General features: G+C 41.5%; 1 protein-coding gene across 1 annotated transcript; it reads left to right on the forward strand.

Moving 5' to 3' along the window:
• The first annotated feature begins 5,279 nt into the window (after window positions 1–5,279).
• On the forward strand, window positions 5,280–112,368 carry LOC122794668 (probable N-acetyltransferase CML1). The gene is made up of 3 exons (XM_044063290.1): window positions 5,280–5,490; window positions 103,525–103,684; window positions 110,248–112,368. The coding sequence occupies exon 3, from the start codon at window positions 110,255–110,257 to the stop codon at window positions 110,918–110,920; it is 666 nt and encodes a 221-aa protein (XP_043919225.1). The 5' UTR covers window positions 5,280–5,490; window positions 103,525–103,684; window positions 110,248–110,254; the 3' UTR covers window positions 110,921–112,368.
• The last annotated feature ends 31,811 nt before the right edge of the window (window positions 112,369–144,179 follow it).

Raw genomic sequence — 144,179 nt, forward strand, 5'->3', positions numbered from 1 at the left:
TCGACCCCATGTAAGTAAGCAAAAGCTTACTAACTTGAACGCTTATAACAGCGATTTATTTTCCAAGGAAAAAAAATCGCTGTTCCAAAAAAACAAAACACTTATAAAGTGGGAGGCTGCGCTCCCCCACACCTCCCTACTTAAATATACCAACTCTGAGATCGCACTACAGTGACAAAAATGGCAAAGTAACAGACGTTGCCAAGCGATTTCTTTCCCAGGGAAAGAATTTGCTTATATGCCACTTCGTCATTTTGCCTTTTCGTCTTTTCAAGTTCGACCAAGATGCATTTGAAAAAATGCATCTTCGGTCATCTAATAGGAACCCCTTCTATAGTATCTCTGTAACTAAGCAGTGAAATCCATTTCCATTTCTCACATTAGAACTTGACTCCAAAAGGGCTTCAAGCTGGTTGTCAGATCTCACTTATTGCAACCATTGGGTTATTCATCTTGCCTCAATAGTCAGAAGTCTACATTTATTTTGTTAGTCTGTATGTCTGTCCTTTATTTGAACTTCCATCTCATTACCTACTAGCTCTTTCCACTCCATTTTCTCTTGCATTTTCTAATTACCTCTCATACTAAGTAGCTTACACACTCCTCACTCTCATACAGTACATCTTCTTCTTCTTCTTTCGGCTTTTCCCGGTTAGGGGTCGCAACAGCGGATCACCTGTCCACTCATGATTGGCAGTGGAGTTTTACGGTGTCAAATTGCCAGCCCGGTGCCCAACCTTCCACTGAAGGCACACACGCACTCACACCTAGGGCCAATTTAGAGTGTCTAATCCACCTACAGCATGTCTTTGGGATGTGGGAGAAAACCAGAGCACCTGGAGGAAACCCACGCAACCACAGGGAGGACATGCAGACTCCGCACAGAAGGCACCCCAGCTGAGGATCAAACCAGAGAACCTCTTGCCAATTTGTTAAAATGGACAGAAAAACTATTTTACATTACAATACACTACAAAACATGTAATTATCATGCATAAACTGTTAACTGTAAAATTCAGAGTACAAAAGAATACAGGAGTTATAAACATGCCAATGGATTATAAGGCACTTGTCCATCAGACTTGTGCCTTACAACAACAGTGGGTGTGTGGTACATCTGTACAGCCATAATCACAGAAACCATACACCCTTCCTTTCAGTAGTAAATGGATGTATTAATCAGAGTCCGTGTAACTCCTAAGTCCTGTATGTAACTCCCCACCACTGGCAACAGTAATCAAGGAACCTCAATCCTCATCACTAGCTCCAGTGGGAGATGTACACACTGTGACGATGACAAGTACACACACAGTAAAGTGCAATTTCCCTTAAGAGCACACAGAGACCACAGTCAGTCTGGGTCTGGTTTCTCTCTCTTTTTCCAGATAGCCAATAAGACTCCCCACTGGCACAGGTATAGCATTGAGATCTCAGCTGAGTGGCTAAACTAAGACCTCCAGCACCCTATCTGTCCAACCAGTGCTTTGTGTCCCTGCCCAAGTAGCTGACACACACTCTTTGAGATTTAATTTATATACAAACACATGCATGCACCTGGGAAAGGCTGGTACATGCCCGGTTCTGTCCAGACTATAAGGTAGTTTCCATCACCACCCAGCCCCTAATTATTAGCTACTTTAAGGCCCTTAGCAAAGGGTGGCCAATCTTGCTGTGTAGTTTGACCAATAGCAAGGCTATTAGGAGTGGACTGCACAGTGTCAACAAATAGATATGCAAGTACGCTAAGAGTTTAAATATGTCTCACAAATATCAGCCACAATGATAGGTTTAAATGCATTTAATAATAAATAATAAAATAACTAGAAAATACTCAGTAATTCATCACAGTGACTTCAGATTTCAAAATCACAGGAAATATTTAAAACAACATTGCAGGACAGTCTCAAATAAATACAGAAGACATCTAAACTAATTTTGACTTTATTCCTTACTATGTCTTAAAGAATTACTATGCCCTAGAAACTTACTATTATAGCAAGGCAAGTGTGATGAATGGATATTCTAACTGATGTTGTTACCAGTCAAAGAAAAAATACAGAATGCACTGTCTGTCTCTCTCAGAGAGTTCTTAAATTAATATCAAATATTACTGCTGGTTTAGCTTGCAGGATGGCATTGCTTTTTGTCACCTGACTTTAGTTCCCAAGCTAAATCCCCCATTGTCAGAAACTACCAGCATTTAGCATCTCCCAGTGAAACATACATAGCCTTAAGATCTCCACAGCTGCTGGAACACATAAAACAATAAAACACTTACAAGACAATGCAGAAGGCTCCCTAGTTTTAGACAACCTGTCTCCTTGCTGCATTGAAACCAGCTTTTATGGCACCATTATAAAACAATTTAATTTCAACCATTTTTTCTGAAGTTTTGCAAGTTAACCTTCTACGTTGCAGCGTCCACTGTTAAACTATATCCATTTACACAGCTACAATACTGTATATACATTTCTGTTCTTTTCCAGTGGTTGCATTTTTTAAGCTCAGTACTGTACAAAATATCTGTTCAGCACACGTCTATACAATATGGCATACAGTTCTAATACATTTGTAAAACAAGCATATGAACAATCTTGATATTCACAAATGACATATAATTATTTACAAAATTCCAGATAGTTGGACTGGCAGTATCTCCTTTCATGACACTGATCTAAAGTTTTTGTGCCATAGTCCCCACCTCCTTCCAGGTTGATTTCATTCCTCTGGCTGTTCTTTCCATAATGATTGCTGGATTGTCATCAGTTGGTGATTGTGGGATCATCATCAGTTGGTGATTGTGGGATCATCATCAGTTGGTGATTGTTGGATCATCATTAGTTGGTGATTGTGGGATCATCATCAGCTGGTGATTTTTGGATCATCATCAGCTGGTGATTGTTGGATCATCATTAGTTGGTGATTGTGGGATCATCATCAGCTGGTGATTGCGGTATTATCATCAGTTGATGATTGTTGGATCATCATTAGTTGGTGATTGTTGGATCGTTATCAGCTGGCCTGAAGTGATTCTGTCTTGTCTTTGGTACATCTAGTCTCTATAACAAAGAACTAGCTTATATTCATGACAGGTATCTCTTACTGTAATGCCTTCATTTGATTAATTTCCTAATATCTGCTTCACTAGTGGCAGAGGGAATCCACAACCTATCCTGGCACTCAGGGGTGGGGGGCTTTAGGCAAAAAAACTGTTCTGGACAGGGTACCAATCTATCAAGGAAAATAAACACAAAAGCTTACTTACACACCAGAGACCTATAAACACCCACATTCACACACATGCCCACATACACACATATGCACACAAACAGGCATGCGCAAGCAGAAATGCATGCAAACAAAGACACACACACGCGCGCGCACACATACACACACACACGCACAAACACACACACACACACATGCACACACATACATGCACACACGCACACGCACAAACACATACACACACATGCACACACACGCATGCACACACGCACAAACACACACACACACACACACACACACACACACACACACACACACACACACACACACACACACACACACACACACACACACACCTATGGACAACCTGCATGTCTCTGGAATGTGGAAATAAACAAGAGCAACCTGATAAAGCCCACATCAACACAGTGGGTACACACAGACTCTACAAAGGAGACAGCTCAGCTATCCTATTTCTCTTCTCTAGATTCTCATTGGGAAAAATTTGATTTATTTATATTTTGCTTGCATTTATGGGATAGTACACCAAATGTTTTCTTAATGCATTTTCTATTTATTGTGTATACCATTACCATTACCATAGACTTTTTATCTGCATTCACTGTAGCATTATTATGTATTGTCATTTGTTTGCCAGGAAAGTCCAACTGTGATCACAGGTTACCCATTTTCAGTGGAGGCATGGAGAAAAAAGTCCCAGGTTTCTTCACAAAAAGCACACACACACACACACACACACCATTCAATTCACCTACATTAGGATGTGGGAGGAAACCAGAGTAACCACGGAAAGCCCATGCAGGGACAGGCAGGATATGCAGATTGCACAACTCTGTAGAAAAAGCATGCTGTCTGAGAACCAAATGCTATGAGACAGCAGCATTAACTGCGGCACCACCGTGTCTTCCTACTCATTTATGTTTGTGAGAAATGCTTTTATATTGTGGGCTTTCTGCTAGTAAATACTGTATGCCTGGAGTATTTCTCACGGAACCAGCATTTTAAATGAGTAGACCAGTTTGACCAGTCAACACAGCAAACAAATAAACAAACCAAAAAATAAATAAATAATATGCATTCAATCGCGTTTTCACAGCAACAACAACAAAAAAAAATATATATATATATATATATGTGTGTGTGTGTGTGTGTGTGTGTGTGTGTGTGTGTGTGTGTGTGTGTGTGTGTGTCTGTGTGTGTGTGTGTGTGTGTGTGTGTCCTTGCTCTTATATTCATTTGCTGTGGACGTTTTTAAGTATGTATTATCAATCTATCTGTCTATCTATCTAGCTACTTATATTTTGGGCATTATTATTACTATTATTTTTATTATTTCGTAAGGAAAAGAGGCATATTGCAAGGAAAACTTTATAGAAATTTGTGAAATCATTTACTTTTCCATACTGTCAGAAACACCACCTGCAATTTACTGAATATTGGGACCCGTTGATCAATACACTTTATTTTCATAATAATATTCCTTTATTTCTGTGAAGACCTTGGGGTTGGGCTTTAAGGTTTTTTATTCTCTTGGTATACCATGTTGACAGCCCTTTACAATACCTGTTTTTATTTCTATTTGGGCGTACAAGTGTATCAGATTCTTCACCTATCAATTTCTTTTTATTTTATCATGCAAAGTTAAATATCATGTTTAACAACATGGGCATTTAGCATGCTTGTACATAGTTTATTTTTTTCTTAACTGTTGTTTAGTTACATTCTGTTTGCTATAATCGTATATTGTTTAATATTTCACCCCCATGAATGCTTGAGTGCTACGGTTATGTAATTTCCAATGTATTTGTTAAAACTATTGTCAATAAAGACTTTTGGGAAATCATTTATTCTTCCGTACATAGTGTACTTTCTTTTAAAAGCACACAAGCTGGGAGGGTGGACTGTACCATTCTGATCACACTTGTAGGGGTACACAAGTGTAATGTTAACATGCCAGGAAGAACATTTAGACGAAAGGCAGCTACTAGCATTCCAGGACGAATGTTAAGAATTTGTTAGAAGTACAGGGATAAGTTGTTTGACTTTTAAAATGTAACAAACACCTAGCACATTCTGAAATGCTGACATTATTAATGTGGGTTCTTCTATTTTTGCATTATGTGGCAGTCAGGCAGACCTCTTCCTATCACTGCAGACTTCCTTGCTGGGATGTAAAAGTTGTTCTAATACTGTGTTAGCTAATGCAACCGGCTTTCAATTTGTAATTCCTTGTCATAACGTGTAAGTCATTTTCCTTTTCTCTTTTTTTTTTATTTTTAAGTAGTTCCCCTACGCATATAATCTCTTGCATTTAGTTATATTGCATTAGAAAACAATAATTTTGGGATGTGTGGTGTTGTGTGCTAAACTGCTAATCTGTAGTTACAAATATCCTTTTTGCTTCCAGTTATACCTAGTCTACTGTGCTTTGTATTCATTTGATTCTCAGTACTTAAGGCCAGCTGTAATCTTAATTAGCAGAACATAAAATACATTAATGTCACATGCTCAGTGTGACAGCATTTGGAAACTGAGTGCAGGACTGAACTCTCATTCTGCATGTTATTCAAGCTTGTTGTGGAGAACAGAACGGTTGCTCTATATAAGTTGTGGGCTTTGCTGACATTCCTGTATATACATGTCTTCAGAAATATTCTTTTTATCGATAAAGTAGGTGTGATATACTAAAGAAACCTGCTAGGTTTTAAGTGATGTGGGATAGCCTTGTTTTGGTTCAGTTACTACATCTGTTTACATATTATAATAATGCTAGTGCAGTGTGTGTCAATATAACAGCTTAAAGAATACAGCTTTTCCTCAGCATATTTCCTTATAATTGCATTTTGCTGCAGGCCATGCATAATCTATTCCTGTTAAAACAATATGAGAGTATTCTGTATAAGAAAACTGACAGAAATAATGTACATAGGTTGGTACTATGCTATCGGCTCTAGGTCCTATACAAGCCTAGCCATAACAATTCCCTGGATATTTCTTCACACAATATTTACTTCCCTGGACCCCTGTCAAGCAGGGCGACTGACTTGATCCCCGGGGTGAATTTCCTATCTCCCATCCAATTGTCAAGGTTCCTTTTGAAGAGGGCCAAGGAGGCACCCTGCTTGACATGTATGGGCAGTCTATTCCAGAATATGGGGAGTCTCTGGGTCTGGAACCTATCCCTCCAGCATGTTTTGTTCATTGTGATGACAAAGTTTAGATCCCTGGAACTTTGTTAGAACAATGCCCATGTGTTGGGAACTACTTTTACCATTGTAACTTATATTCTGTAGATAAAAGATGCATTTACACCAACTGGTATTTTTTTCATAGCAGACTGGCAGAACCAATATTGGTGCATCTAGCAAAATTGTTTAGAGGAAGGGTATGGGAGTATGTTACCTTTATTATTTTAGATATGGTCTGAGAGAGAAAGAGTGAAAGATGCAATAATAAAACTACATAAATAATACTGTTAATGTATGTTTGGCCCCCAGTAACACCCTTACAGTCATTATTGCCTGCTTGAGTTCATTTGTCATAAGGGCTTGGATGTCTGGTCAGACTTGGGCCATTTCAGGGTGACCTGGGGGACTGGACTTATTTGACCCTAGTTCAGGGAACTACATGGTGACACCAGGGCAGTGTCATCTTCTGTGCTTTATGGCTGATTTATTGTAGAACCTGCAGTATGCCCATCAACATGCAAGCATTGAGCATGGCTACAGGACTAGTGTACTGCTTGGCAGGCTGACTGCATGGTACTTGACAGTGCTATACACCTTTACCTGGCATCATTGGGTGTAAGTGGAGCTGTAGACTCGGCCTCTTGAGTTTTCCTCCACCCAGAGATGGGCTGTACACTTACTCCCACTCCTCAACTGACTCCATCAGTGTCTTAGTGGATAGTCGATCTTTTATTACGTGGGTTATTGTTGGGTCTTTATTCCTGTGTGCTGTGGATACCTGTCTGTATGTAACATGTTCAAGTAATTTAGACAGAAATATGGCTACAGGTGTGTGAGGCAGGAGGATATGTGTGGCTGCTGATAGTGAAATGACAAAGGCTGAAGCTGTAAATAAAATAATATGCTGAAGGAAAATTGTGAGGGTGATGTAGCACTGGGACTTGAGATGGAGGGAAAGGTTTGCAGGAAGAGATGTAGATTGCTGTAGAAGCTGAGTAAGTAACAGCTTCATGGGTTTGAGGGGGGGACAGAAACTTTGCAGAGTGAACACAAAAGGGTAGAATTCAAAATAAACTGTAAGAAGAACAGGGGGTGATGCAGAGAAAGAAAGGCCAGTAGCTGAGATCATAGAAATTATGGGAAAAGAACAACATTGCTCTGAGTCCGTACAACAGTGGATGAAAATAAATTCTTCACTAACAATGAAAGTGCTTTTTGCAAAACATTTTTACTGAAATGGCAGTCAGCTGAACTGCCGTCAGTTTATTGACACACTTGCAGATCATAAAGGATGTTATCACATCTGCACATAAGAGGAAGGTAGTCCTGAAGGCAGAAAGTGTACAAAAGACAAACACAGGAATAAAAATAAGTTGACAGGAAGGAGATGAGGTTAAAGAGCTATGGCAGCAGTATGTTTAAAGCGGGTTAAGACAAGGTAATGGTTTGAGGCTAGAACAGAGTACCAGATTGCTGAGGGTAGGGCTAAGGCTAAGGGCAACATAGTTTGAGGAAGAGTGTCTGTCATATTTTGTATATACGTAACAGAATATGTGACTGACAGCCCCTGTTGGATTTGGTTCTCTTCATGATTTTACTAGACTGCATATGACCAAAGAGGAATCACATCAGAGTTTCTACTTTGATTTGGTTCATCCAGGCCTAGTTTCATTGTTTCACTGAAACATGATGGGAGGTCAGAAGCCATGCTGGACCACATCAGCCTATGCCCTGCCAGGTAAAGAAGATTCAATGGAAAGGAACCTGAAAACGTTTCCTTGCGAAAATGCATTGAATATGAGAAACTAGTAAACAGTGTTAACTAGAGTTTGGAAAGCTGGACTGAACGGAAATAAGCTCTATCAGGAGCCGTTTTAATAATACGTTTGTATTTGCTTTGCTATTCAGTTACTTTGTGTCCCGACTTGTATGTAAGCTTGAGCTACTATGACTTCAGAACAAGTATTCCTAGCGAAGTTTCTTTGTGAAAAGTCTTATTGTTTATTACTAATTTTTTGCTCTCCACTACTTGAATCATTACAACCCAAAGCACTCCCCCTCCTGCACTTGAATTAACACATTCCTTTTTACCCCCTTAAATGACACTTCTCATGTTACTCTTTTTCTAAGCGCCCCCATCCACTGCTCAACCCCTCTCATGCATTGCCTGTATACCTACATTATAAACCTTCTACATACAACAGTTTGGAACAGACAGCCTAAGTAAAACCAATCCTGTATCATGCTCTGTCAGTCATATACTATTACCACCAACCTCCTATACAATATTAATATTGTCCATCCCTGCCTATATAGTTTTATAACTTATTTCATTATATCTCTTGAACTTTTTACATATCAGTGCAATAATAAATCTCTCTTCCTACTTACTTTTATAACTTACTTCATTGCATATCTTATCTTGAACTCCTTGCAAACCTTTCTTTACTGAAATATAAGAAAACTAAACTTCTTTACAATAATGCTTTCCCATCTGCAGTATCAGTCCATTTACTCCTGCAAGATTTTACTGCTGGAACAACTGTAGACTTATAATTGTTGATGTAAATACCCTACTGTATGTACCTGTCTTGTAATTATATTTGTTGTTTCATGAAAAAATGTAACTGTTGCTTTTCTGAGAACTGCCTGAAATTCATGTGTTAATATAAATGTACGGTGGTGGAGCTTTATTTCCCAGGCCTGTACTGAATATGGGCTCTGCCCAGTCATACTTACCCGGTCAGCAAAGACAAACAAACAAATAACTAACTAAATAAATAAATAAATAAATTGTTACCTTTTTGAGGCATAGCAGATTGAAATGGATAAGATGTAATATGTAAGGGGGAATTTTAGGGCTGTACAAAGCCAGATGGTACTTGTACATACACCTGTACATGTGCTTTATCCTGCGTAAAATCTTACCATAGGTCCATAACAGTAGATGTCCTTCTCTCCACTGTTGCAGTATTCCTTAAAGAAGGGACATCCTGCCCCAGGCAGCTCATTGCTCAGCCAATATGGATAAGCTTGAAAAAGATCTTGTTTGCATCGTACATCACGTTTATGCTCCTCATATAAATGTAGGGTGTAAAAGGGGCATACAAACGCAACTGCCCAGAACTGAATTGCCACAGAAGAGAACAGTTGTCATAGGACAAAGGAGTCCATGCACATCCAGAAGGAAAAAAAGCAGAATAAACAAGAGGGGGCTGGAGGGAGGGAGCGAACACTGCAACAGTGAAGAGAATGACATTTCCTGTTCTGGTAAGACTTTACACAACTGTACTATGTCCTTCTATGTCACTGTTGTACTATTCCTTAAAAAGGAAAGTAAGAAACTCAAGCAACAGAACGGGAGGTGGAAGGCGGAAAGTAGCCCTCAACAAACCCATATCAAATTGTTTACGCAAAACCTGCTTTGGCCCTAGAAACCATATCCAAATTATAATCCTTAGTAAAGGTGTGCACTGAAGACCAAGTAGCAGCTTCAAGGATGGAATTGATGTCCAGCCCCTTGAAGAAGGCACTAGAAGAGGCACACCTGTAGCAGAATGAGCTCTTACATTAGCAGACAGAGATCTGCCATAAAAAGAATAACACAAAGAAATGGCATTGGATATCCAGGAAGAGATGATTTGCTTAGAAACCGCCAATCCCAAAGCCCTGGGATGAAAGGATACAAAAAGCTGATCAGACTTACGAATAGTCCTAGTTTTATCCAAATAGTACCTGAACTGTCTGTGCAGATCCAAACTATGCAGGACCCTGTCAGTAGCAGACTGAGGACAAGGGAAAAAAGAAGGGAGTTGTATTATATTGATTGATTGATTGATTGATTATTTGACATTTGGTTACTGGGAAAGTCTGACTGGGTCAGGAACCCATTTTCAGTGGAGGCCTGGGACGAAAAGCTTCAGCAATATTTTTTTTCTTTTTATATGCAAGTAAAAAAGTTGTTGCAGTAAAATTTATATATAGAATACAGTAGAAATTGTAAAAGGAATTGTGGCTGTTATTGACTAAAAGTACTAATACAGTAACAAAGAACAGAACAAAACATCTATATGGTAATTATTAACAATTTAAGAGTAAGATAAGATGATCACATCTGGTAGTACTAGCAGGGAAAAATGGCTGATATATACAAGGTGTGAGGTTAAGGTGTAAAGGTACATAGTGGTAAGGATATATTTTAACTTAGTGATTCTAGCTTCCTGATTGGTTAAGATAGATATTTCCAAGTAGTGGACAAGGAGAAAGAGAAGAGATTGAGGAGAATAAGATGATAAGAGGTTGAGTGATGTGGCTGGATAGATATTAGTAGGGATGAGGTGTGGGAAAGAGGATGAGAGAGGGAAAAGAGGGGGACATAAGAATGACGTAATAAGAGGTTGGGTGGTTTGAGTGGGATAAAGTGGAAAATAGGTGGATGAGAGAAGTTATAGTGGGGTATAGGTGGATGAGAGAAGTTAAAGTGGGGTATAGGTGGATGAGAGAAGTTAAAGTGGAAAAAGGAGAAGGTTATATGTTTGTTTTGAAGCAAGGGCAGATAAGAGAGTTAAGAAGGTAGATTTTTAGTGAAAGCTTGAATTATTTCTTAGGGCTGTCTATAGTACTGGTATTTTTAGGTAAGCTGTTGTAGTTTTTCACTAACATAAGAATATAGACACTCACCGGCTCTTTTATTAGGTCTGTGTATGGTTATTAGTTGTTTATCTTCAGAACAGAGAGTTCTGGTAGGAATGTATGTGTGGAGAATAGATTTTATACTATATTATGTGTGATAGTTGTACATAGTCAAGATGATGGGGGAGTTTGAGCTAGTTAAGCTCCGTAAGGGCATTGCAGCGGTGAGAGTGGCTGATTTAGGGACAACGCATTTACCACCTTTGGCATAAAAATAGTATTAGTATGAATCTACATCCTATCCCTGTGAAAAAAACAAAAAAAGAGGAATAGCTGTAAGGGCCTGGAGCTCAGAAACTCTCCAAGCAGTAAGAGTCCACAACAAAGCAGTCTTCCAGGTACAGTGTTGCAAAGAAACAGAATCAGCAGGCTCAAAAGGAGCCTGGGTTAATTTGTCCAAAACAAAATTAAGGTCCCAAGGACAACAAATATGTTTTCTTGGAGGCCTAATATGTAGGATACCTTTAAGAAATTGTTTGACCTCAAAATGAGAAGTCAAAGGAGGAGTCGAGGGCAGACAGGCAGAAATGGCTGACAAATGGGCCTTCACAGAAGAAAAAGCCAAGCCATACTGAATTAACTCACACAACTAAGAGAGGACCAGAGGGACACCCACAGAAAAAAGGTACTGGTTACAAACATGGCACCAGACCAAAAACCTTTTCCATTTGGACATATAAGATTTTTTGGTTGAGGGTTTTCTTGCCTCCTGTAAAACCCTGTGTACATCCTCAAAAAAGAGGTGCTTGAAAGGGATGAAAACCATATCACCCATAACATCAGTTGCAGAGTGAACAAGTGGGGATTGATGAGCGACCCCTTATCTTGTGTGAGGAGATCCAACTTGTGATGATTGCCCCTGGCCAGATGCATTAAGCGGGGGAACCAGTGCTGTCTCAGCCAAAAGGGAGTAACTAGCAAAATTTTTGGGGAGTCCAGTGGAATCTTCTGCAGGAATCTTGAAAATAGAGGAAGAGGAGGGAAAGCATCAAAGAAACCTCCCCTTCCATGGAAAGGATAGAACATCCTTCTTCCAAGCCAGATGGCATGGCACTGTGGAACAGAAGAGATGAAGCTGCCTGTTGAGAGGGAAGGCAAAAAGATCTACCTGAGGAGTACCCTGCTAATGGACAATGTCCAGGAACATGTCTCTGTGAAGCAGCCAGTCATGAGCCAGTGTTTTGGACCTGCTCAGAGAGTCTGCCACAACATTGTGCTCTGAGGGACTGTGTACTGCCTGAAGAGTTAACTGATAACTTACAACCATTTTCCAAGCCTGAAGCACCATCCTGCAGAGGAGGTAAGATTTTGTGCCCCTCTTCTTGTTGACATACCACATCACTCTAGTGTTGTCTGTGTACACCTTCAAGGGACCTGGAGAAAACATGAGATGAAAAGCCTGAAAGGCGAGAATTGGAGCCTTATCTGTTTGATGTTGATATGGTCTGACTTCTGATGGGGAGGCCAAAGACCCTTTCAGGTGACCGAGAGATGACACCCACCCCATATCCGAGGCATCAGTGAGCAGCTCTTGAGAAGGGACTGGAGGCTGAAAGGACTGGCCTCAGTTGAGAGCGAACTGTTGAATCCACCACTCAAATTTCTTCTTGAGACAGAGAAGAAGTACACTGAAAGTCAGAGGGTGATGATGTTGCAGCCAAACAGACTTGAGGTACCATTGAATCTTCCACATATGCAGTGTGGCAAAAGGAGGCATTGGAATAGAAGAGACAGTGAATCCCAGAGCCAGAAGAAACTCCCTGACTGGCATGGCAGTCGGGGGAAGAAGAGACTGAAAGAAGGCTGTCAATGACAATACCTTTGGAGGTGGAAATGAGGCCACCATTATCACTATCTAAATCCTGCAACCCAGATACACATGATCCTGAGAGGGAGTTAGGATGAACTTTTGGAAGATTATAGTAAATCCCAGACGTCCAAGAAGAGAGAGGGTGAACTGCAGATCCTGCAACAATTGACTGGGCGAAGGCAATTGAAGCAACAGGTCATCTTGATAAGGAAAAATCTGAATGCCGTGGAACCTTCAGAAAGCAATCACAGGAGCTAGGCACTTTGTGAATACCCTTGGGGCAGTAGGGAGGCCAAAGGGCAAAGAGAACTGAAAATAAGAGGAAAACACAAAGAAACATAAAAACTTCCTGAAGAGAGGATGAATAGAGATATGAAGGTAAGCATCTTTCCAATCCAAAGACACCAGAAAAGCCTGGGGTAATAAAAGAGAAAACAAACTTTGAAAAGTAACCATCCAAAAAGAAGGGATCTTGCGAAAGGTGTTGAGCCAAGAGAGATCCAAAATTGGTCTCTAAATGCCCTCCTTTCAAGGAACCAGGAACATCCTGGAATAAAAACCCTGTCCCTCTTGGGAATGGGGGACAGGTTGAATGGTCGCTTGGTTCAACAGGGACTGTAGAACCTCTGGGAAATGAGGAAGTTGCTGTAGAGGAGGTTGAGGAATCCCAGAAAAAGGAGGGAGAGATTTCCATACCATGAAGTAACCCTGACAGATGATAGAAAGAACCCAAGAGTCTGAAGTGATGAAACACCAATTTGGAAGACAAAGGGAGAGATGAAGGGAAAAAGGAACCTGATCTAAAGGCAGGGAGGGGCAAATTGTCAAAGAAAAACAGGTTTAACTCCTAAAGGAGGTTTCTGGGCCACAGAAAGCTGAGAAGTCTTAGCAGAGGGGGCCCACCTCCCACCCTTCCTGCCCTTAGAGGCCTGACAGGGTTGCCTGCAAGCAAAAGCAGATCTGGAAGCATAATTCCTCTGGAACATAGGGATAGGAGAGACAAAAACATGTTTAAGGTTTTGCAAGGCTTTGCCTTTCTCTTGAAGAGCCTTAAACAAGTCAGCAGCAGTAGTCCCAAAAAGATGAGTGTTCTCCAAAGGAACATCCAACAACTTGGTCGTAACATCCTCAGGAAGAGACTGGAGATGAAGCCAAGAATAACTCCTCATGAAGGACCCAAAAGCTGCAGCCCTAGAAGAGGTGTCAGCAGCATTATAGCTACACTTAATAAAGTGGCGAGCCACTTAAGAAGCAGAACCTGAAAAAGATAAGGCAGAGGATTGCCATCAGAATCAAGGAGGGCAGAGATAATCTGGCAAGCCTGAGCAATCAAGGCCAGGCCATACCTGATCGTGTAGATCTGGTAATTAATAGCTATAAAAGCCAGAGTAGAAAAAGTGTAAACTCTTTTTTCAGTCCTTTGCATTGCCCTGCTTAACTTATCAGAAGGCAAAAGATTGGAAGAGAACAAAATTTAGAAGGTTTGTCAGAAGAAACTGTCACCACAGCAGGATCAGCAGAAGGACATTTACATAAAAATAGACAATCCTCAGGAACCTTATAGAACCTATCAGGTTTCTTAGGAGCAGGAGACTTGGAAGCAGTGATGAAAGTATCTAACAAGGCAGTCATCATAGGAAGAACTGCCCATGATTTAGGAGTTTCCACCTGAAGCAACTCATGACATCTTCTCTGAATATTTGACACTTTGAGAATCCCACTTAAAGAATTCCATCATCCTAGCAATTATGCCCCCAAAGGACAGTCCGTTGAAAGGAATCTCACAGTGGGAACAGACTCCTCATGATCGGAACCAAGAGTCAAAGGTGAAGGCATCTGTGAAGAACAGGACAAGACCACTCACCACACAGAGAACCCTCATCTGAATAATCTGGTTTCCTAAACCATTTAAATGGGTAGAGGTCCAAGGAGGAACAGGTACTGAAACCCCTTGAGGAGGCTTTAGGGCTATTAAGGCAGAGAACAAGCCCTGAGTAAATTCCTACCATTCCCTTTGAGGATCCATAGGACAGGCTGAAACATGCTTCAGTTTTTGTCTTTTCTTAAAAGGGACATCAATCTTAACAAATGGTGCAGTGGTAGTGTTGTCGCCTCACAGCAAGAGGTTTTCCAGTTCAATTCTAGGCAGGGGTGCCTTCTGTGTGGAGTCTGCATGTCCTCCCTGCATTTATGTGGGTTTCCTCTGGGAGCTCTGGTTTCCTTCCACGTTACAAAGACATGCATCTGGGGCATTTCTCCCTGGGCCTCCACTGAAAATTGTCTTCATTCCAAGTCGGACTTTCCCAGTTAACAAATGTTAAATAAATAAATAAATAAATACTGGAGGTTCTGACCAATGGCAAGATTCAAGAAGAGAAGCCCGAACTTCCTCCCTGACCAATATCTGCGCAATCCCTGCAGGATCCTCCAAACTAATCAACCGTGGTTCTCCCATAACGTTCAGAGCAGACATCTGCAAAACCTCAGAGGACATACGAAAAGACTGATCCATGCTGGCCTCCGTCTAGGTTGTGGCAGAGGAATCTGATGTAAACACTGACCGACCTACAGAGCTATTACCTGCTTCTAGAGAGATGTCCGGTAGAAGCTGGACAGCTAAAGAATCTGACCAAGACTTCTTGGCTGCCTTCTTACCTAGCAGGAGTATCTCTGGGTTAACGAATTCTGCCATGGTACCCTGGGCTAACTGTCTAAACCACTGGCTTTCAGGATAAGTGGGCAGGGAAGACAAACAGCTTTTGAGTGTCTTAGCCACAAATGCCTTGCAGATATTACAAGAGGTATGGTTGTGAGACTCACCCAAACAAAAAAGACACTGTTCATGACAATCCTAATGTGGAATCTGCCTCCCACACTGACATTTTCTCCTCTTGGATGACAGCAAAACTATAGATAGTGATAAAAAATACAAGACAAAGAAAGTAAATTTCACAAAGAAAAAGAAAAAATAACCCCAATGGGGTACTTATCTGGTGTTGGTAAAAATTCAGAAGAGGCAATCAAATGTTCAAACTAACTGGCAACAACAACGTTTGAACTGGCAGCAAAAGAAGTTCTGGGTAGTTACAGCTGTATGCCCCTTTTATGCCCTACATTCTGTGCGAGGAGCATAAATGTGATGTACATTGCAAACAAGATTTTTTTCAAGGTTATCCATAGTGGCCAAGCGCTGGTCTGCCTGGGGAGGCGCATCCCTTTTTTATAGGATTGCTGCAACATTGATATAGAAGGACATCCGAAGTTACTTTTAGGAAATATGTGAAACCTAGGTGAAGTCTGAACACATTCAATCCATCAGCATGTCTGCTCATGTTCATGCAGCTTTGTATTAGCTCCCTTTGCATGCTGTCATCAGCTCTTAAATTCATCAAATGGGTCACTGACAGCAGGCTGGTGTGTTATTTATATAGATGTTGTCTTCAAACACAGAAACCTTGTTGCCTCTAGGTAACAATGCTTTAAAAAGCATTGACGTGACTGCAGAAAACATAACAAGACAGTGACCCAATAAAATGCTTAGAATGTAATAAATATGTAAGTGCTTTCATCTCAAAACACAATACATTAGACTCCAGTGGTCTGAAAGCAGTTCTCAAAGTATGGAAGTAGGTTTGAAGTTTCGCTTCACGACAGAAGGGGACCTAGTTGTTGGCATATCTTGCCATGTTTCTCATCATCATCAATCATCATCATCGTCATCTCATCATCATCATCAGTCATCATCAATCATCATCAGTCACCATCACCATCATCATCATCATCATCCATCACTGACCCCCTTTTTTCCATTTTCTACATGGGGTTGGGGTACCGAGTCAACCTGTCACTATCTTGTTATTCAGTGCCACTCTCCTGCCTCCTTTGATGCTCATGCCTGACTGCCACAGGTACTCTCTCATAAAGTCAGTCCACTTCTTTGCTGGATGCCCTCATTTTCTCTTGTCTGCTTCCTGTCTGTCTTAAATCTTCTTCACCAGACTGCCTTCTCCTTTTCTTTAGATGTGCTGAACCACTATAACCTGTTCTCTGACCTTTTCTGTGACTGGGGCTACTGTGGCTTCTGTTCTTAAGTCCTCATTTATTTTCTGTCCCACAGTTTGCATCCTACCACCTGTCTCAGGCACTTCATCTCCATCACATCTAGCTTTCTCAACTGGTCTGCCTTGCCAGGTTTCTGTACCACACAATAGTACTGATCACAGAATGTCATACACTGTCCCTGACACAATGTGCCAATTGGCTGCAGCCCCTCTGATTCTAGCTTTGACCTCCTCATTCAACCCTACCTTCTCCTCAACCATCCCTTCCAGGTACTTGAACCCGTTAACCTGTTCCTCTATTTTCCTTCTCTATCTCAATTCTCATCTTCTTCTGATTTCCTCCGTTTGCTGCCATTGCAGCTGTCTTATCTGTATTCAGTTTTATCCCATGTGCCTTCAGCTTTGAATTCCATTCCACTATCATTCACTGAAGTTCTTGCAAAAAGTTTGCCTGTAATGCCGCATTGTTTGCACACAGCAACTTTGTTGATCTGTCCCCTCTGACTTGTTTGCTGATGTAGTCTACCACTGGTATTAACAGCAGTGGGCTCAGAGCTGAACCCTGATGCACAGCCATTCCCACTGGGAATTCCTCTGTGAGACCGAACACTGTTTGTTTGTACATGAGTCACTGGGTTCTTGTATATAGCTTATACTAATTCTACTAGTGCTACCAGGACTTCAAACTGCAGCAGGACTGCCCAAATCAGCTTTTGTGGAACCTTATATAATTTCTCCAAGTCTAAGAATACTCCGTTGAACTCTTTCCTCATCTCTAGCTTCTTCTCAAATATCTGTATCTTACCATGTTGCCTGCATGAAATAAAATGTACAGTGAGTAGCACTGTTGTCTCACAGTAAGAGGTAGTCTGATTTGATTCTTGGCTGGTTGCCTTCTGTGCAGAGACTGCATGTCCTCCCTGTGTTTTTATGAGTTTTCCTAGGTACTTTTGTTTTTTCACAGATCTTAAAGACCTACAGTAGTTGGATTAGTGATTCAAAGTAGTCCATTGGTGTGTGTGTGTGTGTGTGTGTGTGTGTGTGTGTGTGTGTGTGTGTGTGTGTGTGTGTGTGTGTGTATATATCTGTGCATGCACGATGTGTGTGGGATACAGAGGAAAGTCCTAAAAATCTGTTTTCATTATGCACTTGCCTGAATAACTGTATGCTTGGTACCAGATGTTCATGGGGTCGCTATAGAAATTTGATATGATTGAACAATACTGGATACTAAGACTGTGAAAGTCTGCACTTTTGTGGCAGGAGAGTGCTGATTTCACCTTTTGAGCTGGGAATTGCTAGTAGAAAACACATTGTATGCTTACCTCATTAGCCTTAGGGAATAGTTAGTGTAAAACCCCGTGTTTGTACGAAGCTGCTGTTTGCGAAGCAGCAGTTACTAATGCCTTGTATGTTACAAATCAATAGAAGTTGAAATTTTCATATAAAAAACACCTCAGAACTTCACCTCAGGCTCGTGTTACTCATGTACCAACTAGTTTGTGTGGTGAGCAGCATTTACGCACTTAGGACTCTTTATGTCTGCCTTACCTTATTGTAGCACCCAGGACTATCACTGCTCAGAGAGCATCTAGATTGGGCAGTGGGCAGCATTGCTGGTTAGGTTAGCTGCAGATTACACCAAAAAAGCACCCTTCCCTCATCTGGTTACAAACACCCTTTACTCCTTCTCCTTTCAAGTACACATTAGGACCTGCAACCATGGCTGGCCACTTTCCTGCCATCTCTGCATCCATTGTGTTGGACATGTGCATCCTGAGACAATGTAGCATTTGTTTTATGTTCACTGACAATTATTTAATTCTTGAAAAGGCAAACACAGTTTGTGAGAGATCTAGTTATACATTGACACTGGAGGCTAGACTCTCACATACAGACACTAAAAGCAGCAAACAGGATGTCAGTGACTCCCACACATCACTCACAGTACCCACAAAGGACTACACACATAGACCCACATATGCGGAGGTGCTCACATGTAACTTACCCAAACCTCAAAGCCTCTCAGGCACAGTCGTCAGAAGCTCTGCATGCACACAAGCAAGACAATTCCCATCACAGCACATAAAGCCACATCTCATTGTGTCTCAACTACCAAGCCCATAACGCAGAACACTCTACAATCCAATATTCTGGTCATAGGAATCTCCATTGTGAGACACACTGATGTTCATAGATTTCATAGGTTAATACTAAGCTAACTGCCCTTGTGGATCATTTTAAGCCTAGCCAATTATCCCATCTGAGAATCAAACCCTGCACCTTTCGTCTGTAAGGTAAATACTTTAATCATTATGCCACCCTCCTAACCAATAGCTACGTGCTCCCCATCGGGGAATCGTACCCCAGTCTCCCAGTTTATAGGCAGGGATACTCACCATTATACCAATGAGGAAGACAAGAAGCACCATCCCTGGGTGGGCTTGAACCACCAATATTTATTTCAGTTAACAGCCAAAAATGCTAACTGATTGCACCACAAAAACATAAGGATCCACCAGATCAAGCAAGCACACAGGACACTTATCTCCAAGCACTAGTATGACTCAGTCATAATTCATGTGGGAGTGAATAACCTGAGATGTATCTTCTTAGAATATATAAAGAGAGACTTGACTGAACTCTCAGAATATGTGTCTCAGGCAGGTATGAGCCTAGCATTGAGCAGCATTCTACCATCTTCATGGATAATGTCACAATACCAACAGAGACATGACTGAACTCACAGAATATGTGACACAGGCAGGTATGAGCCAACCATTGAGCAGCATTCTGCTGCCTCCATGGATCTCTCTGAACACGTGACACAGGCAGGTATGAGCCTATCATTGAGCAGCATTCTCCCGTCTCCAATGATGATGCCACTGTACCAGCAGAAAATTATCAACTTTAACAATTGGCTTCGCTACTGATGTCATTCCAAAGGGATCCAATACTTGTCAGCATGGGAGGATATGGTAGATAGGCCACACTGCTTTGCCACCTCTAAGCTTTTGGATATTGTCCAAAACATTATCCACCCCATAGTGCATTTTTCAGGCATTGCCAAACGAGACAAACCTTCCAACATAACAAAAGCTAATCAGGACAAGTTAAAGGTGTTACTGCTCAATGCTAGGAAACTCAACAAGAAACTGCACTCCCTAGAAGCTGGAGAATGCTGATGTATATGCAGTTACTGAAATATGGTTCAAAGCCACATAGAAAGCACTCTGGCAGTCCGGGCTGTAATGCCTTTCATATGTTCTGAGCACCCACTCAACATGAAAGAGCAAAAGATAGAAGCATTATCTATCTACGCAAAGGATAAGCACACCTCAAGGCTGGTCAAACAGTATGACATGCTTGAGCTAGTCCATGTACAACTAGCCATGGAACAAATCTATTACTATATTCTCGCTAGCTACAGGTCCCCCACCGTGAACCCAGAAACCCATACATCATACCTGAAGTTACTAGAATCACTCACCATCCAGCCCAATACCATACTCATGTGTGATTTTAACTACTCTGAGGCATACATGACCCCTAGCATGCAGGCCCAAAGATCTTTTTGAATTTGTAAATTCAGATGCCCTGGAGCTAGTCTTCACTCCCACTAGGGGAATAAATATCCTCTGTCTGATACTCACAAATATGGGAGAGTGCCACACCCTGCCCACTGTGATGTCCTAACTGGTAAGATCAGATCAGAGTGGTCTGCATTGAAATAAAGGGAAAACTATTCCTCCCACCCATCCCAAAAAAAACATTAAGAACTTACTGAAGGTAAGTTAACCCCCTTTTAATGGATAGCATATCTAATTTCCAAGCTCCCCAAATACAGAAATCCCAGAAACCTGAACAGAGGCATTCACAAAAACCCAGTACGACCATATAAACAACTGCATAGAAACAGTAGTATCAGACAGAATTAAATCCAGGTCATACCACAAAAACAAGCCATGCTGATGGACCCCTTGTATTAATAGGTTGTAAAACAAATCCTGTCAAGAAGTAAGAGGGAATGTGAACAACAGAGCTAAAAGTCCGTCATTAGTCTAAACAAGTGAATCAGGGGACTAGTCAAGTCTCTGAAAGCAGACTTTAAGGTAAAAATAGCTTCCAAAGCTAAGGATAACCATAAAACATATTTCAGTTATGTTCATAGTATTAAGAGCAACACCCAGTAATGTGCATAATTATTTGTACAAGACATCATTTATACTTGGGCAGAAAATATAAAAAATCTGCTGGCCAACAAATTCGGCTCAAATTTCACCTCCCCATCACCCCTAGTTCTCCCCAGAGAAATTCCCTCCACCAGTGGACTGCCAGTTATTGACATAGAACAGGTTGCCACTACGTTCTCTATGGCTAAAAACATGGCTTCAGTGGGGGTTGATGATCTAACAGGTTGGCTCTTAAACAGCTTAAATCAGGACTTATCAAGTTCATTAGGATCTCTGTTTAACCACAGCTTCCAGACTGGTTTTGTCTCGATAGAGTGGAGTACAATAATAGCCATTCCTCTGCATAAAGTGGGACCATCTACTTACCCTGGAAATTACAGAGTCGTAAGTTTGACTAGTTTTATATATAAGTCCATGGAAAGAATAATCATGGAGCTGATAAATAATGACATAGGAGACCTCCAAACTGGACGTAAGCCAATCCAACTTTGTCAAGGGCAGGTCATGCCTACTGAATCTGGTGGATTTCTTTGAGAAAGTCATTAAGGCCAAGGATAAAAGTAAAACAGTATGTACCGCCTACCTCTACCTGACCAAGGCATTTGACACCATTCCCCATTCAGGTACTATAAATAAACTCACAAAACTGGGCATAAATCCCAACATCACGAGATGGATAGCCAGTTGGCTCATGAACAGGACACATGGTTAAAGTGGGTGACTCCAGATCTAGCAAGTTACTAGTGGTGTGCCACAGGGCTCAATCCTGGGACCACTCCTGTTCAGAATATACTTCTCTGAAATCAAGGCTAATGTGGAAAGGCTCTAGATGATAGTTTGTTGACAACTGCAAGCAGGGGGCACTAATTGCATCATCCCCCAGCAATGTAGTTATCTTTTAGAAGGGTATCAGGCAAAGATTGGTGCCAGAACCATGACCTAAAATTAAATGCAAAAAAAATGCATTATCACACCCTTTGGTGTAGTTTGAACTTGACTGCCAGTGGTGAGGAAGTCTTATATGGTACAACCTATAAGAAAAGATATGGCATCCAGATCCAAGGAAATTATAGTCCCAGTGTACTCGGCCCTTATTAGAACTATAACTGAATACAGTGCAACATTTGGTGTGTACTTGATTAGACACAGCAGCTGAAGTGACCTCAAATGTTCATCACAAAGAAAATACAGGGTGTAAACAACATGTTCTATGTGGATAAACTGAAAGCCCTATCCCTTTGCTCTTTCTCCTACTGACTGTTAAGGGGTGACCTATGCCTAACTCCAAGGCACTCACAAATTCAGCTCTGATGGAGCTGCTGCACATCTGCAAATCAAACAGCACAAGGGTCACCTGATCTAGGAATCTAAATATAGTCAGTGACTCACACAGAACATGCTGGAGGGACAGATATGTGTCACACAGATTGCCCCTTCTTTGAAACAGGTTTCCTATTGACATTAAGCAGAACCCTTCCCTGGCCCTCTTCAAACTCAGTTTGAATCAATGGATGGACAATTGCAAATTCACACTTGGGGTAGAGCCTGTGTCCCTTATGGACAGGGGCAGTCTGTAACATAGGCACAAATGCATGCCATCCAGTTGCCCCTAGAGACTATATGTTGGGTAAAATAGGGTTATATTGCCTAGGCTTGTAGGGTTGTTAAGACATTAGCCTAGTAATCTCCTATGAACCTGTGATGACTGGAAGAAGGGTGATTAGGCTGTCACTGTAAAATATCCTATGGTAGCTGTTAGGTGATTGATCTTTGCTGAAACTGTTGCATGGGAATTGAGATCTTTTTGGTTTTTAACATGCGGGGAACTGCAAATAAGTTTTTGAAGTAGTCAGTGACTTTAGTAGTAAAGCCAAAAGTTATTGTGGTTTCCTAAATAAACACTAATTTGGAAGTAAAACAAAAACAAATTAGTGGACGTTGTAAAGACTAAAAATAATGGCAAGAATAAGCGAGGAGAGGTTTCACACCATGAATAGATTGCTGGAGATCCTAAAGAAGAGTGCGAGAAGATAAAACGTGGTGGAAAATATTTATAAAACTGTGGTATACGCAGTAAGGACATGGAAAGTATAAAGGTTACTGTGATATATAATGCTTATGAAATACATTTGAGTAAAGTAAATACTATGTGGGGAATGCATGGTCTGTGAAGAAAGTATTTCCTGCAATCCTTGTAATTCACAACTTTAATGCAGAGCTCAATAAAGCATTCAAACGGATCGGTAGTTCATCATATCAGAAGCTTTGAACATATCTGTGTACCATTTTTTCTTGTTGGCCAGGAGCACTGAGCTGAAATTCAGAAAGTGTAATTTTTCGCATTTGTTAACCAGTTCAGTCACTGGGCGCAAGTTTCCCTTTTTAGGGATACCCAAGGAGCATTGTCTGATCTGGTTAAGTGATTTGCTCATTCCACCTTATTTTGCCTAACTGCGTGAACCTGAGCAAGTAGTTCTCCCAAACCATCCCTGAGAAGTGGGGTAACTCGTTAACAAATGTATAAAAAAATGTGATTATCTTAATATAAAAGCAAAAACAGTTTGTCTCACCACCCACACTAATTGCTGTATAACAAGATACTAAGGCCACCTGGCTTGCGGATTCCTTCCTTCAGGAAAATCATCTTCCATGGCTGAATTGTCCCTTGTCATTCATGGATAGTGGTAACACGTACATTCGTAATATATTCCTGTTTTGTACACCTCTGCATTATTTGTGCACAAAATATAAGAATTAAGAACTGCCTTGGGAATGTAAGGCTGCACTTCTTAAGACCTTAACAGAATAATAGCCTAGTAGGTCCAAAAGAACCTAAACTGTTTGGAGGATCATTTGCTGTTTAACAACCACTTCATTATTTTAAGGACGCAGAGGAAGTAGATTGTGATGATATGGGCTAATACCAGTATACCCAGATGGCGTTCTGTAAATAATGATATATCCTTTGAATATCAAACTGATTTATACCAGATGCTTGTGTTACAAATGTAGTAAAACTGTATGGCATTTGAATATCAAAGTGATTTGTACAGATGCTTATGTTACAGATGTATTTAAACTGCATGGCATTTGAATGTCAAAATGTATTTGTAAAGTTGCTAGTGTTGAAAAATGTATAAACAGTGCGGCCTGCTGGAAAGAGAAACACTATACATGTGAGACTACATGTATATATGTTAGCCAAGGACACTAACATCAGTCCAGTTAGTTTTAGAAAATCCTTGAAATAAATTAGCTGTTAAGGCATAAACATGGCACCCCACTGTGCTGAATAAGATCGGACACAATAGGTCTGGAAGAAGCCTTTGTTCATTAGCTTGTTAAAGGAGTACAACAGGTTTCTCTAATGTATTCCTCAACTTCACAGCCCTTTTCCTCCCTATTTAAATTGTCCTCTGTAAAGCAACAACAATAAAGCATTTACAATTTTTATAATTTTCCTTACTTCTGTAACAGAAGCCTACTTTCTCATACTGTGATGGTTTCACTTACAAAATGATTCTCTCACATTTGAATAAAGCTTGCTGGAGTCGCCCAATTACTGACATCATCGAGGCCAGGCAGTGCAGGTACTTTTTTTTTTTAATCAGTTCCCTCCCCCAAAGTGACATCACCACAGCCGTCATCTGATTCTAACTAAAATAATAAGACCCACCCATTCTGAGATGACAAGGCTCCCTTGTCCTTCCTCCAGCCTGAGTGCTGTTCATTGTATTCAGTAGTAGTGTAGTAACACCGATGTTTGGAAACACAGAAATTTGGTATGCATACTTATACATTCTGCACGGCAAATTATGCTTAGGTGGTGTATCGCTTGCATACTTCTCTGTTGTATTTGCACCAGATACTGCTAGAGTGCAGTGCGGGAATAGAAAGATTAAAACATTACCCTGGTATCAGAGGTGGCAGTGCAACATATTCATAGTGGCTTAACATGAGAGTAGCTCTAAGCAAGCACCATGTGAAACCTGAACAAGCACCTAGAATTATTCAGTGCAGCTTCCACACCTTAAGTCTGAAAATGAATTCACATACTCACATGAACAGGAGTATCTGCATATTGATGGCTAAAGGTGTATGGGCATGTCGGGTGGTTACTACACTGCAAAAGTGGTATGTAATGGTGGAGATATTTTGAAGGCATGAGCAAACACACCAGTATATTAAAGCCATAGCACCAATTGAACTGGAGGCTGGCAAATAGATTTAGTAAGGGATTTTGTCCATGCACAAATATTTCAACAGTTATTCTTTGTAGTGGCATCCATTGTCTGATTCAAGGTAAGTTAATCTTGATGTCCTTTTATTTAAAAAAAAAATCAATAAAAAATGTACTTTGTTATAAGTGACTTCTGGACACAAGAAAAAGTAAGGGGAAAATATAACAATGTGGTTTGTATGTACAAAGACAAATCCAGGGACACTGCAAAAGTTTTTTTTTTTTGCAAACCAACCAGTGGAGTAAAAACATATGAAGGCAAACACTGCATACCAACACACTTTGCACATGTAAATCTCAATTTTTAACAAGGTGGAAGCATGAAGTGATACCTTAACACTTAAATTAATAAAGATCTAAACTGGTTAATAGTATAAATGTTTTATTCTTTAACTCCTTAGTGCAAGACCTTACTGGATGTGATTGCAGTCAAGTAAGGCCATGGCTATAGTGCAGCAAAAAAATGTCCCCTCTAACAAAGGAAATGCTAGAGCAAAGATTAAATTACATGAGTCAAGCACCCTGCTGAGATCTGACAATCAATGGAATTACCAGGTCAAATTACCCTCAAGACTTTGACAGCTAGGGAAGCTAAGTGTTATGGGGGAGGGGAGAAGTAAATGGACTGGAATTCATTGTCTCACAAATTAGTGCTATTTAAACTAAATTAGAAAAAAAAGGCAGCACTAAACAGCACTTTGAGTGTGTTCTGTGGCATTTGCACTGTTTCTGTTTTAAGTAGTCATCCAGCAGCAGGGAATGTTACTTACACTGTTCTATTTTACTCAGTGCTTTGTACGCATGCAACATCTATGAAATGACAGGAACTTTAGGCAAACGGAGGCCTGCATGATGTAACATTTTTGAACCAAACAATGATTTCTGGGATACTGGATGGCAACCTGATTTATCCAAACCACGTCAATATGCCAGCCTCCAGGTGGTCAGAGTCTGGAATTACGTATAAAAATATTTAAAATCCTGTAAATAATCCCAGAGTGCTGTTAAAGTGTAGGAAACATCATGCCATGATGTTTTAAACATGTTTTTTGAGTCTGTGGGTGCAGTACTCCTTTAAAAAGATGGGAAGCCCCAGTCACTGCCATAAACATTTAGATGTGTATTGCAGCTGCCTATACTAAATTCATGTCCCAGCTTCAAAGGCGGATACTGTAAGAGCCTAGAGTCAGGTGACCAGATGAGGTCATTCTCCAGCCATCTTGGAAATGTTAGATATTACAAAGGGAAGTCTCTCAGTTTTGAGTATTCTGTCTTGGGCCTGACAACAAGAAGGACTATTCATCACATCATCTGCCTTGCTCTATTAAGTAAGTAGGGAATAGTAATTCTCCTAGATTTGGTCAGGAAAATATAGTGAAGCTTAGTTTAGATAGTATTTTTCTGTATTTGTCTGAGACTGTGCATCAGTGTTATTTTCAATAGTTTCCATGATTTGAACTCTGTGGTTTACTGTAAATATATGTTCAGTGCTTTCATGCTCTTTTATTATTTATTTAATGCATTTAAAACTTGTATTGTGGCTGATCCTTTTAGAAAGTATTTAACCTTTGAGAGTGCCATACCTCTCAAGTGTATATATTTTAGCAGAATGTCCAGATTTTTGCAACATATTTTTGTCTATGTTTCATAAAATTGTGGTTTTCTGGCAAATTAGTGGTAAATCATTAAAGTCTGAAGTAAAAAAGTAATGACATATATTTGTGTTTCAGACTTCCTACCTTTCAGAAAATTTATGTAAATGCAAAATCTGTTATGCTATCAACTTACTAAATTTGAGAGAGCAATATTTAAAAATTTTCCCTATTTTTGAGCCTTTGTCCCACTTTTATTTATGGCTTTGTCTAGATTTCTTGCACTAAGAGGTTGAGAAGTATGAAGAGTGCTTATATTTATTTGGTGACACTGTGTGGGCCACTCCAGAAAGCCTAGATGTCTTGGTCAACTACTACCATTTGCATTAATATTAATATTATACATTATAACTGGACACCCTTTGCTAAGGACCTTAGAGTAGCTGATTGTGGAGTGTCTGCTGGCAGTGATAACTACCTTACACTCTGGGCAGAAGGGGGCACAGCAGGTAAATCTGTGCCAGCCTTTCCCAGGTGCATGTGTTTGTGTGCATGTGTGCGTGTGTGTGTGCGTGTGCGTGTGTGTGTGTGTGTGTGTCAGTTATTTAGAGCAGAGACACAAAACACTAGTTTCACAGAGAGAGTTCTGGAGGACTTGGCTTAGACACTTGGCTGGGGACCTAAACCTAGAGCTGAACCAGTGGAGAGTCTTACTGGGGACCTGGAGGGAGTCAGATAGAGAAATCCAGACCCCGGGCTGTGTGTGTTCCCTGTCTGCTCTTAAGGGAAGTTGTACATGGTGCAGAGAGCTGCATGTGGAAATACTGAGTGTATGTATTTCTTTTCCAAGTGTACATCCCTACCTAGTGTCAGTAGTGAGGATTCAGACTTTTTGATTACCAGCCCAGTGTGGGGATGTCACAGTGATAAAAAAACAAATCGTATTGCTGTTCACAAGAAACCCCAGGAAAACTGGATTGATTAGTAAATTTATGCAGAATGACAAAGCAATTAATGTTGCTGGTAGTGTAAGTGTAATTTTCTGCCATTTGTAGTCTCCTTAGTCACTCAGCTAAATAACATTGCATGAGTAGTTATTATATACCCCAGAAATATATTCTTAGCCATTTTTGCTGCTTTTTTCTAAATGCTCAGTGGCCCTTATTGTCACCTCTCTCACACAGTCCGTCGTTCCCTGTTCATATTTTCCTTGCACTGATGCCCCCCCCCCCCAATCCAATATGTGCTCAGGACACTATTATTGTGGAATGTTCCCATATATCCCGCTTTATTCTACCATATCCTGCATTAAACAAAGCTACAAGAGAAATTCCTGAATCTCATTAGAGCCAGATGTTCAGTCTTTCAGACTCGTACTATGTGCTTAGAATGCTAAGGTTATCTGTGTGCTTGGCACTTATATGACCATTGCATTAAACCTTTTAATATTATAGTGACACTAATTAGCTTGATGCTTGTCTGCCATTGTATGCCTTAAGGTACAGCAAGTCACATTTCCTGTACATGTAAAGTAGTTTGGCAACATGCATTTTATAGAATCTTGTAACCCTAAGTAGAGGGAAAGATGGGGTTGGTGGGGTTCTGGCTCTGCGTGTTTTTTAAAGACTGAATAGACTGTTGTGATCTGAGGGTAATCACTATAGTGAGGATTCTGATTCTGTTGTGAAATATTGTGAATTACAAGACACCTCTTCACTAACCAAAAATGTCTGAAATACCCAAATGGCAAAAAAGCAAACTGTAAGCATTATTTTTAGCGGAAAGCCATCCAACATCCCCATATGGAACTTATATATAGCAATTCCATATTAGCACTAACACAAAGCAGAGAGAATCCTCCTAAAGTAAATTAATCACTGTCAGTGCACACATTGAAATCACACTGGCAGGGATTTCCTATGTACAACTGTCATCAGTGTTCTGTTCCTCAGCATCCTGTCATTTGTACTCTTGATGCTTAGGAATTTGATGTCAGCCACCTGCAGATATCCCAGAATTTTATGTCAGACGTGGTTGCCATTTGATCAAAGTTTCAGAACCACTCAGTCTGTGATGTTTTCGCCTTATCGGGCCTCCGCGTGAAGAGTGATGTCATGAGCAAAGCTGCAGATTAATCTGACAGTCTGTGGGAGTGGCTGATAATAATTAGCTATGTGCTGTCCCCTGGAAATGTCTGTAACTTATTTTACTCAAGGAGGAAAAAGCACAGCAGTCACATATCTATAGGAGTGCGGCAGATGGCACAGAGAAGTAAGGCTATGACCTTTTAACGATTTGCAAATGCATATGTTTGTGTGTGGCTGTGTGTGTTCATGTCTGAGCAGGCATGAATGAAGCTGGATAATTGTGTGTGTGTGTCTGTGTTGGTAAATTCATATTTACATATGTGCTTTACTGTCGGGGGGCTTCTTTGTAGGACTGTGTGTGGGAATGTCTGGGAATCTCTGAATGTGTGTGCACGTGTGTGTGCACGCAAATCCGTTTGTATGTGTAGAGGTACTGTTGCTAACATGATATATGGGCTGCTAGAGTGAACTCTAGCAAGGTGAGCTCTGACAGTGCTAGTGTGTTTAATGATTCTCATTGCAGCCATACCAGTCTCTGAACTGATTTTTATTTACTGTCACACTAATTGACCTAACCAAATTAAGCAGTTAGCACAAAAGGTGAGCATTGTTCTGATATCTAGGAATGTAGTGAAAATTATATCTGCATTGGTTTTGGGTGGTGTCTTGCATGGTGACAAATTGCAAAGAACTCTCAAATGTGGTATTATATTTGCTTTGTGTTCTGCTTTCCAGATTTAAATGGGACCTATTTTGTTCAGATGTCAGACTTTTATTTCAGCTTAATTCATCTGCTGACCAGTCAGTTGTATTGCTTTTGTGTAATTTTTTTATGAACTTTGAAAAGTATCTTGATTCACTCTAATCTAGTTTGCCATTGGGAGTTATCGTCTCTTCTCCTGAGCTTTGTTGGGATGTTTGTTTCTGGCAAGCCATTTTGATATGTGGACTGCTTGTGGGAGGGACTCTGAGGTGTTAGAAGTCTGCTGAGAATGATATCTTGATTTTTCCTGATGACAAGTAGTTTGACTACATTTTCATGCAGTTAATTAAGTCTTTACAGATGTAAATCCCTTCATGCTGAGTTTGACTAGTTGCTTTCAAAACCTGGAATACTGAGATCAAGCTGGAATTGTAGCTCTGGTTAATCCAGTGTCTAGAGCTAAAGTTAATTAAACTGTGACTGATTCTAGCTTCCTGTCGTTTACACTTGAGCTGCTTATGGATTCATAGGTAGTAACTGGGCAGTAAATTACACAAACCTTTATGAACCTAGTCAAATGAGCCCTTGGGTTAGGAATCGATGGAAACTGGACCGATAAACAGAGTTTTTTTTCCTTTAGTAAAAGACACACTTGATAGTATTGTGAACATTCCGCGGTTAATTTTATTGAAGCATTTTGACCTTTGCCCTGGTTGAGTTAGGTTGATTTGCTAATTTTTTTCCACTGGACTTTAATCGGATAGTTTGAGAGTTACAACCAAGTTTATAATACAACGTTTTCATATTTGTTTGGAAGATTGTTCTTACTGGATACATCTGGATTCATTTGTTAGACTGTTATATTCTCATTTACTTGCACATTAGTATGGTATAGTTTCATAAGTGTATACTAAGCTAACAACCACTGGCGTCTTTAAAAGCCTAGCTGTGCAACCCGAATGTAACGACAAATTGGATTTACGTAGAGGACAATTAACTGACTTCCTTTGTCCATCAGAGACATAGGTGCCAGAACAGCGGTTAATTTCCAATTACCCATCCATTGGTCCGTATTGCACTTCAGTATGGTTAGGGAGGAGATCTGTTCACATGGACGGGGAGCCTCTTCAAAAGAATGGGAATTCTGTCTCTCTGACATTTCCTATTTATGCCACAAGCAAAATTTAGGTTTTTTGATATAGTATTTCTGATGCTGTTTGTATTTTGGATTTGCAAAAGGTTCATTAAAACAGGATTAAGAAATGCCTTGTATGCCAGGCACAGATCACTTCTCAGTAGTTTGTATGATACAGAGTAAAGACAGGCAGCTTTGAGTATTCTTTTTGTAAGGAACCTTTGTGAATGTTCCAGTTGCTGCATGTGTCTAGTCAGATACATACCAAAGGCAGCATTACACTCTATGATGGGTCTGATAAAGGCTGAGTACAGTGATATGATGACATCTCTGGACCTATATGCCATGCCCTTACTTATAATTTGAGCAATATGGAAGGATTTTCTTACTACTTTGAACACGTTAGTCAAAGGCTAGATTACTATTTGCATGAGTTCCCAGATCCCTGACTAGTGAATCAACTTTTAGGGGTGTTTTATTGATGAGGTAGTTACCTGGGGTGGCTGACTTTCCAACAGGTACTATAATGCATTTCTTGGCATTGAGTTTTAAGCCATAGCTTTGGCACCAAGCATTTGTTTGTGTTAGACCTTCCTTATAGGTTCATATGTTGATAGGAGATTACTAGGCTAATGGCTTAAGAGCTCTTACAAGCCTACATAACATAACCCTATTTTACCCAATATATGTCTCCTAGAGGCAAGAGGATGGCATGGATTTGTGCCTGTGCCTTGAGTATCTTACAGACTGACCCTGTCCATAAGGGACATGGGCTGTACCTCAGATGTGAATTTGAAAATCCTCATCCACTGATCCAAATTGCATTTGAAGAAGGCCAGGGAAGGGCTCAGCTAAATGTTAATAAGAAACCTGTTCCAAAGAAGGGGCAATCTCTGAGGCACATATCTATCTTTCCAACATGTTTTGTTCGAGTTACTGACTAAATTTAGATCCCTAGATTGAGTGACCCTCATGCTGTTTGATTTGCAGATTTGTAGCAACTCCATCAGGGCTGGATTTGTGAGTGCCTTGTAGGTCAGGCATAGGTCATCAATTAATAGTCAGTAAGAAACAGAGTAAAGGGATAGAGATTTTAGTTTATCCACATAAGACATTTTTACACCCAATATTCCTGCAGGGTGTTGTCATCTTGGGGGATTCAATGACTGCTCCCAGTTTGCAATTATTTGCAAACTTCATCAGCCAAAGGCTTTCAACATTGGCTTTCACCTCCTAGAAGTAGATGCCAAAGAGGAGCGGGTTCTACACAGACCCTAAATATTTCTAGTGGTGACTGGCCTCTTGTGGAGGTGGCCTAATCGATCATAACCTCTTGGGTCCTATCCTTGAGCCAGAATAGTGTGTTATAATGGGATTTATGCCTAGTTCTGTAAGTTGGTTGACAACGCCAGAGTGTATCAAATGCTTTAGCTAGATAGGCAGCATGCACAGCTTTTCCATCATCCATTACCTTAGTGACATTTTCAGAGACATTCCCCAAGTTCAGTAAGCATGCCCTTCCTTTGACAAAGCTAAACTGGGATGGATCCCGTGTTTGGAGGTCTCCTATATCCTTGTTGATAATGCTTTCCATGACTTTGAAAAAAAGACTAGTCAGATTAATGGATTTATAGTTTCCAGAATCTGTTCCATGTCCTCCCTTATGAAAAGGGATGACTGTTGCAGTCCTCCATTCTCATGACACAAAGCATGTTTTAATACTATAGTTAAATGTGGTCTCCAGGGGTCCTGGTAAGTCATATTTTAGACTGTTCAGGAGGCATCCTGGGATGTTATCAGGGCCCATTGGTGTTGTGCTCTTGGCTTTAGCAAGCACACCTAGTACATGATCCCTAGTTATAGCTGAAGGGGTTATGTTTGTGGGTATTTCTTGGGGGATGGTTTGGGGTGATGTGGGGGGATAAAGTTGTAACTGAATGTGTCCGCTAATAGGTTTGCTATTTTTCAAGGCTCAGTGAATATGGCACCATTAATCACCAGTTCAGCACATTGCTGTGTGCTGTCCTTGAGGTTTATGACATAACTGAAGAAGGCCTTATAGTTATCTTTCACCTTAGAGGCTATCTTAACCTCAAAGTTGGCTTTGTTTGACCTAATTAGCCCTTTTATTTACCTATTTAATTTGATGAGAGAGTTTTTATCTTTATAGGAATTAGCCTGCCTGATTTTTACCATATTTATTTTTTCCTTTTGTTGTATATCCTGTTTAATTTGGGATGCCACCAGGGCAGTTTGTTTTTGGGGCTAGTCCTGGGTTTACTTCTGTTAGGTACAGCAGCCTCTGTGCATCCATTGACATGGTTGCACAGAGTTTCTGAGGGCAATTCAGAGTAGACTGTTGTGTTCTCGAGTTTTGGAGGGGCATTGAATTTTGACAAACCATCACTTAATAAAAGGTAGTTTACTGTGGAATAGTTCCTAAACTGTTATGGGTTTTATTAGGATTAAAGAGTTGACTTTGATTTTGAGGAAGACAGCTTTATGGTCAGACCTTACCAGGGAGGATGAGACATTGGGCAGGGTGCAGCATTCTGCCATATTTGTGAGTACGAGGTGCAGAACATTCGAGCCTCTACTAGGCATATTCACAATTTGGTCAAGGGTGTTTGTACTTACAAAGTCCAGGAATCTATTTGCTTGTAGATTTGAGGCTATAGAAGGATAAGTATTCCATGAGTAGGGTGAATGATAAGTGCCTCTCTAGTAGGTCCAAGTATGCATTGTGACCTTTTTGGGATATGGAGGGTAACTTATAACTGGCTAGGATATTGTCTATGTTGATCTGCAGATGGAGGAATGCCAGCACACCACCCTTTTTGATTAACATAGAAATATGCTTGTTATTGATGTATATTGAAATACCTCCACCTTTAGCCCTTGTCTGTGCAGTTACTGGTCTAAAAGTGTGAAAGGCACTGAAACCTTGTATGGCTGGGCTACTCTCTGAACCTTTAAACCATGTCTCAGTAACTGCACAGATGTCTATATTCTTAAGTGTGAGGAGGGCTTAGAGGGTGCGTAGTTTTTAGGTTCCTGGAATTGAGCAGTAACACCTTGAGGTTCAGTTGAGTTGATTTTCCTATGTTGGTGGGTAAAATCATCAGCATGGCATTCCCTAAAAAAAGGTGCTATGGTTTTGGATAAAGTTTTAGCCAGCATTTGAAATCCTACAGAGGAAAGTGCAGACCATCCTTGGCAAATGCTCTGGTAACCATGACCTCTCAATATGACAAATTTTGGATCCCTTTACTATGACACCAGAAAGACAGACATTAAAATCAGTCTTATTTTGCTCTTATTGTGGCATCATACTCTGTGATGATAATATACAGCTCAGTGCTAGGCTCATACCAGCCTGAATCACAAAGTCTGAGAACTCCATATCGTCTCTCTCTATATGGTCCAGGGAGGTACATCTCAGGATATTTACACCTACACGGACTATGGTGGATCAGTAGCTTAATGGATGGAGTGCATTAGTGATTTGGTAGATCCTGTCCCTAGATAAGCAATTAACTGTTATGTTCTCCTTGTTCAGCCTGGTTAGAGGGGCATTAATATATCTTACTATAAACTCCCCTATGTCAAGACTCCTCGGAAGTACATTTGCATGCCTTAGGGGCTAAGCATTTTGGGTTTCATCGAGTGTGACAGTATGTGTGGTGTTAGGTGTTCTTTTTTCTGAATGCTTTTGGCTTGTAGAGGCATAGCTTTACAATGTATGATCTAGGCAATATTTGTTATTTAGGAAGATTGATTTTAAGTGCCTTTGCATACATTAGTCTATGTATGTAAAGTGTGCTATGTGAGTTGGTTGTTGTGTCTGTGATTTTGACAATGTCGTGTGCACTTGTATGCAAGAGTTTAGTCTCCAGTGTCATTGTGTAAGTACACCTGTCACACACTTTGTCTGTTTCTTCAAGGAATAAGTGGTTGTTTGTAAACGTGATAATTGCTACATTGTCTCAAGATGCCCATATCCACCAAGATGGCTACAGAGAAGTTTGGAAATTGCATATCCATGCTGCCTAGTCTTTTTTGTTTGGTGAGCTACAAGGGGGGTAGTATATTGGCATTAGAAGGCTATTAAGGGTACTTCTTATTATAGACTGATACAGAGGCTTTATTGGGGCAGACAGTGAAGTAACTAGGCCATTTGGACCCAGGGCAAGAGCCTCATTTGGCGTTGCCCCTGCCTACAGCACAAAAATATATATGATATATTTTGAACTGGGGTGGGTAAAATGCATGTGTCAGCAATTTTTCACAAAAACATAAGAGGCCAAGAGGATCAAAGGCATGTCCAAACAGGAAGTTTTATTGAAAGTTTAACACATTTCAGAGCTAATTATTTAACTGTCATATGATACTTAAACACAACGCAATTTTAGCAATTTAAAAAGACCACACAGATATTAAAAATAAAGCAGAATTCAGCACATTCCACATCTCTTTGCAGGTACAGTCCAAATGCCAGCAGCAGCATAACAGATTATACTATTAATAGCTAAGTAAACTTGAACTGCAACACAGAAAAGCATGAATGGAGCAAACAGAAAAGTCATAAACTAAGGGAGAAGAAGCTAAAATGTACATAAATGGCAGGATTCAATAAACTCCGTGTAGGCTGTTCATGTACATGGCCACATTGTGCTCTCGGCAATGCGCAATGCATATTAATGATGAGTGGCATGCCTAATTGAGGTTTTGTGGTGTGTCCCAGTAGTATTGGCCATGAAGCCTCATAGAACAACACAGATAATGAATTTGTGTACAGGAGAGCACTGACAGTCCACTCCCATACCAATCAACCTCTTAGAGCAAGAATTATGTAAAAAACTATTAAATAAAGTGGGGCAAAGGCCAGAAAATAGGGACATAGTGACATCTTGCCCTTATAAACTTAGAAAGTTGACAGAATAAATGGTTATGCATTAGCATGCATCTTCTGCAGATTATGAAGTTTGAAATGAAAACATCTGTGATTATTTAGTGACTTCCATCCCAAATGAATGTTAAAAACCACAACTTTTGTGAGGAACACTGCAAAAATACCAGCCACACCCTGGAAAAACTGCCAAAACTAGTTATATCTCCATAGTTTGACTTTCCTCCTATTTTTTTGTATTTATTTATGCCATTGCCATGTTTGCGTGATGCGCTGCAGTGTTTGGCTATGCTTTCCTCATTTGTGCAGCGGGACCACCAATGTATCAGACCTGACCCAGACATCAAAAAATAGAAGCTGGATACATACTAAAATACATGACTACAGGTAACCAATCCTGTCAGACTGGAATGCTCATGGTCCTGGGTTCTAGTCCAGGAAATGCAAACTTTATTTATATTGTTATGACATTTCAGTCTATACAAATAAAGTGGAAATCTAATGAAATAACTGTGAAATAGCATTGGTTGAAAGTTATTTTCGGATACATTTGAAAAGGCTGCGTGCCAGTTAGCATCGTGCAAACCAGTGCGCTTGTTTTACTGTGTTTGCATGATGGTAAGTGGTGCGCAGCTCTTTTACATATATCAAAATGCACGCAGTGTGTAGTACATTTGGTGCAAAAACATGATATTTAAAGGTGAATCGGTGGGAATTGTACTTTAGAAATGGAGCTCAACCTTGTGCAGCTATGTCAGGCATTGGAGAGGATGTGCATTTCAGAGCACAGTGCTGGAGTGTTCAGGAGTCCAAGGTCTTTTATGGCTCCTGGGCCCTGCCTGATGCAGGAGAACTAGACCGGCTCACAGTATAAATCTGAACCCTGGGATAGTTTGGCAAGGGCCCTTACCAGTGCAACTGGTATCCCCTGCACTGCGGGAGCAATGTTGTCAACATTATGACTACCTCTGCTGGAGGAAAAGGGATATCCTTGATCAGGGAGTGTCAGGCAAGGAACACCCCAGAGATGTGTATGTATGATTTAAATTTAGTACTCGTAAATATTCAAGCTGAATATGGTAGAAACTGGTATTTATATTGCTTTTTATTTTTACCTTTTTCCACAGCTGAAGAAGAGAGGGCCTAGAATGTGAGATCCCATGTGAGGTGATTGGCCAGGATGCGAGAAGCACGTGGTAAGGAAGCATAATTATATAAAGTACTGTTATTGCAGCCTTAACAGTGATAGCTGGATTAGTTACTATATCATACCGTTGTATGAACTTGGGAATGCATATCTGAACTGTAAAAGCAAGTATGCATGTATTAGTTTGTAGCATAGCTTTAAACTGTACTTATTTGTGCGGAATACCTCCATTTAAGAATCACTGTTTCGGTCTGTTCATTGTAAGATTCATGGTTGCCTGGCAAGTAATTTAAATTGAAGTCAAATAATGGGTGTCAAAATGTTACGTTAACACAAATCCTGTGTAACTATCCATGTGTGTAACAGCAATATTTGAAATATATTCCTGGTTATGGGACATTGTGCACTCATTAATTTATGATATGTCAAGATGTCTTACTCTAATAGATGGAGAGGTATGTTCTGTAACACAAAGTAACAGTTGCATATTCTCTGATAACAGTGAACATGAGTCTATAAAGTCTATAAAGTGTAAAAGGAAAGAGTGCTTGCATTATGTTGTATTCCAGAGGAAAAGTACAGTATTACAGTAGCCGATGCTTGTAGGTTCTAATACGACACTCCCCAACTTTAAAGCTCAGCTGATTACAGTACTGTTTTAGCTTATCAATAAAAATATAGTGCTGTTAAGTAATCATTATAGCATCTGAAGTGCAGACTTCTAGATCTGTGGCTTGAAAGGCCTGCTGTCAAGTGTAATTATTGTACATTTATTCCAATTAATAAAGAAAATTGTTAGCAGTTGGCATTGTTAACAGTAGAATGTAACAGAATAGAATCCATTAATTGTAGAAAGCTTTGTATATTATCTGTGAAGTTACTAATGTTCCTCTTTTTTTCTCTCTTACCCCCACCCCTTCTCTTCTTTTATTTATTTATGGATTTCTTATTTTTATTATTATGATTTTTATAATATCATTATTATTGTATTTATGTAATCATATTACTCATGTTAATTGGTATTAATGTATAATTTCATATTTCTTTGTTAAATATTTATGATTTATCATTCTGTTTGTAATTATATTTATAAATCTGTGTCATCAGCTGTGTATACACTCAATGCAGTACTAATTAAATGTCTGGTGCTAGATGTACTGGTATCCAGTAAACGTTTAATAAGCTTCTTTTTACCATTACAGCTCTGTGCTGCACATCATGTAGCATCGCACAATGATTCTTGAAAGAAACGAAATGCAGGAAATAGGAAAGTGGTGAAATGGTGGGGCAAGCAGGGGAAAAACAAAGGGAAAGGAAGCCAGGAATGTGCAGGAAGGGTGTAGGTAAGAATCATAGCTATCCATTTCTTAAACAGTAACAACTGAGCACATGTACAGGTTATTAGCTGAATTTGGACTGTCACCTCTAGAAATAGGGGTGACAACAACATAATTGCATTGTGAAACCAGTCGGACCAACTTAAGTGTGCCAGGTAGGCACATATGCAAAATGGAGAATGGAGAGCTATGTATGGGACAATGGTTTCTTTGGTGCAGGTGCCCTATTTTTTTTTTTTTTTTTTTTTTTAGGAGAGAGTGGAATGTTGGGGAAGGGACATAGGCAAGTCTGGGGCAGGCAAGTTGGGAAGGTGAGGAAGCATTTGTAGACAGACAAGGCATACAAGACAAGAGACAGGGTTGGTGAAGGACCCGAGGGGGTTGAGCACCCTGGCTGGGGTGGAGATGGAGGCATCACAAACCTATGGATGTCATGTTTGGTAACAGTGAGAATCGAGTCCTCTCCCAATGGACTGTTATCACTGTCACCTCACTGCTCTGATGGCTGTAGTGTCTGACGTCTGAGTGTCCTGTGTTATTCAGAACAAAGATGGAGAGCAGTGTCTCCACTTGGCGTAGGTGTACACCAGTTCTGTGGCACACAATCCTGTGCACCAGACTTGGCACTGCAGCTCAGGTGACAAAATCACCCCCTCTGCCTCTGCTCCCAGAGGATCCAGGTAGGGCTGAGGTAGCAAAGGGATACCACCAGGCTGCAACCCAGCAGTGCTGGGCTTTGGTGCTGTAGCCAGTGGAGGGACTATAGGCAGACCACTGGGAACCAGCCTACCCTGCCATGCTGCAGTAATAACATTAATACAATTAAAATTCCATAGTAAGCTAAAACATAACACAAAATAATGGACAGAATAACATTAAATAAAATGTAAACTTAATTTAAAAATAATAATAGACTTAAAAACACAATGAAAATAATATGAAATGAAAAGGTATTTAACAGAAAAACAACAGAAAATTATACATACCAAACCAAACAGTCAATAAAAAAGAATTATGATAATGAAAAATAGGATTATATACATAATAGAACAATAGAAATAAAAGTAAGAAATACTTAAAAACAAATAAAGAGAAGGGGTGGGGTGAGAGAAAAAAGAAATAACATTAGTAACCACACCACACAGATAATATTCAAAACCTTCTACAAATAATGTACTATATTTTGATACATTTTACTTTCAACAAAACCAAATGCTAATAAATACCTTTATTACTTTGAATACTACCCTGTTGCTAACACAGACATACTACAGTACAGATCACATTGCATCCAACAGTCATTCATGGGGGCAATATTGCACATATACATGTTCCATGTACAATGATTACATTGGACACCAGGCCATAAGAGCCACAGCTGTAGAAGTCTGCACTTCTAATGTTATCAATATGAATACATAGTACCATACTTTTATTGAGGATATCCTAAAACAGTATTCTAAACAGATGGTTTTAAATATGGTGGAGTGTGGTATTCAAACCCACAAGCAGTGTTTATTGTAATACTGTACCTTTTCTTTGAAATACAGCATAATGCAAGCACACTTTCCTTTTACACTTTATAGATAAAGGTTCAGTGTTGTAATGTTAACAATTTGCAGCACGCTGTTGTTGTTCCTGATTCATAGGTCACGTTTTACATTGCAATATTTATGTCAACTTAAACAAGTACTGTATACTTTGGACATGTGGTTTTCTAAATTACCAGCCCTGTCTTCTTTGTAATGCTGGAATCTTGTTCTAAGTAACATACTAACGCACGCATGCTTTTGCTTTACAGTGGATACTCCATGTGATACAAGTGATTACTACAATAAGCTGTATTTACATCTAATGTTAAAATAACACTACTGTTTAGATGCATATATACCACCTGCGTCTCGCATCCTTCTCATTCTTTCCTCATAGGTCTGCACATTCAGTGCCCGTTCTGCAGTGAGAAAAACAGAACACCATTAGGAACACCAATAATGAACATTTGCAGCTGCTGCCTCCTACAAGCAGTGCCTGTAAGTACAGTGATACTTACGCATCTGTGGCATGCCGCAAGTCCTGCATTCCTCAATCCAACAGTCAAGGGTATCTTTCTTCCTCATCCTGAGTTCTCGGTAGTGATTCCTACACTGTTTGCCAGTGGGGGGATACCAGTGACATGAACAGAACTCGGGCCAAACTATTCCATGCATCTGATTTGTAATATGATCAATGATGCTTCTCCTGCAACAGCCGGGGACCATAATCATTCTCTAGGAGTCCAACAAACACTGTGGACTCCTGCACACCCCATCTTTGAGGCCGAAATCTCAGAACCTCTCTCTGAAGTCATATCTAATGCAGATGAAAACTATTGTATAATGATTTTTCCTGTCAGTTCCAGTCATGACAGATACTGAGAATGCACACTGTTGGACTTAGCAACATTTGAAAATGGTGCACGCTGCTTAGCATTGTGCAAATACATTGCCTGTTTTTACGCAATTGGAAGCAATAAAATGTAGTTCAGTAATACGGATAGTATCATATCCTTACAGAACTGACAATATTACTGTGTCATCAAGAAAATACTTAGGGCATGAGAAATACTACTAGTCAACTGCTATAACTCGGGGCATGAGAAATACTAGGCCAACTGCTATAACTCAGGGCATGAGAAATTCTAGGCCAACTGCTATAACTCAGGGCATGAGAAATACTAGGTCAACTGCTATAACTCAGGGTGACTATAATGTGAAGTGGGACACCATTGAAAAAGGCAGATGTCTGCTGTGGTACAGTCATGGACCTTATACATGGTAGTTTTACACTCACAGCTGTTGCCAGTAGAACAATTAAAGAATACATGTATATTTTTAATTATATTGCAAGATAATGCAAGGACACATTAGTAAAATGCAAGTCACAATTCTTGTATCAGAACGCAGGACTATGTGAACTTAAGGCCGATACCTAATATCTGCAGCCACAGGGGAAGTTACATGAAAATCTACTACGTTAATATTGATCCTGAGGCTCTCACTGTTACCTGCAGAGCAATGGCGCTTAGCTGGTTTGTGCTATGCAGACAGACAGTAAGAGAATACATGCCAGGTCTATTTTTAGGTATCTGGGTCTCATCTGCTACCTGGGTGGTCCACTTCTACAATTTGTGCAGTGCCACTGTGTGCGCAAACCAGCTGAGCATAGCTGATGCCATGTGTGCAATGCGCAGGTGCGTGCAGGAACATGCAAACAGTGGCTGCAAATATTGAGATGAAAACAAGTGATAATAGAATATAAAATCACTGGTATCCCATGGAACATGCAAACAGTGGCTGCAAATATTGAGATGAAAACAAGTGATAATAGAATATAAAATCACTGGTATCCCATGCACTATTAGTCTATGCTACTACACAAGAGCTATCCCCAGATAGTTCTACAATCCAATGCACCATCCTTTGCACATGCCAAACACAGGATGGGTGCCTTAACCCTGTGTTTCAAATATACACCTTTGCAGCAAGCAGGAACAGGCATCCAGCACCATACCTCTCAACCTCTTAGAGTGGGAAATCTGGACAAAGGCACAATTAATGGGGGGACAAAGGCCTATAAATAGGGGCACTATTTAAATGTTGCTATTACGTACTTAGAAAGTGGATAGAATAACACGTTAGGCATTAGTATGACTTTTCTGAAGGATATGGACTCTGAAACTCAAATGATTGTCTATTTCCTGACTTCAATCCAAAACGATTTGCCAGTGATTTGACGGACAGCCATGATTGTATAAGAAATGGACCAAATACATGAGTCCAACACGTTACCTGTACATTTCACTTTTACAGTACTGGACTAACTGATTACCCAGCCAGTTATGATTTGCTTGCAAATGTACAGCACTATTCTACATGTCTGTGTTTTTTGGTCATTCATCAGTTATCTGTCCAGAAGTGTGGGACATACAGTGTGTACACCATTCAATACCATTGCATTTACAATGTCAAAGGATATTAACTTGGACTAATATGATATGCAGCTGCCAACTAAGGAAAGACATGATGGATGTCACAAACTAGCATTGACTGTTCTCTGGGTGTTGTGGAGCAAAGATGTGTGTTTACTGTGGAACTAGCAAGACTGTGTTGATCTGGTTACTCTACAAGTCTGGCATCCTGCCTGTTGTATGATTTAGTTATGGTTGAGAACTGCCATTTCTAATACATCCCTAGTATAGATGTATAGTGATGTTGGAGGATGGTTTTAGCCTCCTAGGTGTTGAGTCGGTGTGCTATGGCTTGTCTCATACGCAGTGCAAGGACCTACTGAGCATGGCTATGGCTACCTACAACCACACCTGCTGCTGGTTCCTCCCCTGAGTCATCATTAGCCTTTGGTTGTGGTGACCTTGGCATTGTGGGTGGGATGTGTTTCCTGTCCCCTTGATATTCCAGCTGGAGCTGCTTCCAGTATATTAACTTGGGTAATATAGCACATAGTATGAACATTGAGGGACCTGTCAGTGGATTGTAATGGTGCCCTCAGCCAGAGGTATGTAGGCACTGTAAGTGCAGTAGCTAAAATACATGCTCTGTGGCATTACTGATTGAACTGTCTGTCTCATTACAGTGTGTGTGTGTCTGTGTGTGTCTGTGTGTGTGTGTCTGTGTGTGTGTGTGTGTGTGTGTGTGTGTGTGTGTGTGTGTGTGTGTGTGTGTGTGTGTGTGTGTGTGTGTGTGCACATCTGTGATATATTTCCTCAACCATGACTCTAGTGCATAGCATGCATTAATACCTAAGTGAGCCTTGGAGATATCCACCATACTCCATGAGGTTTGTATCCATTTTGTTACCTGAATACTAAATACGTTGTTATGTAAGTAAATCAGTAAACATTTGTTATAACTGTACTCATGACATGGCCTTGTTTTCCAGCCCTGTTAGAGGTACACAGGATGTAGAGGAGGCATACAGTATAATGCTGTGTGATAACTGTGCAAACATGATTCAAGGATAGGTCCCTTGAAAGCACTTTTAACATCACACTCTTCTTTGGTTAGCACATTTGTCCCTTAGCCTGTAATATTTTTTTTTGGGGGGGGAGATGTCATGCTTTGTCACAAACTAGGGTGGACTGTTGTGTTGGTTGTGTGAGCATAACTGAGTATCTGTTATGGCACAGGCAAGGATATGTTTGTTATGCTACTCTCCTTGTTCTGTTGCCCCTGTGTTATTTGTTGGCCACTGTTGAGTCTATAAATTGTAATCAAGTGGTCAATACTGAGAGCCTTCTTGTACTGCTTTATCTGTACACGGTTTATTTGTGCTTATGTGATCCTTATATGTGTTGTCATTATTTTGACTTTCAGTAAATAATATGCCTGCTCGGCATAGGTCCCCCTTTACTGAGGCAGAGAATGACCACATAATTGAAGCATTATACCACCATCATGTGATTCTGATTTCCAGAGGGTGGGCAAATATGTCAGAACATGCAGCCCTGTGGGACAAATTGGTCTAAAATGTCATTGCAGTTGGGTGACAAAATCTCAGCTATGAGCAGGTGCGACACAGAGCCAAAGACATGATTCATGCTGCAAGGAGGTATGTTGCTGAAGTGGCACGTGATCGTCAAGTCACCAATGGTGGGTCTGCAGCAGAACAACCTCTCACTACCACCAAGGAATTCCTGACAAACATTGCCACATAGGACATCTCCCAGCAGTCCATTATCCAGTATGTTCTGGACATGGTTGCCACTCCTGCATCTCAGGAGGAGCTTCCAGGTAGGCTTTGTTAGATTATCAGTAGAGTACTGGTGCATTCAGTGTGTAATAGCAACAGCTTGCATTTAATTGCTGGAACCTGTGTTCTGAGAGACTGCTTTTCAATTTATCTGGAAATATACAGCGCTGAGTATATTTTTTTGGTTTTAGAGTTTGTACTGTTAATTGTTGCTTATAGTTTTTCATATCTCTGCTGAAAGTGTTTTCCCCACCTCCCCCTGTTTTCTGCTGTATCTTCAGTTGGTATAACTGTTTTTACAGCTTGTGTGTTATTTAAGTCAAGGATCACTTGCATAAAATTAGACCTGTTTGTGACAGCCTGCATTTCATTGCTGGAACCTGTGTTCCGAGAGACTGCTTTTCAATCTATCTGGAAATATACAGAGCTGAGTATTTTTTTTTTTGGTTTTAGAGTTTGTACTGTTAATTATTGCTTATAGTTTTTCAGATCTCTGCTGCAAGTGTTTTCCCTGCCTCCCCCTATTTCCTGCTGTGTCTTCAGTTGGTATAACTGTTTTTTGTAGCTTGTGTGTTATCTAACTCAAGGATCACTTGCATAAAATTAGACCTGTTAGTAACAGCCTGCATTTCATTGCTGGAACCTGTGTTCTGAGAAACTGCTTTTCAATCTATCTGGAAAAATTCAGAGCTTATTATATTTATTTGTTTTTTGAGTTTGTACTGTTAATTGTTGTTTATAGTTTTTCAGATTTCTGCTGAAATTGTTTTCCCCGCCTCCTCCTATTTTCTTCTGTTTCTTCAAATGGTATAACTGTTTTTACAGCTAGTGTGTTATCTAACTCAATGATCACTTGCATAAAATTAGACCTGTTAGTAACAGCCTGCATTTCATTGCTGGAACCTGTGTTCTGAGTGACTGCTTTTCAATCTATCTGGAAATATACATTTGTTTGGTTTTAGAGTTTGTACTGTTAATTGTTGCTTATAGTTTTTCAGATCTCTACTGAAAGTGTTTTCCCCGCCTCTCCTTATTTTCTGATGTGTCTTCAGTTGGTATAACTGTTTTTTACAGTTTGTGTGTTATCTAACTCAACGATCACTTGCATAAAATTAGACCTGTTAGTAACAGTCTGCATTTCATTGCTAGAACCAGTATTCTGAGAGACTGTTTTTCAATCTATCTAGAAACATACAGACCTGAGTATATTTTTTCGGTTTTAGAGTTTCTACTGTTAATTGTTGCTTATAGTTTTTCAGACCTCTGCTGAAAGTGTTTTCCCCACCACCCCCTATTTTCTGCTATGTCTTCAGTTGGCATAACTGTTTTTTACAGCTTGTGTGGTATCTAACTCAAGGATCACTTGCATAAAATTAGACCTGTTAGTAACAGCCTACTGCAGTGGTGGTGCTGTGGTAGCGTTGTCGCCTAACAGCAAGACGTTGTCCTGTTCGATTTTCAGCTAAAGCATCTTCTGTGTGGAGACATGCGTGACTGGGTGTACCTTCATTGAAGGTTGTACGTCAGGGTTGGCAACTTGGTGCGGAAAAATCTGCTGCCAATCATTAGCGGACCGGAGTTTCGCTGTGGCAACCCCTAACCAGGAAAAGCCGAAAGATGCAACATACAACAAAAAGTAACAGCCTGCATTTCATTGCTGGAACCTGTGTTCTGAGAGACTGCTTTTTAATCTATCTGGAAATGTACAGAGATGAGTATAGTTTTTTGGTTTTAGAGTTTGTACTGTTAATTGTTGCTTATAGTTTTTCAGATCGCTGCTGAAAGTGTTTTCCTCATTTCCCCCTATTTTGTGTCTTCCGTTGGTATAACTGTTTTTTACAGCTTGTGTGTTATCCAACTCAAGGATCACTTGCATAAAATTAGACCTGTTAGTAACAGCCTGCATTTCATTGCTGGAACCTGTGTTCTGAGAGACTGGTTTTCAATCTATCTGGTAATATACCTTCAAAATGCACCTCCCTGGTAGAATTCTAAGATCTAACAACCAAAACCTAATTGAACTGTATAAACCAATTCACCCCCCTGGAAAAAATATCTTATCCTACATTCTTGCTCGTCTCTGGAACTCTTTACCCCCATCCATTCATACCATCACAAATCACTTCTCATTCAAAAAAATCCCTTCTCTCACACCTAATTATCCAGTGGGAATGCTCCTGCTCCCACCCAACATAATCTCCTCATACTGGGAAGTTCCACTTCTCCTCTCCTATTCATAATGCGAATTTCTACTTACATTCCTAAACTCATAGATCTTGCTGTTGCTTGTATTAAGCTTTTTCTGAATACTTAAAGGTACCTAAGTGTAAATATACCCTAAGATGGAAAAGGTTCTCTGTTTCTATATTGAAAACGTTCTATGTCAGCTCATATACCTTTCTCTTGCTTGTATTAAGCTACTCATCCTAAATGTATGAAAGATACCTCCAGTGTAACCCACCCTAAGTTGTAAAAGCTTCTCAGTTTCTATATTGTAAATTGTTTGCAGCTATACAATATTGTAATATTTGTATATATTTGTACACTAGTCTACTGTATTTCCAAGTTCATAGTAATTGTATAACTGAAACTAAATACCTTATTGTAACATTGCTAATTGTTTTTGGAGCTTTTCTCCCCAGGACTCCATTGAAAATGGGTTCTTTTGGCCCAATGGACTATCCTGGTAAACCAACTGCAAATAAAATAAATAAAAATATATATATATATATACAGAGCTGAGTATATTTTTTTTGGTTTTTGAGTTTGTACCATTAATTGTTGCTTATATTTTATCAGACCTCTGCTGAAAGTGTTGTTTCCACCCACCCCATATATTCTACTGTGTCTTCAGTTGGCATAACTGTTTTTTTACAGCTTGTGTGTTATCTAACTCAAGGTACACTTGCATAAAATTAAAACTGTTAGTAACAGCCTGCATTTCATTGCTGGAACCTGTGTTCTGAGAGACTGCTTTTCAGTCTTTTTGGTGATATACAGAGCTGAGTATATTTTTGGTTTTAGAGCTTCTACTGTTAATTGTTGCTTATAGTTTTTCAGATCTCTACTGAAAGTGTTTTCCCCACCCCCCACCCCCATTTTCTGCTGTGTCTTTAGTTAGTATAACTGTTTTTTACAGCATGTGTGTAATCTAACTCAAGGATCACTTGCATAAAATTAGACCTGTTATTAATGGCCTTCATTTCATTGCTGGAACCTGTGTTCTGAGAGGCTGCTTTTCAATCTATCTGAAAATATACATGTTTTTGGTTTTAGAGTTTGTACTGTTAATTGTTGCTTAGAGTTTTTCAAATCTCTGCTGAAAGTGTTTTCCCCACAGCCCCCTATTTTCTGCTCGTTCTTCAGTTGGTATAACTGTTTTTTACAGCTGGTGTGTTATCTAACTCAAGGATCACTTGCATAAAATTAGACCCGTTATTAACAGCCTGCATTTCATTGCTGGAACCTATGTTCTGAGAGACTGCTTTTCAATCTATCTGGAAATATACAGAGCTGAGTATAGTTTTTTCGTTTTAGAGTTTTTACTCTTAATTGTAGCTTATAATTTTTCAAATCACTGATGAAAGTGTTTTCCCCACCTCCCCCTATTTTCTGCTGTGTCTTCAGTTGGTATAACTGTTTTTACAGCTTGTGTGTTATCTGACTCAAGGATCACTTGCATAAAATTAAACCTGTTATTAACAGCCGGCATTTTAATTGCTGGAACCTGTGTTCTGAGTGACTGCTTTTCAGTTTATCTGGAAATATACTGTGCTGAGTATATTTTTTTAGGTTTCGAGTTTGTACTGTTAATTGTAGCTTATAGTTTTTCAGATCTCTGCTGAAAGTGGTTTCCCCACCTCCCTTTTTTCTGCTGTTTCTTCAGTTGGTATAACTGTTTTTTACAGCTTGTGTGTTCTCTAACTCAAGGATCACTTGCATAAAATTAGACCTGTCAGTAACAGCCTGCATTTCATTGCTGGAACCTGTGTTCTGACAGACTGCTTTTCAATCTATCTGGAAATATACAGAGCTGAGTATAGTTTTTTGGTTTTAGAGTTTGTACTGTTAATTGTTGCTTATAGTTTTTCAGATCTGTGCTGAAAGTGTTTTCCCCACCTCCCCCTATTTTCTGCTGTGTCTTCCATTGGTATAACTGTTTTTTACAGATTGTGTGTTTTCTAATTCAAGGATCACTTGCATAAAATTAGACCTGTTATTAACAGCCTGCATTTCCTTGCTGGAACGTGTGTCTGAGAGACTGCTTTTCAGTCTTTCTGGAAATATACAGAGCTGAGTATATTGTTTTTGGTTTTGGAGTTTGTACTGTTAATTGTTGCTTGTAATTTTTCCGATCTCTGCTGAAATTGTTTTTTTCCACCCATCCTCCCTATTTCTGTTTTGTAGTTTAAATTTGGTGGCTTTTGCAGTTGCTTTCCCCACTGTATATTTGATCTGGGACACTCCTCCAGTCCCATCTCCTTACCACATTCTACCTAATAAACTCATTCTGCACTTGCTTTTAGTCCTTTTTAATTTAATTGCATTTTTAAACTGTGTTTGTTCTAATATTGCTACATACTACATACTCAAGTGTGCTTGCACTGCCTGTGAATTGCTTTTACTGCTGTTATAGCTACTTTTCTGTAAAAGAAATACTGTAAGCCTGTTTCCTACTTTTCCTGTAACTAGTGTTCCAGATACAGATTTGCTGTATCCAGGACTGTATGTAAGCTTCTGAGCCACCCAAGCCTTTCTGTGTCGGAGGGAAGCCTTTTAGCTTATCAGTGGGAGTGGTAAGTACTAGGTAACCTGTCTACAACATAAGGAGTGGTTCTGGTCCAGAAATTGTAGTTATTGGCCATTTGGGCAATCTTTTCCATCTCTCTCAACTTTCTGATTTGAAAGCCTGCATTTGCACTTGTTTCTGTCCTATAACTCGTCTAGTGCAGATACAGATTCTTAGTTTTAGCACTTAAATTTGCTTATTCATGCTCAGCACTTGTTCAGAACTTGTAAACACTAAATAAGCTACTAATTACTATAGCACTCAACCTTCCTCATTACCTAGAGGAAAACAGTTTTTGTACTTACTTTCCTCAGTTGCTTAGAGAAAAACAGCTCTTGTACTCACTTTTCTCACTTATCTAGAGGAAAATAGTTTTTTATTCAGGCATGTCCAAGGTTCAGCTCCCAGTGTTCTCCCCTGTCTATCTGATGAATCTGGGCATCTTGAGGCAATGTAGAAATTGCCTCCTGTACACAGACAACCCTCTCCTCCTACCACTCAACACTACAACCCGTGAGAGATGCACTTATCTAGCCAAACTGGAGGTAAAGCTCTCCCCAGCCAAGACTGAACTTGACAGTCAAGAGGAGAAGGTAAACATTTGCACCACACCACACTCATCACATAGTCTCACCAAATCTACACCACCTAAATCCACACATAGTAACACAAAAACATTTGCAGAGGCTCTCATTAATAATCTGTCTAAGCAACAGAGACATCCAAAGGAGAAACGCAAGCAACCTCCATCCCCCAACACAACCCAAATAACACATAGCCCACAGACTCAGTGTGCCACTCAACCACAGCCAATAAGGCAAAACAATGTACCAAACGCATTTGTCATAGGTGACTCTATAGTCAGGCACACTGATGTCCCACTCACCAGGCTAAACAAGGAGGTTACTGTCAGCTGCCTGTCGGGTCTGGCACATAACCCACGCACTCAGGTCACTCCACAACAAGTACGAATATGACTCTGTCATTGTCCATGTTGGTGTGAATGACCTGAGATGTACCTCCTTGGACTTCATGAAAAGAGACATGGAAAAGCTCTCCAATCTTGTAGCCCAGGCAGGCATGACCCTAGTCCTGTTTAGCATTCTGCCATCACCCAGAATGATACCGCAGTACAAGGACAAAATGATTGACTTCAACAATTTGCTAAGCTTATGGTGTCATTTTAAGGGGATCCAGTATCTGTCTGCTTGGGATGACATGGTAGACAGACAACGATGCTTTGCCTCAGATGGCCTGCACCTGTCGACCCTGGGATTCCGGATACTAGCTATGGCTCTTGCCACTCCTATAGTGCCTTTTTTAGGCAAGGTTCAAATGACAAATTCACCACCATAACAGGAACAGGCAAGCAAAAACTGAGGGTAATGCTACTCAATGCTAGAAGTCTAAATCTCAAAATGCACTCACTCGAGGCACTCCTTAAAATTGAGAACATCAATATCTCACATCAATATCTGGGCAGTGACTGAGACCTGGTTCAAGGCTCCAGAGAGCACCCCTGCACTACCAGGCTATAACTCATGCCACACTTTTTGGCCATGTGACCTGGACCAAAACACCAAAGGCGGAGGTGTGTCCAGGCTAGTTGCTCGGCATAATGCATCCAAGGTTATCCAAGTGCAACTAACTCTGGGCAAAACTGCAGTCCAAATTGTAGCTTCCTATAGATCCCCGACCATACCCCAGGATTCCCACTGGATGTACTGGAAAATATTAGGGTTCAACCAAACACCCTAATAATGGGTGACTTCAACTACCCCACCATTTACTTGGAAAACTACTCGTGTACCAACTCCTTAGCTCAACGCTTTCTGGAATTTATAAACTCCAATGCCCTAGATCAACTTATCCACACCCTCACCAGGGGCAACAATATCTTAGACCTAGTCATTACCAAGATCATGAGTGACTGATGTTCCACACCCAAAGTCAACTCCTCGTTGGTCCAATCCGACCATAAGCTAATCACCCTTGATATCCACATCCTGCCCCCACCCCCCATTAAGGAAACCATAGTAAAAATGTTCTCCAAAGCCAACTTCATGCTTCTTAAGACAGAAGTGGTGAACTTCATGACACCCATGCAGATGGACAATACAGTTACGTCTGCTGAATCCTGCACAAATGCACTCTATAAGCACTTACATGAGTGCATGGATTGTGCTATCCCAAACAGAACCAAGACGTTATCCTCCAAAAAAGGAAGCCTATCTGGTGGTCCCCTGCCATAAACAAACTGTACAACAGAAGGAAGAAACTGTTGCAAAAGAGAGTAAAATCCCATGAGTGGAGGAGCTCCCTGGTCAGCCTCAGTAAGAAACTGAGATCCTTTAAAAGATCTTCCATAGCTAGCTACGAAAACAAAATCACCACTAATTCTAAGGACAGCCACAAAGCATTCTATAGCTATGTCAAGAATCTCGATGGCAACACCCAGATCTGCTCTGAGTTACAGCACAATGGCACAAAAATGACAGAACTAACTGATATTGCCAACATCCTGGCAGATAGGTTCAGTGCTAACTTTACCCACCCCTCACCCCCTAAAGGGCCCATATCTATACAGGAAGAATGCAGAGTCCCTGTAATCACAACTACACAGGTAAAAGCTGCACTCTCTAAAGCCAAAAACACAGCAACCATGGGACCGGACAACATCCCAGACTGTGTTTTACACGAACTTCAGAATGAACTGGCTCCACACCTAAGCACCATGTTCAATAATAGCCTCACATCAGGCTTTGTGCCCACTGAATGGCGCACAGCAACAGTTATCCCACTCCACAAAGGGAGAGCCACCACTGATCTCGGGAACTATTGCCCTATTAGCCTGACGAGCCTAGTATACAAGGCCATGGAACGTATCATCATGGAACTTATAAACAAAGACATTGGTAACTTCCAAACTCTGGTTCCCACCCAGTTCAGGTTTGTGAAAAGCAGATCATGCCTCCTGAACCTGAGTTCTTTAAGGCAGTCAAGAAAGCCGTAGATGAGGGTAAGGTGGTTCACAAAGCCTATGTTGACCTTGCCAAGACTTTCAACACCATCCCCCATTCTGGAATTATAGCTAAACTCACTAAACTAGGTATAAATCCCTACATCACAAGATGGGTTGCCAACTGGCTCACTGACAGAACCCACACTGTAAAAGTTGCAGCCTACAAATCTGACCTTAAACCAGTGACAAGTGGAGTACCACAGGGTTCAGTCCTGGGACCTCTCCTGTTTGGTATCTACTTCTTTGAAGTACAGGCTAACACAGAAGGTCTTTGGCTAAAGAAGTTCACAGATGACTGCAAACTAGGAGCCATGTTAAAGTCCCCAAATGATGTGGACATCCTACAAAAGGGCCTCGCTGAGACAGATGCCTGGTGTCAGAGCCATGACCTCAAGCTCACTGCCAAAAAGTGCATTGTCATCCCCTTTTGTAAAAACTTTGTACCCATGAACTACCACATAGGCAGTAATCTACTTAACACCGAATGTGTGATAAGAGACCTTGAGACCCAGGTGGACAGTAGTCTCTCCTTTGATAGTTACATGGCCACAGTGGTCAGGAAGTCCTTCTACGTGGCACACCTCATCATAAAAGGGTTCTCATCCAGGAAAAAAGAGGTCATTGTTCCCCTCTACTCGACACTCATTGGACCCTTTATTGAGTACAACGCCCCTTTTGGAATGTACCTCACAAGACTCCTGCAGCAGCTGGTAAGGTCACAGAAGTACCTCACAAAGAGGATTACTGGCCTCAAACAAATGTCCTACACTGACCGTCTCAAAAAACACCAGCTTTACTCTGTAGCATATCGCCTACTTCAAGGTGATCTCTGCCTAAAGCTATGTCAAACCCAGAGCTGTTAGACATGCTACACCTAAAGAAATCCCAATTCCTCCGAGCTACATGCGCTTAGGACCTAAACCTTGTCACCACAATAAACAGGATATGCTGGAGGGATAGATTCCTGTCCCAGAGACTTCACATACTCTGGAAAAGGCCACCCATCTATGTCAAGCAAAGTTCTTCATTAGCACTCTTCAAGAAAAATCTTGATGAGTGGATGGGAAATAGGAAATACACCCCAGGGATCACTTCTGTGTCTCTGCTCGACAGTGGCACAGGAAAATAATTTTCTTGGGTGGCGTAAGGCAGGGAACCTTGTTGGCTAGGCTTACATAGGCCCTTGGGCCGATAGCCTCATACCTACCTATGAACCTATATAGTTTATATGTGGGTCAGGTTGCTTTTTTGGGGAGTATATTTAAGATAACTGCAGTGTTAAGGTCATTTAGAGGTTGTCAGCCTCATTCTTGTTAACATTGCAGTTACTGTAGATATCGATTATTAAACCTATTACCCCTGTTATACTGTTAAATGTGGTGCTGCTGCCATTACCTTTCCCTTTACTTTTTCAGGACCATCAGGAATCCACAGATCTAGGGCTCCTGCAGTTGGTAAGCAGAATACACTTATGTTGGTAATGTAGAAATATTCTAACATATCTGAAGTGTCTTCTCAGGCCTGCTGTATGGCTTGCTGTGCTGTCTGCATAATTGTCAACTGTACAGATATTTGCAGAATGTCCAGATGTGTGACTCATACCTCTGGCCCATATTTAAGATCATAGTGATTGAATTGCAAACTATTGAGATATTAAAGATTTGAGACATAACATAATTCAGAGATCTCACATTCAGACTACTTACCTGTCATACATGTCATGGTAAAACCATACCTGTTATTCTTTCACCTTTCTAGGTTTGTAGGGCAGTATGTCACATTGATACCTATTTTTGGGTCTTTGTCCACACATTATTCATGGCTTTATCCACATTCCTTGCTCTAAGATGTTTTGAGGTATAAATGTCTGTAATAGTGACAGCTGTGTAAATTGCTTAAAATACATTCCAGCATAGTAGTGCAGGTATTAATATATTCCTGTTTTCCTTGCTTTTATCACAGGTAAACATGGAAGTGGTTCTGTGTCCCCTATGCCACCTGATCTCAGTGTCTCCTCAGACTCTGATTATAATGGTGGCCAAAGTGAGGCACAGCCAGGGGTTGCAGATGTTGATTCTGACACAGAGGTTGACATCCAGTGAGCTCCTCATTATTACCGGACGCAGCCAGTATGCTTACACATACCTAGTCCACTGAGGCCATTGATATTGGACAATTGAAGGGTGATGACATTGACCAGGGAAGTGTGGCTACTACTGTGGCTTTATTGACTGTTAACACCGGCCATAGCCAAACTGTTGGCAAGGTGCCACACAGGCAGATTGATAGGGGTATTGGGAGGAATTCTGATGTCCCTCCTCAACTTGTTGCAGGTATCTTATTACATATCACTTGATGTATGTTTAGGGCTGTCATGGTGGCACAGGCATGTTTAGAAGGGAACTCCAAGACAATGCACAGGGTTATAGATACAGCATGGTCTGACGTCACTGACTGCCTCCACTGTGTTGTTGATTCCCTGGATCATTTGAATGACACTTTGGAACAGGATGTGCTTGTGAGGGAGCACAGTGCATCTGTCATGGAACACACATTATCTGTGATGGAATGTCTTCTGGGAGGGGAGCTTTGGCCTCATGGGCGTAGGTCAGCAACTACATCTGCTGAGAGCCAAAGTGGCCATGCCCGATCGTGCTCCCATAGTGGCGGAACATCCACTACTCAAGCAGGGAGTGTGGTCTCCACACCCAGACGTAGCAAGCCATGGGGTTATGGTCCTCGACATTCCCATGAAGGGAGCATGTCCATCAGACTTCGGTCCTCTTCAGGTAGTAGCACAGCATCTGACCTTGGAGGAGAGGTGCCAGTGCAATTCCTGGCAGAGACAGATTTTGTGTTCGGGGGCAGAGAAGATGAACTGTCAGCTCTTCCATGGACTGCTCACAGACAGACATGTAGGGCTAGCACTGAGCTTGGCTGTCTTCATGCAGACACTCACACACCAGTGTCACCTTGAGGGCACATACAGATGCACAGACAACATTTACATGGTCCATCTTGCCTGCTTCCCTTGCTTACTCACATACACACTCGCCAGCTGTTTGTGTCAGTCTTGGCCTCCTGCATCCCCACACAGCATCCTGTGCAAGTGATGATACCTGTGCCACATCCCTGTCATCCGTCGTTTGTATTCAGGGACACTAAAACCATGTATCTGATGCACAGGGTGACCAGCTATATTAATATGGCTTATTACCTTCATTTGTGCTGTTCAACTGATAATTGTACCTATCATTTAGATTGTATGTAGCTATTTAGACAGTTTCTAGCATAATAATTTATCTACTGTATAGTGGATGCTTTTGTAAGGGTTGTGAAGTCAGACAATTAAATGTGTCTCATTAATATATCTAACTTTGGATTGTTTATTACAAATGTGTGGGTGCACATCCAAAGTCACCCCATCAGATTCAGAGCTCAGGACTGTATGTCAGCAACAGAGACAAATCTCATCAGAATGGTAATACAGTATAATGTTCCTTTTTGCATGTACATCACCATAGGTTCTGATGTTCATAGGATGTGACTAGAGTGTTGACCTGATGGTGTTTAGAAGCATAGCCATTACATCACAATATATTATTAAAAGGCTGATATAATGCATGGCCAATGTTTATGTTTCTAGGACCACCCATGTTCAGGAGAGAAGCAGCAGTGATCCATGCCAGGTAACGTTTTCACATCAAATCATCCAGCCTGCCCTTCAACAGAGTAATGGAGATGCTCTGCTTGACATGGATTAAGCCTACTGCGGAGGAGTGACAACTTTTGAGAGCTGTATCTGTCTGTACAGCATACCCTATGTATGTTGTAGTGTACATTGAGGTTCCTGGAACAGGTAACTGGTATCCCACATAGGTTCATAGGTTCATAGTTTCATTCTAGGCTATCTGCCCTAGGGCATTTAAAAGCCTAGCCAGAGTGTGTGTGGCTTTCACCACCCCTTAGGATGAGAATACTATACCCATTAGTTTGCTGTGCCTCTGTCCAGCAGTGATACAGAGATGATTCCCGGGGTAAACCTACGATCTCCCATCCACTCGTCAAGATTTCTCTTGAACAGAGTCAGTGAGGGGCTCTGCCTCACATGGACTGGGATTCTGTTCCATAGTGTAGGGAGTCTCTGGGTGATGAATCTGTCCCTCCAGCACGTCCTATTTATATCCGTGTTGAGGTTTAAGTCTCTTGCTCTCGTGGCTCTGGTGGATTTGGAGTTTTTGAGGTGGAGCATGTCCATTAATTCCGGGTTGGACATGGCCTTGTATGTCAGGCACAGATCACCTCTGAGCAGACGGTATGCGACTGAATAGAGCTGGAGTTTCTTCAGTTGGGCATCGTATGACATATGTTTGAGCCCCTTTATCCTTTTGGTGAGGAACTTTTGGGGTCTTTCCAACTGCTGCAGGTGTCGGGTAAGGTACATTCCGAATGGGGCGTTGTACTCAATCATTGGTCTGATAAGTGAAGAGTACAAGGGGTACAATGACCTCTCCTGATCTGGATGTGAATCCCTTCATGATCAGGTGGGCAATGTAGAAGGTCTTCCTAACCACTTTGGCAATGTGAGTGTCAAAAGAGAGGTTACTGTCAACTTGGGTCCCCAGGTCCCTGATAACTTCTTCCGTGTTTAATGGATTACCACCTATGTGGTAATTAGGGGTTACCTTGTTTTTCCCAAAGGGTATGACTATACATTTTTTTGGCATTTAGCTTAAGGCCATGGCTCTGGCACCAGTTATCCATTTCTATGAGACCTTTCTGGAGGATGTCTGTGTCTGATGGGGTGTCAATTATGGTGCCCAGTTTGCAGTCATCTGCAAATTTTGTTAGCCACAATCCCCCTAAGTTTGCCTGCACTTCAGAAAAATAAATGCCGAACAAGAGGGGGCCCAGGACTGAGCCCTGTGGGACACCGCTCATGACCGGCTTAGAGTCTGACATGGCACCAGCAACTCTAACCCTGTGTGTTCTGTCCTTGAGCCAGTTTGCAACCCATCTTGTGACATATGGGTTTACATCTAAGCTGGTGAGCTTTTCTATGATGCCCGAGTGGGGTATTGTGTCGAACGCTTTTGCTAGGTCAAGGTAGGCTGTGTGAACTGCTTTACCCTCATCAATGGCCTTAGTGACTGTTTAAAAAAAGTCGACCAAGTTCAAGAGGCAGGATCTGCCCTTGACAAAGCCAAATTTGGTAGGATCCAGTGTCTGTAGGTCCCCAATGTCTTTATTTATGAGTTCCATTATGATCCTCTCCATAGCTTTGCAGACAAGGCTCGTCAAGCTTATGGGGCGGTAATTTCCATGGTCTGTAGAAGCACCGCCTTTGTGGAGTGGGACCACAGTTGCCGTACGCCATTCTTTGGGTACGTATCCTGTAGTAAGGCTAAGATTAAACAGCAGCCTTATGTGTGGGTTTAGTTCCTCATTGAGTTCGTGTAGCACACAGCCGGGGACACCGTCCGGTCCCATTGATGCTGTGTTTTTTGCTTTAGAGAGAGCAGCTCTCACCTGGGCATCTGAGATGTTTGGGAGGCTAGACTCTGGTGGGATAGATATTTCTCCTTTTGGGGGGGAGGGAGAAATTTGCACTGAACCTGTCTGCCAGTATGTTGGCAATGTCTGTAGGTTCAGTGATTTTTTTATCATTTTGGACGAATTCTGAGCATATCTGGGAGTTTCCACCCAGGTTTCTAACATAGCTAAAGAAGGCTTTATGATTGTCTTTTGTGTCATTAGCGATTTTTCTCTCAAAGTTGGCCTTGGATGATTTTATGAGTGATCGTAGTTTTTGCTAGTATTGATCAGAGATGCCTTCCCATTTAGGGATTTTGCTCTGTCATGTAGTAGCTTTCTCCTCTTCTTGTAGAGTTTGTTTATGGCTGGAGTCCACCAGACCGTGCGCCTGCCTTTGGTGGAAAGGGTCTTGATTTTATTAGGGATTGCTTGATCCATACATTCCTGGAGGTGCTTGTAGAAGGCATTTGTAAGGGTTTCAGCAGCGTGGGTTGTGGTTTCCACTGGCTCGGGGGCCTTGAAGGATACCACTCCAGTCTTAAGAAGTGTGAAGTTTGCTTTTGAGAAGTTCTTCACTGTGGTCTTTTTGCTGGGGGTGGGATGTGCATCTCCAGTGAGATTAATTTATGGTCTGATCTCACCAATGAGGGATATACTTCACGCATTTTGTCCCCATGTTTGTGATGATCAGGTCTAGTATATTTTCTCCTCTTGTGGGAATGGTGACTAGTTGTTCCATAGCATTTGAGTTTATGAACTCAAGGAACCTTTGGGCTAGGGTGTTGGGGCTTGAGTAATGTTCCCAGTCTATGTTTGGGTAGTTGAAGTCACCCAATATGATGGTGTTTGGAGAGACATTCATACTCTCCAGTGTCTTCAGGAAGGCTGTGTGGGTTTCCTGAGTTTGAGAAGGTGGTCTGTAGCATGTTACAAACTGTAGGGCAGTTTTACCTATGGTTAATTGCACCTGGATGGTCTCCGATGCTTCGTGCGTTGCCACTAACCTGGAGGTGTGGGTATCCTTTATGAATATGGATACTCCCCTCCTTTTGTGGTTCGGTCCGGATTTTGGGGCGGAACGCATGATATGAGGTATAACCTGATAGTGCTGGGGTGCTCTCAGGAGCCTTGAACCAGGTTTCAGTCACAGCACAGACATCGATGTTCTCCATACTGAGGAGGGCTTCGAGGGCTGCATCTTGAGGTTTAGACTTCTGGCATTGAGCAGTATTACCCTTAGTTTTTCTCCATTTTTGTTTTCTAGGGCGGTAGGTTTATCATTTGAGCCTTGCCTAAAAAAGGCACTATGGGGGTGGCAAGAGCCTTTGCCAATATCCGGAAGCCCAGGGGTGACAGGTGCAAGCCGTCCCTTGCTAAGCAGCGTGGCTTGTCAAGCATGTCATCCCAGGCAGACAGACATTGGATCCCTTAAAATGACACCAGTAATTAAGCCAATTATTAAAGCTGATCATTTTGTCTCTGTATTGTGGCATCATTCTTGGTGAGGGTAGGATACAGCTCAGGGTCAGGGTCATACCGGCCTGGGCTACATAATCTGAGAGCTCCTCTATGTCTCTTTTCATGTAGTCCAGGGAGGTACATCTCAGGTCGTTCACACCGGCATGGACAATGACTGAGTCATACTTGTACTTGCTGTGGAGTGACCTGAGTGCTTGTGTTATGTGGCGGATTCTAGCACCTGACAGGCAGCTTACTGTGATCTTTTCCTTGTTCAGTCTGGTGAGTGGGACGTCAGTGTGTCTGACTATGGAGTCACCTATAACAAGTGTGTCTGGCATTGTGTTTGGCCTTAAGGGCTGTGACTGTTTAGCACACTGACTTTGAGAACTATGTGTTGCATGTCTTATGTCTTGAGGTGGCAGTTGCTTGGGTGTCTGCTTTGGAGGCCTCTGTAGTTTTGGTAGATTTTTGATCAGTGCCTCCGAGTATGTCTTTGTGTGTTTATGTGTTTGTTTTGCAGTTGTGATAGTTCTTATGTGAAACTGGGTTTGTGGTGTGCGTGGTTTCCTTCTCCTCCTGTCTGGTCTTGCCAGTCCTGAGTTGAGAGAGCTCAGCCTCCAGTTTGGCTGTATAGTTGCATCTCTCACATGTATTTGTGTTTTGTGGGAGAAGGAGTGGGTTGTCTGTGTACATGAGGCAATTGTAACATTGCCTCAAGATGCCCAGATTCACCAGCTGAACAGGAGAGGACGCTAGCAACTGACCCTTCGACATGCTAGAAAAAGTTTGCTGTGTAACTGAGTCAGAAGGGACCTATAGGAAATAGGTACTCAAGGGGATTCTAGGCTAATGTAGTACTTTGTTTAGTATACAAGTACTTTACCTATATAAAAATGCTTTAGGAGCAAGTGCTGAGCTTTTGAGATAGAGAATAGACTGTTTAGATTGCAAGTAGAGAAGTTCTAAGGGAAAAATTGAAGAGCAGACTTTACGGAGCCAGAAATAGTTTAACCGGCGCTGCCCGCTGCTGCTCTATGGGCAACTCTGCGCTAAATCACGCAAAAGCGCGCTAAAGCGGGCTTTATAGCAGGGGGTTGAAAAGAGCTAGGAATTGACCCAAAATGGCCAATAGACTACAAGTTTCTGGCTGCAACCACTGCTCTAGGGACAAATAGGCTGCTCAGTGCTCCCCACTCCCACTGGTGAACAAAGAAGTTTCCCTTTATCCAAATAAGGATATGGAATAGCACAGGAACCAAGCCAAAGCCCAGAGATCAGCAAACTCTGAAGACTGGACTATTCCAGTTCAGTAAGGCGGGAAAACAAGATTTTTTTTTTTTTTTTTTTTTTTTGTAGAAAACAGGAAAAACAGACAGTAAATGCTTTTAAACGGCTAGCGCACTTGAGTGTGTTAGCCTACAGGTAAAATTAAGCAACAAATAACTTTTTAAAAGTGCAAAACAGTTAATCAACACAAAAACAGTTTAAATAGAATGCAGAGCTGTATAAACAGGCGAAAATGCAGTCGCTAAGCAGTAAATAATCAAAAAGCCAGAAAAAAATACTTAAATCAGGAAAAAGTCACTCTTTTGCTCTCTGCTGCTTGTAGAACTCTGCAGGACACCACGAGGAGCTGTGCTGAGTTGAATACAAGCGAAAAAGCACGCTAAAGCGGGCTTTATTACAGGGGGCTGAAAAGAGCTAGGAATCGACCCAAAATGGCCAGTAGACTACAAGTTTCTGGCTGGAACCACTCCTCTAGGGACAAACAGGCCGCTCAGTGCTCCCCACTCCCACTGGTGAACAAAGACGCTTCCTTTTATCCAAATAAGGATATGGAATAGCACAGGAACCAAGACAAAGCCCAGAGGTCAGCAAACTCTGAAGACTGGACTATTCTAGTTCAGTAAGGTGGGAAAACAAGATTTTTTTTTTTGTTTTTTTCTTTTTTGCAGAAAACAGAAGAAAATCATTACTTATGCATGTGCAGCATTGTCATCCCATTTGGCCACAGATAGCCCTGTAATGCATACGTAATCTGGCTCAACCCTATCTATATGATACTGCACACAGTGACGGCTACATTCATCTGCCTACATAAGACATGTGTTGGAGACCCTCTGATGTTTTATTACACAGATGTGTCTGAACTCTGTCAAGTTATTGCAGGTGTCTGGTACAATACATATCAACGGGAGGATTACATTTATTAATACAGCCGATGAGGGATGAGCATAGGGGATTTCTAACCTATATTGCTATTGCTGTAATGCTGTTGCTAATCAGATGTAAGATGTAGAATGCCTACCTCCCCAGAGTAGACCCAGGTTGCATTTGACATGTGTTCCAAGGTCTGTCAATACAGAAGTGAGGACTAGTGTACTCCTGGTTATTTTAAAATAAGCAAAAGCATGTATTATTACCATAGGGTATGCTGATGCATTTCTGTGCAGTTCATGTAACACCAATGACTTTGTCAGCAGTTGTTAGTGCTAGAGACCCTATGATTTGTTCAGGACCTCTGAGACGTATGTCAAACATGAGGTGCCACAGCACTGACACTTCTGTTACCACACAGGTGACATGTCTGCTGCTTGAGGTGAAATCTCGCACTGTGATTGAATGCTGGTCTGTGATCCCTTTTGCAAACCAACTGATAAGATAGGATTTGATATTCACCTTGTTAGTTTCCCACTGAGAACAAGTATTGAATTGTGTTGCAGGCCTTGGCCAAGTTACAATAAGATGTGTCCGCAGCTTTGACTGTGTGTATGTGTCAGGTCACGGTCTTGAATCCCACCAGGTTTTGCAGCCATGAGATATGTATTGAGAACTGGAACCCATCTAATGTTTGGGGTCACCTGTTTCCTTGTATCTTAGTTGCATGCAGATTGTATCCATTGCCTTATGGCAGAGGTTGCATAAAGTTGTGGTTCTATACAATCATCCCTTGTGTTACTGGAAAATGGTCACTGTATTCCATTCATTGTGGACAACAGCAGTATTCAGATTGTGGTTAAGTATGGTATCTAGGGAAGTAGCTCACTGTTGAAGCACATGATGAGCACAGGCCAGAATGCCATCTGGTCCCATGGGGACTGTGCTCCTAGTTTTGGAGTGGGCATTGATAACTTTCTCGTTGTAGATACCAAAGCTTGGAGGTGATGTTACACATGTGGTTTGTAGTAGTTTTGGTGGTGGCAGGGGGGATACTTTTCAGCTAAACATGTCTGCTAGCAGGTTTGGAAGTTGCACTGGGTCAGTGTGTGTGCTACCATACTCAACTGGATCGAAATACATCTGAGTTCTATATATCAGTTTGCAGATGCACATGAAGAAACCTTATGGTTATTCCTAAGTATGTTGTTGTGTACATTTTTACCGTAGTTGCTCTGAGGGTTTTTGAAGGTGTCTTATTTGCATGTTTATACTGAGGAGTGTGGCCTTCCAGACGTGGTTTCTCAATGTTGTATTTGTAAACAGCAGCTTCTTTCATGTACTGTAGTAATGATAGACATTCACCGGTATGGTTCGTATTTTATGGAGGATCTTTGTCTTATCCTGTCAGGCATGGCTGTGTGTATGCATCTGTGTAGATGTGTAGACAGGGCATCAGGGAGTAAGTTACTATAGCTTTCAGTGTCCTTTGAGGAAACTGTGTCTTGGAAGTAGTTTAGACCATCCCTTAGGAGGTTGTAGTTACCTTGGATGATGATTGTTAACCTGACTCCTCCTTTGGGGAGTTCAGTAGCTGTATCTACTTAGAAACATGCCCCCTTCTGGTTGGATTAACAGTGCAGGCTCTACAAATGTGTCATTACATTGTTCACTCATATTGTTGAGGTACAGGTCTGGAATATGAGATGACCTGGGGGGGGGGGGGGTGCGCTATTTCTTCCATGGCATTTCAGTGCACAAACTCCATGTAATATTGTGCATGTGAGTTTGTTGTCCTGTAATTATCCCAATCAATGGATGAATAGTTTCACTCACCCCTGCTTGGGTTGTTTTGTTCTACTTTAATTGTTCCATGTAGTAACATATAGGGTGTGTGGCCATTCACGTTTATGGACAGTGACCTATTAATGGTGATAAGAAGCAGTTTCCTATCCACAGGATGTTGGACGTAGAATAACTCCATATAGTTATCTTTTCTAAACAGTCTTGAGGCGTACTAACCGTCAATGTAGATAGATACGACACCTTCTGTTGTTCACACAAATTCCATTTGCTATCTGGATGTTTGGAAGACATTGTAGCCTTGCAAGGCTGAAGTACTTATTGCAGCTTTTAACTAGGTTTCTGTGACTGCACAAACATCAGCGTCGTCACTGTGAAGAGTTCTTAAAGAGAGTGCAGTTTAAGTTGCAAACTCCGGGTTTAGCAACATGGGCCTCACTTTGTTGGAGGTGGACATTTTCACTTTGATTATTTTGCTTTTATGACCTTGCTGAATAAAGGGATTATGGTGCAGTCAGGTGGCTTATGTCTGGCAAAGCAGCGTACTCTATCCACCATGGCACCCCACACTAACAGGTACTGTATCACCTTAGAGTGACACCAGAAACTTAGGCAAGTTCAGAGATTCTGTTATTCTTTATATAATGGTATCATCCTAGGTTAGGATATAATGCTGCTGAAACATAGGGACATACCTGGCTGGGACCCTTATTTAGATAGCTCAATCATGTCGCTGTTCATATATTTTATATAGTCAAATCTCAAGTTGTGTATACAAAGATGAAGTATGCTGGATTAAGAGTGGGACTTGTTGATGAGAGACTTGATTGCATGTGTGTTCAGTGATGAGTACGTCTGCCACACAGGTGACATTAAACATATCCTTGTTTAAGCTGGTGAGTGAGGCATTTGTGCTTCTCACTATACAGTCAGGTATTATGAAAACATTTGGGATACATGCCCATTGCCTTGAGCACTTCTGTGGTGTGACAGTGGTGATGAGATTTCTTAGATATATTATCTACTTGTAGCCTGATTGTGTTTAGGGTGTGCCTGCTGTTTAGGTTAGTTTGTGGAGAGTACCTGTGCACATGATTGTTTGTGTTGGGTGCATATTATGAAAAGGAGTCAAGGTTTGTGACCGGACAACCTGTTTAGTGTTGCTCTTCTGGAAGCAAGAGAGCACTGATTCCAGATTCCTACTATAGGGGGATCTCTTGAAAATTGTACTTCAGTGATGTAGGAGATATGGGCTATTCAGTGCACATGAGGCATTATCTGCACTGAGTCAAAAAACTCATGTCAACTATGCTAGTAGTAGAAACAAAGGAGAAATGATAGGTGATAATGGGAGGTTTGCGCCTGGTATCTGCATAGAGAATGCAAAATTGAGGGATATATATGATCTGACTGCTGTTTTCAGGTGACTAATCTATGGGTTGTACATTATGAGGTCCTTCTTAAGGTGGATCTGTAACTCTGTTATTGATGGGTAAGTGGGTAAATTGCTGCTTGTTATGCAACAGAGGTTCTGACAGCTACTTCTGCTCTGATACATAGCATCTGCCATTTTTATTTGAAAGGAAGTGTGTTGACGTGTCTGCATGTGTGAGGTCAAAGTGTTAACAGCCTCTGCACACAATCCAGAGCAGGTAATAGAAAGACACACTGTTAAAGCCCAAACTGTGTCGAGACACACTAACCTTCAAATAGATGCTCCTGTTGTACAATCCTGCCACAAGTGTACAGATGTCATCTTCTTCTTCTTCCTATTCTTTTGGATAGTACCATTAGGGCTCACCACAGCAGATCATATGCTTCCATTTCTACCCATTTGTGCATCTTGCTGTGTCACACCATCTACCTGCATGTCCTCTGTCACCACATCCATAAACCTTATCTTAGACCTTCCTATTTTCCTCTTACCTGACACCTCCATCCTAAGTATTCTTCTCCCAATATACCTAGCATCACTGCTCAGCACATGTGCAAGCCAACACAATCCCACCACTCTGTCTTTGTCTCCAAACTGTACAAACTGAGCTGACACTCTAATATATGGTTAATACTCCTGTCTGTCCTCAGCACACACAATGCAAATTGTAACATCTGGGACTCTGCCAGCACCTGTTATGACTCCTGTTTTTTTTTTTTGTCAGTGGCACCATCTGCAACCCACATGACATAGCTGGCCGCACTACCATCTTGTAGACCTTCCCTTTCAGTCTTATTGGTACCCGTCTGTCACAAATCTCTCCTAACACTCTTCTCCACCCACTCCACCATGCATGCTCTTTCTTCTCCACCTGTATTCCACACTCACCATTACTATGAACTGCTGATCCAAAGTATTTTACATCATATACCTTCACTAAGTCTATTTCCTGTATCCTAACCATTCATATATCCTTCTCATTCACACACATCTATTCTGTCTTAGTCCTACTGACCTTCATTTCTGTCCTCTGTAGAGCATATCTCCACCTCCCCATGATCTCATAAAACTGTTTCCTACTCTCAATACAGATCATAATATCACCCGCAAACATCATAGTCCACGGGAACTCCAATGAGATCTAATGTGTCAATCTATCCATCACCATTGCAAATAGATGTCATGATGTTTGTGCATACAATAACAAGAATGTCACTGTTGTCTGTCTTATGTACGATGAGGTGACATCTACCCATCTGTCAGACCAATGTGTGAACATGGCCTGTTGTGACATATACATATCCAATAATCTGATATCACTGATGACATCAGCAGTGTCTGTTGACGTTTGCAGTTTGCTGCTGAGTATAGAGGGATTGGGACAAAATGCATTACCTGCAAACCAGATGTTTGCTTATGTTCTGGAAAGAGAGTGAATTTGTTATCTGTAGCTGATAGAAGGGATCAGCTATTCGAAGTGGAAGAGATTAAGTATCTTGAGATCTTCTCATAAAGGCATAGAGGAGTGACATTGAGTAGCAGACTTGCACAAATAAAGGCAGACATTTTACTGGACACTGGTGATGAAGTAATCACAGGACAAAGCTCTCACGTTACCAGTCAATGTTGCTTCCAGCCTCTCCTGAGGTCACAAGATGTGGATAGTAGTTAGATGGAAGAGTAAACTAATATAAGTGTAAAAAATAAGGTTAATTCACAAGTTGTGATACTTGCTGTGTTTGTTTGAAGAATTTGGGAATAGAAGGAGCTCAATAAAGACCTCATTACTATGAGATGAAAACACCTTGGTGCCTCTACTTGGAGGAGAACAAGGCAGATCCTGTTGGAAGGTGGCTCTGGTATTGATCAAGGACACTCAGGCAGCATTGTATGTTGATGTTTACTTGGGAATGTTTTACCTGTGCATATCTGGCAATCCCATAGGACAGAATGACTACTTCAAGGTATAAGGCAGTCTGGTTTCCCCTGAATATTTGCTACCACTTCAGTCTTAAAAAGGATAATTGATTTAGGAAATGGGTGTAGAGAAGGATGAACTGTATTCATGAAACTATCTAAAATATAAGGAAGTACCTCAGTTGTGTAAAGACATGGAAGGGTTGGGGGATATTTCGTTCTCCGGCCCCCTGTATTGGAGTATTACCTGGGTGGAAGTGAGTCAGATAAATAAGGGAGATTTTTTTTGTCAGACTAGATACCTACAAAGTGCTACTTGCTTATTTGAAGACTGCTGTCTGAACACGTATACTTTCTAGCTCAGCTCTCACATTAGGCAGCCCCAGACTGTTTCTCTATTACTGGAAATAGTCAAACACATAAGTGACAAGCTTTTATCAGACTGACATAGGTTTTACAGTGGCTCGAGCTTTCAGATTAATAGAAGTCCTGTATCAGGTGTTCGTAAGTTACTGATGTCAGAGTGCTCCAGTGTAGTAAAAAGAAAAGGCATTCACTATTCCTTGCAATGTTTTTGCCTCAGTTGAAATCCTAGACATCTTAAAATGCAGACCACCTCCAGAAGAGGTACCTTGCATCCCATGTCCAGGAACAAAATTAATCTAATAATTCCATCTCAGCATAGTTTCCATGTGAAACACTACTTGGATTTCTGACGGTTTTAAAGTAATCTTTCACCTGTGATAAAGTGTTTTCATGTCTCTTTCAGCTTCAGGCATCTGCTTCAACACATAAGTCTGTTTAACCATCGTAGTTCTCAAGATTACTTTAATTCACACAAATGGAATCATCTTATCCCATCAGTTTCCAAACAGTCCTAATATATAAAGATACCTTTCATCAGATAAGCACACTTTCTTACTATCACCTGTCTCCAGGCAGTAAAAGGATAAATCACTAACGGGAATAGTATGTCCTCTTAAAGATGCTACTCCTTTGCAAAATCATGTTTCTACTAGTTATACCTCTGGGTCTATATTGAAAGCATGAAAGCTCTCAAGAGCGAATACATATACATTGACACATTCAAATAGCGAAACATGTATTTAGCGAAAAAGAAACATCGAACATGTTTATTTAACCAACACAGCGATCCGGATGTGCTTTTTCCTTTTCATTTTTTATACAAATTTGAGGGTTTGGGGTGGAAGTGACAGCAGACGACTCTGTGTTCCTCTGTTGGCTGAGGAGTATATATCATATATTACACCTGCTATTAAAATTATGTATTTATTAATTTTATTATAGATGCAACTAGTAACATTCCCCAGTGATATGATGGCCCTACTATTTCACTGCGCATTTTTTTGGCCATTTTTTCAGTCAAAATCCAGATTACTGAGAAGCATTCTGTTAACAATATAAGTAAAGTGACCACTTTTTCCCCACCACATCTGTAGTAGGTCTGAGAAAATGGTCCCATGCTTTTTAATTGTGGGTGTATTGTTTAGGCTAAAATTAAGACTTGAGCCCTACCTTACTTCAGAATCAGCTTTGCATTCCATGAACTTTCACATTCAGTGTATTTATTGTATAGGAAGATTCTCAAATTCTGAGTTTCAGAGGGGAATGTTGTGAAGTTCCCAGATAACATCAGTCTGTTGGTATCTTTATGCCAAAATACAGCTGCCAGTCGTCAAATAAGCAAACATCCTTAGATGAACTACTTATCACAATCTACAGTACTGAGGTAGTATAGCAGCTGCCTTGTGCTTCCTGATGATCCTTCATTCTTGTGGCATGCTAACACACATATTAAGGGCACATCTCTCCACAGTACTTAGTTTGCAAATAGCATCCTTGCATTAAACCAAGTTATGCTGACATGGTCAAAAAACTTTGCCTAAGCCATTCCGACACCCCTGGTGGTAAACCTCAGCAATTTAGAAACATTGCTACAACAATACCTACAGCCTCCATAACACTCATTTCTGAGGAAAGTTACTATTCCTGTAAGCTATACTCTGACAAACCTCAAAGTCTGCACCTACCACTAGCAAAGTTTTAGCTACTGGTGCATCTCTAGTTAGGTTCAGTGACTTTGCATTCACTAGGCTGGACAAGTTTAGGGTGTTGCAGTAAACTGTCCCTTTGATGCCAAGATTTGTAATGTCACTATGATCCTTAGAACTATCTGTTGCCGTAAAAATGACTATGATGTTGTGGGTTTGAATAATCGTAGGTGCTTCGCTTTAAAGGAGAAGAAGAAAGACATGATTGAGCTGCCAGCATATGTGTCTGACGGAGACAACAGCCTAATTTTAAGTGGTATTCTACAATTTTTGGGAATGATTCCCATGTTCAAGGCTTACATAATTAGCTTAAAATTGGCTGTTTAATGGGGATCCAAAACGTGGCAGCATGAGACATGATGATTGACAGGCTGACCTGCTTGGTTGTGGATGATGTACTGCATCTCTCCTTCTATGGCTTTTGCAAACTAGTGAAAACATTTATGTATTAGGCCAGATCTTTACTTTACTTCTGGACAACCCATTATAATTTGTTCCAATTTGTGTAATTACCAATGCATGGATCCAAAGTATTGATAACCTCTCCACTTAACAGGGTTCATTGCTTCTCATCCATTCATACCCTCTGGGAGCTGCTGGTGGGTGTGTGATGGGGCCCTAATCACGGACAGCAATCGAGGAGACTCAGTCCTCACCACTGACTCCAGTAAGGGATTGTCACTAACAGCAAAGATGGATTCACACAGTATTTTCAGATGCAGCTTCCCGTACCAAGCACAATTTCCCTTAAGAGCACACAGGGATAACACTGCAGACCTGGGGCTGAACTCTGTGTGTGTGTGTCTCTCTCTCTCTCTCTCTCTCTCTGCAGGCTGACACAAAGTTCCATACTGATCACTTTGGAGCTATGTGTCCCTGTTCCTAGTAGCTGACACACACACTTGGATATTTGAGTTTCACACCCACACATACACACCTGGGAAAGGCTGGCACAGATTTACCAGCTGAGCCCCTTTCTGCCCAGACTCTGAGGTAATCATGCTGCCACCAGTCAGCAACCCTAAGGCTCTTACAAATGGTACCCAGTTATACTGTGTAAAATTAATACTAATACAAATGGTAGAGTGTGACCAAACCTGCAAGGCTGTCAGGAGCAGCCATAGTGTCACTAAATGGAGCATAAGTACTCTCAAGATGCTAAAAGTATTCTCTAAAGGACCAGTCACAGTGAAAGATATTAAAATATTTAATAATAAATAATAAAACAGAAAACAGGAGGATACTGAATACAATAAACAACATAGTTTCAACCACAGAGATATAAAAAATAATACAGTTGAATAGTTTCTCACAGATGCAGAAAACAATACTAAACTATTCTCATGAAGTGTCCCTGACTAACTAAAAAAAGTCCTGTTCCCTGACTACTACAGAATTACTGTTACCTGACTACATACTAAAGCAAGGCAAGCTGATATGTGCTGAGTGTCTTACCAGAACAAAAGGCAGATAATGCCTTTCCTCTGTCTGTGTGGATGTGTGAGATATATATCCTGTCAGATTCTGTGCTGCTGTGAGAGTTCCAAATAAACCAGATGCTAGTTAGAGGATGACATCACCCCTGGTCACCTGACTCTGGTGTAGTATACACACACACACACACACACACACACACACACACACACACACACACACACACACACACACACACACACACACCTTGCTAAGATCTGTGGTAGCATCTGAAAGCTATAATGCATTTCAGATTTTCCACCCTTCCAGGGTTCTCTTATAAAACATACACATTTGATCAGTTACAGCAATACAACCTAATATACATGTATACATTCCTTCTGTCCAGCAGGACCTACTGTTGATGCATTTTTAGCACACGTAACTTTACAAATATAGTTTTAGCTCAAATATGTGTACAAATCAGTGTGATGGAATTCCAGCTAGCTATGCTGGCATATGTACACTTGTACTACCCTACTCTCCCTGGCAGAGATGGCACTACCTCATAACATCACAGGGTTTATCCGTATTTATCTGTGATCTTCATGTTAAGTCCCATGTAATGCTAAACTGGAATTTCTTCAGGTCTTAGGGGGGAACATTCAGTAAAACCAACTATGACATAACTGCTAACTGCATGCCCCCTTCCATGTCCTGTGCTGAACATGATGTGTACCTAAGCCTGATTTTAAAGATAGTTATGTGGTAAAATTCTCACATAAAAAAATAATAAAATTAGATGGAAACTATTTGTTTTTTTTAGAAATTATACCCTTTCCCCTACATTTTCCTATCCCTTACTAACTGCCTGCCTTAAAACCCGCTTTAGCACGGTTTTGCGCTTGTATCAGACTCAGCACAGCTCCTTGTGGTGTCCTACAGAGTTCTACAAGCAGCAGAGAGCGAAAGAGAGACTTTAAAATATTTTAAGTATATTTTTTCCTGCCTTCCTACCTGCGACTGTCTATTCTCGCCGAAAAGTGAGTTTTCTAACTATCTGAGCTCTGTAAAGCATTGTTTTCTGCATATTTGTGTTTGCACTTCTAAAATCATTTTTTGCCTTGTTTAATTGTTGTAGGCTACACACTCAAGTACGCTAGCTGATTTATAGCATTTACAGTGTTTTTCTGCCAAATTTCTGTTTTGTGAAAAAAAAAGAAAAAAAACAAACAAAAAAAATCCTTGTTTCCCGCCTTCTCTGAACTAGAATAGTCCAGTTTTCAGAACTTGCTGAATTCTAGGCTGTGTTATAGTTCCTGTGTTGCCCATATCCTTATTTGGATAGGAAGAAGCTTCTCTGTTCACCAATGAGAGTGGGGAGTTTTGAGCAGCCTATCTGTCCCTAGAGGAGTGGTCTCAGCCCAGTAACTAGTAGCTTATTGGCCGTTTTGTGCCATTTCCTATCCCTTTCTAACTCCCTGCCTTAAAACCTGCTTTAGTGCGGTTTTGCGCTTGTATCAGACTTAGCACAGCTCCTTGTGGTGTCCTGCAGAGTTCTACAAGCAGCAGAGAGCGAAAGAGAGACTTTAAAAGATTTTAAGTATATTTTTTTCTGCCTTCCTACCTGCGACTGTCTATTCTCACCGAAAAGCGAGTTTTCTAACTATCTGTGATCTGTAAAGCATCGTTTTCTGCATATTTGTGTTTGCACTTCTAAAATCATTTTTTTGCCTTGCTTAATTGTTGTAGGCTACATACTCAAGTGCACTAGCCGATTTATAGCATTTACAGTGTTTTTTTTCTGCCGAATTTCTGTTTTGTGAAAATAAAGAAAAAAACAAAAAAAATCCATGTTTCCCGCCTTTTCTGAATTAGAATAGTCCATTTTTCAGAACTTGCTGAATTCTAGGCTGTGTTATAGTTCCTGTGTTGCCCATATCCTTATTTGGATAGGAGGAAGCTTCTCTGTTCACCAGTGAGAGTGGGGAGCTTTGAGCAGCCTATCTGTCCCTAGAGGAGTGGTCTCAGCCCAGTAAGTAGTAGCTTATTGGCCGTTTTGGGCCATTACCTATCCCATTCTAACTCCCTGCCATAAAACCCGCTTTAGCACGGTTTTGTGCTTGTATCAGACTCAGCACACCTCCTTGTGGTGTCCTGCAGAGTTCTACAAGCAGCAGAAAGCGAAAGGGAGACTTTAAAAGATTTTAAGTATATTTTTTCCTGCTTTCCTACCTACGACTGTCTATTCTTGCCGAAAAGCCAGTTTTCTATCTGAGATCTGTAAAGCATTGTTTTCTGCATATTTATCTTTGCACTTCTAAAATCTTTTTTTGCCTTGTTTAATTGTTGTAGGCTACACAGTCAAGTGTGCTAGCCGATTTATAGCATTTACAGTGTTTTTCTGCCGAATTTCTGTTGTTTTGTAAAAAACAAGGAAAAAAAAAAAACAAAAAAAAATCCTTGTTTCCAGGCTTTTCTGAACTAGAATAATCCAGTTTTCAGAACTTGCTGAAGTCTAGGCTGTGTTATAGTTCCTGTGTTGCCCATATCCTTATTTGGATAGGGGGAAGCTTCTCTGCCCACCAGTGAGAGTGGGGAGCTTTGAGCAGCCTATCTGTCCCTAGAGGAGTGATCTCAGCCCAATAACTAGTAGCTTATTGGCCGTTTCCTATCCCTTTCTAACTCCCTGCCTTAAAACCCACTTTAGCGGGGTTTTGTGCGATTTTGCGCATTACCGTTTAAGCTGTTTTAAACTATTCCTGGCTCCACAAAGTCTGCTCTTCAGTTTTTCCCTTAGAACTAGTCAAACTCACAAAATAAGCACTCAGCCTTCACTCTACAGCCCAGCACTGGATACAATTTCTCAATATGCGCTAACAAAGTCTAGCACTGCACCCCTTATACTATCCAGAAGTATAAGGCTCCCTATTCGTCCATTCCGGACAATCAATAAATTATTTCTTTAAACCATCCAGGCATGTCCAAAGCGCAGTTTCAGGTATACTCTCCAGTCCAGCTGGTGAATCTGGGAATCTTGAGGCAATGTTACAGTTGCCTTATGTACTCAGACAACCCTCTCCTCCTTCCAACAAACAAATATATGTGAGAGATGCAATTATACAGCCAAACTGGAGGCCGGGCTCTCTCAATCCAAGACTGGCACAGTCAGTCAGGAGGAGAAAGAAACCACTCGCACCACACGACCAGTCTCACATAGACAAATCTCACCAGCAATCAAGACACATAAACTCACAAAAACCTACTCGGAGGCTCTAAGTAAAAATCTGCCAAAGCAACAGAGACCTCCAAAGCTGACATCCAAGCATCCGCTACCCCACAACAACTTTCACGTATCACATACTTCACAAAGTCAGTGTGCCACACAGTCGCAGCCCCCAAGGCTAAATAACACACCTAATACATTAGTAATTGGACACTCTATTGTCAGGCACACGGACATCCCACTCACCAGACTGAACAAGGAGAAGGTCACTGTAAGCTGCCTGTCGGGTGCCAGGATCCGCCACATAACATAAGCACTCAGGTCACTCCACAGCAGGTACAAATATGACTCTGTCATTGTCCATGTTGGTGTGAATGACCTGAGACGTACTTCCCTGGACTACATGAAAAGAGACATAGAGGAGCTCTCTGATCATGTAGCCCAGGCCAGTATGACCCTGACCCTGAGTAGCATCTTGCCCTCACTAAGAATGATGCCACAGTATAAAGACAAAATGATCAATTTTAACAATCGGCTAAGCTGTTGGTGTCATTCAAAGGGGATCCAGTGTTTGTCAACTTAGGATGACATGCTCGACAAGCCACGATGCTTCGCCAGGGACGGCTTGCACCTGTCACCCTTAGGCTTTCGAATACTGGCTAAGGCTCTTCCCACCCCCATAGTGCCTTTTTTAGGCAAGGCTCAAAAGACAAACCCACCTCCATAGACAATACCAGAGACAAAAAACTAAGGGTAATGCTACTCAATGCCAGAAGTCTAAACCTCAAGATGCATGCACTCGAGGCACTCCTCAGTATGGAGAAAATCGATATCTGTGCAGTAACAGAAACCTGGTTCAAGGCTCAAGAGAGCACCCCAGCACTACCATGATTCAACTCGTACCATTCTTTTTGGCCCCAGAACTCGGACCGAAATACTAAAGGAGGGGGAGTATCTATTTTCATCAAGGATACCCACACCTCCAGGTTAGTGGCACTGCACGAGGCAGCGGAGACCATCCATGTGCAACTAACAGTAGGCAAAGCTGCTTTTCAGTTTGTAGCCTGCTACAGATCACCCACCTTGTCTCAGGACCCCCACTCGGCATTCCTGAGAACATTGGAGAATATGAAGGTCTCACCAAACACCATGATATTGGGGGATTTCAACTACCCAAACATTGACTGGGAAAACTACTCAAGTCCCAACTCTTTTGCCCAACGGTTCCTGGAGTTTATAAACTCAAATGCCATGGAACAACTGGTCACCACTCCCACAAGAGGGGACAACATATTGGACTTGGTCATCACCAACATGAGGGTTAAATGTTCCACACCAGAGGTAAACCCCTCGTTGGTAAGATCAGACCATAAACTAATCACATTGGACATCCGCATCCAGACCCCACCCCCAGCCAAGGGAACCACTGTGAAAAATTTCTCAAAAGCAAACTTCACACTTCTCAAGACCGAGGTGGAAAGTTTCAAAGTCCCCAGGCAAATGGAAAATGCAACCCAAACTGCAGAATCCTTTACAAATGCACTCTATGAGTGCCTACAAGAATGCATGTATCGTGCCATCCCAAGTAAAACCAAGACTCACTCCTCCAAAAACAGGAGACCAGTCTGGTGGACCCCAGCCATAAATAAGCTATACAACAGAAGGAGGAAACTATTACATAAGGCAAAATCCCAAAAAGGGAAGGCATCCCTGATCATTACTAGCAAGAAACTTCGATCCCTCATAAAATCATCAAAGGCTAGCTTTAAAAGAAAAATTTCCAAAGACTCTAAAGACAGTCACAAGACGTTCTTTAGCTACGTCAGGAACCTGGGTGGCAACTCTCAGATATGCTCTGAGCTGGTGCAAAATGGCACAAAATACACTGAACCCACGGACATTGCCAACATCCTGGCGGACAGGTTCAGTGCAAATTTTACCCCCCCCCCCCAAAAGGGCCATTGTCAATCCCAGAGAAGGATCCAGTCCCCCATGCATCACAGACACACAGGTGAAAGCAGCCGTCTCCAAAGTAAAAAACACAGCATCAATGGGACCGGATGGTATCCTGGACTGCATCGTACATGAGCTCCAAAATGAACTAAACCCTCACAAAAATTCTCTGTTCCAACTCTGCCTTACTACAGGCTATGTACCCAATGAATGGCATACAGCAATAGTGATCCCGCTCCACAAAGGTGGCGCCACAATGGATCCCGGGAACTATCGCCTTATAAGCCTGACTAGCCTGGTCTGCAATGCTATGGAGCGCATCATCATGGATCTCATAAACAAAGACATTGGGAACCTCCAAACACTAGACCCTACCCAATTTGGCTTTGTTAAAGTCAGAGCTTGCCTCTTAAACCTAGTTGACTTCTTTGAAACAGTTACCAAAGCTATAAATGAGGGAAAGGTAGTATACACAGCCTCCCTGGACCTCGCAAAGGCCTTCGACACAATACCCCACTCTGGCATCATAAATAAGCTTACCAGCTTAAATATTAACCCATATGTCACAAGATGGGTTGCAAACTGGCTCAGGGATAGAACTCACATGGTCAGAGTCGCTGGTGCCATGTCCGACTCTACACCGGTTACAAGTGGCGCCCCACAAGGCTCAGTTCTGGGACCCTTCTTGTTCGGTGTATTCTTCTCTGAGGTACAGGCAAACACGGGAGGACTGTGGCTTACCAGGTTCGCAGATGATCGCAAGCTGGGAGCCATAATCGACACTCCGGCTGACACAAGCATCCTCCAGATGGGCCTTACAGAGACGAATACCTGGTGTCAAAACCATGGCCTCAAGCTAAATGCCAAAAAGTGCATAGTCATCCCCTTTGGGAAAAATATAGTACCCACAAACTACCACATAGGAGGTAATCCACTATGTACGACTATGTACGGAAGAAGTAATTGGGGATCTGGGGACCCAAGTAGATAGTAACCTCTCCTTTGACAATCACATTGCCAAAATGGTTAGAAATACCATTTATATAGCTCACCTAATCACAAAAGGGTTCACATCTAGATTGAGAGGTCATTGTGCCCCTCTACTCATCGCTTATCAGGCCCATAATTGAGTACAATGCCCCATTTAGGATGTGCGTTACCCGACACCTGCAACAGCTGGAGAGACCTCAAAAATACCTCACCAAGAGGATAGTGGGCCTCAAACAGATGCCCTATGCAGCTCGACTAAAGAAACTCCAGCTCTACTCAGTTGCTTACCACATACTCAGAGGCGATCTCTGCCTGACGTTCAAGGCCATGTCAAACCCGGAATTGTTGGACATGCTCCACCTCAAGAAAACCAAATCCATTAGAGCTACACACTCCAGGGATTTAAACCTTAGCACAACAACAAACAGGACATGCTGGAGGGACAGATTCATATCCCAAAGGCTTCCCTCGCTCTGGAATAGAATCCCAGTCCATGTTAGGCAGAGCTCCTCGCTGACCCTCTTCAAGAGAAATCTTGATGAGTGGATGGGAAATCATAAATTTACTCCTGGGATCACTTCTATGGCCCTGCTGGACAGAGGCCCAGGAATCTAGTCTAAAAGGGGTGCGAAAGCCAACAAATTCTGGCTAGGCTTATAAATGCCCTAGGGCAGATAGCCTAGTACCTACCTATGAACTTATGAACAAGGACTTAAGCATGATGAATAAAGGCTTTAATCAGTTATGGGGGTACAAGGGTCACTTTAAACATAAGTTTTCCACTGCCACCAAAGTCCTTCTATAGTTATATTAGGAAACTCAGATGCAGCAGCATGTGCACTGTTAGTGGGTATTGAATAGTGCTGCATAGTCTGATAATGAATGGTACCACATACTCTGATAATGAATGGTACCACATACTCTGATAATGAATGGTACTGCAATAATGAATGGTACTGCATACTGTGATAATGAATTGTACTGCATACTGTGATAATGAATGGTACCACATACTCTGATAATGAATGGTACTGCATACTGTGATAATGAATGGTACCACATACTCTGATAATGAGTGGTACTGCATACTGTGATAATGAATGGTACCACATACTCTGATAATGAGTGGTACTGCATACTGTGATAATGAATGGTACCACATACTCTGATAATGAATGGTACTGCATACTGTGATAATGAATGGTACCACATACTCTGATAATGAGTGGTACTGCATACTGTGATAATGAATGGTACCACATACTCTGATAATGAGTGGTACTGCATACTGTGATAATGAATGGTACCACATACTCTGATAATGAATGGTACTGCAATAATGAATGGTACTGCATACTGTGATAATGAATTGTACTGCATACTGTGATAATGAATGGTACTGTGATAATGAATTGTACTGCATACTGTGATAATGAATGGCACCACATACTCTGATAATGAATTGTACTGCATACTCTGATAATGAATGGTAGGATGTGTTCTGATATTGAATGGTACTGCATACTCTGATAATGAATGGTACCATGTATTTTAATATTGAATGGTACTATATATTCTGATACTGAAGGCATTCAAGGCATCCGCACTGGCAAATACTGTTCCAAGTTCTCCTCACCTACTTGCACCACTGTTTTACTGCTGTTCTGTTCTGTATCCTGCTTCCCAGAATCAGCCTAGGACAAGTTCGGTTTGGGCTGTTTAAATCTGAACTCTAGCTTCATGGATCCTGATAATATTCTTGTCTGCCTCCTGCTAAAGGCAAAATAAGGTCAACCCTTCTGAGCATCTTCCTACGGCTTTCCACTGGTTATGTCCCAGAGACTTTGAGAACTTCCGTAGTGATGGTACAGCATAAGATTGGCCCACCACAGATCTGGTAATTATGCACCCATATGTTTCACCAATGTCATCTGTAGGGTCATACAACCTATCATTATTTATTTATTTTAAAAATCCCCCCCATCCACCTTCTTCATTCTGCCAGCTAGCCATACCCAGTGCTCCTGCCCATTGCTGAGTTTACCTGTTCCTTCTTTTCACCCCTGGAATTTTCCAAGTGAGTTGAGGCTGGTGTGGATCCTAAAGGAGTCCTAGGAGTGGTGTAGGCATTTACTTCTTCCTAGGAAGGGAAGCTACCTTTAGTTTCCTACTCCCATCCCTGTATTTGCTGGCATGTTCAAACGCTAGTCCTCTCATTGGACTGTGCCTCCCCTCAGAGAGCATTTCAGATGAACACCCTGTCTTCCTGGATGGGCACACCCATCCCTCCTTGCTCAAGCCTCGTCTCAAATCCTGGTCACTCGGGCTGTAGTTAAGGCTCTATCCCTGTATGCCATGGCACTGGCTTAGATAACTCATCTTTGCTAAACTCATAAACAAAGGCATAGTAACCTACAATTCCTTGATCTACATCAGTCTGGTTTTAAGAAGGGCAGAGTCTGATTTCTTTGAAGAAGCATCTTGTTCAGATCATACCATGTGCTTTTATTTTATTTCTTCACATAATAATTAATAAAGCTCTTTACTTTGCCTATAGGTTTCTTGTGATTTTTTTGGATTTATTTTCTGGGACTGGGATTTATTCCAGGAAATAGTGCTTCAGCAACAGGAAGAAAATACTGAGCATTTGTTACATCAGGTCATGTTTATCTGCCTTAAGAGGGGATTTAAGCATGCTAGCAAAGAAGTTAAATGTACCTTTAGAAAAATTAAAGCTGAATATGAACTCCTAATAAATAAATGTATTATAAATTCTTTTTTAACAATCTTAGGAATTTAAGGAACAATACCCAGCAATGTTCTGAATTGATCTAAAATCATACCATCCACTCATACCCCAAAGAAGTAGTAAATACCCTAAGGTAACAAATATTATGCTGACTTTTCCGCATCATATTTCCTTCCCAATCTTTCAGCCTCAGACTCCACTTAAGAATACTATGGAAAAAGTTCTGTCACCCTTTTCAGATAATAAACACCATATCCATGTGCTGTGATAATATACTAGTTTGTTTGATGGTTTTCACCAAATAAGACTTATCCTCACCCTATTTTACCTTTAAGATGACCCTGCCATGGGTTACTTAATTCAAGCTTTAAAGTGATCCAGTCACTAACCCTGGTAACTATAAACCCATTCAGTTTTGTTTATAAAACCATGGAATTTATCAATTTGGTATCTTTAAGTTTAAACATTGAAAATCTCATAGCCCTGGATCCAACTGAATCCACCTTTGTGATCGGTAGGATCATTTATTGATTGGTCACTCTCACACCAGTGTTCACTGCCAACTCCAGTTTGACATACATGAGCTCCACCAATTACTCATAAACTATAAACAACTTTTCAGCCCCACCAAGACCAAAACTATGATTTTGGAATTCCACAGAAAATTTCCCAAGCGCCTGAATTTTTAACTATTTTTGATTTATATAGCCATTCCATACAGACAACCTCCACTGACTTGATCAGTCATTAAACTTCCATTTCGACATAGACAGACTGATATCTAAAATAAACTCCATGCTCTTCTGGTCCAAAAACGATGTTCCCTTTTTTATCCCAACCACCCAGAGCAGCCACTAGCAAAAATAGTTATTTCTCACCTTGAATAGCATCTGCCGATTCATTGCAGATTCACTTCTCTGTGAACATCACTGTGTCACCTTGGACAAATTCAAATGGCTAACCATAAAACAAAGATGTATCCTACTCTTAGGATCCCATCTCTACAAACTACTCTGTTTATACACATTTATTCCTATTGTAGATCTTTGTCTTTTTCTTTTGACTGTTCCTGTTAGGGGTTGCCTCAGCAGATCATCTGTTTCCACTTCTTCCTGTCCTCTGCATCTTGCTCTGTCACAACAGCCACCTGCATCTCCTGTCTCACCACTAAATAAACCTGATCTTAGGCCTTCGTCTTTTCCTCTTACCTGGCAGCTCCATCCTTAGCATTGTTTTCCCAGTATACCCAGAATCCCTCCTCATTGGATGTCCAAACCAATGCAGTCTTGCCTCTCTGGCTTTGTCTCCAAACTGTCCAACCTGAGCTGACCCTCTAATATACTCATTTCTAATCCTGTCCATCCTTGTCACACCCAGTGCAAATCTTAACATCTTTAACTCTGCCGCCTCCAGCTCTGACTCCTGTCTTTTCGTCAGGTGCCACCGTCTCCAACCCACATAACATACCTGGTCTCACTAACATCTTGTAGACCTTCCTTTTCACTATTAATGGTACAAGTCTGTCACAAATTGCAGGTGGACTTCATAAAAATAAAAACCTCCTCATACAACCAGAGACATTGCTCAGAAGCCACATCAACTCCTAATAACCCTAAAACCAAACTCCACAGCACTGCACATGCTCTGTTACACCAGGTCTCATTACCCCTAGAACCAAACCCCACAGCACTGCACATGCTCTGTCACACCAACTCTCATTACACCTAGAACCAAACCCCACAGCACTGCACATGTTGTGTCACACCAACTCTCATTACCCCTAGAACCAAACCTCACAGCACTGCACATGCTCTGTCTCACCAACTCTCATTACCCCTAGAACCAAACCCCACTGCACTGCACATGCTGTGTCACACCAACTCTCATTACCCCTAGAACCAAACCTCACAGCACTGTGCATGCTCTGTCACACCAACTATCATTATCCCTAGAACCAAGCCCCACAGCACTGCACATGCTGGGTCACACCAAATCTATTATCCCTAGAACCAAACCCGACCACACTGCACATGCTGTCACACCAACTCTCATTACCCTTAGAACTAAACCCCACAGCACTGCACATGCTCTGTCACACCAACTCTCATTACCCCTAGAACCAAACCCCACAGCACTGCACATGCTCTGTCACACCAACTCTCATTACTCCTAGAACCAAACCCCACAGCACTGCACATGCTCTGTCAGACCAACTCTAATTACCCCTAGAACCAAACCCCACAGCACTGCACATGCTCTGTCACACCAACTCTCATTACCCCTAGAACCAAACCCTAGAGCACTGCACATGCTCTGTCACATCAACTCTTATTACCCCTAGAACCAAACCTCACAGCACTGCACATGCTCTATCACACCAACTCTCATTACCCCTAGAACCAAACTCCACAGCACATGCTCTGTCACACCAACTCTCATTACCCCTAGAACCAAACCCCACAGCAGTGCACATGCTCTGTCACACCAACTCTCATTACCCCTAGAACCAAACCCCAGAGCACTGCACATGCTCTATCACACCAACTCTCATTACCCTTAGAACCAAACCCCAGAGCACTGCACATGCTCTGTCACACCAACTCTCATTACCCCTAGAACCAAACCCCACAGCACTGCACATGCTCTGTCACACCAACTCTCATTACCCCTAGAACTAAACCTCACTGCACTGCACATGTTCTGTCACACCAGCTCTCATTACCCCTAGAACCAAACCTCACAGCACTGCACATGCTCTGTCACACCAACTCTCATTACCCCTAGAACCAAACCTCACAGCACTGCACATACTCTGTCACACCAACTCTCATTACCCCTAGAACCAAACCCCAGAGCACTATACATGCTTTGTCACACCAACTCTCATTACCCCTAGAACCAAACCTCACTGCACTGCACATGTTCTGTCACACCAGCTCACATTACCCCTAGAACCAAACCTCACAGCACTGCACATGCTCTGTCACACCAACTCTCATTACCCCTAGAACCAAACCCCAGAGCACTGCACATGCTCTGTCACACCAACTCTCATTACCCATAGAATCAAACCTCACAGCACTGCACATGCTCTGTCACACCAACTCTCATTACCCTAGAACCAAACCTCACAGCACTGCACATGCTCTGTCACATCAGCTCTCATTACTCCTAGAACCAAACCTCACAACACTGCACATGCTCTGTCACACCAGCTCGCATTACCCCTGGAACCAAACCTCACAGCACTGCACATGCTCTGTCACACCAACTCTCATTACCCCTAGAAACAAACCTCACAGCACTGCGCATGCTCTGTCACACCAGCTCTCATTACTCCTAGAACCAAACCTCACTGCACTGCACATGCTCTGTCACACCAGCTCTCATTACCCCTAGAACCAAACCCCACAGAACTGCACATGCTCTGTCACACCAACTCTCATTATCCCTAGAACCAAACCCCACAGCACTGCACATGCTCTGTCACACCAACTCTCATTACCCCTAGAACCAAACCCCACAGCACTGCACATGCTGTGTCACACCAACTCTCATTACCCCTAAAACTACACCCCACTGCACTGCACATGCTGTGTCACACCAACTCTCATTACCCCTAGAGCCAAACCTCACAGCACTGCACATGCTCTGTCACGCCAACTCTCATTACCCCTAGAACCAGACCCCTCAGCACTGCACATGCTGTGTCACACCAACTCTCATTACCCTTAGAACCAAACCCCACCACACTGCACATGCTGTGTCACACCAACTCTCATTACCCTTAGAACCAAACCCCACAGCACTGCACATGCTCTGTCACACCAACTCTCATTACCCCTAGAACCAAACCCCACAGCACTGCGCATGCTCTGTCACACCAACTCCCATTACCCCTAGAACGAAACCCTAGAGCACTGCACATGCTCTGTCACACCAACTCTCATTACCCCTAGAACCAAACCCCAGAGCACTGCACATGCTCTGTCACACCAACTCTCATTCCCCAAGAACCAAACCTCACATCATTGCACATGCTCTGTCACACCAACTCTCATTACCCCTAGAACCAAACCCCAGAGCACTGCACATGCTCTGTCACACCAACTCTCATTACCCTTAGAACCAAACCCCACAGCACTGCACATGCTCTGGCACACCAACTCTCATTACCCCTAGAACCAAACCTCACTGCACTGCACATGCTCTGCCACACCAGCTCTCATTACCCCTAGAACCAAACCTCACAGCACTGCACATGCTCTGTCACACCAACTCTCATTACCCCTAGAACCAAACCCCAGAGCACTGCACATGCTCTGTCACACCAACTCTCATTAGCCCTAGAATCAAACCTCACAGCACTGCACAAGCTCTGTCACACCAACTCTCATTACCCCTAGAACCAAACCTCACAGCACTGCACATGCTGTGTCACACCAACTCTCATTACCCCTATAACCAAACCTCACAGCACTGCACATAATGTGTCACACCAACTGTCATTACCCCTAGAACCAAACCTCACTGCACTGCACATGATCTGCCACACCAGCTCTCATTACCCCTAGAACCAAACCTCACAGCACTGCACATGCTCTGTCACACCAACTCTCATTACCCCTAGAACGAAACCCCACATCACTGCACATCCTCTGTCACACCCACTCTCATTACCCCTAAAACTAAACCCCACTGCACTGCACATGCTGTGTCACACCAACTCTCATTACCCCTAGAACCAAACCCCAGAGCACTGCACATGCTCTGTCACACCAACTCTCATTACCCTTAGAACCAAACCCCACAGCACTGCACATGCTCTGGCACACCAACTCTCATTACCCCTAGAACCAAACCCCTCAGCACTGCACATGCTGTGTCACACCAACTCTCATTACCCTTAGAACCAAACCTCACAGCACTGCACATGCTCTGTCACACCAACTCTCATTACCCTTAGAACCAAACCCCACAGCACTGCACATGCTCTGGCACACCAACTCTCATTACCCCTAGAACCAAACCCCTCAGCACTGCACATGCTGTGTCACACCAACTCTCTTTACCCCTAGAACCAAACCCCACAGCACTGCACATGCTCTGTCACACCAACTCTCATTACCCCTAGAACCAAACCCCGGAGCACTGCACATGCTCTGTCACACCAACTCTCATTACCCCTAGAACCAAACCCCAGAGCACTGCACATGCTCTGTCACACCAACTCTCATTCCCCAACAACCAAACCTCACATCATTACACATGCTCTGTCACACCAACTCTCATTACCCCTAGAACCAAACCCCAGAGCACTGCACATGCTCTGTCACACCAACTCTCATTACCCCTAGAACCAAACCCCACAGCACTGCACATGCTCTGGCACACCAACTCTCATTACCCCTAGAACCAAACCTCACTGCACTGCACATGCTCTGTCACACCAGCTATAATTACCCCTAGAACCAAACCCCACAGCACTGCACATGCTCTGTCACACCAACTCTCATTACCCCTGAAACCAAACCCCACAGCACTGCACATGCTCTGTCACAGCAACTCTCATTACCCCTAGAACCAAACCCCACAGCACTGCACATGCTCTGTCACACCAACTCTAATTACCCCTAGAACCAAACCCCATTGCACTGCACTGCACATGCTCTGTCACACCAACTCTCATTACCCCTAGAACCAAACCCCACAGCACTGCACATGCTCTGTCACACCAACTCTAATTACCCCTAGAACCAAACCCCATTGCACTGCACTGCACATGCTCTGTCACACCAACTCTCATTACCCCTAGAACCAAACCCCACAGAACTGCACATGCTCTGTCACACCAGCTCTCATTACCCCTAGAACCAAACCCCACTGCACTGCACATGCTCTGTCACACCAACTCTCATTACCCCTAGAACCAAACCCCACAGCACTGCACATGCTTTCTCCTGTCGGGCACTTAATCTTTGGTAAACTCTATCCATCAACCAAAAGAACATCAAGACTTTTATGTAAAATTCAACTCAAAAAGCACTTTATCCAAGCTAAATGTTCCTGCTTAATCATACGACATATCAAATCACCTGTATCCCTTCTGAGTCTCTTCTTCTCTGTCAAGATTTACAGAAGGTTTACCCACTTTAGAAACTAATATATATTGCACGCTACACACTGCTTGATTGAAAATTGCACTGTGCCTGTTCACTAGGATGTATATATCATTTTTCCTATGTAACTCATTTGAACTACTTTGCTGTTGCTTACATTTCTATATTTTTGTTTGCGAAATGTTTTGTATTTCACTCGAATGAGTATGCAGTTAAAAATTTAAGTAAATTAATAAATAGATCCTGCCTCCTTATCCTTGCAAATTTCTTGGAAAAGGTTAGTGAAGCAAGTAGAAAGGGCCTATACAGTGTGTGCCTGGACCTGACAAAGGCATTTAGTACCAGTCCCCATGCAAGTATTTTTGGCAGACTTGTAAAGCTGAACATTGCCCATATGTTGTAAGCTGGACCCGCCAAAGGCATTTAATACCAGTCCACATGCGTGTATTATTGGCAGACTTGTAAACCTGAACATTGCCCATATGTTGTAAGCTGGACCCGACAAAGTCATTTAATACCAGTCCACATGCGCTTATTATTGGCAGGCTTGTAAACCTAAACATTGCCCATATGTTGTAAGCTGGACCCGACAAAGGCATTTAATACCAGTCCACATGTGTGTATTATTGGCAGACTTGTAAACCTGAACATTACCCATATATTGTAAGCTGGACCCGACAAAGGCATTTAATACCAGTCCACATACATGGATTATTGGCAGACTTATAAACTTGAACAGCGCCCATATGTTGTAAGCTGGACCCGACAGAGGCTTTTAATACCAGTCCCCATGCGTGTATTGTTGTCAGACTTGTAAACCTGAACATTGCCCATATGTTGTAAGCTAAGCCCGACAAAGGCATTTAATACCAGCCGACATGCGCATATTGTTGGCAGACTTGTAAAGCTGAACATTGCCCATATGTTATTAGCTGGGCCCGACAAAGGCATTTAATACCAGTCCCCATGCACGTACTGCTGGCAGACTTGTAAAGCTGAACATTGCCTATATGTTGTAAGCTGGGCCTGTCCCCATGTGCGTACTGGTAGCAGACTTGTAAACCTGAACATTGCCCATATGTTGCAAGCTGGACTCAACAAAGGCATTTAATACCAGTCCACATGTGTGCATTATTGGCAGACTTGTAAAGCTGAACATTACCCATATGTTGTAAGCTGGAACTGACAAAGGCATTTAATACCAGTCCCCATGTGTGCATTATTGGCAGACTTGTAAAGCTGAGCATTGCCCATATGTTGTAAGCTGGAACTGACAAAGGCATTTAATACCAGTCTACATCCACGTACTGTTGGCAGACTTATAAACCTAAACATTGCCCATATGTTGTAAGCTGGGCCCGACAAAGGCATTTAATACCTGTCCACATGCATGTATTATTGGCAGACTTGTAAACCTGAACATTGCCCATATGTTGTAAGCTGGTCCTGAAAAAGGCATTTAATACCTGTCCACATGCATGTATTATTGGCAGACTTGTAAACCTGAACATTGCCCATATGTTGTAAGCTGGACCCGATGGAGGCATTTAATGCCAGTCCCCATGCACGTGAGGTCGGCAAACTTGTAAAGCTGAACATTGCCCATATGTTGTAAGCTGAACCTGAGAAAGGCATTTAATACAAGTCTCCATGCGCGAATTATTGGCAGACCTGTAAAGCTGAACATTGCCCATATGTTGTAAAGTGGACCCGACAAAGGCATTTAATACCTGTCCACTTGCATGTATTATTGGCAGACTTGTAAAGCTGAACATTGCCCATATGTTGTAAGCTGGACCTGACAAAGGCATTTAATACCAGTCGCATGCACGTATTATTGGCAGACTTGTAAAGCTGAACATTGCCCATATGACGTAAGCTGGATCCGATAAAGGCATTTAATACCAGTCCCCATGTACGTATTATTGGCAGACTTGTAAAGCTGAACATTGTCGATATGTTGTAAGTTGGACCTGACAAAGTCATTTAATACCATTTCACATGCATGATGTGTGTATTATAGGTTCATAGATTAGTACTAGGCTAACTGCCCTATTTGCAAGCCAATTTAAGCCTAGCCAATTATCCCCTGTGAGACTCAAACCCCGTACCTTGTGTTTGTAAGGCAAACACCTTAACCATTAGGCCACCATCCCAACCCCGGGTCGGGTCCATGTTATTGGCAAACTTGTAAAGCTGAACATTGCCCATATGTTTTAAGCTGGACCTGACAAAGGCATTTAATACCGGTCCCCATGCACGTACTGTTGGCAGGCATGTTAACCTGAACATTGCCCATATGCTGTAAGCTGGACCCGACAAAGGCATTTAATACCAGTCCCTATGCGCGTATTATTGGCAGACTTGTAAAGCTGAACATTGCCCATATGTTGTAAGCTGGACCCAACAAAGGCATTTACTTCCAGTCCACATGTGTATATTATTGGCATACTTGTTAACCTGAACATTGCCCATATGTTGTAAGCTGGACCCGACAAAGGCATTTAATACCAGTCCACATGCGCTTATTATTGGCAGACTTGTAAACCAGAACATTGCTCATATGTTGTAAGCTGGACCTGACAAAGGCATTTACTTCCAGTCCACATGCGTGTACTATTGGCAGACTTGTAAACCTGAACATTGCCCATATGTTGTAAGCTGGGCCCACCAAAGGCATTTAATACCAGTCCCCATGCGCGTATTGTTGTCAGACTTGTAAACCTGAACATTGCCCATATGTTGTAAGCTAAGCCCAACAAAGGCATTTAATATCAGCCGACATGCGCGTATTGTTGGCAGACTTATAAAGCTGAACATTGCCCATATGTTATTAGCTGGGCCCGACAAAGGCATTTAATACCAGTCCCCATGCACGTACTGTTGGCAGACTTGTAAAGCTGAACATTGCCAATATGTTGTAAGCTCAGCCTGTCCCCATGTGCTTACTCTTAGCAGACCTGTAAACCTGAACATTGCCCATATGTTGTAAGCTGGACTCGACAAAGGCATTTAATACCAGTCCACATGTGTGCATTATTGGCAGACTTGTAAAGCTGAACATTGCCCATATGTTGTAAGATGGACCTGAGAAAGACATTTAATACCAGTCCCCATGCACGTACTGTTGGCAGACTTGTAAACCTGAACATTGCCCATATGTTGTAAACTTGACCCGACAAAGGCATTTAATACCAGTCGCCATGCATGTATTATTGGCAGACTTGTAAAGCTGAACATTGCCCATATGTTGTAAGCTGGATCTGACAAAGGCATTTATTACCATTTCTCATGCACGTATTATTCGCAGACTTGTAAAGCTGAACATTGCCGATACGTTGTAAGTTGGACCTGACAAAGGCATTTAATACCATTTCCCATGCAAGATGTGTGTATTCTTGGCAGACTTGTAAAGCTGAACATTGCCCACGTGTTATTAGCTGGGCCCGACAAAGGCATTTAATACCAATCTACATGTGTGTATTATTGGCAGACTTGTAAACCTGAACATTGCCCATATGTTGTAAGCTGGACTCGACAAAAGCATTTAATACCAGTCCACATGTCTGCATTATTGGCAGACTTGTAAATCTGAACATTGCCCGTATGTTGTATGCTGGAACTGACAAAGGCATTTAATACCAGTCCCCATGCACGTACTGTTGGCAGACTTGTAAACCTGAACATTGCCCATATGTTGTAAGCTGGGCCCAACAAAGTCATTGAATACCTGTCCCCATGCACGTACTGTTGGCAGACATGTTAACTTGAACATTGCCCATATGTTGTATGCTGGACCCAACAGAGGCATTTAATACCAGTCCCCATGCACGTATTGTTGACAGACTAGTAAAGCTGAACATTGCCCATATGTTGTAAGCTGGACCTGACAAAGGAATTTATTACCTGTCCAAATGCATGTATTATTGGCAGACATGTAAACCTGAACATTGCCCATATGTTGTAAGCTGGACCCGACAAAGGCATTTAATACCAGTCCCCATGCACGTACTGTTGTCCGACAAGTTAACCTGAACATTGCCCATATGTTGTAAGCTGGATCCAACTGAGGCATTTAATACTATTCCCCATGCGTGTACTGTTGGCAGACTTATAAAGCTGAACATTGCCCATATGTTGTAAGCTGGATCTGACAAAGGCATTTTTATCAGTCCCCATGCGCGTATTATTGGCAGACTTGTAAAGCTGAACAATGCCCATATGTTGTAAGCTGGGCCTGACAAACGCATGCAATACCTGTCCACATGCATGTATTATTGGCAGACTTGTAAACTTGAGCATTGCCCATATGTTGTAAGCTGGACCTGACAAAGGCATTTAATACCAGTTCCCATGTATGATGTGTGTATTTTTGGCAGACTTATAAAGCTGAACATTGCCCATATGGTGTAAGCTGGACCCGGCAGTGGCATTTAATGCCAGTCCACATGCGCTTATTATTGGCAGACTTGTAAACCTGAACATTGCCCATATGTTGTAAGCTGGACACAACAAAGGCATTTAATACCAGTCCACATGCGTGTATTATTGGCAGACTTGTAAACCTAAACATTGCCCATATGTTGTAAGCTGGACCCGACAAAGGCATTTAATACCAGTCCACATGCGTGTACTGTTGGCAGACTTGTAAACCTGAACTGTGCCCATGTGTTGTAAGCTGGGCCTGACAAAGGCATTTAATACCTGTCCACATGCATGTATTATTGGCAGACTTGTAAACAATTGAACATTGCCCATATGTTGTAAGCTGGACCGGACAAAGGCATTTTATACCAGTCCCCATCCACGTACTGTTTGCAGACTTATAAACCTGAACATTGCCCATATGTTGTAAGCTGGGCCCGACAAAGGCATTTAATACCTGTCCACATGCATGTATTATTGGCAGACTTGTAAACCTGAACATTGCCCATATGTTGTAAGCTGGACCCAACAAAGGCATTTAATAGCAGGCCCCATGCACGTACTGTTGGCAGGCATGTTAGCCTGAACATTGCCCATATGTTGTAAGCTGGACCGGACAAAAGCATTTAATACCAGTCCCCATGTGTGATGTGTGTATTATTGGCAGACTTGTAAATCTGAACATTGCCTATATGTTGTAAGCTGGACACGACAAAGGCATTTAATACCAGTCCCCATGTGTGTACTGTTGCTAGACTTATAAAGATTAACATTGCCCATACGTTGTAAGCTGGACCCAACAAAGGCAGTTAATACCAGTCCTTATGCACGTATTATTGGCAGACTTGTAAAGCTGAACATTGCCCATATGTTCTAAGCTGGACCTGACAAAGGCATTTAATACCAGTCCCCATGTGTGTATTATTGGCAGACTTGTAAACTTAAACATCGCCCATATGTTGTAAACTGGACCTGACAAAGGCATTTAATACCAGTCCACATGGACGTATTATTGGCATACTTGTAAATCTGTACATTGCCCATATGTTGCAAGCTGGACCCAACAAAGGCATTTAATACCAGTCCACATGCACTTATTGGCAGACTTGTAAAGCTGAACATTGCCCGTATGTTGTAAGCTGGACCCGACAAATGCATTTACTTCCAGTCCACATGCATGTATTATTGGCAGACTTGTAAACCTGAACATTGCCCATATGTTGTAAGCTGGTCCTGAAAAAGGCATTTAATACTGCCCACATGCATGTATTACTTTCAGACTTGTAAACCTGAACACTGCCCATATGTTGTATGCTGGACCCTACAAAGGCATTTAAAAGCAGTCCCCATGCACGTACTGTTGGCAGACATGTTAACCTGAACATTGCCCATATGTTGTAAGCTGGACCCGATAGAGGCATTTAATACCAGTCCCCATGCGAGTACAGTTGGCAAACTTGTAAAGCTGAGCATTGCCCATATGTTGTAAGCTGGACCTGACAAAGGCATTTAGTACCAGTCCTCATGCATGTATTATTGGCGGACTTGTAAAGCTGAACATTGCCCATATGTTGTAAGCTGGGCCTGACAAAGACATTTAATACCAGTCCCCATGTGTAATGTGTGCATTATTGGCATACTTGTAAAGCTAAACATTGCCCATATGTTGTAAGATGGACCTGACAAAGGCATTTAATACCAGTCCCCATGCACGTACTGTTGGCAGACTTGTAAACCTGAACATTGCCCATATGTTGTAAACTTGACCCGACAAAGGCATTTAATACCAGTTAACATACGTGTATTATTGGCAGACTTGTAAAGCTGAACATTGCCCATATGTTGTAAGCTGGACCTGACAAAGGCATTTAATACCAGTTCTCATGCACATATTATTCGCAGACTTCTAAAGCTGAACATTGCCGATATGTTGTAAGTTGGACCTGACAAAGGCATTTAATAACATTTCCCATGCAAGATGTGTGTATTATTGGCAGACTTGTAAAGCTGAACATTGCCCATGTGTTATTAGCTGGGCCCGACAAAGGCATTTAATAACAGTCCACATGCGTTTATTATTAGCAGACTTGTAAACATGAACATTGTCCATATGTTGTAAGCTGGGCCTAACAAAGACATTTAATACCAGTCCCCATGCACGTACTGTTGGCAGACTTGAAAAGCTGAACATTGTCCATATGTTATAAGCTGGGCCCGACAAAGGCATTTAATACCAGTCCCCATGAGCGTACTGTTGGCAGACTTGTAAAGCTGAACATTGCGCATGTGTTATTAGCTGGGCCCAACAAAGGCATTTAATACCAATCTACATGTGTGTATTATTGGCAGACTTATAAACCTGAACATTGCCCATATTTTGTAAGCTGGACTCGACAAAAGCATTTAATACCAGTCCACATGTCTGCATTATTGGCAGACTTGTAAATCTGAACATTGCCCATATGTTGTATGCTGGAACTGACAAAGACATTTAATACCAGTCCCCAAGGATGTACTGTTGGTAGACTTCTAAACCTGAACATTGCCCATATGTTGTAAGCTGGACCCAACAGAGGCATTTAATACCAGTCCCCATGCTCGTACTGTTGACAGACTCTTAAAGCTGAACATTGCCCATATGTTGTAAGCTGGACCTGACAAAGGAATTTAATACCTGTCCAAATGCATGTATTATTGGCAGACATGTAAACCTGAACATTGCCCATATGTTGTAAGCTGGACCCGACAAAGGCATTTAATACCAGTCCACATGCGTGTACTTTTGGCAGACTTGTAAATCTGAACAGTGCCGATGTGTTGTAAGCTGGGCCCGACAAAGGCATTTAATACCTGTCCACATGCATGTATTATTGGCAGAGTTGTAAACAATTGAACATTGCCCATATGTTGTAAGCTGGACCGGACAAAAGCATTTAATACCAGTCCCCATGTGTGATGTGTGTATTATTGACAGACTTGTAAACCTGAACATTGCCCATATGTTGTAAGCTGGACCCGATAAAGGCATTTAATACCAGTCCCCACTGTTGGCAGACATGTTAACCTAAACATTGCCCATATATTGTAAGCCGGACCCGACAAAGGTATTTAATACCTGTCCATTTGCATGTATTATTGGCAGACTTGTAAACCTGAACATTGCCCATATGTTGTAAGCTGGATCCGACAAAGGCATTTAATACCAGTCTCCATGCACGTATTACTGACAGACATGTAAAGCTGAACATTGCTCATATGTGTTAAGCTGGACCTGACATAGGCATTTAATACCAGTCCCCATGCACATACTGTCGGCAGACATGTTAACCTGAACATTGCCCATATGTTGTAAGCTGGACCCGACAAAGGCATTTAATTCCAGTCCCCATGTGTGATGTGTGTATTATTGGCAGGCTTGTAAATCTGAACATTGCCCATATGTTGTAAGCTGGACCCGACAAAGGCAATTAATACCAGTTCCCATGTGCGTACTTTTGACAGACTTGTAAACCTGAACATTGCCCATATGTTGTAATTTGGACCCGACAAAGACATTTAATACCAGTCCCCATGCACGTATTATTCGCAGACTTGTAAAGCTGAACATTGCCCATACGTTTTAAGCTGGACCCTAGAAAGGCATTTAATACCAGTCCACATGCGTGTTTTATTGGCAGACTTGTAAACCTGAACATTGCCCATATGTTGTAAGCTGGACCCGACAAAGCCATTTAATACCAGTCCACATGCGTGTATTATTGGCAGACTTGTAAAGCTGAACATTGCCCATATGTTGTAAGCTGGACCCGACAAAGGCATTTAGTACCTGTCCACATGCATGCATTATTGGCAGACGTGTAAACCTGAACATAGCCCATATGTTGTAAGCTGGAACTGGCAAAGGCATTTAATACCAGTCCCCCTGCGCGTACTGTTGTCAGACTTGTAAATCTTAACATTGCCCATATGTTGTAAGCTGGGCCCGACAAATGCATTTAATACCTGTCCACATGCATGTATTATTGCCAGACTTGTAAACCTGAACATTGCCCATATGTTGTAAGCTGGACCCGACAAAGGCATTTAATACCAGTCCCCATGCACGTACTGTTGGCAGACATGTTAACCTGAACATTGCTCATATGTTGTAAGCTGGACCTGACAAATGCATTTAATACCAGTCTGCATGTGTGATGTGTGTATTATTGGCAGACTTGTAAAGCTGAACTTTGCCCATAAGTTGTAAGCTGGACCCGACAAAGGCATTTAGTACCTGTCCACGTGCATGTATTATTGGCAGACTTGTAAAGCTGAACATTGCCCATATTGGGCGGCACAGTGGTGCAGCGGTTAACGTTGTTGCCTCACAGCAAGAGGTTCTCCAGTTCGATTCTAGGCTGGGGTGCCTTCTGTGTGGAGTTTGCATGTTCTCCCTGTGTTGATGTGGGTTTCCTCCTGGTACTCTGGTTTCCTCCCACATTCCAAAGACATGCATCTGGAGCATTTCTCCCCGGGCCTCCGCTGAAAACAGGCTCTTTGGAACCTAGTCGGACATTCCCGGTCAACAAATGTTAAATAAATAAAATAAAATAAAAAAATAAATGTTGTAAGATGGACCTGACAAAGGCATTTAATACCAGTCCCCATGCATGTACTGTTGGCAGACTTGTAAACCTGAACATTGCCCATATGTTGTAAGCTTGACCCGACAAAGGCATTTAATACCAGTCCCCATTCATGATGTGTGTATTATTTGGCAGACTTGTAAAGGTGAACATTGCCCATATGTTTTAAGCTGGACCTGACAAAGGCATTTAATACTAGTCCCCATGCACGTACTGTTGGCAGGCATGTTAACCTGAACATTGCCCATATGTTGTAAGCTGGACCCGACAAAGGCATTTAATACCAGTCCCCATGTGTGATGTGTGTATTATTGGCAGGCTTATAAATCTGAACATTGCCCATGTGTTGTAAACTGGACCCGACAAATGCATTTAATACCAGTCCCCATGTGCGTACTGTTGGCAGACTTTCAAATCTAAACATTGCCCATACGTTGTAAGCTTGACCTGACAAAATAATTTAATACCAGTCACTATGTGCATATTATTGGCAGACTTGTAAATCTGAACAGTGCCCATATGTTGTAAGCTGGACCCGACAGAGGCAATTAATATCAGTCCCCATGCATGTACTGTTGGCAGACTTGTAAACCTGAACATTGCACATATGTTGTAAGCTGGGTCCGACAAAGTCTTTTAATACCAATCCCCATGTGCGTACTGTTGGCAGACTTGTAAAGCTGAACATTACCCATGTTTTATTAGCTGGGCCCGACAAAGGCATTTAATACCAGTCTACATGTGTGTATTATTGGCAGACTCGTAAACCTGAACATTGCCCATGTGTTATTAGCTGGGCCCGACAAAGGCATTTAATACCAGTCCACATGTGTGTATTATTGGCAGACTTGTAAACGTGAACATTGCCCATATGTTGTAAGCTGGGCCTGCCAAAGACATTTAATACCAGTCCCCATGCACGTACTGTCGGCAGACTTGAAAAGCTGAACATTGCCCATATGTTGTAAGCTGGGCCCAACAAAGGCATTTAATACCTGTCCCCATGCACGTACTGTTGGAAGACATGTTAACTTGAACATTGCCCATATGTTGTAAGCTGGACCGGACAAAGGCATTTAATATCAGTCCCCATGCACGTATTATTGGCAGACTTGTAAAGTTGAACATTGCCCATATGTTGTAAGCTGGACTTGACAAAGGCATTTAATACCAGTTCCCATGATTGATGTGTGTATTATTGGCAGACTTGTAAAGCTGAACATTGCCCATATGTTGTAAGCTGGAAGTGACAAAGGCATTTAATACCAGTCCACATACGCTTATTATTGGCAGACTTGTAAACCTGAACATTGCCCATGTTGTAAGCTGGAACCGACAAAGGCATTTAATACCAGTCCACATGCGTGCATTATTGGCAGACTTGTAAACCTGAACATTGCCCATATGTTGTAAGCTGGACCCGACAAAGGCATTTAATACCAGTCCACATGCGTGTACTGTTGGCAAACTTGTAAACCTGAACAGTGCCCATATGTTTTAAGCTGGACCCGACAAAGGCATTTAATACCTGTCCACATGCATGTGTTATTGGCAGAATTGTAAACAATTGAACATTGCCTGTATGTTGTATGCTGGACCCGACAAAGGCATTTAATACCAGTCCCCATGCACATAATGTTGGCAGACATGTTAACCTGAACATTGGCCATATGTTGTAAGCTGGACCCAACAGAGGCATTTAATACCAGTCCCCATGCACGTACTGTTGGCAGACTTGTAAAGCTGAACATTGCCCATATATTGTAAGCTGGATCCGACAAAGGCATTTAATACCTGTACGCATGCATGTATTATTTGCAGACTTGTAAACCTGAACGTTGCCCATATGTTGTACGCTGGACCTGACGAAAGCATTTAATACCAGTCCCCATGCACGTACTGTTGGCAGACATTTTAACCTGAACATTGCCCATGTGTTGTAAGCTAGTCCCGACAAAGGCATTTAATACCTGTCCACATGCATGTATTATTGGCGGAGTTGTAAACCTGAACATTGCCCATATGTTGTAAGCTGGACCCGACAAAGGCATTTAATACCTGTCCCCATGTGTGATGTGTGTATTATTGGCAGACATGTAAAGCTGAGCATTACCCATATGTTGTAAGCTAGACCTGACAAAGGCATTTAATACCTGTCCACATGCATGTATTATTGACAGACTTGTAAACCTGAACATTGCCCGTATGTTGTAAGCTGGACCCGACAAAGGCATTTAATAGCAGTCCCCATGCACATACTTTTGGCAGGAAAGTTAACCTGAACATTGCCCATATGTTGTAAGACGGACCCGACAGACTCATTTAATACTAGTCCCTGTGTGCGTACTGTTGGCAGACTTGTAAAGCTGAACATTGCCCATATGTTTTAAGCAGGACCTTACAAAGGCATTTAATACCAGTCACCATATGTGATGTGTGTATTATTGGCAGACTTGTAAAGATGAACATTGCCCATATATTGTAAGCTGGACTTGACAAAGACATTTAATACCAGTCCACATGGTTGTATTATTGGCAGACTTGTAAAGCTGAACATTGCCCATATGTTTGTTAGCTGGACCTGACAAAGGCATTTAATGCCAGTCCCCATGCACATACTGTTGGCAGACTTGTAAACCTGAACATTGTCCATATGTTGTAAGCTTGACCCGACAAAGGCATTTAATACCAGTCGACATGCGTGTATTATTGGCAGAGTTCTAAAGCTGAACATTGCCCATATGTTGTAAGCAGGACCTGACAATGGCATTTAATACCAGTCGCCATGCACGTATTATTGACAGACATGTTACCCTGAACATTGCCCATATGTTGTAAGCCGGACCTACCAAAGGCATATAATACCAGTCCCCATGTGAGTATTGTTGGCAGGCATGTAAAGCTGAACATTGCCCATATGTTGTAAGCTGGTCACGACAAAGGCATTTAATACCTGTCCACATGCATGTATTATTGGCGGACTTGTAAATCTGAACATTACCCATATGTTCTAAGCTGGACCCAACAAAGGCATTTAATACCTGTCCACATGCATGTATTATTGGCAGACTTGTAAACCTGAACATTGTCCATATGTTGTAAGCTGGACCCGACAAAGGCATTTAACAGCAGTCCCCATGCACATACCTTTGGTAGGCATGTTAACCTGAACATTGCCCAAATGTTGTAAGCTAGACCCGACAGACTCATTTAATACCAGTCCCCATGTGCGTACTGTTGGTAGACTTGTAAAGCTGAACATTGCCCATATGTTATAAGCAGGACCTGACAAAGGCATTTAATACCAGTCCCCATATGTGATGTATGTATTATTGGCAGACTTGTAAAGCTGAACATTGCCCATATATTGTAAGCTGGACCCGACAAAGACATTTAATACCAGTCCACATGCTTGTATTATTGGCGGATTTGTAAAGCTGAACATTGCCCATATGTTGTAAGCTGGATCTGACAAAGGCATTTAATACCAGTCCCCATGCACGTATTATTGTCAGACTTGTAAAGCTGAACATTGCCCATATGTGTTAAGCTGGACCTGACAAAGGCATTTAATACCAGTCCCCATGTGTGATGTGTGTATTATTGGCAGGCTTGTAAATCTGAACATTGTACATATGTTGTAAGCTGTACCCGACAAAGGCATTTAATACCAGTCCACATGTGTGTTTTATTGCCAGACCTGTAAACCTGAACATTGCCCATATGTTGTAAACTGGACCTGACAAAGGCATTTAATACCAGTCCCCATGCACGTATTATTGCCAGACTTGTAAACCTAAACATTGCCCATATGTTCTAAGCTGGACCCGACAAAGGCATTTAATACCAGTCCACATGCGGTTATTATTGACAGACTTGTAAACCTAAACATTGCCCATATGGTGTAAGCTGGACCCGACAAAGCCATTTAATACCAGTCCACATGCGTGTATTATTGTCAGACTTGTAAACCTGAACATTGCCCATACGTTGTAAGCTGGGCCCGCCAAAGGCATTTAATACCAGTCCACATGTGCGTATTATTGGCAGACTTGTAAAGCTGAACATTGCCCATATGTTATTAGCTGGGCCCGACAAAGGCATTTAATACCAGTCCACATGCGTGTATTATTGGCAGACTTGTAAACCTGAACACACATGTTGTAATCTGGCCTGACGAAGACTTTTAATACCAGTCCCCATGCACGTACTGTTGGCCGACTTATAAAGCTGAACATTGCCCATTTGTTGTAAGCTGGGCCCGACAAAGGCTTTAAATACCAGTCTCCATCTGCGTACTGTTGGCAGACTTGTAAAGCTGAACATTGCCCATACGTTGTAAGCTGTACCCGACAAAGGCATTTAATACCAGTCCACATGTGTGTTTTATTGCCAGACCTGTAAACCTGAACATTGCCCATATGTTGTAAGCTGGAACTGACAAAGCCATTTAATACCAGTCCCCATGCAAGTACTGTTGGCAGACTTGTAAACCTGAACATTGCCCATATGTTGTAAGCTGGGCCCAACAAAGGCATTTAATACCTGTCCACATGCATGTATTATTGGCAGACTTGTAAACCTGAACATTGCCCATATGTTGTAAGCTGTACCCGACAAAGGCATTTAATACCAGTCCACATGCGTGTATTATTGGCAGACTTGTAAACCTGAACATTGCCCATATGATGTAAGGTGGACACGAGAAAGGCATTTAATACCAGTCCACATGCATGTTCTGTTGGCAGATTTGTAAACTTGAACAGTGCCCATATGTTGTAAGCTGGGCCAGGCAAAGGCATTTAATACCTGCCCACATGCATGTATTATTGGCAGACTTGTAAACCTGAACATTGCCCATATGTTGTAAGCTGGACCCGACAAAGGCATTTAATACCAGTCCCCATGCACATACTGATGGCAGACTTGTAAAGCTGAACATTGCCCATATGTTGTAAGCTAGACCCGACAAAGGCATTTAATACCAGTCCCCATGTATGTACTGTTTGCAGACATGTTAACCTGAACATTGCCCATATGTTGTAAGCTGGACCTGACAAAGGCATTTAATACTTGTCCACATGCATGTATTATTGGCAGACTTGTTAACCTGAGCATTGCCCACATGTTTAAGCTGGACCCGACAATGGCATTTAATACTAGTCCCCATGCACGTACTGTTGGCAAACATGTTAACCTGAATATTGCCCATATGTTGTAAGCTGGACCCGGCAGAGGCATTTAATACCAGTCTCCATGCGCGTACTGTTGGCAGACTTGTAAAGCTTAACATTGCCCATATGTTGTAAGCTGAACCTGACAAAGGAATTTAGTACCTGTCCTCATGTATGTATTATTGGCGGACTTGTATACCTGAACATTGCCCATATGTTGTAAGCTGGACCCGACAAAGGCATTTAGTACCAGTCCACATGTGTGATGTGTGTATTATTGGCAGACTTGTAAAGCTGAACATTACCCATATGTTGTAAGCTGGACCCGACAAAGGCATTTAATACCTGTCCACATGCATGTATTATTGGCAGACTTGTAAACCTGAACATTGCCTATATGTTGTAAGCTGGACCCGACAAAGGCGTTTAGTACCAGTCCACATGCATGTATTATTAGCAGACTTGTAAAGCTGAACATTGCCCATATGTTGTAAGCAGGACCTGACAAAGGCATTTAATAAAAGTCGCCATGCACATACTGTTGGCAGACTTGTAAACCTGAACATTGCCCATATGTTGTAAGCTGGACCCGACAAAGGCATTTAATACCAGTCGACATGCGTGTATTATTGGCAGACTTGTAAAGCTGAACATTACCCATATGTTGTAAGCTGGACCTGACAAAGGCATTTAATGCCAGCCCCCAGGCACGTATTATTGGCAGACTTGTAAAGCTGAACATTGCCCATATGTTGTAAGGTGGATCTGACTAAGGCATTTAATACCAGTCCCCATGCACGTAGTATTGGCAGACTTGAAAAGCTGAACATTGCCCATATGTTGTATGTTGGACCCGACAAAGGCATTTAATACCAGTCCCCATGTATGATGTGTATATTATTGGCAGACTTGTAAAGCTGAACATTGCCCATTTGTGTTAAGCTGGAGCTGACAAATTCATTTAATAACAGTCCCCATGCACGTACTGTTGGCAGACATGATAACCTGAACATTTCCCATATGTTGTAAGCTGGACCCGACAAAGGCATTTAATACCAGTCTCCATGTGTGATGTATGTATTATTGGCAGACTTGTAAATCTGAACATTGCCCATATGTTGTAAGCTGGACTCGACAAAGGCATTTAATACTAGTCCACATGCTTGTATTATTGGCAGACTTGTAAAGCTGAATATTGCCCATATTTTATAAGCTGGACCTGAGAAAAGCATTTAATACCAGTCCCCATGCACATACTGTTGGCAGACTTGTAAACCTGAACATTACCCATATGTTGTAAGCTGGACCTGACAGAGGCATTTAATACCAGTCCCCATGCGTGTACTTTTTGCAGACTTGTAAAGCTGAACATTGCCCATATGTTGTAAGCTGGACCTGACAAAGGAATTTAGTACCTGTCCTCATGTTTGTATTATTGGCGGACTTGTATACCTGAACATTGCCCATATGTTGTAAGCTGGACCCGACAAAGGCATTTAGTACCAGTCCACATGCATGTATTATTGGCAGACTTGTAAACATGAACATTGCCTATATGTTGTAAGCTGGACCCAACAAATGCTTTTAGTACCAGTCCACATGCATGTATTATTAGCAGACTTGTAAACCTGAACATTGCCCATATGTTGTAAACTGGACCCGACAAAGGCATTTAATACCAGTTGACATGCGTGTATTATTGGCAGACTTGTAAAGCTGAACATTACCCATATGTTGTAAGCTGGACCTGACAAAGGCATTTAATGCCAGTCCCCATGCACGTATTATTGGCAGACTTGTAAAGCTTAACATTGCCCATATGTTGTAAGCTGAATCCGACGAAGGCATTTAATACCAGTCCCCATGCACGTAGTATTGGCAGACTTGTAAAGCTGAACATTGCCCATATGTTGTAAGTTGGACCCGACAAAGGCATTTAATACCAGTCCCCATGTATGATGTGTGTATTATTGGCAGACTTGTAAAGCTGAACATTGCCCATATGTGTTAAGCTGGACCTGACAAATTCATTTAATAACTGTCCCCATGCACGTACTGTTGGCAGACACGTTAAACTGAGCATTTCCCATATGTTGTAAGCTGGACCCGACAAAGGCATTTAATACCAGTCTCCATGTGTGATGTATGTATTATTGGCAGACTTGTAAATCTGAACATTACCCATATGTTGTACGCTGGACCCAACAAAGGCATTTAATACCAGTCCACTTGTGTGTATTATTGACAGACTTGTAAACCTAAACATTACCCATATGTTGTAAGCTGGGCCTGACAAAGACATTTAGTACCACTCCCCATGTGCGTGTTATTGGCAGACTTGTAAAGCTGAACGTCGCCCATATGCTGTAAGCTGGATAGTTAGCTAACTGTTTGATGGACAGAACCCATGTTGTCAGAGTTACCGTTGGTACCTCAGAAAGTAAAAATGTCAGGAGTGGTATCATTCGGACTCTGTGCTGGCTCTGCTACTATTCATTTTTATCCTGTGATCTACAACAGAGTTCAATATTGAATATTAAATAGCAGTTTAAGTACCTTGTTGGGTAAGTTAGGAGTGTATATCTACACCTAGCCAAGGCTGTAGACTACATTGACAACCCAGCAATCAGTTAAAATCACTGTGTCTTAAAACTAATGAGAAATGTTCCAGGAAATTGTCCCATGAATGTGAAAATATATTTTTTCTAGCTTCTGTTGAATTTATCTTTTTCCATTATTAAGTTGTTTCTTGTGGTAGTTTGAAGAATTAGTCCAGAAGTATTATATAGGACTTTCTTTCTGGAACATTTGGAAGGCTATAGCAAGTTAAGAGTAATCTGTGTCTTTCAGTGTATAACATTAAACTGACAAGTCTTTCTTATAATTGATGCCTAATGTGCTGGCTGTTTTCTTGATGAACTGCCTGTGGATCCTTTCGAATTTTTATATTAAATTCAGACCATATAAACAGAATGTGGTCTTAAAGTCTTAATGTTAGCAATTTTTTGCTAATCTGGTTGAAACTGTATAAAAAAACTTAATTTATCATCAGATGACATTTCGTAATTATTGCATTTCCACTGGACACAAATTAAAAATCTCTTGCCTATGACTGCAAAGTAGATGATGATGTTATTAGGGTGCCTACCGAGCTGCAGATACTCCGGGAAAGATTGGACTATACAGATACATGGTGGAAGAATGATGATTTAAAAATAAATGCACGAAAATGTAATAATTCCCCATTATGTCAAACCCTTGGTACAACCATGAAGTCAGACAATGTCATTAGAGGTTTGTAGCAACTTGTGGCTCATTCACTTCCATTTGACCAACATGTTTTTTTGAGATCAAAATATTCTCAGTTTCCCTTTATTCATTACTTATCCAATCCCATTATTGAATAAAATGCCTCTTTTGGTATCTGCCTGTCAAAACTTATTGCCCAAGATTCATAACCAGCCTAGTAATAAGTATCAAAGTCCAGTAGTTATCCTGACTAACTGCCTTCTCCCTTTACTGTCTCTTGTGGGCACCTTCATGATGATCTACACTTAGCATTTCGCATCCTGAAAAATGCAACTGTTCTTACTTTTCTATGTCTTTACAGATGTAATGGCTTCTTAAACGTGTGAAGTAAGGACCTCATCAAATCAGAATGATGTATTACTTGGACAGATTCATTCCCAAAGCCTTCTGCACGTATGAAGTTTGCTACCATTGTGTGTTATGTACAGTAGTAGTATTCAAGACTAACCCTGACAGCCGGATGAAGTTTCACAAATTCTCTCAGGGCCTGTCTTTTGTGGATCCCTCCTTGAGACGAGAGGAATCTCTTAATATTGTGTCCTGGCTTAGGTGAAGGTTGGTCTACTTTTGGATTGTCTAGTTATTTGTTTATGAATCTTTATGCCCATAAGTCTATATTATTGAATATGCCAGAGAAATGGTTCTAAGTAGAGGAATAAAATAGGAGAGAGTAGGCATTCTTATGAGCCATTTCATCCATAAAAATATTTGGAGGTCATTAGCTGAGAGCTTAGCTGATAAGATGTTCTAGGTATGACTTGTCCATTAGATGAAATAAGCATTGAAAACATTATACAGTTCTTAAAACAAAACATATTGGTAAATATTCAGAAGCTTTTATGTGTCTGAAAACTAAACAAGTCCACCTACACTGTGGTGCTGATGGATCTACAATATGAAGTGAATACTGAAGGCCAGCCAGAGTTAACTAACAGGCATATAGCTCATGTGGTCATGTGATATCACACACCTAGGTGAGGGCTTATTGTAGCTTTGTTGCATGCAGGTCTGATGCAGAAGTTACATTGTTAACTAACAAAAGCCAGTTCTAATGTAACAATGTAACAACTGGCTGTTAGGAAGACACTTTGGGAAACTTAACGTTCTTGCATTACTAGGTAATATGCTCTTAACGTTAGCTACAGTTATAGTTTCTGAAACACTGCTTATATTATTTACTCTAGGTTCTAAATGTAATTTTAAGTTACAGTTTAAATCTGTCATGTTGTGACCCTAATTGTCTTTCTGTGCTGAATGTCCAGTTGTGAAATTCCAGTGACTATGCCTGTGATAACCATAGGCATCATCCCTCTCCAGGCTTATATATGCTTCAAGGCATGCCAGGGCAATTGTGAAGACAGGATTCTGATCCAGTTCTCTTGGGGATAGTTGCTCCTTGTGGCATCTCTTAACTGCCAGCAGGTATGCATCTATATTGTGTTCTGACCCAGTCTTCTTCAATTGTGTAGTGCTTTTGTGGTAACTCAGCAAGGTAATAAGTTGGTTGGCTAATGTGGTTTGCTGTTGGAGGCTAAATGCTAATCCATAGTACATACATGCATACATACTTACTGATATTTCAAGCATGGGCATTAATGCCCTTCTTGCTTGCCAATATACCAAAACACTTTTTTTTCCAATATAAGTGTCCAGGCTGTTCTTAAAAATATCTAAACTAGTACTTGCTTTAATGTAATTTGGTAGTCTGTTCCATGCATCAGCTACTCCGTCAAAGAACCAATTAGTACACTTCTCATTCCTATAGAATCTTCTACATAGGTTATCTGATGATTCTCTTAATGTTAGTCTGTGGAGGTACTGCACTTTAGCAAAGCTGCAATGGGAGCTTGAAGAGCCTTGCTAGACTTTAAATCTTCATAAATGTTTCTATTTCGTTCTCCTGAAACACAACCATTGTGGTGTACATGGTTTGACAGTTAGTTGCTAAACACATAGATTTAGACACAGCCATTTTCATTGCCACTTTTACTCTATAATAAATACCAAATATAGTCATTTTCTGTGTTCAGATTTAGTCATAATATAGGCAAAGAATATTTATCTTCACAAAACACTACTTTAGAGGAATATGTAATTGTGAAGAAGAAAAAAAGGGTGCTGCTTTTACCAGTAAGTAGTTCCCTTTTCAAAAGCAGCATTTGCCCACACCAGCCTGCATTCCAGTGAGTGGGTGGGAAAGGAATATCTGAGCCAGAGTAACTCTCCTTGCATTTAAGTTAGGGCATGTAGTAAAACTATACATTTTTTGCTTACATTCTCCACTAGTGTGACATTTTAGGTAGGCTAGTCACATAAACAGTAATTATAGGTTTCCAGATGTTAAACACAGGCTTATTTAAAAAAAAAAGGATAATGGAAATAATGCGTTCTATCAGATTGGGGAACTAACATAAAAATGAGTCCAGTATAAATAGTTCATTACATCCCCCAGCTGGTTTCCAGAACAAGTCAGTATTAACTAGTTTCGGTCATTCAAATGGATTTCATATACAAGCAGTTAGCCTGTCTATGTCCAAGGACAACAGATTCCTAAGTGCATTTTCTCTCACTTGGGACAATACCTTCAGAAACGTGGCTTCATTGTTCCTTGAGGCATTGTAGCCTGCTGTCTGTCATCACTCATAGCTGTTTGGAAACTCCTTTCCCAGAATCTTTGCAAGACCTCAAAACTCGCAAATCTTTTTTACTGATAGATCCTAACTTATACTGCCCGATTTACATTGCTGCCGTTATTTAATCAGGCTATCTGCCTCACTCTGATCTGGCTGCTGGAAAAGTCTGTACTTTCCTTATAAAGTCTTGCAGCTGGCTGTGCATGCTGTATATAGTAATATGTACAATGTACATGTACTTTATCATCTTATTCAGCTGGAGTCACTTCCTCTATACTATTGTTGTTATATGTCTTTGTGACACTTCACCTTAAATGGCACTTCCTTCCCATCATCCTAATTTCCTTCTGTCAACTATCAGGCCGGCCTGGTGCAAAATGGCAATCCACTTCCTGGTCTCCCCCATCATTCCTGCCCAGTTGCGCCATCTCTTTTCCATTGTCATTAAACCCTCACTTACTTATCTCTGCATTCAGTAATGTGTTAGTGTATTATATCAGTTAAACATTCCATAATTATATTACTGCATTTGGCTAATAATATCATGTCTGTCTGCCCTTTTCTCTTGCATACCAGCAAGAGAATATGCAGCAGTCTCCAGTGGTCACTATAACCCACACCCAGGAGATGCCCACTCATCAGAATTCGGCCACACACTGTCACTTTGGTCAACAAATAAAGTGACCTTAATGTTTTTGAAAAATATCATTTGGGTCCTAGCAGCTTATCGTGTGCCCACGCTGCCTCTACCAGATGTATAAAATGTAATTCGTGCTATACACTGGTGGGTTCTGAAAGGGGTATTTACTGTAAATTTAGCCACTTTATTGTATCATTTTTCATGTTTTGCTTTTTTTGATGCCTGGGGTTTAGTAAGGATGGAATCACCATTAAGTTTTGAGAGGTAATATATATATTTAATGGAACACTTCTGTTGTACAAGTCTGCCTTTCCCCCATTTTTAGAGTATAACAGAGATGGTCCATTAAATATACACATATATATATATATATATATATATGTGTGTGTGTATATGTATGTATATATATATATATATATATATATATATATATATGGATTCACTTCATAACACTGAAAGCTCAGAACACTGAAACCAAAACACTGAAACTTCAAAATCTTGAAAACTCAAAACACTGAAACTCAAAACACTGAAAGCACATTTCATATATATACTGAGTTTAAACAACATAAATCATAGCACTTTCCACCAAGTATAAGCAGTGGGCAAGCCCCCCTGCACCCCCAGTGTATGGCGGCTGTGCCCGTCACACCCCCTGCTACATATATATATATATATATATATATATATATATATATATATATATCAACTTCAAGATTGCACTTCACTACACTAAGTGCAATCTTGGAGTTGATATATTTAAGTAGCAGGGGTGTGGGGGTGCAGGGGGGCTTGCCCCCCCCGCTTACACTTGGTGGAAAGTGCCTATGATTTATGTTGTTTAAACTCAGTATATGTATGATATGTGTTTTCAGTGTTTTGAGTTTTCAGTGTTATGAAGTGAATCCACACACACACACACACACACACAGACACACACACACACACACATATATATATATATATATATATATATATAGAGAGAGAGAGAGAGAGCTGTATGTACACATGTATGCATAATGTATGTGTTTAAAATCTCTTTGAGATCTGGCATGTGGATGTCAGTAGGCATTACTATACCAAGACAAGTTTATCTTCACTCATTAATAACAAAACATGCAGGATTCACTCATACCTTCCAGCATTCTAGCCTTGAAATAATTGGCTTTTGGTATACCAGATAATGTAGAGCTTGTGACAGGCATTTCACTCAGTTAATCAAATAAATAGTTTACAGGTATTCCTAGCCCCCACTCCCCTTTGGCATACATGTACTGTCTGCTCCCTACCTTAACAGTGTCTCATTATTTCAATATCCATAAGATTTGCCTTGTTTTGGTTCTTTGCATATGTAAAGATCTGCATGCCCCCACAGAAGAACACCTTCAACACTGCTTGAAAACATATGTTTTTATTTTATTTTCCTCATTTTGTATTCCTGTTTAAACTGACTACTAGCTGTGCTAGACTTTAAGTTTAAAATACCATGTTGTATCACGACTGGTCACTCCTTTACTATCCATCCAGCCACATCCTCTTTTTACCCCATTTTTGCACTTGGGATCAGGGGGTTATATTAACTGTTGCAATCTTCTAGACCCAGAGTTACATCTCCGTGTGTTTATCCCTGATGCGGAGTCCCATATCTAATTAACAACTTGTTTTGTCTCCTACAAAAATTATTCAGTTTACTGTCTTTCTGACCATCAGTCATGAAAGTCACCAATATTCATTCAGTGCCCAATGAGTTCTTAGTGAACCCTGTCCAAAGCACCATTTTTATTTTCATGAAATCTAAATAGTCTAGTCCTTTTTTCACTTCAGATAGTCCATAAAGTCTTCACTTCTTCTTTTACCTTGTCACCCAAAGCTAGAAAATGTTGGTCATTGTCTCATTTGCCTTGTCACATATGTCAGACACTTTCTGATTTTCCATCAACACGACAACATATTGGTTGTCAAGTCTTTTAGCATATCCAACCAGTTATTTGTCTCAAATCAAGGACCATTTCATACATGATTGTATCAGTGTCCTGCCAAGACCATAATGACTCCTCTTAAACTGGGCCACAACCTATCACAATCTGCCTTTTGCTCCATGTCTTTTTCTAATATCATATCTTCGTATGCTCTGTTTCTTTCTCCATCATCGCAAGTAGGTTATCTTGACACATGAGTACCATCAAAGTTAAGTTAAATGAGGAACTTCAAACAGAAAAGTAATTTCAATTTTGTAATATGGAGCAAGTGGATTCGATAGCCAACCACAGGAAATACTGTAAGATCTTAGAGTCAAATCTAATTTTTGTAGTTATTTATGTCTGTGTTCTAAATTTCATGCATTACATGGTAATTCCAGTCATTGTTTTTGTTACATTTGCTGTATGTATTTACTTAAAAATAATTGAAAGCTAACTTTTTTCTCTCAGTGGAAGTAGAATTTTAGGTTTATCAGCTGGAGGATAACTAAAGGATTGCATATCTTATGACAAACGTATGATATAATTTTAAATCGCTGTAGAAGTTTTCATAGTTGTTGTGATGACCGTGCCCTGGCCCAGCAATCTAGGAGCCTAAATCCTCACCACTAACACCAGGGAGGTCGTCTCATAGAAGAGGAAAGGATAACTAATACACACAGTAAAGTACAATTTCCCTTAAGTGCACACCGAGATCACAATCAGTCTGGGGCTGGCTGCTCCCTTCTCACCAGGTCACCAATAAGACTCCCCACTGGCACAGCTATAGGGTCCAGGTCTCAGCCTAACTGGGCAAGCTAGAACCTCCAGTACCATCTCTGTCCAACTAGTGCTTCGTGTCCCTGCCAAGTAGCTGACACAACACACACACACTTTGAGATAAGTATTTATACAACTTCACAGACTCTTCTGGGAAAGGCTGACACAGATTCTCTAGCTGTTCCCCTTTACCCAGACTATACGGTAATAATTACTGCCACCACCTAGTTAATAATATCCGCTACTAAAAGGCCCTTAAAAGGGTGTCCAGTTATTACTGTGCAATATTATTATCCAATGGTAATGTGACTATACATTCTAAGGCTTATCAGAGTGGCCTATTATAATAAACTCTATATAAATATGCAATGTACTCTAGAGCTTATCTCTAGACAAACCAGCCACAGGCAGAAGGTTTTAAATATATTTAATAATAAATAATTAAAACACAAGACAAAACTGCTACACCACAGAGATATCTCAGAGTTCAGAGATCACACAGAAACTTAAAATAATACAGTAGGACAGGTCTGATTTCAAAGAAAAATACCTAATTAATCTTTACTAGCTTTAACTATTCCTACAAGAAATCACAGTGCTAAAAACTTACATGTGAGCATAAGCAGAGTGCTGGTAAGCTGGATATCAAGATCAAAATGCTCTCAGTCTCTTGTGAGAGACAGTTTATAAAACATCACTAACAAACATGTCTCTGGGTTCTCCCCAGATTACATAATTTTTGACACTTAGGTTTTCCCAGTATTCATATTATAGGTTCATAGGTAGGTACTAGGCTGTCTGCCCGAGGGCATTTATAAGTCTAGCCAGAGTGTCGGCTTTCGCCACCCCATTGATTAATTAACTGAGCCTCTGTCGAGTAGAACCAATGAAGTGATCCCAGGGGCGTATTTTCTGTTACCCATCCACTCGTTAAGGTTTCTCTTGAAGAGTGTTAGTGTGGGGCTGTGCATAATGTCGATAGGAATTTTGTTCCAAAGCATGGGGAGTCTCTGTGACAGGAATCTATCCCTCCAGCGTGTTCTATTTATTGTTGTGGCGAGGTTTAGCTCACTAGAGCATGTGGCTTGCAGTGACTTGGATTTCTTTAGGTGGAGCATGTCCATCAATTCTGAGTTGGACATGGCTTTGTAAGTCAAGCAGAGATCACTTATGAGAAAGCAATATGCCACTGAGTTGCATCATCGTATTGCATCATCTTGACACCTGCTCTGAGTTCCCAGGCTAATAGAAAAATCAATTTACATTATTTAGCATGCTAACACCTGCACAGGAGAATACAACAATAAAAGGCATTTCACATATACACTCTAGCGAAACCAAAGCAATAAAGCACCTTTCCACATGTACACTCTAACAATTATTCCTTAAGTTAAGACAATAGGAAGAATGTGTTCAATTAGCTGCACTGGCACCATTTTGTAGATAATTGTACTTTCAAAGACATTTGAAATGCTTGGCTTGGTTTTCCTTACAGCAGATGGCAATGTTGCAGCCATCTTAAAGTTCACATTTTACAGTGTTTTCTTTCATTTAAAAACATAAGCCTGTATTTTACATTTATTTATACAAATGATATAATTATTTATCAAATTCTATTTGCCTTGGCTGGCAGACTTCGCCCATCTCTCCCCAATCGTCACAGTTGTGTAATAGTTTCATTGTGATCCGGGGTTTTATTCCACACTATTTTTAAAAATATAAACATGCAGGTGATGACAATGGACTGAATCATTTCTTTAAAAATTATAAATAAAAGGAGTTTTGGTAAGGTGCTGGTCTTCTTTATTAGAGTAATAAAAAAGGCATACATTTGATGATGTACAATTTTTGTTTCTCCAATAAATATAAGCTTTAAATTACAGTTTATACCCTCTTTGTTATCAAATTTACAGAATTGTAGGCAGATGCTTTAATTTCTGAATGATTTCTAATGCTTTTCTGTTGTCATTTCAGGGGAGCTATGGCAGATTATCAGATCAGGAAGTACCAGAACTCTGACTACGAGGTTGCACGCGACATATTCGTCGCTGGAATGAATGAGTACATTTCTGCAGCCTTTCTACATGTGACCAGGCAGTGGTGGAATTTGGTGGTTCTTCTGACGGTCATTTTCCTCCTGTTTTTGACATCTGGTTCTTTCTTTATGGCCACCCTCGGTATGGTCTTTGCTTTAGGTGGTGAAAGACTGTGCTTCACCTATGCATGGAGGAGGTACATTGACCAGACTCTGAAAGCAGACCTACAGGACATCCAGAGGTCCTATATGGAAGGGGATGTCTCCTGTTTCTGGGTGGTGGAATGTAGTGGTGATATAATTGGCACTGTTGCAGCAAGGCCTGCTGCTGAGACACTTAATGAGCTGGAGTTGAAACGCATGTCTGTGAGAAGGGCATGGCGTGGCCGTGGGATTGCAAAGGCTTTGTGTAGAACAGTGATTGACTTTGCTCGCCAAAAGGGTTATAAAGCAGTAGTGCTCAATGTTACTTTTGTACAGCATGAAGCACAACAGCTATATGAAGGCTTAGGATTCTTAAAATGTCAGGAGTACTTTGCTCAGACTGTGTTTGGAAAATGGAGTAATTTCAGAGTTTTTAAGTACAGGTATAGTATTTTAGGGAATTCTTGAGTGTGATAGCTGGTACTACAAGTGGGCCCATTTTCAGCAATATCAGCAAGGTACATATCTGTACCGAGTCTGTATTTTGTCAGGCAGTGAACCATATGTCAGACAGTGGCACCAAACTTTGCTGATGAAATGTAAGTTAGTAGATGGCCACAGTATTTGGAAATATGGGAACTCAGACTTACTACCTGATATGTTTCACTCTGTCAGGATTCTTGAAACTAAGCTGTCCTAATAATGAGATCTTTACTGGATAATGGGTTACTGTGGTTTCCTTGGACTTTAAAAACTATCAGTTGGAGTGAAACGGTGACAGTAAAAAATGGCATTTCATTCATAAATGAAAAATCACAGGCTCTGCACAATATTATTTGCTGCTGAATCACTACCAGAGAAGTAAGATATTGGTGACGAGATGTTACCTTTTTCTGTTGCTGCAGTGCGTTTTGACTACGAGATGTTACCTTTTTCTGTTGCTGCAGTGCATTTTGACTATGAGATGTTACCTTTTTCTGTTGCTGCAGTGCGTTTTGACTACAAGATGTTACCTTTTTCTGTTGCTGCAGTGCGTTTTGACTACTTTTCATTCTGTCGTTTATTGTCTGAATATTTTTATCACTGTTTTTTTTTTCAGATAGTGTCTAAGCTCTTCAGTGAATGATTGCTACAACGAAATTCTGTTGAACCAAGCAGTAGTGTGGCAGTAAATTGGGGTACAAGAAATGGGGCAATTGCAGCAGTGCCGATGTTGTGTATCTATATCTCTGTATAATACACTGTCTCTGCTGATTCATGTGTGTGTGTTTATTTAACTTGCCAGACTTGACTATTAGGGTTGCCTACCCTGAGTTTTCTTTTTTTTTAATAGTAGTCAGGAATTTGGAGTCTTGCTTACTTTATCTAGTCTCGCTAAGAGATAACTTGGGTATTTAGAACCATTCTGTGTGTTCTCATAACTGCTTCAGGAAGTGTGTATTTCTCCTGCTACATGTACGTCCTGCACCCCTTTCTTTGTGAAAGCAGTCCGTTTGCTAACCTGATCTTTATATTTTGCAGCTCAACACTAGGGATTCACAGCATTAGGTAAAAAGTGTGGCTGCATTTTATGACATAATGAAATATGTTTTTAACTTTACTAGTTTACAGATTCAGACTAATTAATATTAAAATGCAGACATTGAAATAAGAAACACAGAAGACAATAGCCATAACTATGTACAATAAAACATTTAATCAAAATATATTTTTACCATACCTCTCAACCTTCCAACTCCAGAATGTGGAACAACTGTGTAAAATGCGAAACACTTACTAACAGCTTAGTAACTTCAACTAGAAAGCCCACAGGAAGGTTAAACTGTGTTACTATAAAGTTATCAAACGTTCTTTAGATGAGTTGATACGATTCAGTGTTATCTATTGTGTATATCCATTAAAAAATGTTAACATTCTATGTGTGACAGATCTTTCAAAGTGGAACAATGAAGAACATGGACTTTTTAAGACACAAAATGAGTAACGTTCCTTGTAATGAGATCCACTTGACAGGTATGATTGGTAATCTTGCAGTTTAACATGACATAGACTAAGTATGCAGTTTGGCAAGATTAGTTTTATGATAATAGGACTAAAGGTGTTTAGTGCACACATGTATAATGATTCGCCCCGTAATGTCTTATGGAAAACAGCTTTAGAAAAGATGCAGTATTTTTACTGTAGACATGGGGCATAACAAGGGGAAGAGACGGTTTAGCTCTATATCTGTTGATTTTTTTTTTCCCTGTAGGTAGTAACTGAATTTGATGCCTGTCTTAATAACAGTCAATCCCCTCATTCTGTTGTTTGCTTGCTTAAAGCTGTTAATCGCTGTGACACTCACTGCTATTCGCATGTTGTACAACTAGACGGTCTGTGATCTAATCAAGCTGTAACATTTACTTATTTATATTTTTGATAAACAGGCATGTGTAGAACTGCAGCGGACCTTTTTCAGCTGTAACAAAGACATATATATACACATCAAGTTTACTTGCACCATTATAAACAATACACACAATGTGCAAAGGTTTGACTTTTAGTTTGTAGAGTATCATTGCACACAAATACAGAGATACTTGCATATAAATGACTAAGATTTTATGTGTAGTCTAGTATATGTGTGATTTTTTTTTTGATGAAACACTCGCATATAAAATAATGCATGTGTGTTGGAAGCTGCAGCATTTATTCTGAAGCATGCTACATTTGCATGAAATATAGTACATAGAACTGTGGTGGTGGTGCTGCGGTAGCGTTGTTGCCTCACAGTAAGACGTTATCCTGTTCGATTCTCAGCTAGAGCGTCTTCTGTGTGGAGACATGCGTGAATGGGCGGACCTTCGTTGAAAGTTGTGCGCCAGGGCCGGCAACTCGGCACATAAAAATCTATTGCCAATCATTAGCAGACCGGAGTTCCGCTGTGGCGACCCCTAACCGGGAAAAGCCGAAAGACACAACAACATAGTACATAGTGAAGTAAGCAGTTAAATGTCTTTGGATTTTGTATTTCTTACAGCAAAGTGAATGCATTTCATACAGCTTCTATTAAAACAGTTTGTTATTCAGCCCTGTCCCAGCCTCTTTAACCAAATATTGCTCATTGAATAATATGTTACACCAACATCTGGCCCCTACTGTATGGAAAATAGTTTTTTTCAATGAAATTGTACACATACATGTTGTGTTATGTAACTTTTACTTTTAAGACTTGTCCTTCCATATGTAAGTCTTGTATATTATGCTTCTGTAACTCCTTGCACGTTTGTCAACCTCTGTATTGTCTGTATGTTATAAAAATAGAGCTTTTCTCCCTGACCCTCCACTGAAAAAGGACCTGTGTCCAGTCGGACTTTCCCAGTAAACTAGTGTAATATAAATAAATAAATAAATAAATAAAAAATAACTAGTCCCCCATCTGTTTCAGTTAGCATGTTTTACAGAAATGAAAATAAAATATTTTTGTGCACTGACTACTACTGCAGATGTGGCCTTCTTGCAGAATAGATTCATAGATTAGTACCAAGCTAACTGCCCTTGCAAGCTATTTTAAGCCTAGCCAATTATCCCTTGTAAGACTCAAACCCTGCACCTTGTGCTTTCAAGGCAAACACCTTAACCAGTTAGGCCACAGAATGTTCATCTCCTCTTAGTCTGCAAATAGTGAAGTCTGTAGACACTTTGCAGAATTTCTCCAAACAGACCTCTTAATGGTTGTTGTGACACACAGGACCATTTACTACCTGTGTGGATCTGTTTACCTAATGACAGCATCTGTTTTACTTACAACCACCTTTTTTCCCCCCTCCATTTTTTAATTTCCCACATTGACCACGAGCTGCCACCAGCTGCTCTCATTTACCAGGTCTGCTGGGCCTTCCTTAGCCTCCCCAGACTCTACCCAACCCATGTCCCAGGACTGGTCAGGAGATCGAGGACACTAGGTCAGCATCATACTGCTGCCACAGAGCATGACTTTACCTACCACCTGCAGCAGGTTTGCGAGATCTGTCCTGTGACTGCCTTCAGGACATTTATCTGGGCTTCTCATGCACAATCTTATGACCATTTGCAGGCCAGAGCAAACCAAGCTGTTAATGCTGGTATTGCAGTGAGTCATCACCCACCCAACATATGTGAGCTGGCCACTCACTCCCATCCTCCCCACCTGCCTGCTCCAACATCCATGCTGCTAACGGAACTTAGGTTTCAGAGATGCAGACAGGCCGCCACTTGCCTGCTCCAAAATCCATGCCGTTAATAGAACATGGGTTGTTGGAGGTGCAGGCAGTTGTTTATCGATCTGTGACACAGGGCTTGTAACACAATACCTCCTTGATAAATTGTATTTTCTATTACCCATTGCTTAGTATTATGTAGGTAACAATACCCTTCATATTATGCATATTATTAACTGTGTTTCTTAGGTTGTCTTTTCAGGACTATGATTACCTGCTAGCTGTACATCTGAACCATATAATACACAGCTGCAATTTAATTCAGATAAAGGCACATTATTTGATTTAATTAGTGAAATGAGCACATTTTCAGTATTGCGCTGTGCAGCTTCGGTGTTTCAGTTTACAGGCTGGATGCAACTGACTGTTGAACCCTGGCTGACAACACCCAACAAGACTACCTAATGAAATATCTACATACCTTGTCATTTAAGTAGAAGGTGTCATAGGGACAGTTTTTGATTAACCTATACATCTCTAATAGATTTCCTTTTTCCATTAATGAGTTAAGCTTCACTGATAAGAAGTTTAGGACCAAATAGCTATTCAGTTAACAAACGTAAGGTATTCCATTAGAAGTGAAGACATACATTTATGTTGTGGTTTCAGTACTTTGTCTAATACAGTTTTTGTCAATTGCAGCATTTTACTTGCAATATCTAGTTGGCTGTGCAGCTTTATAGAGGGTACTGGAATCCAGTGGCTACAGTTTCCAGAGAAATATAGTTTTGTAGCTGATAAGCTAATGGTTTGATACCCCAGGGGTATTTTAAGGGGTATATGCAGGCTTGGGTGGTCAGGCATTTACAGTTCGAGTCTGTAGATGCCAAACCAGGGTAAATTTCCATGTCCTCATCCATTGCTCCAAGTTACACTTAAATTGGGTTAGTGAAGGACTGTGCTCACATGGACGGGAAGCCTGTTCTAGAGAAGGGGTATTCTCTGAGACACATACCCGTCCCTCCAACATGTCCTATTTATGTTACAGACTAGATTTGGATTATTAAATCGGGTAATTTGTATACTACTAGATATGCTAAAAGTGTCTGGTAACATCACGGAAAACTGGTTACAGCACTGAGCAAATCTGAGAAGGTTGCCCTTAACAACCAACTAAAACACAAGCACCTGCTTTTCCTGCTCGTTGTATGGTGTGGTAGTATATACAGTCAAGGAGTAATTTTCATTTCCATGGAGTTCTCCATTTTGTGTCAAACATACATCCATAGCTGTGCTCAGATTAGGCTCACATGTTAGCAGTCCAACTTAAATTCCTACTGTTAGCCATATTCTTTGTAAGTTTTCATACATGAGACCAGTAACAACTGTAAAATAACTTTTGTAGCAATATTGTTCTGGAACTGTAACTATTTTAACAAACATCGTGGAAATAAGGGTGAAACTTGACTAGGCTTGTAATGGCCCTAGGGTTATTAGTCTAGCAACCTCCTATGACCCTATGATCTGTGCTTAGGCTTTTTTGTGTACTAAATATTCCTATCAAGATACAGTCAGTGACTTATATTGCAGTATGAAAACATTTTTAAAAATTATCTTATCGCTAACACATTGACAGACGTGACTTTCAGAAATGGTCCAAGAAACTGTCAGGTTTCGGGTACTGAAATATCTGTTGTGTATATCCTTCCCTTGTAATAGAAAAAACTGTTTTACAAAAAGTGTCAGATCCATGGTTTCACACAGGACAGAAGGGCTTTAATTTGATTGCAAAAATAGAAGTGGCAACTATCTTCACACTTTTGTTTTTAAATCTACAAACAATCCCAAGCTATATGGAATGGAAGATATCTAATTTTCAGTAATAGTTTGGTATATACAGCTATTCTTGAAGATTTCTGTCAGGCTCAGCCTACCTAGGAATATTTCTAGTAATTCCTGTGCTTGAAGCAGACCTGATACCTGATACTCACAAGTTTCTGTTCAAGAATCCTACTGCTGACCGAGAGACCATTTCCCAGAGGCCTAAAGGTATCAAGGCTACTACAGCCAAGAATCCCACCCCATTGAACAGGGATTCCAGAGCTTTGGACAGATGGGTAAGAAGGTATATATCTCTGCAACTCTTGCTATCAGGGCTTTGAATTGCCAGTTTCACATACTTGAAGTACCAGCAACATATTATGAAACTTATTAAACAAAAAGTGGTACCACTTCCAGACTGTGCAGAAAATAAAGAATTGCAGGAGCTTATGCACTCTCCAAGTCAGTAAGCATACTTTGCAGTGTGGCTTTGATGCCCTAGAAGCATCTTGCAGGGCAGCAGTCACAGGCTCTGTACTGAGAAGACATGCTTGGCTGAAGGAACAGACTTTGTCAGATCATGTCAAATCTAAATAACTGGATGCTCCTTTGAATAAGGACTCTTTGCTTGGCACCAAAGCGGAAGAGGTTCTCAAAAAGATGGAAGAAAAAGCTAAATCTATGCAGACTGTTAAAGAAGTCTTACAAGTGCAATCCCCTAGATTCAGTTAGCATTGCCCTTCAAAACATTGATCCTTTCCAGCCTCCTCCAGGCCTTCTCAAACAAGACCCAGGGGAAACAGACCACCCAGACTGCAGTCTCAGGGTATGCAGAGATCTAAGCAATGGAATGCCCCCACCCCTAAAGCAGGGAGTGGTAATCCACCCCTTTATGGAAAAAGCTCACAATGATGTCTTCAAACCACTTCCTAGCCCTGTCCAACTGCTTGCGCCCCTAGGAGGAAAACTTGCCCTTCATGCAAAAAACTGGATGTCCATCAACCATGACCGATGGGTCCTCAACATTGTATCCCAGGGGTACAAATTATATTTCCATTCTCTGCCAACCCCAAGCAGGTTTCCAGACCTTTCTCCAAACCAGTGGGCAGAGGCTCAAAACCAAGTACTTTCCCTGCTCAATATCAGAGCTATTCAGCCTGTTCCAGTAGAACAGAGGGGTCAAGGATTTTACTCCAGACTCTTCCTGGTACCCAGGAAAGAGGGCTCTTGGTGCCCAATCCTGGATCTTTCAATTCGCAACACCTTCCTAGTGGTAGCAAAATTCAAAATGCTTACCCTGCAACAGCTTCTTCCTGTGTTAGACAAGGATGCCTGGTTAGTCACCCTAGACTTAAAAAGAAGCCTATCTACACATCCCTGTAAGGGAGTCATGCAGGAAGTATCTAAGATTCAGAGCAGGTTCTGTGCATTATCAGTTCTCTGCACTTCCCTTTGGCTTATCTACTTGCGCCCAGGCTATTCACAAAATGCCTGGCTCCAGCCATTGCATACTGCAGGCAGAGAAATATCCAAATTTACCCATACTTGGACGACTGCCTGATTCAGGCGGACAGTCAGGAATTGCTGCTTCAGCACCTGGCATTTGTAAAAAGCCTTCCCTCTTCCTTGGGGTACACCGTCAATGTAAAGAAATCACAACTGGTACCCAGTCAGAAGATTGTATTCCTGGGAGCAATCTTGGACACAACTTCCCAGATGGCATTTCTCACTTCAGAAAAACAAGTTTATCTGACAGATTACTTCAAATAAATGGCCACCAGAACGTAGCTATCTGCAAGAAAAATGCTGCAAGCCCTAGGGTTCATGGCTTCATGTATACTGCTAATTCCATATGCAAGACTGCATATGAGGAAACTTCAGTGGTACTTAAAAAAAGTCTTTGGTGCCAACATTCTCAGGACTTGAAAACAGTAATTCCTATCATACCCTGTCTAAGGACAGAGTTCCTTTGGTGGGCAGAAGCATGCAACCACAACAAGGGACTGACAATCACTCTACCCCACACCACCCAGACCCCGACCACAGATGCATCAGACTATGCATGGGGGGCTCACATGACTGGCAAATGTATTTAGGGTAACTGGAGTCCAAGTCAAATTCATCTGCACATCAACCAAAAAGATATGCTAGCTGTACAGAATGACCTGACAGCTTTCAGATCCCTACTCTTTCCAGGACAATTGCTGATAAAAACAGACAACACCACAGTTATGTGGTACATCAACAAGCAGGAAGAACCCATTCCTACCCACTCTGCAGGTTAGCCATGGCCCTGTGGAACATGGCCTTGGACATCCAGGTCCATCTACAAGCTCAATTCCTGCCAGGCAAACAAAACTCACTGGCAGACAACTTAAGCAGAAATCTCCTAGACCACCACGAGTAGAGATTGGAGCCCAGCACCTTCAACCTTCTGATTCAGAAATGGAGGACCCTAGAGGCGGATCTCTTTCCCTCCCCATACAACTATCAGCTCAGCAAATTCTGCACCAGGAACCCTCACAGCAGGGCCTGGAAAGTGAATGCCCTATCCTTTCAATTGGAAAACCTCTCAATCTATGCCTTTCCCCCTCTGCCCCTTCTCTCAAGAGTATTACTCAAGATAAAACAGGGCAGGCCAAGGACAATTCTGATTGCCATGGACTGGCCACACCAGCGCTGGTACCCATTCCTGTGCAGCCTGACATCGGTGCCACCCTGGCACCTACACGAGACCCCAACCCTGCTCTCTCAGCAGGAGGGACAGATTTTGCATCCACAATTACAAATCCTAAACCTTGCAGCCTGGCTTATTTCTTGAATACCCCACCAGCAACCCTAAGCAAACAGGTGCTGGATGTCATCCTTGAAACCAGAAGGCCCAGTACAAGGAAATCCTATGCTGATAAGTGAAAACGGTATTGTTCTTGGATTCAGTCTAAAGGAGAGGACACAGCACTGCCCTCTTTATCTCTAATCCTGGATTGCCTAGCAGAACTACTCCATAGAGGCCTATCCTTCTCCTCCATTAAGATCCATGCCTCTGCCATCTTGGCTCATTACAACACTGGGCCACCTCTATTTTCTCACCCTCTCATCAAACAGTTCTTGAGAGGGGCAAACAACTTAAGGCCACCAAAGAAAGCACCCACCCCTGCTTGGGACCTTAACTTTGTACTGGAAAAGCTCATGCTTCCCCCCTTTGAACCTGCTGCTTTAGCAGAGTTTTAAAATTCCTCTCTTGGAAAACAGCCTTGCTTCTAGCCATCACTTCAGCTAGAAGGGTGTCTGAGCTACAAGCACTGATGGTTGTGGAACCATTCATTATTTTCCATGCTGACAGGGTTTCCCTCAGGACTAACCCTTCCTTTATGCCTAAAGTGGTGTCCAGTGTGGCTCTCAACCAAACCATCCATTTGCAAACCTTCTTCTCTAATCCTCAAAATAAAGGGGAAAGGGTCCTGCACTCTTTGGACGTGCACAGACAGCTCAGATTCTACCTTGATAAGGCTAAGCCCTTCAGAAAATCTGACCAGTTACTAGTCAGCTTTGCAACAGGGGCAGAGGGCAAGGCCATTTCAAAACAAACCATTTCCAAATGGATAGCACACTGCATCCATTTCTGATACAAGCACCATGGAAAACCAACCCCTCAGGGGGTCAGAACACATTCCACTAGGGTAACATCTACCTCTACAGCATTTCTCAGGGGAGTCCCTACCAGGGATATCCTGGAAGCTGCTACCTGGAGTTCTGTACACACCTTCACCAAGTATTACCAATTGCCTATCTTTTCCAAATCCAGGGCAGGTTTTGCTACAGCAGTCTTGCTAGGCTTATTAGCCAGCCCTAACTCTTCTTGACTGCCTCCACCCTTCCTCAGCTTTGGGAATCCACCCAAGTGTGTTGACTGCAACAGTGAAACACGAAGAACATATTGGAGTTGTGTACACTTACCATAAATGTAGATGTTCAAGTGTATTCACTGTTGCAGTCCTGGTTTCCCTCCCTCCAGCCCCCTGGTTTTCTCTGTCTCTCTCTCTCTCTCTCTCTCCTCTCTATGGCTATCATACCTTTCAACCTGGAAATATCAAAAATCTGGACAAGGCCCATGAAAAATAGGTACAAATCTGTGTGCTGTTTTAACATAAAATTTACATACATAATTACATAACCCCACCCACTCCAATGGAATTGTGGGATACCAACTTTCAAACACAGACTGAAGAATAGACAACCAAAATATGGCACTAGAGTCCCCCTGTAGCCATTGCAATGTCCCATTACCTGGCTATTTCACCCCATTTACCAAAAACACTAATGCTTGCATACTGCTTTACTTCTACAGTGATTATTTGGATTTTATTTTTATATTTTAGCACAATGCACAAACACTAATAGACATCTGCTAAACAAAGCAACAACTGCAGTACCACTGTCTCACAATGAAAATAGACTTCACTTGGCATTAAAACTTCTCTACCCTTGAAACTCACATTCATTGAAACAGCACTGAAACCCACACCACATCCAAAGAAAATGCATCTGGCCAGTGGTGGATAAGATTACCTATGGGTCGTTTTCAAATCATGGGCCCCTTGCTCAAAAAACAAGAAACATACATGTGTTCTTTGATACACTTTCCTGGCATTATTAAATTACATTCCTTGTATAATACAGCACACTTGTTAGACTTAGAGTGCATTTTAAATGTATTATTTGAACATTTTTCCAGTAGGCAATGAAACAAAATGCATGAACCAATAATGACAAAACTGCCCAATTCAGAACATTTCTATCATAAAAGTCTACTTCCACACACAAAATTGCATTTTAAATTTATTGTTTGAACATTGTTCCAGTAGGCAATTTTTTGGGGGGGACAAAAGGCCTAAAACCAGGGACACAATGTAAACATTGCTTGTATAATTTTGGAAAGTTGCTAGAATAAAATGTGATGTTACCAGCATGTATGTGTCATTGCCAAGTCTTGAACCCAGGAGGACCCTGTGCACTACAGTCAGAGCAACATACCACTATGCCAGATCAGCAGTTTCCTGAAAGATAGGAAGGAAGACTGAAACTTAAATGGCTATCATTTAGTGAATTCAGTTCTCAATTCTCAGTCCATAGCTCTCAACCTCTTATCACAAAAAACCTGGACAAAGCCAATAATGGGGAATACAGAATTCAGTTTTCACTTCACCATAGCTCTCAACGTCTCAGCACAAAAACATAGGCAAAGCCAATAATAGGGAAATGCAGCCCCAAAATAGGGACACATTTTCAAGTACTGATCTTATAAATTTAGAAAATTGCTAGAATAAAAGGTTTTGTGTTATCATTTACCATTTACCAGAAAGGCTCATCCAGACTCTGCTACACTTTGCTGTGAAGGAAAGGTTAGTTTGCTGTTATTTTTTGTATTTCTGCATTGCCTTTCTATATTTTGAATACTGTAGTTTGTTTTCTTTACCTTGTGTTTTGCTTGCATTCTGTTTAACAGCATATTAAAACTTCAAAAGAGACCACAGCTCTCTCTGTTCTGAGTCAGGCAAAATTTTTCCCTCCCTCCCACCCATTTAAGTTGTCTTGTTAAATACCACTGTCTTTCTAGTTGCCCGCCTCTTATGTTAATCTGACCATATATCTCATTTCTCTCTACTTTCACTGGCTTATGTGAGTAATCACAAAACCATCACTTTTGAAATCCCACCCCTTCAATTATTTAAATTTATTGGCCATCCTACAGTATTTCATAGTACCAAAATACAAAAGTAACCACCCCTTTCAGTCCATCTTGCTGTTTTAAAATAGTAACTCTCCACTAAACCTTAACTTTTTAAACAGGTAAAACTCAAGTTACCTACTTTCATATCTAACTTCTCTAGTGCACACTGCAGAGTGCATTCTTTTCAATCTTACCTTTAAGCATCCCTGTTACTAGCACTTTCTCTAATACCTAAAAGATCATCTCTACTTGACTCCAAGTAGACTTTTCTCTATCTGTTAAACCTAGCACTTGCTCCTACAGTACTTATTACCTTGATACGGCACTCTTATAGATAGCACCCCAAAAGGCAAACCCCATTTCTCGGTCACCACGTCCCCGGAATCTCTTTTAAAGTTTTTGTCTAGTCCTTCTAGCATGTCGAGGGATCAGTTGCTAGTGTCCTCTCCTGCTCAGCTGGTGAACCTGGGAATATTGAGGCAATGTTACAATTGCCTCATGTACACAGACAACCCTCTCCTCCTCCCACAAAACACAAATACATGCGAGAGATGCAACTATACGGCCAAACTGGAGGCTGAGCTCTCTCAACATAGGACTGGCAAGACCAGTCAGGAGGAGAAGGTTACCACACACACTATAGACCCAGTCTCACATAGTACCATCACAACCTCAAATCATACACATAAACACACAAAGACATACTCGGCTCTGATCAAAAATCTACCAAAACAGCAGAGGCCACCAAAGCAGACACCCAAACAACCACCACCTCAGAACACAACACCTGCAACACATAGACCTCACAGTCAGAGTGTCAAACAGTCACAGCCCTTAAGGCCAAACACAATGCCAGACACACTAGTCATTGGTGACTCCATAGTCAGACACACTGACGTCCCGCTCACCAGACTGAGTAAGGAGAAGGTCACAGTAAGCTGCCTGTCGGGCGCTAGAATCCGCCACATAACGCAAGCACTCAGGTCTCTCAACAGCAGGTACAAATATGACTCAGTCATTGTCCACGCTGGTGTAAACGACCTGAGACGCACCTCCTTGGACTACATGAAAAGAGACATTGAGGAGCTCTCTGATTATGTAGCCCAGGCAGGTATGACCCTGACCTTGAGCAGTATCCTACCTTCACCAAGAATGATGCCACAATACAGAGATAAGATGATCAGCTTTAACAATTGGCTTAAACTCTGGTGTCATTCAAAGGGGATCAATGTCTGTCTGCCTGGGATGACATGCTGGACAAGCCACGCTGCTTCATGAGGGACGGCTTGCACCTGTCACCCTGGGATTCCGGATATTGGCAAAGGCTCTTGCCACCCCATAGTGCCTTTTTAGGCAAGGCTCAAATTCTAAACCTACCACCCTAGAACACAAAAAGGAAAAACTAAGGGTAATGCTGCTCAATGCCAGAAGTCTAAATCTCAAAATGCACGCACTCGAGGCCCTTCTCAGTATGGAGAACATCGATGTCTGTGCAGTGACAGAAACCTGGTTCAAGGCTCCTGAGAGCACCCCAGCACTATCAGGTTTTACCTCTTATCATGCGTTCCGGCCCCAAAATCCGGACAATACCAAGAAAGGAGGGGGTATCCATATTCATCAAAGACACCCACACCTCAAGACTGGTGGCAACGCACGATGCATCGGAGACCATCCAGGTGCAATTAACCATAGGCAAGACTGCTCTGCAAATTGTAGCATGTTACAGGCCACCCTCACAAACTCAGGAACCTCACATGGCCTTCCTGAAAACACTAGAGGGGATAAATGTATCACCAAACACCATCATACTAGGTGACTTCAATTACCCTAATATAGACTGGGAACACTACTCAAGCCCAAACACCCTAGCCCAAAAGTTCCTGGAATTCATAAACTCAAATGCCATGGAACAACTAGTCACCATCCCCACAAGAGGAGAAAACATACTTGATCTCATCATCACGAACATGGGAGCACAATGTTCAACACCGGAAGTATACCCCTCACTGGTGAGATCAGATCACAAACTAATCTCGCTGGAGGTCCTCATCCCACCCCCACCTGAAATAAAAAAGGCCACAGTAAAGAACTTCTCGAAAGCCGACTTCACACTTCTAAAGACTAGTGTGGTCTCCTTTAAGGCCCCCGAGCCGACGGAAAACAGTACTCAAGCCGCTGAATCACTTACAAATGCCTTCTACCAGCACCTGCAGGACTGCATGGATAAGGCAATCCCAAGCAAAACAAAGACTCTTTGTACCAAAGGCAAGCGTCCACTCTGGTGGACCCCAGCCATAAACAAACTCTACAACAAAAGGAGGAAGCTACTACAAGATAGAGCAAAATCCTTAAAAGGTAAGACACCCTTGATCACTATAAGTAAAAAACTAAGAGCTCTCATAAAATCATCCAAAGCAAATTTTGAGAGAAAAATAGCTAAAGACTCAAAAGACAATCATAAGGCCTTCTTTAGCTATGTTAGAAACCTGGGAGGAAACTCCCAGATATGCTCAGAACTAGTTCAAAATGATGTGAAGATTACTGATCCTACAGACATTGCCAACATACTGGCTGACAGGTTCAGTGCAAACTTCTCCCCACCCCCAAAGGAGAGATATCTATACCAAGCGATTGCAGCCCCCAAACATCTCCAACGCCCAAGTGAGAACTGCTCTCTCCAAAGCAAAAACACAGCATCCATGGGACCTGATGGTGTCCCCGGCTGTGTGCTCCACGAACTCAACGAGGAATTAAACCCACAGCTAGGACAGCTGTTTAATCATAGTCTTACCTCTGGATACGCCCAGGAGTGGTGCACTGCAACTGTGGTCCCACTTCACAAAGGCGGTGCCTCCACCGACCCTGTAAATTACCGGCCCATTAGCTTGACAAGCCTTATCTGCAAAGCCATGGAGAGGATCATAATGGACCTCATAAATAAAGACATAGGGAATTTGCAGACTTTGGATCCATCCCAGTTTGGCTTTGTCAAAGGCAGATCATGCCTTCTAAACTTGGTTGACTTTTTGAAACAGTCACCAAAGCCATTGATGAGGAAAGGCAGTCCATACAGCCTACCTCGATCTGGCGAAGGCCTTTGATACAATACCCCACTCGGGTATCATTGAAAAACTCATCAGCTTAAATGTTAACCCATACATCACAAGATGGGTTGCAAACTGGCTGAGTGACAGAACCCACAGGGTCAGAGTTGCTGCCGCCATGTCAGACTCAAAGCCTGTCACAAGTGGTGTACCACAGGGCTCAGTCCTGGGCCCACTCTTGTTTGGCATCTACTTTTCCGAAGTACAAGCAAACACAGGAGGGTTATGGCTGACAAAGTTTGCAGATGACTGCAAACTGGGCGCCATAGTAGAAAACACATCTGACACAGATATCCTTCAGAAGGGTCTCACAGAAACGGATAACTGGTGCCAGAGCCATGGCCTAAAGTTAAATGCCAAAAATGCATAGTCATACCCTTCGGGAAAAACAAGGTTACCCCTAGCTACCAAATAGGTGGCAATCCACTGAGTACAGAAGAAGTTATCAGGGACCTGGGGACCCAGGTTGATAGTAGTCTGTCATTCGACACCCATGTAGCTAAAGTAGTAAGGAAGACCTTCTACATTGCCCACCTTATCATGAAGGGATTCTCATCTAGATCAAGGGAGGTCATAGTCTCCCTATACTCATCACTCATCAGACCAATGATTGAGTACAATGCCCCATTCGGAATGTATCTGACCCGACACTTGCAGCAGCTGGAGAGGCCACAAAAGTTCCTCACCAAAAGGATAAAGGGTCTCAAACATCTGTCCTATGCTGCCCGACTGAAAGAACTCCAGCTCTATTCAGTCGCCACCGCTTGCTCAGAGGTGACCTTTGCCTAACATACAAGGCCATGTCAAACCCAGATTTGATGAATATGCTTCACCTCAAAAAATCTAGATCCGTCAGAGCCACAAGGGCGGGAGACTTAAACCTCGACACGGCTATTAATAGGACGTGCTGGAGGGATAGATTCATCACCCAAAGACTCCCTATGCTGTGGAATAAAATCCCGGTATATGTGAGGCAGAGCACCTCGGTGGCCTTGTTCAAGAGAAATCTTGACCAATGGATGGGAGATCGCAGATATACCCCAGGGATTACCTCAGTGTCACTGCTCAACAGAGGCACAGCAAAATAATGGGTATAGTTCCTCATACTAAAGGGGTGGCATAAGCCACAAAACTATGGGCTAGGCTTGTAAATGCCCTCGGGCAGATAGCCTAGTATGAACCTATGAACCTATGAACCTATTTATTTTCTGAAGAATATGAAGTCTGAAATTCAAATAACTGTCATTATTTAGTGAATTCAGTCCTTCAGTGATTTGCCACAAACATCCAGAAAAACACAGGTTTTATGAGGAACAGAACAGAACAGAACAAAGCTATGAGGCAAAAAGCTGGATGGCTTGTTGGGTAGGGAATTAAGGCTCTTGTACTTAAAGTACTGGGTTTGAGCCTGAGTAACTCTCTAGCCACCAGGTATATTTAACTGAGGCATTACACATACACACACACACACACACACACACACACACACACACACACACACACACACACACACCACCATCAAAACCTTCCCTTTTCACACAGCTGGCTTGGAAGGTTTTATTTTTTTTAACAGACACGTTTACTTTTTGATGAAAACAGATCTCAAAAATATTGCTGTCAGTCCTACAGGCATTTAAATCCTATGTACTCTATCCAAAAGCATCTTTTGCGGGATGTCAGTCCACTTACAGGCTATCATAAAACTCTTACAGCCGTTACCTTCCACTCCTTCTGAGATGTTGATGAATCTTAGATTTATTTATTTATTTATTTATTTATTTCTCTATTTCCACTAGCTTCTCCTTCGCTTTCCTCTGGAATGCCTACCTCTGCAAACCACTTCGCATGGTCATCTGCTTTCATTTCTTTCTTCTCATTCAACTGGGGTGATAAGGTTGATTCTATTTCTTCCTATCTTTTGACACTATAATTAGCATATTCTATTAAGGAGTCATTCACCTTCTTGACCTCACTGCAGACTTTATGTAGTCTCTCCTGTATTTCTGCCATCTCTATCTTTCCTTCTCTCTCCAGCTCTGCATTCAGTTTACATGGGTCTCCCTTCTTTGTGGAATAACCTGTCATTTCTAGTTCTGCTTCTTCATCTTTTGGACGTTAACTTGATTGCTCTTTCTCCTTAATTCAGTCATGGATTCTAGACCAGCTCCGCTTTACTATTCAAATACTACACTATACACTCTACTATGCAAATCAAAGATCAGACAGCATTTTCTAATTAAAATTCAAACCTGAGAAGGAGGGAGGTGAGAAACCACGGTCCTTCAGCTAGGCACCATAACCTGAAGTTCTGTAGATAGGAGTTGTGCAGGTCTAAAGAACACTATCAAACTCCTCTTGACAAGTAAGGACTTCCTGAGTGCACAAGGACTATCCCAGATTTTTAGTTGGTAAAAACAGATTGAGGCCACTTAAGCCAGAAGGGACTGAAGGCTTTTTGGCTTTTTTTGACACTGAAGAATATGGAGTAATACCTAGACCGCATCTGGTTCAGTGGGAACTCTTGGATGACTCCTTTTATGTGAAAGTTCTCCTACTGCCACCCTCTTCTGATGGGGTAGAACATCAGGAAGGGAAGACATGGTTAGGGTTGGGAGAGAAAGGGGGATTGATTATAGACCCTTTGGATACCATGTCTATCATCAGTCTGTTACATGTGATGATTTCCCAAACTGAAAGATGGAGGGATAGAATGCTTCAAAGTGCTCTGCAAAATAGAGCAATCCAACAAACTCAGCTTGCTATAGCCTGCTGGACAGGAGGACTGCAAAAACCCACACTCTGGTGTGAATTCCTTCTGTCAGGTTGGCAAATGTTACAGTGTGCAAATTATTTTTTTTCTTACCTGTTTATAATGGGGTTGCTGGCCACAATCTTAACCACATCCAGTGCAATTCTACCCTTGAAAATGAGGCAATGGAGAGCGAAGAACACATTTTTCCTCCAGCCTCTCCTGAACAAGGTGGAAAGGGATACCATTGAGGAATTTTCTGCAAAGTGTGCTAGCCAAAGTCAGATGGGGAAGCATACAACAATTCCAGTGCCTGATGCCCTCACAACACTATCAGCTGTATTGTGGGGAAGGTGCATGGTAAATTTACTCGTAATGAAAAGAGCTGATGCCATAGTGGAGATCCTCAGGGCAGTTCTGACCTCCTTGAAGTCAGTGTTCCACTGTCCTGGAGTCCATTGTCTCCATCAGGAATTCAACCACAGGAAGTGCTCCACCATTCCCACCTGGAGGAAAGGCAAGTTGGCAAAGCTATGTCACTCCTCAACTCCCCTCTGCCACAGCAGCTCCAGCAGATGCTTGTACCACTAATCAAACTGGGGTCAAAGAGGCTATTAAGCAGGGCTTTAGTCCTCTAAGCCAACTGAGATGGGTTATATTTCTTATATTTTACTGCTACACAACTTACAAACAATACTCAGCATTTGAATCAAAAGTGCATCACAAGGTCACATACACATTAGACTGAGAACTAAACATAAATAAGAAGAATCAGCAGCTTATTGGCATCGCTTTCAGTGTATAAGCACTTCATAGAGAGGGCTTGAACCTAAAACATATTCAACTTGCTATGTTTTTATTTTATAAAACTATCACTCATTCGTTTAAAGAGCACTACAGATGCAATATTTGTTCTGAGAGTGTTGTTGGAGGAATACAGAGAAGGTCAGAAGGAGTTGCATTGTGTCTTTGTGGACTTAGAGAAAGCATATGGCAGGGTGCCTAGAGAGGAGTTGTGGTATTGTATGAGGAAGTCAGGAGTGGCAGAGAAGTATGTAAGAGTGGTGCAGGATATGTACAAGGGTAGTGTGACAGCGGTGAGGTCTGCGGTGGGAGTGACAGATACATTTAAGGTGGAGGTGGGATTACATCAAGGATCAGCTCTGAGCCCTTTCTTATGTGCAGTAGTGATGGACAGGTTGACAGATGAGATCAGACAGGAGGCTCCATGGACTATGATGTTTGCAGATGACATTGTGATATGTAGTGAGAAGTAGGGACCAGGTTGAGGAGACCCTGGAGAGGTGGAGATATGCTTTAGAGAGAAGAGGAATGAAGGTCAGCAGGGCTAAAACAGAATATATGTGTGTAAATGTGAGGGAGGGTAGAGGAATGGTGAGGATGCTGGGAGTAGAGTTGGTAAAGGTGGATGAGTTTAAATACTTGGGATCAACAGTTCAGAGTAATAGTGAGTGTGGAAGAGAGGTGAAGAAGACAGTACAGGCAGGATGGAGTGGGTGGAGAATAGTGTCAGGAGTGATTCAGTTCAGAGTAATAGTGAGTGTGGAAGAGAGGTGAAGAAGACAGTACAGGCAGGATGGAGTGGGTGGAGAATAGTGTCAGGAGTGATTTGTGACAGACAGGTTCCAGTAAGAGTGAAAGGGAAGGTCTACAAGAGGGTAGTGAGACCAGCTATGTTATATGGGTTGGAAACAGTGGCATTGACAAAAAGGCAGGAGTCAGAGCTGGATGTGGCAGAGTTGAAGATGTTAAGATTTGCACTGGGTGTGATGAGGATGGACAGGATTAGGAATCAGTATATTAGAGGGTCAGCCCAGTTTGGAAGGTTTGGAGACAAAGTCAGAGAGGCAAGATTAAATTGGTTTGGACATGTGCTGAGGATGGATGCAGAGTATATTGGGAAAAAGATGCTAAGGATGAAGCTGCCAGGTAACAGAAAAAGAGGAAGGCCTGAGATAAGGTTTATGGATGTGGTGAGAGAGGACATGCAGGTGGTTGGTGTGACAGAGCAAGATGCAGAGGACAGGAAGAAATGGAAACAGGTGATCCGCCGTGGCGACCCCTAACAGGAACAGCCGAAAGATGATGATGATGATGACTCATTCGTTTACTAACTTGGAACGCTTGATGAAAGGGGAAACGGGTAATGAGCACAGCCAACGTTTTGCATGCGTGTTGCTTTATTTAACCGCTTAATTTTAACCATTGCAGTGGTACATCACACGTGATTGCTGAACAGAAGATCTTACTATGCTTCCCTATAAAACTAATCATACGATTAAGATAAATTCAATTACGAAGAATAACCTCCCATTTATTTCCACTCCTAACGTTAATAAAAAAAAAACACTTGCTTTAGCATGACAAAGCACAGCTAATGATAGTGAAATGCTGCATGTCCAAGCTATACCACATACTTATTTTTAAAGCAAGGCATCGGTTAGTGAGTTTGCACTGTTTTGTATTTTAAAACTGTAGAAATCTTCAGAATGGCTTCATAATGGCATAAATACAGAAGTAAAGGAAACCAGTGTCACAAAAGGCAGATTTTGAAGTTATTCAGAAGAAAGCTAACTTTTAAATTACATACAGGCTCTTCACACTGACAGAACTTTAGCCAGCACTCCATCCCTACACACACACCCCTTACCTCAATCATCCAGTCGTTTCTTTCTTAGACGAGCAAGCAGCAGCAGCAGCAGAGTAATAAATTCAAATCAGCAGTTTCCCGGTCACGAATCCTTCCAGCGGGAGAATAAATCCAGCAGAATAAATAAAATCTAAGCTAAGTTCCCGCTCGTGAATCCATTAATCAGTTCCTGCTTGCGTTTGCTGGAAATAAGCTGAATTCCGATTAGTTGACAGAGCTGACGTCATCGGACACGTGATGACGTCGGCGAGACCATGAATTTAAAAAAAATGTTTGAAATAAATCGGAAATAAAGGGGTGCTACTCAGGAATCATGGCGCCCCATTATTTAACCCCAAAACTCATTTTTTACTGAGTAATTCGGTACGGTTGGGAGGTATGATGGCTATTCCTACTGGTATTGGTATTTACTTTTTAATGGTGGTGTTTTCCCCACCATAACCTATCTCCCTATTTGGGGGCTCCTGACATTTGGGGCAAGTAAAACTGATGTAATGGCATTGGCTGCCTGTTTTTATACCCCTGATTACCTGACATCAGTCCAGGAGCGACAGCATCCAACACAGAAATACTAAGTCTCTGGTATTCGGGCTGACTAAGGGCTGCCTGCAGGCAGATAACCCTGCAACAGTGAATACACTTGAGCATCTACATTTATGGTAAGTGTACACAACTGTACTTTCTTCATTTTTAGGGCTTAGCTGTGTGGATTACAATTTGTATTGTGGGTGACTCTGATTTGACTCTCCTGTCAGTATTTGCAGCTTCTTCAAATTGTTTGTACGTTTGCATTCAACAAGACTGTTATGGACATAAATGTTTGGTGGTCTACTAATGAGACTTAATGAAACTGTCAAAACTCTAGTTTCCTGAACATTTCTTGCTTGCATTTGCTGTTTTGTGACTTAAGGAGGTGTACTGTCCAGTTTTAGTTTCCTTCAACACTATACTTTGGCTTTGATATTTTTCAGCCATTGTATGTTTGTATTGTAAAGTTCCTGCTGTTGCTTGTATTATCTGTTACATTACTTACAACTACTCAACATGGTTTCACATCCAGCCACAGCACTACCACAGCTCTCCTCTCCTTCCTAGAAACAGTTAATAAGGCCTGTGACACTGGCCACATTGTGTCCACTCTCCTCCTTGACCTCTCTAAGCCATTCATCACTATCTGTCATAACCTTCTTTTCACTAAACTCTTCAAACTAAATGTATCCCACTCCTCTATTAACTGTTTTACCAGTTACCTCTCACACAGGCAACAAGCAATCAGATGGAAAAAAGCCACCTCCCCTTCTGCCAATACTCCCACAGGTGTCCCCCAGGGTTCAATTATAGGCCCCCTTTTAATCAGTATATTCATAAATGATTTCTACAAAGCCATCCCAAATGCCAACCTTGTCCAATATGCCGACAATTCAATAATAATCTGCTCTGACTCCTCTATACCTGCTCTAGTTAAATTAACCCAAGATGCCTTCTCCTCCACTAAGCAATGAATGATGGACAACCATCTAGTACTCAATGCTACTAAAACTAAACTCATGATATTTACTGCTTCCAAAACCACCACCCTAGATAAAACCTCATTCTCAAGTCACCAGTCAAAATAATACTCCTCTCGAAATAGTCTCTAATACTAAACTACTAGGAGTCCTGATTGATGACCAGCTAAAGTCTGATAATCATCTACAAGTAAATATCAAAAAAACACACAAAAAATAGGCATGCTTTACTGCCACAGCTGTTACATCTCTCCCTCCACTAGGCTCACCCTCGCCAACACTTATCTTATCCCAGCTCTCCTGTATGGTGCCTCTGTCCTTACTAACCTGCAATCCTCCCTCAAGACTAAACTCTCCTCTTTCTGTAATAAAATAACACAAATTGCAAACGGCCATAGATCCACTTCCCATCACTGCACTACCCTACACCAACTGAATTGGCTTGAGCTGTCCAATTACCTCATCTATATTCAACTTGTCCAATTACCTCATCTATATTCAACTTGTCCAATCACACAAACTTATTTTCACCCCTCCTCTCTCTGTCCCTCTCTTGCCACCACCTTTAAAATGCACAAACCAAATAGACTTTTGAAATCTAATTCCCAAAATCTAATTGAACTGCATAAACCTGCCAGTCCACCAGGCAAACATCTAATGTCCTTCTTTCTAGCACGCCATTGGAATTCCCTCCCACCTCTCATCCACACCACCAGCAGCCTCTCTTCATTCAAAACCTTACTTCACACACACCTATCTTCACTATAGTAATGCTCTTGCTCCCACCCCACATAATCTCCCTACACTGTAGCTGCTCTCTATAAGCTATAATTCACAATAGTCTCCCATTGTTTTGTACCCCTAATAAACTCTAGGAATTAGCATAACTCCTAGAATGGTACAATTCAGTAGCCTAGAAATGAACTGCATGAATTAGCATAACTGCTAAAATCTGTTCTTGTATTGTGCTAATATGTTAAACTGTTAAAAGCTTTGTTTGTAAATATTACTCTTATTGCATTGTATTAATATGTGCACTGTACTAATACATGTTTTCCTGTTTGTTTCATTTTGTTTCATTTGTGCACATTACATTTCTCCAATAACTTACTCTTATGTTAAATCTGTAATTTGTAAGTTTCTGGAGCTTTTCTCCCCAGGACTCCATTGAAAACAGGCTCCTTGTGGCCCAATGGACTATCCTGGAAAACAAACTATAAATAAATAAATAAATAAATAAATAAATAAAATGTAGTAATTGTCTTTACAGGAATTGTGTTGTTTTAGGTATCTGTTTTGTTTGCAAATATATTGTATTGGTTCTTTATTTATATATATATATATATATATATATATATATATATATATATATATATATATATATATATATATAAACATTCTTTGATAGTTTTTTTGTTTCTTTATGAAGTGCTTGACATATAAATACTGTAATACACTTGAACTAGAAAATGCTAGTCTATATTGCTATACTTTTGTCTAACATTGCTTTTCCTTTCTGGGTACGCTCTGTCAGTGAGTTCTGCTAAGTGTATAACTATTCTGTGGTCAGTTGGCGTGTGTAACCATCCAGTGGTCAGTAAATTCAGACCCTGGGATTCATAAAGGATTACCATGGGTGGAAAGCCTTAATATGGCCTTTTTCCCACATTAAGCCTTTCCAGTTATTAGACTGCCCTACCGCTGATGTTTTCTGCATCAACATGGAGACTGGTTCCACGGGCAGAGCAATATGTGATAGTATGGGAGAGCAGCTAATGCTAATTTGCCATTCACTGTCCCCCAGCAATGCCAACTCTTCCAGATTTATGCTGCTGAGTGATTCAAAGAGTTGATTGGCTGCATAAATTACCACAGTTTGAGAAAAAAGTGAATACCCTCAAAAGCCTGTGGTCACCCATTCTCTCCTGTGCAAGTACCTACAGTGCAGGTAAGTTCAAAGAAGACGTGTGTGTGTGTGTGTGTGTGTGTGTGTGTGTGTGTGTGTGTGTGTGTGTGTGTGTGTGTGTGTGTGTGTGTGTGTGATTGTCTGCATGATTGCAATGAGTGGATTAGGTATGGAATCTAGAGTGTAGGGCAATGTGTGTGCGTGTGTGTGTGTGTGTGTGTGTGTGTGTGTGTGTGTGTGTGTGTGTGTGTGTGTGTGTGTATGCGCGCACGAGCGTGTGTGTGGGGTGTTAGTGCATTTATGTGTTTGGACAAGTGTGTACATGCTTTTAGGGCTATGAATTGAGTTAGATGTAGGTGTATGTGTGTGTGTGTGTGATTGTCTGCATGATTGCAATGAGTGGATTAGGTATGGAATCCTAGAGTGTAGGGCAACCAGACATAAGACCAACCTAACTCTCCCTCTCTCCTATAGAACAATACACACAAAAAAACACTTCAACTCAGAACTTTTCCAAACTGAACTCAAACAATGTAATTGGACACCATTAAAATTTCTTCCACTTAATGAAGCCATACAATACTTCAATACAATATTCCTAGGAATCCTGAATCATCACGCCCCACCATGCTCAGTTAGATATAAAACTAAGCCAGCACCTTGGCTCACCAATAATACCAGGCAAAAAATCCTTCTCAGAAATAAATCCTGGGCAAAATGGCGTGCGACTAAAACTCCCTCCGATCACCAAACCTTTAAACAACATAGAAATAATACCAAAAAAGCCATCCTATTAGACAAAAAGAACTTTTACCTTCAAACACAGCAAACCTACCACAATGCACCACAAAAATTATAGTCTAGCATTAACAAACTTCTCTACCCAGATCAATCTAGCACACCCAACCCACTAGGCTCTAACCCTGACAATCCCTTACATATTGCTAATGCCTTCAATTCATTTTTCACTGATGCTATCCAAACTCTTGCTAGTCATCTTTCTCCTGACACCTCAAATCTGCCAACTTCTACCACTATCCTACCTCCACCTTTCCATTTACAACCAGTGTCTACTTCCTTCATCTGTTCCCTTCTCCTAAAATTAAAGCCTACCACACCATCAGCTGACCAACTCCCAGCAGAATTCCTCCAAAAAGGAGCTAAAGCCATAGCTTACCCCATTTCTATTCTGATCAACAGAACCATAAATGAAGGAACTATCCCATCTATCTGGAAAATTTCCCATATCATCCCACTACATAAAGGGGGACACTCCAACGAGTACTCTAACTTCCGTCCAATAGCTTTGCTATCTCCCCTTGCAAAAATAATGGAAAAATGCATCCATAAGCAATTACTTTCACACCTTCTCCATCACAACTTGCTTGCCAACTGTCAACATGGTTTCAGACCTTTCCACAGTACCACCACTGCCCTGCTATCCTTCACAGACACCATTAATAAAAACCGCAACAACAATAATCTCTCCTCTGCAGTCTTCATTGATTTATCTAAAGCGTTTGACATGGTTAATCACCAACTCCTCCTACACATACTGAAATCCCTCTCATTTGATCCCCAAGCCATGAATTGGTTTAAATCTTACCTTGAAAACTGTCAACAGGCGGTACTTTGGCAAAATAAACTATCCAATAACCTTCCTATCTCCCTCGGAGTTCCTCAGGGCTCCATTTTAGGTCCACTCCTTTTTTTCATTTATATTAATGACCTACAAACAGCTATACCACACACCACTTGCATTCAATATGCAGATGACTCTACTATTATTTGCACAGCCACCTCTGAAACGGAACTTAAATCTCTAACCCAAAAAGCTTTCAATGCTGTAGAGCAATGTTTTTCAAACCGCTGTCTCCTCCTTAACCCTAAGAAAACTAAATTGTTACTTTTCACTCCAACCCGAAAATCAACTCCCATCCACCTCACACTTTTATCAAATGATGGCACTATCATTTCTTCCGACCCAACCACTAAACTCTTAGGAATAACAATTGACAACCACCTCAAGTTTGATACCCACATCAACAATACAATAAAATTAGTGAACAAAAAACTGCGATCCCTTTACAGAATTAAGCCCTTTCTAACTCCAACAGCTAGGGCTGTTACAGCCAGAACCCACTTAATCTCAACCCTATTCTATGCCTCCCCTATATATACTAATTTATCTAAAAACAACCTCAACAAACTGGCCACATCCTATAATAATACTGCTAGGTTTGCCACAGGCTCTCCATTCAGAACCCATCACTGTCTAAATCTAAAACAACTAGACTGGCTAGAATTTCACAGCCAGCTTCAATTTCTACAGCTTCCCATTGTCCACAAGGCCCTGTATAAGCCCACCAACACCCCTATACTCTCTACCATCATTACACCTTATAATAACAATAAGAAACTGCGTTCCTCCAATAAACTGCTGATTAATACTTCAAGATCTAATCACTCAGCAGGTGACTCCCTATGCTCTAACTCTGTAGGAAAACTATAGAATTTACTACCCACTGATCTCACTACACAAATGTCACTGCCACTATTTAAAAAGAATCTAAAGCTCTTTCTTAAGACACACTGGCTCTGCACCTGTACTAACCCTGACTAACTTTTCTCCTTTCAAATTACAACTACTCTTATACCTAATAATTTCTAACTTAAGAATCTAAATACCATGTTATTATATATATAATGATGTATACATAGATATTGTATCTCAAATACAATACCCATTGATTATTACTGCTAGTTCTAGTACTTCCTTAGACTAATGCATCTTTTATATATATATATAAAAAATGTTTTTTCTTTAATAACAACTGCTTTTTTAGTTCTGGGTAAGTTTTAACTGCTATCACTTTTTTAAATGTATGTATGGATTTTCTATTCTTTTTGATTTTTGGAGCTTTTCTCCCCGGGCCTCTACTGAAAATGGACATGTATCCAGCTAGACTAGCCCGGTCAACAAATGTAAAATAAATAAAATAAATAAATGTGTGTGTGTGTGTGTGTGTGTGTGTGTGTGTGTGTGTGTGTGTGTGTGTGTGTGTGTGTGTGTGTGCACATGCACACGCATGTGTGGGGTGTTAGTGCATTTATGTGTTTGGACAAGTGTGTACATGCTTTTAGGGCTATGAATTGAGTTAGATGTAGGTAGGTGTGTGTGTGTGTGTGTGTGTGTGTGTGTGTGTGTGTGTGTGTGTGTGTGTGTGTGTATGTGTCTGATTGCATGATTGCACTGAGTGGGTTAGGTATGGAATCTGGAGTGTAGGGCAATGTGTGCATGTGTGTGCATGTGTGTGCGTGTGTGTGCGTGTGTGTGTGTGTGTGTGTGTGTGTGTGTGTGTGTGTGTGTGTGTGTGTGTGTGTGTGTAGGGGTGGCTTTGTGCATGCACTGCCAGTAAAAACAATACCACCATTGTGTTAGGTCTGACAATGATAGTGATAAATAGTGTGATTCAGAGATATGGTAATGAGACAATAATGAGGTCTTCAGCACTGTTCTTATCGCCATCTCTGAAGCGCATTTTATCATTGTCTTACTGTTGCATAAATTAACCTTCCTGTGGAAGGCAATTTTACATGAACACTGAGGATCTTTCTGAATTCCAGGGAAAGTGTTTTGGAAAATATGTATTTTAAAATTGACATTTTAGAAAATATTAATATGTTGCCAAGCATTATAGATATTATCAGCTTTCACTGATCACAAGTCTTGAAAAAAGTTTATTCAGTATTATTTGAACCCTATTAGTAACTTACTAGAAGATAAATCAACACTGTTGAAATAAGGATGATTATTATTATTACTATTAACAGCACATAAAAGTGTCTTTGTAACATGCAGACCCTGATTCATAGACAAGTTTCTTATTACAGCAGAAAATGTCCACACAGAGGCTGGTAACAATTCGTAGTCCCATGTTGTGGTACCACATGGGAAACCTAAACATAGTGCAAAAGGCATATGCAGATGACTGCATAATGACATGAAAATGAAACTGGGTGAGGAAATGAGGACCTAATAATATGCAAGGTGAGCAAAGTCATGATTTATAGTCTTACATGGGAGAATTGTGCAACAACGTGCTCCTGACTATAAAAAGGCCACCAAACATTCAGAGCTGCCACCATGTCATGGCAGTTAGCACTACAAGTTAATATTCAGTAGTGAGAGAGGATGCCTGATGCCATTGGAAATTATTTTGACGGTGAGTAACCCACCATCATTTTACACACTGGGAGTAACAGATTAGTACTGTGCAAGCCAGTACACTTTGTGGGTCTTTGGTGTTTGTATCACCCAAAGGCATCATTTATAGAGTATGTCTGGGGGGATTTCCAGTTCAACCTATTCACAGCCTACACTGCATGCCTCATAATATGTTTATGAGGGAACAGACAGGGCAGCCCCAGCATAATATGATAATGTCCGATGGTAAACAATCAATACCGGTGAATCAAGGGCTCCCTATTGAAATGGCGGCACTCAAAATGCTGAGTGCTGACAGGCAAAAAAAACCATCAAAAACACAGAAGAGCAAATCTAGAAAATCTCTGCTCTCCTTCAAACTTCGTTTTGCAAGCCCCCCACACTTTCCCAAACTATATATATATATATATATATATATATATATATATACCAACTCTGAGATTACCATACCTCAGAGAAAAGGGATATTTTGAGAAATGGCATCTGGACTTCCATTCTCCATATTTTGGGATTCACCTTAGCAGGTCCCAGCATTTCAAATGATTACCTAAAAAAGCACAGTTAAGTCTTCCGATGAAAGCAAGGCATGCATATCAGACAGCAGCCACACAACAACATCCCCAGACATAGAGGAGCAGCACAATAACATCCCCAGACATAGAGGAGCAGCACAATAACATCCCCAGACATAGAGGAGCAGCACAATAACATCCCCAGACATAGAGGAGCAGCACAATAACATCCCCAGACATAGAGGATCCATACAACACCACTCCCCAGGGATAGTGGAGCTGTGCAACACAAGCACCCCAGACGTAGAGCAACTGAGCAGTACCAGGCCCCTAGACATAGAGGAGCTGTGCAACATCAGCCCCACAGACATGGGGAGCTGCGTAACACCAGCCCCCCCGGATGTAGAGGAGCCACGCAACACCAGCCCCTCCAGCTGTAGAGGAGCCATGCAACACCACCCCCCCCAGAGATAGAGGAGCCATGCAACACAATCCCTCCCAGAGATAGAGGAGCCATGCAACACCACCCCCCATAGATAGAGGAACCATGCAGCACCAGTCCCTCAGACGTAGAGGAGCAGTGCATCCACGAAACACCAGCCCCCCACAGAAATAGAGGAGCCCAGTCACCCAAAGACAGAGAAACCATGCAACACCAGCCCCCCAGAGGTAGAGGAGCTGTGCATCACCCAGCCCCCAGATGTAGAGAAGATGTGTAACACCAGCCCTCCAGACACAGAGGAGCCATGTAGCAACACCCGCAACATAGAGGGGCTATGCAACACCACACCCCCAAATCTAGAGGTGCCATGCAACATCCCTTCAGAGATAGAGTAGCTTTGTAACACCATCCCTCCAGAGATAGAGTAGCCATGCAGCACCAGCCCCCCAGACATAGAGGACATAGAGGAGCCAAGCAGCACCAGCCCCTCTCAGAGTTATAGGAGCCATACAACATCAGCGCCCTGATGTAAAAATGTGCAAAACCAGCCGCCAGACATAGAGGAGGGATGTAACCCCAGTCTCCCCAGACATAGACGATTTGCACAACACCAGCCCACCAGAAGTAGAGGAGCCATGCAACACCAGCCACCCAGAGATAAAGGAGCTATGCAGCGCCAGCCCCCCCAGAGATAGACTGCGCCATGCAACACCCCCCCCCCAGATGTAGAGGAGACGTGTAATACTACCCCCCCAGACATAAAGGAGCCATGCAGCAACTCCTCTGCCAGACCTAGAAGAGTCATGCAACACCATGCCCCAAGATGTAGAGGAGCGCAGAACAGAGTAGTGGAGAGGAAGCAGTGATATGCAGTCTTGAAATATGGGCCCAGATTAGGGCTTACCTATCCTTCATTGCATCATCTGAGAGGTCTGTACTTCAAATGTTTAATGTTGCTGTTCTCTTTATCATAGTATGTTGGATTGTATGAGACAGAGGTGCACTTTCTGCATTTATTTCCCCCAAGTGTAGTCTGACTGAGGTGTTGGTGTGAGTGTATGTGTGTATATATATATATATATATATATATATATATATATATATATATATATATATATATATATATATATATATATGTATTTTTTTTTTTTTGTTTTGTTTTATTTTTCAAGTTACACTTTTCAAAAATGAATTTTTGGCAACCTGTAACTTGCATTCTTACACCTTGACCAAACGTTGGTAAACCTTATGATGAGCATCATAGGTATCAAGTGTCCAGATTTTTTGAGAATGTCCAGGTTTTTGACTCATATTTTTGGTCTGTTTCTTATAAAATTGTAGTTTTCTGGCAAATCATTTCGGACTGAAGTCAGAAAATAATGGCAGATTTTCAGACTTCATATCGTTCAGAAAATTCATGCTAATGCAAAACTTGTTATTCTATCAACTTTCTAAGTTTATAAGAGTAGAATAACGATTAGGAGTAATATTTAAAAAGTGTCCCTAGTTTCAGGCCATTGTCCACCCCATTATTTATGGCTTTGTTCAGATATCTTGTCCTAAGAGGTTGAGAGGTATGATGAGCATACAGTGATAGTGCAGTGATGTACAGATCAAACATGATGCATGCGCTATTATTATGCTGGCCAGTGTATGGTTGGACCGCACTGTGCATCAGATAAGAGGAATGGTGGAATGGGTCATAGCTGTCATCATTTGCACAAGTGCTGTTGTATACAGTAACACATAGCTGCCCACATACTGGATAGGGGAGATCATACCTTAGGAGGCAGAGGTAAGGCTCTTCAAATAACAGGCATGCAGTATCTTAGATAACATTCTTCTCAATGGGGGGTGGGATTGCCACTCTGATGATTTTATGCACTGGTGTGTGACTATGGAACCATAACCTGGGAGTATGGCAGGGTGAACCTGCTGCAGTCTGCTTGTGAGGTGTCATGAAAGCTAGGGTGTTCTGCCTTGCTGCTCATGATTGTACCTTGTGATGGATTTCATATGTGCTCCCCCGCCCAGGTTTGCACCCTAATTTCACCTCAGAGAGCACTGCCAGTCAGGGTAGTGATGGTAGAACTAGTGGTCCTCTGCAAGGCGGTTGGCAGAGCAGGGATGTGTGCTGTCATAGATCTCATAAGCCCTATCATTATAGCATGTCTGGGTTCTTTGTCGTCATGCCCCATGTACGAGTAGGGAAATGGGAGAAGATTCACAGGCTAATGGCTTGGATGAAACATTTGTGGTGGATTTTAGTGGTGACTCAGGGGTGATAAGGGGCATCCTTGAGAAAGAATGGAACAGATTTAAGATTATTTCTGATCTGGAAGGGATTTTTGATGAACTTTTTAAATTAATTTATAGGAAAGGATGGAACATTAAGAACATGTTAACAAATAATATGAGTAAAGTATTAAGTAAAGAAGGAAAGGTGGGCACTTTTAAGTGTGGGCGTTTCTCCCAGTGTTCTTTCTTTTTTATAGGTGAAACCTTTTACTTGGCTTGTAGAGACAAACTGATTTGTAGTTCTAGTTTTGCAAATTGTAACACCAGTGGTCTGGTATATCTTGCACGATGTGAAAAATGTCTTCTTAAGTGGTCAAATCTGAAAGGAAATTAAAAATTAGGATACATGAACATGACTATGACATAAGGAATAAATGTACTAACAATGCTTTATATAAACATGTTAACTTGTCAAGATGCTTGTTTTCACTTTTTTATTTTAGAAGTTGTCCCAAAAGACATTGGGGGGGGATGGGAGACAAGATTGGAGTACATAGAATTATTCTAGCAGTTATTTGTTGAAGCAACAGAATTGCCAGGTTTAAATGAAGCTGTCTCCCTGGCCCCTGTTTTAAAGCTTAGATCAACAGTTATTGCATGTTATTTTCATTTAGCCCACCAGATGGCAGTATTATGACAGATGTACCACTTGTATCTTTATCAACTTTTATGGAGGAGGGTATCAGAATTTTATAACATTGTATTTATAACATTCCTTTACCAATGAAACAATTTTTATGTATTTATATTTTTTTATAGTTTTTAAATACAGAAAATAACATTTTTAAGGAAGAAGTTTGTACATTTTGCACATTTTGAATCTGTCGATTAGTATCTGATTGGTTGCTTTTAATTTGTGGGCAGTATAAATGTGGTTGAGAGGTATGGAGTCATCTGATGAAGTCATTATTCTGATGAAAACACATTTTAACTTGTTGAGCGTTTGTGTGTACTGTTTCTGTGGATACTTCTATTTGGAGTGTTTGTTTAACGGATTTTATTCTGCCTACTGGGTGTTGCTTCCTGAAGTACTCATATCTTTTATTTTGCTGGTTGTTTCATTTTGAGCATTTTTCCTTCCATTTGGTGTTTTTTGTGGTCGTTTTTGGGAAGGATGGAAGGTTCACCTGTTGCTCTTAATGCAGGCAGAGAGGAAGGTGGGGAAATGGTTCAAATGAGGAAGATGATTGGCCAGTTATCACAGTTGATTGACTTGCTTACCCTGACCTGCTAATCAAAGGTTCATAGGTGCGTACTAGGTCAGTGACCCTGGAGCCTTTAGAAGCCTAGCCCATAGACGTGCCCTAGCATAATGCCGCTGTTAGTTCCCAGTGCCTCTGTCAAGTAGAGTCACTGGAGTGATCCCCGGGGTGAACTTTCTGTTTCCCATCCACTCATCAAGATTTCTCTTGAAAAGGGCCAGTGAGGTGCTCTGCTTGACGTATATGGGAAGTCTATTCCAGAGCATGGGCAGTCTCTGGGTTATGAACCTGTCCCTTCAGCATGTTCTGTTGATTGTGGTAATGAGGTTGAGGTCCCTGGAGCGTGTGGTGTGGAGGGATTGGGATTTTTTTAGGTGTAACATTTCTAACAGAGCTGCATCAGACATGGCTTTGTAAGTCAAGCAGAGATCGCCTCTTAATAGATGATATGACAGAGAAAAGCTGGAGTTTTTTGAGTCTGTCCATATAGGGCATGTGTTTAAGGCCTAGGATCCTCTTTGTGAGGTACGTTTGTGGCCTTTCCAGCTGTTGCAGGTGTTTAGTGTGGTACATGCCAAATGGGGCATTATACTCGATCGGTCTAATGAGGGAAGAGTAGAGAGAGATGATGACCTCTTTCTTCCTGGATGCAAAACCCTTGGTAGTGAGATGTGCCACATAGAAGGACTTTCTGACCACAGTGGCAATGTGATGGTCAAAGGAGAGGTTGCTGTCAACCTGTGTCCCCAGATCTCTTATAATGCCTTTAGTGTTCAGTGGGCTACCATCAATGTGGTAATTAGTAGGAACTGAGTTATTCCCAAAGGGAATGACGCATTTTTTGGCATTAAGCTTAAGGCCATGGTTTCTACACCGGTTGTAGGTCTCAGTGAGGTTTTTCTGTAGTATGTCTACATCACTTGGGGAGTTAATAATGTCTCCCAGCTTGCAATCATCAGTGAACATGGTCAGTCAAAGTCCCTCATTATTGGCCTGAATTTCTGAGAAGTAGATGCCAAACAGGAGAGGACCCTGGACCAATCCCTGTGGGACTCCACTTGTGACTGGTTGGCAGTCTGACTTGGAGTCTGCTACTTTCACATTGTGGGGTCTATCTGTGAGACAGTTTGCAACCCACCTAGCGATATAGGGGTTGATGCCTAGTTTGGTGAGTCTCTCAATAATTCCTGAGTGGGGAATGGTATCAAAGGCCTTGGCCAGATAGAGGTAGGCTGTATGAACTGCCTTGCTCTCAACAGCTCTGATGACTGACTCAAAGAAGTCAACCAGGTTGAGTAGGCATGATCTACCCTCCACAAAACTGAATTGCGTGGGATCCAGAGTTTGGAGATTCCCTATATCCTTGTTCATAGGTGT

Source organism: Protopterus annectens, chromosome 2.part1 (genome assembly GCF_019279795.1).
Source record: "Protopterus annectens isolate FY-2018-M chromosome 2.part1, PAN1.0, whole genome shotgun sequence".
NCBI lineage: Eukaryota > Metazoa > Chordata > Ceratodontiformes > Protopteridae > Protopterus > Protopterus annectens.

Excerpts from the sequence above, each read along its gene's own strand:
- LOC122794668 (XM_044063290.1), top strand. The coding sequence starts at position 110,255 with ATGGCAGATTATCAGATCAGGAAGTACCAGAACTCTGACTACGAGGTT.